Source organism: Arabidopsis lyrata (assembly GCF_000004255.2).
Source record: "Arabidopsis lyrata subsp. lyrata unplaced genomic scaffold ARALYscaffold_4, whole genome shotgun sequence".
Taxonomy (NCBI): domain Eukaryota; kingdom Viridiplantae; phylum Streptophyta; class Magnoliopsida; order Brassicales; family Brassicaceae; genus Arabidopsis; species Arabidopsis lyrata.
In genome coordinates, this window is record NW_003302552.1 from 21697372 (window position 1) to 21815467 (window position 118096).

The 118096-nt window shown below is 35.5% G+C and overlaps 31 protein-coding genes and 2 long non-coding RNA genes across 39 annotated transcripts; 14 read left to right on the forward strand and 19 right to left on the reverse strand.

The window, feature by feature from the left end:
• Window positions 1–3062: 3062 nt before the first annotated feature.
• On the forward strand, window positions 3063–6123 carry LOC9316186 (beta-glucosidase 26, peroxisomal). Its single transcript, XM_002880073.2, has 11 exons — window positions 3063–3231; window positions 3324–3414; window positions 3503–3631; window positions 3730–3805; window positions 3913–4078; window positions 4167–4422; window positions 4512–4627; window positions 4822–5039; window positions 5133–5270; window positions 5364–5478; window positions 5568–6123. Exons 1-11 carry the CDS (start codon window positions 3224–3226, stop codon window positions 5932–5934), a joined length of 1680 nt encoding a protein of 559 aa, XP_002880119.1. The 5' UTR covers window positions 3063–3223; the 3' UTR covers window positions 5935–6123.
• Window positions 6124–14431: 8308 nt separating this feature from the next.
• On the forward strand, window positions 14432–17082 carry LOC9316187 (uncharacterized protein At1g04910). Its single transcript, XM_021028295.1, has 4 exons — window positions 14432–15380; window positions 15476–15644; window positions 15736–16109; window positions 16208–17082. The coding sequence occupies exons 1-4, from the start codon at window positions 14710–14712 to the stop codon at window positions 16722–16724; spliced, it is 1731 nt and encodes a 576-aa protein (XP_020883954.1). The 5' UTR covers window positions 14432–14709; the 3' UTR covers window positions 16725–17082.
• Window positions 17083–17315: 233 nt separating this feature from the next.
• LOC9316188 (protein BCCIP homolog) lies at window positions 17316–19478 on the forward strand. Its single transcript, XM_002880075.2, has 9 exons — window positions 17316–17481; window positions 17658–17811; window positions 17892–17974; window positions 18066–18290; window positions 18423–18632; window positions 18721–18786; window positions 18870–18959; window positions 19051–19107; window positions 19195–19478. The coding sequence occupies exons 2-9, from the start codon at window positions 17658–17660 to the stop codon at window positions 19291–19293; spliced, it is 984 nt and encodes a 327-aa protein (XP_002880121.1). The 5' UTR covers window positions 17316–17481; the 3' UTR covers window positions 19294–19478.
• Window positions 19479–19638: 160 nt separating this feature from the next.
• LOC9316189 (protoheme IX farnesyltransferase, mitochondrial) lies at window positions 19639–21973 on the forward strand. Its single transcript, XM_021027832.1, has 7 exons — window positions 19639–20082; window positions 20178–20310; window positions 20406–20543; window positions 20645–20778; window positions 20901–21026; window positions 21229–21332; window positions 21419–21973. The coding sequence occupies exons 1-7, from the start codon at window positions 19766–19768 to the stop codon at window positions 21745–21747; spliced, it is 1281 nt and encodes a 426-aa protein (XP_020883491.1). The 5' UTR covers window positions 19639–19765; the 3' UTR covers window positions 21748–21973.
• Window positions 21974–22091: 118 nt separating this feature from the next.
• Window positions 22092–23646, forward strand: LOC9316190. Its single transcript, XM_021027834.1, has 5 exons — window positions 22092–22332; window positions 22466–22582; window positions 22909–22943; window positions 23156–23256; window positions 23352–23646. The coding sequence occupies exons 1-5, from the start codon at window positions 22160–22162 to the stop codon at window positions 23436–23438; spliced, it is 513 nt and encodes a 170-aa protein (XP_020883493.1). The 5' UTR covers window positions 22092–22159; the 3' UTR covers window positions 23439–23646.
• Window positions 23647–23688: 42 nt separating this feature from the next.
• On the forward strand, window positions 23689–26247 carry LOC9316191 (ribose-phosphate pyrophosphokinase 5, chloroplastic). Its single transcript, XM_002880078.2, has 9 exons — window positions 23689–23945; window positions 24073–24249; window positions 24473–24721; window positions 24989–25132; window positions 25222–25389; window positions 25454–25523; window positions 25608–25689; window positions 25780–25939; window positions 26030–26247. Exons 1-9 carry the CDS (start codon window positions 23850–23852, stop codon window positions 26066–26068), a joined length of 1185 nt encoding a protein of 394 aa, XP_002880124.1. The 5' UTR covers window positions 23689–23849; the 3' UTR covers window positions 26069–26247.
• An 82-nt stretch (window positions 26248–26329) lies between these two features.
• Window positions 26330–28249, reverse strand: LOC9316192 (endoglucanase 13). Its single transcript, XM_002881917.2, has 4 exons — window positions 28010–28249; window positions 27266–27916; window positions 26899–27180; window positions 26330–26789 (listed from the first exon to the last, which is right to left on the reverse strand). The coding sequence occupies exons 1-4, from the start codon at window positions 28229–28231 to the stop codon at window positions 26472–26474; spliced, it is 1473 nt and encodes a 490-aa protein (XP_002881963.1). The 5' UTR covers window positions 28232–28249; the 3' UTR covers window positions 26330–26471.
• A 617-nt stretch (window positions 28250–28866) lies between these two features.
• On the reverse strand, window positions 28867–30831 carry LOC9318030 (endoglucanase 14). Its single transcript, XM_002881918.2, has 4 exons — window positions 30529–30831; window positions 29786–30439; window positions 29419–29700; window positions 28867–29326 (listed from the first exon to the last, which is right to left on the reverse strand). Exons 1-4 carry the CDS (start codon window positions 30748–30750, stop codon window positions 29009–29011), a joined length of 1476 nt encoding a protein of 491 aa, XP_002881964.1. The 5' UTR covers window positions 30751–30831; the 3' UTR covers window positions 28867–29008.
• A 1774-nt stretch (window positions 30832–32605) lies between these two features.
• LOC9318031 (endoglucanase 15) lies at window positions 32606–34665 on the reverse strand. The gene is made up of 4 exons (XM_021026991.1): window positions 34438–34665; window positions 33689–34342; window positions 33327–33611; window positions 32606–33091 (listed from the first exon to the last, which is right to left on the reverse strand). The coding sequence occupies exons 1-4, from the start codon at window positions 34663–34665 to the stop codon at window positions 32774–32776; spliced, it is 1485 nt and encodes a 494-aa protein (XP_020882650.1). The 3' UTR covers window positions 32606–32773.
• Window positions 34666–36151: 1486 nt separating this feature from the next.
• On the reverse strand, window positions 36152–36952 carry LOC9318032 (RING-H2 finger protein ATL14). The gene has a single exon (XM_002881920.2). The coding sequence runs from the start codon at window positions 36739–36741 to the stop codon at window positions 36304–36306; it is 438 nt and encodes a 145-aa protein (XP_002881966.1). The 5' UTR covers window positions 36742–36952; the 3' UTR covers window positions 36152–36303.
• Window positions 36953–37282: 330 nt separating this feature from the next.
• LOC110228947 lies at window positions 37283–37817 on the reverse strand. The gene is made up of 2 exons (XR_002332452.1): window positions 37776–37817; window positions 37283–37665 (listed from the first exon to the last, which is right to left on the reverse strand). It is a non-coding gene; the product is annotated as an uncharacterized LOC110228947 (long non-coding RNA).
• A 1208-nt stretch (window positions 37818–39025) lies between these two features.
• Window positions 39026–40023, reverse strand: LOC9318033 (RING-H2 finger protein ATL5). The gene has a single exon (XM_021030147.1). It carries the CDS (start codon window positions 39733–39735, stop codon window positions 39298–39300), a length of 438 nt encoding a protein of 145 aa, XP_020885806.1. The 5' UTR covers window positions 39736–40023; the 3' UTR covers window positions 39026–39297.
• A 99-nt stretch (window positions 40024–40122) lies between these two features.
• Window positions 40123–42284, reverse strand: LOC9318034 (sister chromatid cohesion protein DCC1). Its single transcript, XM_021030146.1, has 4 exons — window positions 41813–42284; window positions 41552–41711; window positions 40563–41480; window positions 40123–40470 (listed from the first exon to the last, which is right to left on the reverse strand). The coding sequence occupies exons 2-4, from the start codon at window positions 41707–41709 to the stop codon at window positions 40368–40370; spliced, it is 1179 nt and encodes a 392-aa protein (XP_020885805.1). The 5' UTR covers window positions 41710–41711; window positions 41813–42284; the 3' UTR covers window positions 40123–40367.
• A 4322-nt stretch (window positions 42285–46606) lies between these two features.
• On the reverse strand, window positions 46607–47783 carry LOC110229356. The gene is made up of 3 exons (XR_002332751.1): window positions 47590–47783; window positions 46997–47171; window positions 46607–46882 (listed from the first exon to the last, which is right to left on the reverse strand). It is a non-coding gene; the product is annotated as an uncharacterized LOC110229356 (long non-coding RNA).
• Window positions 47784–48761: 978 nt separating this feature from the next.
• LOC9318035 (dynamin-related protein 1D) lies at window positions 48762–52142 on the reverse strand. Of its 2 annotated transcripts, none has more exons than XM_021029274.1 (15): window positions 51882–52142; window positions 51735–51798; window positions 51540–51647; window positions 51352–51453; window positions 51218–51268; window positions 51076–51137; window positions 50916–51006; window positions 50743–50807; window positions 50436–50630; window positions 50232–50351; window positions 50081–50151; window positions 49777–50002; window positions 49635–49685; window positions 49182–49559; window positions 48762–49088 (listed from the first exon to the last, which is right to left on the reverse strand). In XM_021029274.1, exons 1-15 carry the CDS (start codon window positions 52011–52013, stop codon window positions 48960–48962), a joined length of 1845 nt encoding a protein of 614 aa, XP_020884933.1. In that variant the 5' UTR covers window positions 52014–52142; the 3' UTR covers window positions 48762–48959. The 2 variants fall into 2 exon arrangements, with proteins under 2 accessions (XP_020884933.1, XP_020884934.1); XM_021029275.1 differs by having other exon boundaries at window positions 48762–49091; window positions 51882–52108.
• A 1482-nt stretch (window positions 52143–53624) lies between these two features.
• Window positions 53625–55074, forward strand: LOC9318036. The gene has a single exon (XM_021029276.1). It carries the CDS (start codon window positions 53802–53804, stop codon window positions 54753–54755), a length of 954 nt encoding a protein of 317 aa, XP_020884935.1. The 5' UTR covers window positions 53625–53801; the 3' UTR covers window positions 54756–55074.
• A 2205-nt stretch (window positions 55075–57279) lies between these two features.
• On the reverse strand, window positions 57280–59902 carry LOC9316193 (ras-related protein RABH1b). The gene is made up of 6 exons (XM_002881924.2): window positions 59542–59902; window positions 58910–58980; window positions 58724–58812; window positions 58422–58533; window positions 57979–58069; window positions 57280–57751 (listed from the first exon to the last, which is right to left on the reverse strand). Exons 1-6 carry the CDS (start codon window positions 59656–59658, stop codon window positions 57605–57607), a joined length of 627 nt encoding a protein of 208 aa, XP_002881970.1. The 5' UTR covers window positions 59659–59902; the 3' UTR covers window positions 57280–57604.
• A 103-nt stretch (window positions 59903–60005) lies between these two features.
• LOC9318037 (acyl carrier protein 1, mitochondrial) lies at window positions 60006–61064 on the forward strand. The gene is made up of 2 exons (XM_002880080.2): window positions 60006–60276; window positions 60669–61064. Exons 1-2 carry the CDS (start codon window positions 60085–60087, stop codon window positions 60843–60845), a joined length of 369 nt encoding a protein of 122 aa, XP_002880126.1. The 5' UTR covers window positions 60006–60084; the 3' UTR covers window positions 60846–61064.
• A 463-nt stretch (window positions 61065–61527) lies between these two features.
• Window positions 61528–63614, forward strand: LOC9316194 (protein TRIGALACTOSYLDIACYLGLYCEROL 4, chloroplastic). Its single transcript, XM_002880081.2, has 5 exons — window positions 61528–61859; window positions 62072–62321; window positions 62407–62788; window positions 62886–63169; window positions 63259–63614. Exons 1-5 carry the CDS (start codon window positions 61588–61590, stop codon window positions 63436–63438), a joined length of 1368 nt encoding a protein of 455 aa, XP_002880127.1. The 5' UTR covers window positions 61528–61587; the 3' UTR covers window positions 63439–63614.
• Window positions 63615–64181: 567 nt separating this feature from the next.
• On the reverse strand, window positions 64182–65875 carry LOC9316195 (glycylpeptide N-tetradecanoyltransferase 1; the record flags this gene model as incomplete). The annotated part of the gene is made up of 1 exon (XM_021029428.1): window positions 64182–65875. A coding segment is annotated over one exon (1275 nt), but the record flags the coding sequence as incomplete, so codon positions are not given.
• Window positions 65876–67285: 1410 nt separating this feature from the next.
• Window positions 67286–68526, reverse strand: LOC9316196 (10 kDa chaperonin 2, chloroplastic). 2 transcript variants are annotated; one of them, XM_021029170.1, is made up of 7 exons: window positions 68367–68526; window positions 68219–68277; window positions 68074–68124; window positions 67895–67960; window positions 67750–67806; window positions 67637–67666; window positions 67286–67539 (listed from the first exon to the last, which is right to left on the reverse strand). In XM_021029170.1, exons 1-7 carry the CDS (start codon window positions 68455–68457, stop codon window positions 67471–67473), a joined length of 423 nt encoding a protein of 140 aa, XP_020884829.1. In that variant the 5' UTR covers window positions 68458–68526; the 3' UTR covers window positions 67286–67470. The 2 variants fall into 2 exon arrangements, with proteins under 2 accessions (XP_020884829.1, XP_002881972.1); XM_002881926.2 differs by having other exon boundaries at window positions 67317–67539; window positions 67756–67806; window positions 68367–68524.
• Window positions 68527–68725: 199 nt separating this feature from the next.
• LOC9318039 (probable dolichyl pyrophosphate Glc1Man9GlcNAc2 alpha-1,3-glucosyltransferase) lies at window positions 68726–71521 on the reverse strand. The gene is made up of 4 exons (XM_002881927.2): window positions 70127–71521; window positions 69554–69760; window positions 69232–69469; window positions 68726–69152 (listed from the first exon to the last, which is right to left on the reverse strand). Exons 1-4 carry the CDS (start codon window positions 70850–70852, stop codon window positions 68803–68805), a joined length of 1521 nt encoding a protein of 506 aa, XP_002881973.1. The 5' UTR covers window positions 70853–71521; the 3' UTR covers window positions 68726–68802.
• Window positions 71522–73056: 1535 nt separating this feature from the next.
• On the forward strand, window positions 73057–74026 carry LOC9318040. Its single transcript, XM_021028274.1, has 2 exons — window positions 73057–73337; window positions 73459–74026. Exons 1-2 carry the CDS (start codon window positions 73228–73230, stop codon window positions 73628–73630), a joined length of 282 nt encoding a protein of 93 aa, XP_020883933.1. The 5' UTR covers window positions 73057–73227; the 3' UTR covers window positions 73631–74026.
• Window positions 73682–76244, reverse strand: LOC9316197 (F-box/kelch-repeat protein At2g44700). The gene is given in 5 exon segments (XM_021029115.1): window positions 73682–74375; window positions 74377–74746; window positions 74749–74997; window positions 75499–75509; window positions 75931–76244. Coding segments are annotated over 5 exon segments (948 nt in total). The 5' UTR covers window positions 76104–76244; the 3' UTR covers window positions 73682–74230.
• Window positions 76245–77543: 1299 nt separating this feature from the next.
• Window positions 77544–79452, reverse strand: LOC9318042 (putative casein kinase II subunit beta-4). 2 transcript variants are annotated; one of them, XM_021028273.1, is made up of 5 exons: window positions 79001–79452; window positions 78695–78913; window positions 78492–78601; window positions 78250–78412; window positions 77544–78077 (listed from the first exon to the last, which is right to left on the reverse strand). In XM_021028273.1, the coding sequence occupies exons 1-5, from the start codon at window positions 79221–79223 to the stop codon at window positions 77944–77946; spliced, it is 849 nt and encodes a 282-aa protein (XP_020883932.1). In that variant the 5' UTR covers window positions 79224–79452; the 3' UTR covers window positions 77544–77943. The 2 variants fall into 2 exon arrangements, with proteins under 2 accessions (XP_020883932.1, XP_002881976.1); XM_002881930.2 differs by having other exon boundaries at window positions 78247–78412.
• A 550-nt stretch (window positions 79453–80002) lies between these two features.
• LOC9318043 (rac-like GTP-binding protein ARAC9) lies at window positions 80003–81874 on the forward strand. The gene is given in 8 exon segments (XM_021030072.1): window positions 80003–80303; window positions 80376–80463; window positions 80747–80856; window position 80944; window positions 80947–81006; window positions 81115–81179; window positions 81270–81335; window positions 81415–81874. Coding segments are annotated over 8 exon segments (627 nt in total). The 5' UTR covers window positions 80003–80168; the 3' UTR covers window positions 81517–81874.
• Window positions 81875–84179: 2305 nt separating this feature from the next.
• LOC9316198 (RNA-binding motif protein, X chromosome) lies at window positions 84180–88631 on the forward strand. 4 transcript variants are annotated; one of them, XM_021027110.1, is made up of 12 exons: window positions 84180–84657; window positions 84993–85546; window positions 85630–85719; window positions 85811–86050; window positions 86368–86589; window positions 86665–87022; window positions 87119–87432; window positions 87524–87627; window positions 87720–87823; window positions 87929–87999; window positions 88075–88170; window positions 88309–88631. In XM_021027110.1, the coding sequence occupies exons 1-11, from the start codon at window positions 84387–84389 to the stop codon at window positions 88162–88164; spliced, it is 2418 nt and encodes an 805-aa protein (XP_020882769.1). In that variant the 5' UTR covers window positions 84180–84386; the 3' UTR covers window positions 88165–88170; window positions 88309–88631. The 4 variants fall into 4 exon arrangements, with proteins under 4 accessions (XP_020882769.1, XP_020882768.1, XP_020882771.1 ...); XM_021027109.1 differs by having other exon boundaries at window positions 84181–84657; window positions 88075–88166; XM_021027111.1 differs by having other exon boundaries at window positions 84566–84657; window positions 84878–85546; window positions 88075–88166.
• Window positions 88632–88766: 135 nt separating this feature from the next.
• On the reverse strand, window positions 88767–90647 carry LOC9316199 (trihelix transcription factor ASIL2). The gene has a single exon (XM_002881931.2). It carries the CDS (start codon window positions 90146–90148, stop codon window positions 88973–88975), a length of 1176 nt encoding a protein of 391 aa, XP_002881977.1. The 5' UTR covers window positions 90149–90647; the 3' UTR covers window positions 88767–88972.
• LOC9316200 lies at window positions 90201–95509 on the forward strand. The gene is made up of 6 exons (XM_021029116.1): window positions 90201–90322; window positions 90782–91043; window positions 91718–91860; window positions 91990–92971; window positions 93382–93869; window positions 93941–95509. The coding sequence occupies exons 1-6, from the start codon at window positions 90201–90203 to the stop codon at window positions 94806–94808; spliced, it is 2865 nt and encodes a 954-aa protein (XP_020884775.1). The 3' UTR covers window positions 94809–95509.
• LOC9316201 (cyclin-U4-1) lies at window positions 95361–96754 on the reverse strand. Its single transcript, XM_021027113.1, has 2 exons — window positions 96185–96754; window positions 95361–95811 (listed from the first exon to the last, which is right to left on the reverse strand). The coding sequence occupies exons 1-2, from the start codon at window positions 96523–96525 to the stop codon at window positions 95547–95549; spliced, it is 606 nt and encodes a 201-aa protein (XP_020882772.1). The 5' UTR covers window positions 96526–96754; the 3' UTR covers window positions 95361–95546.
• Window positions 96755–100743: 3989 nt separating this feature from the next.
• Window positions 100744–102538, reverse strand: LOC9318045 (probable WRKY transcription factor 12). The gene is made up of 4 exons (XM_002881933.2): window positions 102188–102538; window positions 101995–102083; window positions 101573–101743; window positions 100744–101128 (listed from the first exon to the last, which is right to left on the reverse strand). The coding sequence occupies exons 1-4, from the start codon at window positions 102419–102421 to the stop codon at window positions 100966–100968; spliced, it is 657 nt and encodes a 218-aa protein (XP_002881979.1). The 5' UTR covers window positions 102422–102538; the 3' UTR covers window positions 100744–100965.
• A 4967-nt stretch (window positions 102539–107505) lies between these two features.
• On the reverse strand, window positions 107506–109517 carry LOC9316203. The gene is made up of 5 exons (XM_002881934.2): window positions 109008–109517; window positions 108532–108939; window positions 108347–108439; window positions 108144–108283; window positions 107506–108072 (listed from the first exon to the last, which is right to left on the reverse strand). Exons 1-5 carry the CDS (start codon window positions 109458–109460, stop codon window positions 107625–107627), a joined length of 1542 nt encoding a protein of 513 aa, XP_002881980.2. The 5' UTR covers window positions 109461–109517; the 3' UTR covers window positions 107506–107624.
• Window positions 109518–112063: 2546 nt separating this feature from the next.
• Window positions 112064–115257, forward strand: LOC9318047 (ELMO domain-containing protein A). Its single transcript, XM_021028248.1, has 10 exons — window positions 112064–112293; window positions 112463–112597; window positions 112960–113069; window positions 113212–113280; window positions 113468–113583; window positions 113666–113720; window positions 113993–114113; window positions 114373–114420; window positions 114533–114627; window positions 114733–115257. Exons 2-10 carry the CDS (start codon window positions 112513–112515, stop codon window positions 114832–114834), a joined length of 801 nt encoding a protein of 266 aa, XP_020883907.1. The 5' UTR covers window positions 112064–112293; window positions 112463–112512; the 3' UTR covers window positions 114835–115257.
• Window positions 115258–118096: the final 2839 nt, after the last annotated feature.

Genomic DNA, 118096 nt, shown 5'->3' on the forward strand with positions numbered 1-118096 from the left:
TATTATGTTAAATACATTACTGTAGTTTCTAAAAAGGTACGCACTACTACATAACAGTCATACATCCGTTAATTTATATGAAACGTTAATGTAACCCCCAAAAATAGGTTGCTGTTTTTATCTTTATTTTCAGAAACTTAACGTTTTATATTTTAAATTAAAAAACCGCGAAAGAAATGCTTTGTTACAACGTATACTATACAAAAGAGAACAAGAATTAACCCATACGAGCAAGTCCAATGGTAAAGTCCTTAAAAGAACTCTTAAACATTTTTTATTATAAATTGTGATAATTTCAAAATTAAAAGTTTGTGTTGAATCCTTAAAATTTTCATTGTCCAATGGTAGAGTCCTTAAATGGGTTTTTAAAAATATATATATATATACATATATATATATTAAAATGAAAATTATAAACATTTTTATTTGATAAAACTTAATAATTATTACAATTTTCTAAAATTTTAAACATACAAAACATAAAAGTCTATAAAAAATATAAATCAAAAACCGGAATAACGATTAGTCGTTAGCTTAATTCGTGCCAAATTTATGCCATATATGAATCCAAATCTTAGTAAAACCTCATTCACAAAAACAAGACTTTAGCATTTAAACAAGAAAAATGGATAAATTTTTGCAAGATAGAAAAATAAGTGTCGCATAATAAAAAAAACAAAAGATAAATTTATTTTTGGCTTCTATATTTTTTCTTCACCCAATCACAAGGCAACACAACATGAGTCCTTAACAAATCCTAAAACTCTAAACTAAGAAACAATTCTTAAGCTAAGAAACTCTAATATCTTGTTTTCATTAGTTTTAATGATTTTTTAAGCTAAAGATTTCTTAAGAACTTCACTAAAAAACACCATTGAACTTCTCTAAGCCGGTGTTGAGATTTGTTTTCCCTATCATTTTTATGTACCGAGTCTACTCAGGAGTCATGAATCATGAACTTCATCGGAACTTTTGTATATGGCATTCAAAGTAATGAATCCACTATCCACAGATGTCAAGAAAAAATGGAAGAAATTTACTATAAATAATGACGAAAGTATTTCAGTTACAGGAGCTCTCTATTAATCACTGGAATAATGACGAAACTATTCCAGTGAATCAGTGTGTATATTTACTACAGTATAACCAAATAAAGTATTCAAGTACTGACGCTTCCTTCCTTTGTAAACCGATCCGAAGTCTGTGCTGTTATGTGATTTCAAGTCTTTTTGTTTTTAATGATTACGCTAAACGCTTTTATAAACCAGTGATAATGAAATCAGTCGACGGCAAAAAAAAAAACAAAAAATCGACGACAAAGTTGACCAATTCGACGCCACGTCATCAAGACTAATTCTAATTTGTCAAGTGGTCCCCGCCTAGTACAACCCAGGACGAATTCTTATTCACGCATTTCTAGTAAATTACCAATATGCCCTTTTTAGTTCTTATGAACGATTCAAAGTCAACGACGACCCTCTCAAGTATCCTGCCTCGATCCAAAAAGAGTTGACTGATCGGAGGATACACAAATAATAATAATACAACATTAGGTTATAAATTTGTTGAACAAAAAAAAAAGATTATAAATTTAGAACCAACACAACAGAAGGAGGACTCGAAGTCGAAGACTTCATTATTACACAAAAACTGAAATCTGTTATTCCAAATGATATCAATACCATTAGGCGCAAAGTATATAATTTGAATTGTATGGGTCTGGTCCAATGGGGTTTTCCACTTTATGAACATGACACATGAAAATCCTTTTGACAAAAAAAAAGAAGTAAAATTATGCATGGATGTTAATTTACACGGATATAAAGCATTTGCATTTTTTTTGGGGGAAAAAACCCGAAAAAACCGCCATCTATTTGAATCCAATCCATTGATTAGGTATAGTTGGATTTGGGTCCCCATGGAACTCATCTATATTATTGACCTCTAGGGTCCTTTTTTCACTTAATCTATAACTTTTTTTTTTTTTTTTTTTAAATTCAGGTGATCCTAGCCTAAACCAAACTAACCTAAACATAAATAAAGAAATTTATTGGGTTAATGGCATCTATAATAGTATCGAATAAATACTATGGAGACAGACAATATTCACGGTAAATTAAGAATAATAATTATGTATGTGTAAGGTGTAAATCGGCTAAGGGCAAATTTAATTGCCGACAAAAAAAAGGGCAAATTTAATTTAATATCAGATTAAATTATGCAAGTGTGCTGAAAAATTGAAGTTGACCGGTCTTATTGATAGTATTTTTTTTTAATCTATATATATATTTTTGGAGACATTTATGAAATAGATCATGGAGTTCCAACTTAATTACGATCAAATACTATTGATATTAATTATTTAGATTTTAAAATTAAATCAAGATATTAACATAAAAAACCATTTCCAAAAATTTTAACATAATATATTAAACATAACTAATCCTTGCCACAATTATATCCATATTCAATTCGATTTCGATTTGCGTATTCGATTTCTTTAATTTTGGCCATTCAAATCTTAATCCGGTTTTTAATCTTCAATCTTGACTGTCGGTTATACACAATTAATTCAGAAATTATTATATATAATTAATTATTATTAAATAAATTTTAAAAATCTATATATAAAATCAAAATTTTAAATTGAATCAAATTATATGTCTATTAAATAAAATATTATTAAAAATAACAAAATGATGTTTAATTTCACGGGACAGAGTTATATAGTGGACGGGTTTGGATCGATATTAATACGGGACGGTATTAATATCACGGATGAAATCTTAAAATTAACAATCAAAATATAATTATATAATCTTAAACACTTAACAAATAAACAATATGAAAAATACAATTTAAAATTGATTTTTTTAGTTAAAAATCGACCCGTGATATACCGCGGGATAAAATCTAGTAAGCAAACAAGACGGGATGCAATAGGATTCAATCAAATTCGATTTGAAAATAATAAAAAAATCCCAAAAAAAAATTGTAATCCTAGTTTGACTTCTCAATGCTCTGTATCTCTCAATCACGCATTTATATATTATATCGTTTCAAGGCTTTATCTCAGTATCTCTATAACCAGAGATTATTTCAAGATCTACTTCTCATCTTCATTCTTTTTTTATCTCTTCTTCTCCAACTTCTTCTGAATCAAAACTCTTCAGCAAAAATCAAGAAAAGCTTTTAGTTCAAGACAAGAGAAAAGCAACCAAAGATGGCACAGTGAGTGCTTTTTTCTGATGCCAACCGTTTGAAGATTCATATAGTAGAGAAATTGTGTTAACAATCTTTAATGTTTTGAAATTAATCTGCAGTCTTCAAAGAACCTTTCCTACTGAGATGTCAAAGGGTAGAGCTAGCTTTCCAAAAGGCTTTCTCTTTGGAACTGCTTCTTCTTCTTACCAGGTAAATTATTTCGAATCAAGAACTGAGAACTAAAAAAACATTACAAGATCAAATGATATTTACTTTAGTTTTGTTTTTTTGTAATTAGTATGAAGGAGCAGTGAGTGAAGGTGCGAGAGGACAAAGCATGTGGGATCATTTCTCCAACAGGTTTCCTCACAGAATCAGTGATTCTAGTGACGGAAATGTCGCCGTTGATTTCTTCCATCGTTACAAGGTACTTTTCTTCTCTTCTTGTTCTGTTTTTTTTTTTTTTCCAATTTCTTACTTGTCAAGTTACAGCAATTGAAGATCTGTGATTATTTTCTTGTACAGGAAGATATCAAGAGAATGAAGGATATAAACATGGATTCGTTTAGGCTTTCCATTGCTTGGCCACGAGTTCTACCTTGTAAGTATACCACTGGTTTCGAAACCTTATTTTATCGACATTCGGTGGCGGTTACCAAATCGATACTAATAATCCCTGGTGGTTGATTTTGCGGAAAACAAAAACAGATGGCAAAAGGGAGAGAGGAGTTAGTGAAGAAGGAATTAAGTTTTACAATGATGTTATTGATGAACTCTTAGCCAATGAAATCACTCCTCTTGTTACTATCTTTCATTGGGACATACCTCAGGATCTTGAAGATGAATACGGCGGTTTTCTAAGCGAGCAGATCATGTAAGCCAATTCATTTATTTGAACTTTAAAATACAAGTTCTGGATGTATCCATTCGAGAGATTTATGTTAGGTCATGTGTTTATGCAGAGATGACTTCAGAGACTATGCGAGTCTCTGCTTCGAGAGATTTGGGGACAGAGTGAGTCTGTGGTGCACTATGAATGAGCCGTGGGTCTACAGTGTCGCGGGATATGACACAGGGAGGAAAGCGCCAGGAAGGTGCTCGAAGTATGTTAATGGGGCTAGTATTGCTGGAATGTCCGGATACGAGGCATATATTGTGAGCCATAACATGCTTCTAGCGCACGCAGAAGCAGTGGAAGTGTTTAGAAAATGTGACCATGTAAGAAGAGAGTTTAAATATCCATTAATGGATCATATTTCACTTTCCAATATGTTTTGTTGTATTGATCTGATTTGAATACAATGCAGATTAAAAATGGAAAAATTGGGATTGCGCATAATCCACTTTGGTACGAGCCGTATGATCCGAATGATCCAGAGGATGTAGAAGGATGTAATCGAGCTATGGACTTCATGCTTGGTTGGTAAGTCATGACTAAAATTCAAGTTGATAAACTTCATTTTTCATAGTAATATCTATTGTTACGAATCGACATTTAAATAATATAGTCCAAATGAGAGATGAGTCGGTCTATTCATTGTCGATTAGTTTTGAGTCGATAGAAATTCACAAAATTTATTAGTTTTTGATTGTCTTCTTGTCGCGATATTTTGGCAGGCATCACCACCCGACTGCTTGTGGAGACTATCCAGAAACGATGAAGAAATCAATTGGAGATCGATTACCGAGTTTTACACCAGAACAATCCAAGAAACTGATAGGCTCTTGCGATTACGTTGGTATAAACTACTATAGCTCACTTTTTGTGAAGAGTATCAAAAACGTGGATCCTACGCAACCTACTTGGAGAACTGACCAAGGCGTAGATTGGATGAGTATGTCTTTTTGATGATAATGGTGATTATGAATAATGATGATGATGGAAACTTTGTGACTAACCTATGGCTCATTCTAAACACAATTCGCAGAAACCAACATAGATGGGAAACAAATAGCGAAACAAGGAGGATCAGAGTGGAGTTTCACATATCCAACAGGACTCAGAAACATTTTGAAGTATGTGAAAAACACTTATGGCAATCCTCCGATTCTGATAACCGAGAACGGTATAGTCACACTAAATTTCTTGACATGAGTAATTCGTATATATCTCTGTTTCTTGACATGTGACATTTTGACATTTTCTGTGATAATCTCAGGGTATGGTGAAGTAGCGGAACAGAGTCAGAGTCTGTATATGTATAATCCTTCAATCGACACAGAGAGATTGGAGTACATAGAAGGACATATCCATGCGATTCATCAAGCCATCCAGTAAGTTAGACACATATGACTAAGTATATCTAACTTATAAGCATATCTGAAAATCACTGAAGATATTTTCTATGCCTTGAATTTAACAGTGAAGATGGAGTAAGAGTGGAAGGTTATTACGTATGGTCATTGCTAGATAACTTCGAGTGGAACAGTGGATATGGAGTAAGATATGGTTTGTATTACATAGATTACAAAGATGGGCTTAGGCGATACCCGAAAATGTCGGCTTTATGGTTGAAAGAGTTCTTGAGGTTTGATCAAGAATCTTCTTCGACGTCTAAGGAAGAAGAAAAGAAAGAGAGCTATGGAAAACAGCTATTGCATTCTGTTCAAGACAGTCAATTTGTTCATTCCATTAAAGACAGTGGTGCGTTACCTGCGGTTTTGGGGAGCTTGTTCGTTGTGTCTGCTACTGTTGGTACTTCTCTGTTCTTCAAAGGAGCTAATAATTGAAACAGAGAAACAAAATCTAAAAAAGTGTTGGAATTTGTTGTTGTTCTTGAAAGATTGAAGAAGAACCATGTTATAAGATGAAAAAAAAAAAGAAAAAAAAGAACCATGTTATAATTTGTACTATTCTTTTCTATAATTTATTGTGTGTTTTGTTATTGGAAACTTGTTTTGATCTAAATCGTTGAGAAAGATTCAGTGTCTCTGTTTATATGGGCCTGAATGATCGGCCCGTTAAGTATTTCCTAAAAGCTAGCCATATTCAGTGATCTCATTATTCGTTATCCTTATGTAATCACAAGAAACATATTAGCAACCTTCACCAAGCCATCTAGTAAGGTGAATTATTAAATTATTTTTCTTAAAAGCCTTTTACTTGCTTCACAAAACATGTTTATTGATTTGATGATCAATATTTATAAAAAAAATTAATCGAAAAATGAAATATTTTTGAAATGAGGATGGGGTACAAGTAGATGGATATTTTGCTGGATAATTGCGAATGGAATAGCGGGTACGAAATACGGTATGGGTTGTTCTATGTAGACTATAAAAATGGGCTTAAAAGGCATCCGAAAATGTCAGCAATGTGGTTCAAGGAATTTTTGAAGAAAATAAATAAAGACATGGTGAAAAAGTCAAAAGTTAAACGACCTAAGATTTCAGAATTTTGAAGCTGATAAAATAGTATGTAATATAATAAGGCTTACTATGTTAATCTTGTTTTTTTTTCCTTATCAAGGGAGAAGAGTTTTTTTTTCTCCTGTCTACTAGTAGTCTAGTATATATTTTGAAGAATCGAATTAAATATGGTTTCCCAAAACTTGCCAGAATTGAAAAGAACCAGCTGCCTTTTTGGAAAAAAAAACATATGGGCTTCAAAACTAACTAGGGATATATTGGGCTTAAAATCTTGAAGCCCGTTATGTAGATACCCGGTCATTTGCATTACTGTTCTTTTTTTTCTTTTTTGTTCTTCCAACTTTTAGTTTATCTTTGTGAAGCAAAACATGTAAAGCGACGTCATTTTAATAACATGGATTATGTGGATTTAAAATTTCGTTGTGACACAACGATATCATTAATACAAACTATTACATTATGTGTTGTGGTCAGATAAAGATATAATTAAAGGGATCCACCATAATTACATTGATTTTTTCTTCTTTGACATCATATATGTCAGAACATTGATAAATTCGTAGATTTTGATACATGTATAATACTAAAATACAATATTTCTTATCACATACTGACATAAATTAGCTTATATGAATACATTTTTTATCTTTCACAACGGTCATCTAGCTTTAAAAGAAATGATCTAGATCAGGAATCAGGATTATAAAATTGGAATTGTTATTAACTCCGCAGCAAAATAAAAAGGGTGCTACAACTAATGCAATAAAGAAAGCCACATGGGAGTTAAAGAGAAGACAATGGTCACATGCCATAATTCTAGTGTTTGTTCCCTCTCAACTACACCTCCATTCTTCTTGTTCCCATCTTTTTTTTTTTTTGCTTACTCTTCTCTTATCTTCTTCTTCTTCTTCTTCTTTCCTTTAAAACATTTCTTATGTTTTTGAATAATGTGTCGAACGTCTATTCCATATGTTACACAAAGCGGTTTTGGTGTCTCTTAAGCTATTAACATTCACCACTATATGATATTTTTGATTACGTAATGTATCTTTTTTCTGTAAAAGTATTGTTTCATCGGGATTGATATATTCGATTCCAACTGAACTGAAACAGATCTTATTGTAATATGTTAAGATCTATGCAATAGATATACGACAAACGAAAGAAAACTAACAAAAACCTTAAGAATTAAGATAATGATAACAAAATCAATCGACAGACAGAGTCCAGGTTCCTAGTCTAGTAATAATGAAGGATAAGACATTGTCGTCGGCTTTAAATGGGCCATGAACCCATATGCGAAACTTCTTCATGTGAGCCATCAAATTTGGGGGCACCCTTTGTTTTTCTTTTTCTTTTACCCTTTTTCTCCTATTATGCTGGTTTAATGAATTCATACTTCTCTACGTTGACCTTCTTGTGTATATACAAGTCAAGGGGCTTGATCGTCTTTTCCACAACAAGATTAAAACTGGAGGAAAAATAATTTTGAAAACGATCGATGATGATGATGATGTTGGTTGGCCACTAAGTTTGGCCAATCGGCGTCTGTTAATGTCCTTGGTTCCCATATGATTGGCGTATTCTGAATGAGACCAAAAGTCCAAACCTTATATCTGTTTGGTCCATTGTATACAAAACTGGTTTATTACATTAATTATCTTTGCCTACTTAACAAGGCACCTTGTGGGGATCTTATTGACTTTCGAATTAGAATTAGATAAATTACTCAATCCCCTAGATCGATTTTTAAACAAATGTGGTTTTCATCATTTTATCCATGAATGTTTTAGTCCTATAATCATTATGGATATATATCATTTACACAATGGTGCGATCTTGTCCAAACAATCAAACATACGACTGATCAGTTAACTATTTGGATTTATTAAGACATATTTAGGTACTACTTAAGTGTTTGGCTAGTTAAATCCATCGTTTTCTCATCAATAATACAAAACATGTCTATGTCATTTATATACTATACTACAAAACATGAGAAAGTGATCGCCTTTACCTTGCGATGGGGATAAGATAAGAGAATGCTCAGTTTTTTCTCACATGAGGATGGTCCCATCATGTTTTCACATCTTTTATAAGAGTTCATTGAAACTTGGACAATATGATATCATTATTAAAAAAATTAATTATCCTTTTCTGCGATCGAATTGAAACTTTGGATCTTGGGTTTAGTGGGAGGCCTTATCACATTATTGATTTAGTTCATTACAGTAATGATTCGAAGAGTGCACAAAAAAATAGTTTTTCTTTTTCTAGTTACCTATAGATCGTGTTTACTTGATTTTCAAGTTCCGAGTACCTTTCCATTTCCACTTTTGTTTTATTTTTTATCTAATCATTTGTAGTCCTAACACGTCCAAAAAACTCAAAATTAAGCATGTGTCATCTCCAAAGTTTCTGCGAATATAAAATTGTCACGTGGCAAATTTCCATAAATCCATAGAACATACTGTAGTAAACACGCAAGTACATTAGTGTTTCATACGCAAACAAACATCTCCCATTCTCAACTATGATTGCAATATTTGAAGCAATAATGCTCTCTTGTATTGTTTACAGAATTGAAAAAATGTCCATATATAATTTCAGGTTATTATTATTGCATCATCATAGAGTTTTTTTTTTTCTTTTTTATTATGTAAGGAAAAATCATGATCATTCAAAAAATGTTGTAACAAAGGTTTTCTTGATGAATAAAATTTAACATTCATTCAAAAAAAAACAAAAAAAAAGAGGAAAAATCATGATCATTCCATGATAATATTAGGTTTTTGAATCATATATTAACACGAACAAAGTACTTCTTTCATCATAAATCTTTATTTTTACTCTTAATTATAACAACAGAAAATGTCTTTGAAGTCATTACTGATCTTCCCAGAGATTACTGCGACACTACGTGAAGACCTCTTTAGGGTTTCGACTTTCGAGATACATACTATTGATATAATAATTACACTTGTGGTCTTAAGCCATGCATCTTAATATTAAAAAGTACATATATCAAAACAACTTGTGAAAATACTCTCTTTCTTAATGATTTTATTGGCCATATAAAATTCAGGAGATGGGGTTGTTCTAATAAGAAAGTCTCAATTAGAGGTTTAACCATAAAAACAAAGTCTTAATGGTGGTTCAACTCCTTTCACAAAAAAAAAAAATTCACAAAAAAAAAAATGGTGGTTCAACTCCTAGCTGTCATCGATATGTCCCATCGTAAATGCCTCAAGGCATCAAGACAAGGGAAAATAATAATCCTAATCCTAACTGTACTTAATTAAAACTATACCAAATTAATTACTTAAGAAACTAATGATTCTTAACCAAATTGATGTACCCACCAATAGCACCATCTCTTTACATTTTTGCTAATCTTTTTTTCTTCATTTTCCCCCACTGAATAAAATTAGTCGATTATTCTGAAATTGCTGAACGGATTAGATGACTGAATCATTTATGAAATTTAAAAATTGTATGCGTAAAGTACACCTTTTCACCAAATCAAGAACACAAAGTATATTAACTATGTATGGTAGGAGTTGTTAAGCTAAGTAAGTTGTTACAGATGACGAATGCATCTAGAAGTGAAAGAATTAGATAAATGATTAAGATAGCTTCGTCCTTATTGCTGAATGATTAGGGTTTCGAGTTCTCTATTCTATATAATTAACTAATTAAAACCTCTAGAATTTCTGTAATCGGTATTCAATTATGTATTTGAGACAACGACATTGTACTAGCTCAATATATACATGATACATGATATTGAACATTAGTTTGATTATAGTTATAATTTCTATATATTAAAAAAATCTTCTAAATTCTTTGTAATTCTGTTCAGTCAATTTATGTTTTAGTTTCCAAGATAGAGGATTTAACTATTAATCTGCGCGTGTCTTAAAAAAAAACAACTTAATTACAATAATTAATTAATATAACAATCAAAATGTTTGGTACATACGTTACATATATATAAGTATGTGTACACTACACATGCATAAAATGCCCGCGCATATCTACAATTCGATAAGTATACATATGATATGTAACTAATAATGGACATTAATTATTCCATATGGTAAAATTCCAGCTAAATTTACATATAATAAATATGGCATATTAGTTTTCGTATTCACAAAAAAAAAAAAAAAAAATCGTATGTATTTTGATGCACGTAGGTCCAACTTCATTGCCGTCAAAGAGGGATGATAAAATTCTTAACATTATTGAGCAAATTCTTGATATTCTTTCTTTTTTCTTTTTGGTCCATATATATTCTTCTTCTTGTATAACGTTAACTGAGAATAATTCCATCCATTAATACTTCGAGGATGTTTTATGCTGCCCAATAACTAAATTCTATGGGACTCGGGGTTTGTTTAATCTCAGGGAAACAACAATATATGTACTATGCATTGGTTTTTAATTTACAAGAAAAACAACACTATGCACTAATAAATTTCTGTGTGTATTTATTGAGTTCGAAAACGGTACAAAGGGGGAACATGAGGACAGATCTAATAACACAGTAGCACATGAAATCGAGATTAAAGAAATAATATAACCATTGATATAATCATATAATGCTTTATAATCTTATGGTAAGATTATCATTTTGTTCTAACTCGAGGAAGTGGTGCAACGTGATGACATTCTAAAACTCCACTAATCCAACGGTTCCCTAAAATTCCGACGAATATTAAATAATCGTAATATTCTACGATTAAGTCTAATTTTATTTTTGCATCAACTTCGAATAATGTCATTTGGATAAGGACGAAGAAGCATGAACTCGTAAGTCGTAATTCGTCTGCGTTTCCCACATCACAACCTAAATTCTAAACCAAAATTATTGATCCTATTATTTGGTTGTACTTGTCCCATTTTTATTCCCTTATTTATGCTATTGTTCCTATTATTATTTACATATAATCATCATCAAAGTTTGAGCATCTGAATTTCACAATCAAACCCAAGAAACAGCTATTTATTACGTGAATCGATACAAAACCAAAACCTAAATTGTTTTGGATATATGTAAGTAGTATAGGAATTTTTAAGAGCAATAGAAAATTGTGTATGTTTGATGTCTAAAATAATTATAATCATATACAATACAGATTAAGATTGTAACTGCATCCATTTACTGTGCTCAAAAGAGAAAAAAAAACTGCATCCATTTACTTCTTATCTTTCCTGAAAATTGATGTTTTAGATTTTTTTAAAATATGTTTATTTGTAGTTAAAATAAAATTTAAATACTAAAATAGATATTTTAATAGGCACCTCACCAAAACAAAGGCTTTGGATTTATAAAAACAAAAAATATCAACTATAATTCGAGGTATTGTTTTATTTAACTTAACACCAAATATGAGATACTACTTACTTAGATAAATTATTTCTTATTCCTCCAGAACTCCATCCACAAACTTGTCTATGGGTAGGTACATGATTTTAATTACTATTCTTTCGAAACATTAATGGTCGTTATTAACTTGGTCAGCGTCTCAAAGTGTGTATGATATTATCATATTAATGTATATTCTTAAGTAATTGTTAGAAATGTATGAAACTTTGCAGTATTTTTTAGATATAATTAAATGGATAGTCAGACACTAAGGACAGACAGATCTAGCTAGGCCAAACGATAATAAACCCCATTTTATATGATCTAATTAATTAAATATCATTTTCAGTAACCAAACCAGAATATTCAAGTCCACACGAAATACATAATACTATTGTCTACTTGAACTCTTCAAACTTCTACGTCATATGATATTCACAAGTTGCTAATTTAGAATATTAAAAAAGCTTTGGACTCTTACACATTTTAAGTCTTAAGGAAGAAAAAAAAAAAAAAAAAAAGTCTCAAGGAAGAATAATTGAGGATGCCATCGGTACAAACGCAACAACCACATTTAGTCATTATTCTTTAATTATGCTATTTTTTTCAAAAGTTTAATTAATAGTCCAAAAATTTGTCGATTTTTCATAATGTAATTGAGTTATGACAGTAAATTCAGTCCCATTTTAAATATGTTTTCTTATTAAAATTTGGGATTTCTTTTTTAAAAATTACACAACAATTGGTATCAATACATTGAGATGCTGAAAAAACTAGTTGGAGTGATTCTGATACCATTTAAAATTGCCACTCAAAAACAATTGAACAATTTTTTTGTAATAGTATAATGATATAGGTTTTAAATCGAATATTATAGTTACGAATAGAAAAATAATTCGCATCAATCTCTATGTTTTGGTTAATAAGAATATTTGGACAGTGAAAAGTCATACTTTAATTTTTCTCATATTTCGACGTGAGACATGTGAGTGGCGCAGATGGACACGTGGCAGTTGATAAGACGTTTAATTTTTCTGACGTGGAGAGAATACCGATGTGTCAAGTGGATTTCCAGCTGGCATACACTCGGATAAAGAGGTTGGATATAACTTGTAAAGTAATTTAAGACAAAAGAATTTCCAAACAAAAAAAAACATATTCTAAGAAATTACCTTAATAACATGTGACTTCTTAGCTTACTTTATTTTGTAAGATGTCGTAATAATTCCTTTTTTTTGTATGTTCCGTTTTCCATTTTTCTCTATAACTCACTTGTAGAAAAAGAATTTGTTGACCAAACTTACATAATTATACTACAATATTAATAGCAATCATTTTCGTTAGGGTATATAATATTCGAGGAGCCAAAAGAAAGTTTTAATAATTAATTAATTGTTTTTAGGTATAGGGCTTATTAAAGAAAAGGTTTTCTTCCCAATTCTTCTGGCTCCACATATTTTTTTTTTGTTATCAAAGTAAAAGCAGATTTTGGGAAGAAAACGTTCTTCTGCTAAATATGAAAAGAAAACTTTTACCTTATTTTTTTTATTTTACTTTGATAACAAAAAAGAAAAAATGTGGAGCCAGAAGAATTGGGAAAAAAATTTTCTTCTGTAAAACCGCTCCAGTCAGACCCTAAGTGTATACACAGGCTGTCGTGTGAGCTTTATTTATCTTTTGTTCTTCGAATGATGCAAATAAACAGCTGGCCGTATCATAACAAGACACTGTCATCGTTGTTGTTGTACGCAAAGGATATACACATTTTTGTGTTTCTATTCGTAATTATGGTTTGTGTAATTTTTTGAACTTTGACATCAATAAATTGGTCTCTTTCGGACATACTTTTTCTATTATTTGAAATGAAAAGTGATTGGGGTTCTCCTTATTCCATATCATAACTCATTAATTTGTTGTTGTTGTGGAAAGTCATATTACAATTATGCAACAAGTAATCTAATTCAAATGAAAACTTTAACCACAAGTGTTTAATTGTATTTATATATTTATCATAAAATTTGTAAACATCTAAAAACTAAAAACACAGAACAACGACATAGCCGGTTTTGGCTATAAGCCAATAAACTCGTGTTTACGACTGTTATTTTTTTCACCGAAATTATTCAAATTTTTTCTTTGACAAAAAATGAATGTATTATCATTTCCCATTCATTATATCATAAATACTTGAAGCACAATTTTTCTACATACTATTATTTTGTTTTTACTTGAAGCATATTAATTGAGTAGACTTTGATATGTTTTTAAAATATTAATTGAATATATCAAGTATGGCTCATTATTCATATGCAGAATGAATTTAAAACTTAATGGACCTACCAAAAACTTCCAATGACTTTATCATTCATAACACACACAAAAAACGCATTTTTGTGGCATCTTCTCTTAATCACAGAATTTTTTTTTCCAATCACTTGCTAATCACTTAAGAAAAGAAACTACAAGTCAAAACAATTAAAACAATTAAATTAACAAAACAGTTAAACAAATTCAAAATAAAAACTGCCATGTGGTCTCTTCTCTGTTTCTCTCTCCCTTCCTTTAAGAACGCGTTTGCAGACTTTGATCAGACTTCGCGTTCCCGCCGCCCATCTTTCTCTCTCACACGTTTCTTTTTGTCTCTCCCTGATTCAACGCCGTAGCTGTGTGACTGAACATTGCAACGATTTCTCAAAACCCAATTCTTTCTTCTCAAAACCCAAATCCTTCTTCTTCAAAGACTCTGTTTATTCTTTCTTTCTTCAATGGCGTTATCGAAAAACAGTAACAGCAGCAGCAGCAACAAGAAGAAAGTTTCTTATATCTCAGTCCCTTCTCAGATCATAAACTCTTTATCATCTTCTTCTTTGCAATCTCTTCTTGTTTCTCCCAAGAAATCATCAAGAAGCATCAACAGATTCAGCTTCTCTTATAGAAACCCTAGAATCTGGTTCTTTACTCTCTTCCTCGTCTCACTCTTTGGAATGTTGAAACTTGGATTCAACGTTGACCCAATCTCTCTCCCTTTCTCACGTTACCCTTGTTCAACGAACCATCCATTAAGCTTCGACGGTGAACAAAACGCTGAATCCCATCTGGGTTTGGTTCAAGAATCGAATTTGGCTCCTGGGTCTTCGAATTCGAATGGGATTATTCAATTAGACGGTGGAAAAAACGAGACTTTGTTGACGGAAGGTGATTTCTGGAAACAACCTGATGGGTTAGGGTTTAAGCCCTGTTTGGGATTTACAAGTCAGTATAGAAGAGATAGCAATTCGATATTGAAGAACAGATGGAAATATTTGCTTGTTGTTGTCTCTGGTGGGATGAATCAGCAAAGGAATCAGATTGTTGATGCTGTTGTGATCGCTAGGATTCTTGGTGCTTCTTTAGTTGTTCCGGTTTTACAGGTTAATGTCATTTGGGGAGACGAAAGGTATGAAATTTAAACTCATTATAATCTTTGAAAGAAGAAGTGAGAAGATTGTGACATTGTTGATCTAATTGTTTGTTTGTTTGTTGCAATTTTAGTGAATTTGCGGATATATTCGATTTGGAGCATTTCAAGGATGTTTTAGCGGATGATGTTCATATAGTGTCTTCTCTACCTTCTACACATGTAATGACGAGACCTGTTGAAGAGAAGAGGACTCCACTTCATGCTTCTCCTCAATGGATTCGTGCTCATTATCTTAAGCGAGTAAGAACTTACCAAAACAATCTCATTTGATGTGTGTTGTTTGACTAGATTGAGCTAATTATAGTGTTTTTCTTTGCTCTGTTTTTTGCAGATTAACAGAGAAAGAGTTTTACTTCTTCGTGGCCTCGATTCAAGACTCTCCAAGGACCTTCCGTCTGATCTTCAGAAACTCCGATGCAAGGTGGCTTTCCAAGCGCTGAGATTTTCTCCGAGGATTCTTGAACTTGGTAACAAGTTAGCTTCAAGAATGCGTAACCAAGGACAGTATCTCTCACTTCATCTAAGAATGGAGAAAGATGTTTGGGTTAGAACTGGTTGTCTCCCTGGTTTAACTCCCGAGTACGATGAAATAGTCAACAGCGAAAGGGAAGCTCACCCTGAGCTTCTTACCGGTAGATCAAACATGACTTATCACGAGAGAAAACTCGCCGGTTTATGCCCTTTAACTGCTCTAGAAGTCACAAGGTATAATACCAACTATATGAACAAATCCTTTTGCTTATGGTTGGACATTTCAGTATTTCGGTTTTGTGTGATACTAATATTTTGTTGCCATTCCACAGGCTGCTTAAAGCATTAGAAGCTCCAAAGAATGCGAGAATCTATTGGGCAGGAGGAGAGCCTCTAGGAGGAAAAGAGGTTTTGGAGCCACTAACTAAAGAATTCCCTCAGTTCTACAACAAGCATGATCTTGCTTTACCAGGCGAGCTTGAACCATTTGCCAAGAAAGCTTCGGTTATGGCTGCTATCGACTACATTGTCTGCGAAAAGAGCGATGTTTTCATACCGTCTCATGGAGGAAACATGGGACATGCGTTACAAGGGCAAAGAGCTTACGCTGGTCACAAGAAATACATCACTCCTAATAAGAGACAGATGCTTCCTTATTTCATGAATTCGTCGCTTCCTGAATCGGATTTTAACAGGATTGTGAAAGATCTTCATCGAGAATCGCTAGGACAGCCGGAATTGAGAATGAGCAAAGCCGGTAAAGATGTTACAAAACATCCTGTTCCAGAGTGTATGTGCTCGGATAGACGACAACAACAACAACAACAACAACAACAATCCGATGCTTAAGCCTTGAAGGACATTTTGATCATTTCACATTATTGGTGGCGCTGAAGATGAAGAAGACGCCGATTTTTTTCCTGATCACCGGAGATTGATTGAGGAAGACGATTCGTGGTGGTTCGTGCGATATTCTTTTAGTTCGGTTTTAATCTGATCATTTTTCAAATCTTTTGGAGTAAATATATATTCGTTATCTGTTTGGGAGATTATTTTACATGTTTTTACGATATACGTGGGAAGTAGACTAGTGAGGTTATAAGATATGATTCTTTGATTCGTTTTATTTGGGCTGTAATTATATATTACAGAGTTGTATACGGTTCTAGTTGTTCTTGTGAAATAAATAAAGCAATAGTTAATCATATCCTCCAAATATTTATCTTTTTATTTTGTTTAATTCACCTAACCGTAGGTTTAAATCATGAATATTCCAGCTGCAAATCAAAACTCATATTCAATCATAGTCAAAAGATGAGATAATAATAGCAGAGCAGCATGCTGATGATGACATTAAAAACGACGTCGCTTTTGTTCTGTTTGGTTTGGTGTCTAAACGATGTCGTTTAAATTAGGGCTTCTTTTTTGTTACAATACGACGCCGTGTGCTTTCTCTTAGATTGAAGTCAAACAGTCTTGTTCGGGTTTTGGGTTTTGAGAGACGGTTTTGGCTTCTGGGTCGGTCGTGTTTGATCAATCTTCGTATCTCGAAAGGGTGAACTTTGTTGGGTTTGGCTTTTGCGCACTGTTGAATCAACTTTTCCAGGTTTGGTTTCGTTTTCTATTCGATGAACTCAAATTAAGGACCTTTATCGTTTTTTTGGTGTGCTTCCAATTTCTTTTACAGTTCCTTGAACTCAATTCATAGAGCTAATATGATTATATCATTAGGTTTTAGTGAATTCGTCTAAATATTATTTAGCTGTGAATTGAATGAAATAGATGCCTCGAAGACCATCATCAGGAAGAAGAGTGTTAAAGTATCAGCCTTTAGCATTTTCACCGTTTATGCGGTTACTTTCCTTTGCTTCAATGGCTAGGCGTAATTTGCCTCATCCTGAAGATTGTCAATGTTCTGATGAAGAGATATCTTTTGGTGAGTAAACCTTAGTGTGTTTGCGATTTTTCTATTCACAAACATTGTAATTGTAGTGATGTATCATTCTAATTTTGTAGATGAAAAGGAAAAGATCCCTAATTTATCTAAGAAAGGGAAAGAACAACAATTATCGGACTCGTCTGATGAAGAAGATTCTCAGGTAAGGGATTAATTTACTCTTCTGGTGGTTTTGTTGTAGTGAAAAAGATCCCTAATTTATCTTTTTTTCTTTCAATTCTTGATCTTTGAAGGAAGATGTGCAAGCAGACTTTGAGTTCTTTGATCCTAAACCTACAGACTTTCATGGGGTTAAGATCCTGTTACAAAACTATCTCGATGACAAGGAGTGGGATTTGAGCAGTTTTGTTGATTTCATATTGGAGCAAACAACTGTAGGAACTGTTGTGAAAGTAGCAGATGATGAGGACGAGTCAGTATTTGCTCTTGTCACTGCTCTTAACATGGCAAGATATAAGGCAAGTCACTAGAAAACTCCCTCGAATACACGCTTTGTTTGGTATAATCTTACATGAAACTTGGTGATTTGGTTTTGTGAGGCTTGTTAAAGTAATTCTAATCGTAGAATGTGTTTGTTGCCGTTTGTTCAGGACAACAAGTGCTTTAGAGACTTAAAAGAGTTTCTTCGAAAAGTTTGTTCAGAAAAGACTATAGCGAATAATCTAGAAATGCTCTTAGAGAAAAAGGCACAAGATGTTGGTTTATTGGTATCTCAAAGAGTGATGAACCTTCCTCCACAACTTCTTCCTCCACTGTACGATGGATTGTTCGATGAAGTCTCATGGGCCACTGAAGACGAGGTTTCCATCTTTTAAAATAAGCTTATAGGTAACTTCTTTTGAGCAATACAAATATAACAGTTTTCAAGTTTTTTTTTTGTTCATATAGCCTACAGAAGAGCTTCGAAGATCATTCCGCTTCAAGTCATATCTTCTAATTACCAAGATTTACAAGGTAATTTTTTTGTATTATGCTAAGATTTCATATTGTCCAGCCTTCTTGTTTTAACAATATGATAAATGTTCTTGGTTATATAGCTGAAGAATCCTAAGCAGAGAAAACCTCGACATGGTGAAGACATTGAAGAAACAATATTTCTTAAGCCTGAAGATGAACTCTTTCTTGAGGTAACTTATTCTTATATATATCTACTCGACTGCCCGTGTGCAATAGATAAACATAATCTCTGAACATATGTTGGAAAAACTGCATTTGCAGCTTAGCTCTTGGTCCTTCACATTCCCTATGCGCTCACAGCTCGTTACTTCCCAAGAAGTAAGTTTATCTCTCCGACTTATACACATTGTTTTGATTTCAATTGTTTCTGGCTTGTCATGTTTGGTTTATTGGCGATTCTCACAGATGAAGAATTATCAGTTGATGGGTTTAGTGATGGCCGTGGAAGCAAACAAGATTCCTAAATTCAGAAAGATGTTGAACTCTCTCATCGATGAACAATGATGAACATCTTCTTCTTAAAGATTCGATTAACGGTTTAGTTGTAATCGATTCCCGCCAGTTTTGTTTGATTCGGTCAACGATTATTGAGGTTTCTTTTGTCTGAAACAATGTCTTGTGAAACTCTATAAAACGCACAACATTATGAATCTTTATCAGTCAAGATTATTCATCTTTCGAATTTTCTAGTGATTGGTCTAAGGCTTTAAGCCCATAAAAGAGTAGTTTTTATTTTAAAAGAGACTTCATAGGTCAAAGAAAAAAAAAAAACACCATGGCCCAAAATGTTGATACTTTGATTTATTTATACAAGTACCCCTGAATTCTTTGACACCATATCTATATTTTAATTCTCATTTCCTGGAAAAGTGAAGGAGTCACCGTAATCTGAAACAATCTGTTCATATGATGAAGTAGTTTCTCTCGATCTCCTTCAACGCGTAGAAAATTCCAACGACAGAACGTGTTAGTTCGCATGATGTGGCGAACATCTGTTGTGTCTCGTTTCTCTTCAAGGATCTCTGCTTCTTCTTCGTTACCAAACCCTAGACTGATTCCTTGGTCCCGCGAATTATGTGCCGTTAATAGCTTCTCCCAGCCTCCGGTCTCGTCTGAATCAACTGCTAAGTTAGGGATCACTGGGGTTAGATCCGATGCCAATCGAGTTTTTGCCTCTGGTACTGTGGCAGCCACAGCTACCACCGGTGAGATTTCGTCTAGAGTTGCAGCTGTGGCTGGATTAGGGCATCACTACGCTCGTTGTTATTGGGAGCTTTCTAAAGCTCGACTTAGGTATGTGCTTACTTTTCGATTTCTCATGAAAATTTTGAAATTTGGAAATTTCCAATTGTTGGATTCAAATTCTCATTTGTTTGATGTTTGTATAGTATGCTTGTGGTTGCAACATCTGGAACTGGGTATATTCTGGGTACGGGAAATGCTGCAATTAGCTTTCCGGGGCTTTGTTATACTTGTGCCGGAACCATGATGATTGCTGCTTCTGCTAATTCCTTGAATCAGGTACGAAGTCTATGGAATATTGAAAAGTATATAAATTTCGAATCCTTGTTGTGTTTATGTAGTTGATCTTACTTGTTTGTTTTTTCATTTATTAGATTTTTGAGATAAGCAATGATGCTAAGATGAAGAGAACAATGTTAAGGCCATTGCCTTCAGGACGTATTAGTGTTCCACACGCTGTTGCATGGGCCACTATTGCTGGTGCTTCTGGTGCTTGTTTGTTGGCTAGCAAGGTGAATGTTTGTTTTTATATGTGATTTCTTTGTTTTATGGGTTGGTGATGATAGAGAGATTGTGAGTCTAAACTTTTGCTTCCACGACAAGGTTATTGCAGACTAATATGTTGGCTGCTGGACTTGCATCTGCCAATCTTGTACTTTATGCGTTTGTTTATACTCCGTTGAAGCAACTTCACCCTATCAATACATGGGTTGGTGCTGTTGTTGGTGCTATCCCTCCCTTGCTTGGGTAAATCGTTGCTCCTTTTCTTCTAGTAGATTCTGTTTTGTGAGGGTTGCATACTGCTTTTCATTCAAAATGGAATCATGGTTTGCCAAATTTATGCTCATCTGTATTTTGTGTGTTTTCAGGTGGGCTGCAGCGTCTGGTCAGATTTCATTCAATTCGATGATTCTTCCAGCTGCTCTTTACTTTTGGCAGATACCTCATTTTATGGCCCTAGCACATCTCTGCCGCAATGATTATGCAGCCGGAGGGTAATACCATATTAAGATTAGAATGTCTCCTTCCATCTTGAACTAATTCATTTCCATTGAATGATCTCAGTGTCCTAGATAGTCTCATAGCAGTCGACTTTGTGGTGGCTAGATAATGAGTTCTTTTCGCTTAGAAATGAACATTCACAAGTATTGCAAACGAGATCCAAGTTCTGATTTGTACCTTTTACCTTGTTTTCAGTTACAAGATGCTGTCGCTCTTTGATCCATCAGGGAAGAGAATAGCAGCAGTGGCTCTTAGGAACTGCTTTTACATGGTCCCTCTCGGTTTCATCGCCTACGACTGTGAGTCTTGTGGATTCATCTTTCTTTACTTAGAAGGCTGCACTACTGTTTCTGATTTTTGCTGTGTCTTTCCATTTTTGTGATAGGGGGATTAACGTCAAGTTGGTTTTGCGTCGAATCAACACTTCTTACACTAGCAATCGCTGCTACAGCTTTTTCATTCTACCGAGACCGAACCATGCAAAAAGCAAGGAAAATGTTCCATGCGAGTCTTCTTTTCCTTCCTGTTTTCATGTCTGGTCTTCTTCTACACCGTGTCTCTAATGATAATCAGCAACAACTCATAGAAGAAGCCGGTTTATCAAATGAAGTAAAACCTCTCAGGCGAAAGAAACGTGTGGCTCAACCTCCGGTGGCTTATGCTTCTGCTGCACCATTTCCTTTCCTCCCAGCTCCTTCCTTCTATTCTCCATGATAAAACATTGAGCAAGCTCTTAAATTTTTGGGGACAGAAGTGGAGAAAAATTCTGAAGTTTTAATCTTTGGTTAATAATGAAGTGGAGAACGCATAAAAGTTTATGTTTTTTAATCTCCACATAATTGTATTTTTTTTCTAAGCATGTTTCATATGATACAAAATAAAAACTGTCTGGTTTAATGAGATTCTTGTCTGTCAAATTGGTGGATTTTTGATGGGTTTATTAATTTATATGTGTTGGTTCTTAGAAACGGAGTATTAACGAATTTGGTTCGCTTTTGGTTTTGTTGGCAATGAAATACGATAACCGATGTTGGCAGAGAGGTAAATGACTAAACCGGATTGGTTAAAGGTCTCGACGGCTGTGAAAATCGGAAATCAGGATTGAGGACATTGAGCTGCGGCGAAGATGGCGATGAGGTTGAAATCAATGGCGACTTTGCCAAAATTGATTCAAAGTATGAGAAAAGAAGTTCCGAAGCATGCGAATCCTGTTTTGCCATCTCTAAGACGAGCTTTTTCTCTCTATGATCAGATCAATCTCATAGACAATGTTCCTGAAGATCAGCTTCGCTTCCAAGAGTAATCAATTCCAAGCTTTCTCTCTTGTTGTTCGTCGTTAATTTTGGATTTTCCAGACTGTTTCTGGGTTTAGGTTTTTAGAATTGGAACTGTCTAAATCCGTGGTGGTTGATTCTCTTTACCTAATTTGCAGATTTAATGATACGAGTTTCACTGTGAATGGAGTCAAATACGAAGGAAGCTTACTCTGTGTAGGGAATTTGTTAATGTCATGGAGTCCTCGTAAATTCTCCGAGATCACCACTGATAGGTATCTTCTCTCTTCTCTAATAAGGGAAGTGTTCTTGAGCAATGTAGATACTTCTTTAACTGTTATTATCAGTCAATGTTTCCAAGTCCTAGATTCTAACCAATGTTCTGTCACCAAATCATATCGATTTGAGCCGATTTTGTACGACTGTGTTTGAGTGAAAGTTGTGTGCTTTTAACAAAAGATTGGTTGAAGGTTTTCAATGTTCATTGTTATCAGAGGATTTGAAAGCTTTGTCAATTTGAAGTGTTATTTGCTTCTGTTGAATGAATTCTGTTGTTAAGCGGTGGCTAAATGTTTGTACTTTTCTATTTCCATGGATGCAGCTTGTCTATCTTCCAGACAGTTCGACCTATTCCAGGTAGGTTTTATCGTCTTTTGTGTTCCCAAGAGTAATCAGTTCAAATAGATTCACGTACTTGCAACAAGAAACTAGATGATACATTAACATGTGAAAATAAAACCGTATTATTACCTCTGGTTAATCAATGTTTGCTGCATATTAGCTTCAGTCTCAGGTCTTATTAGATATTCTAAACTAATAATTGAACTGTGTGTTAACTAACCCTCCAGAGCTCTTGATTGTTGGTTGTGGAAGAGACATTCACCCGGTAACTCCCGAGGTCCGTCAGTTTGTGAAGTCACTTGGCATGAAACTAGAAACAGTTGATTCTGTAAGTTTCTTTTAATCCATTACTACAGGCTTCTTCTCTAGTCCCAAGCTTACTTCATAATTTCTTATACGCTTATATCGATTACTTTAATTCAGAGAAATGCTGCATCAACTTACAACATTCTGAATGAAGAAGGAAGAGTCGTTGCTGCGGCATTACTTCCATATGGAGTTACATCCTAAAGAAAACTAACAACTCGAAGTTCCATCTTTCTAAGCTGTAAATGATTTTTGAGACTTTCCTCGGAATCTCTTCCGAAAATAAACCGAATTTCATCCGGAGTTTTTCTTGTGTTTGAGCTATATAACAAACGTTGTAACATCGGGCGACTGTTTCTAGCGTTTCTCATCTTTTCCAGAGACACTTGTAGCAATGAATGGGATTTCAAAATTCTGAGTGTTTGGTTATAGAGAAATCAATTACAGTTGGAAATAGTTACGGTTAGTTAAAAACTTAGAAATGACTTTTTGAGTATATAAAGAAGAAGAAGAAGAAGAGTCATTTCGCGGGCAAGAAGAAGGAAAGACTGCTTTTACTGTGTTAAGCGCTTTTCTCAAAACCCTAAAATCTCTCTCCGGATCCAGTTCTCGAACATGGCGTCTATTGTTCAACCATCGCCTACTTTTCCGGCGCTACATCTCCGGCGTTCTTCTCTGATTCGTCCTCCTTCTTCCGTTCGATTTCCTCTAGTAAGTCTCATATATTTCTCTCACTCTCCGACTCTATCTTTCTATTTGGTATCAGTTGTTTACACAGTCTTCGCTCGAATCTGATGAATCTTGTTCTCGATTGTTTCTGTTGGTTGTGGAATTGAAGAAGTGTAACGCGGCGGATCCGTACAAGTTCGACGGCGGGAACTCTGCCGGTTTCCATCTGCTTACAGGCGACACCGTTCCCGCTAGCTTTTCGAGGTCTCGTTTGGAAGATTCGATTTACCAGAACACCACACGACTTCGTATCTTTTCCGGCACTGCTAATCCTATTTTGGCTCAGGTCCGTTCTTAACTATGTTAATTGCAAGATTAGTAGCTTGGAACTGAAAATTTAGTCTAGGAAGAAACTGATATAGACTTCGGATAGGTCTTTTAAGTGCAGGAATTAGTAGCTTGAAACTGGAGATTTGTTCTATTGCTTCCTAAACGATTAGGAAGAAATTGGTTTAGAGTAAATTCTGGAATCGTCTTGTTTCTTCATTGGGTGTTTTACGCTGATACAGGAGATTTCTTGCTATTTGGGTCTGGAGCTTGGGAAAATCAAGATTAAACGTTTTGCTGATGGTGAGATCTATGTTCAGCTACAAGAGAGTGTTAGGGGATGCGATGTGTTCCTTGTACAGCCTACATGCCCACCTGCAAATGAAAACCTTATGGAATTGCTCGTTATGATTGATGCTTGTCGGAGAGCATCAGCCAAAACCATCACGGCTGTTATTCCTTACTTTGGTTATGCGCGAGCTGATAGAAAGGCAAGTCTTTTTTGAAAACTATAGAATCTGTCTTGGAATCAATCTTTCTGTCAAAGCATTACATCTTCGTGTACATGTATAATAGTTTGTTTCCAAGAGTAATTAATTCAGTTTAAGTAAGATCTATGGGTAGTTAGTATTTACAAGTAGTCAAACTGGCAACTTAGTTTTCTGTATGGATTTGATCGATTGTCTCATTCCTATGGCTTCATTTAGTTTCTAGTTGAGAGTTTTCATTTGACTCTTTCGTTCTACAAATTCTTGCAGACTCAAGGACGTGAATCGATTGCAGCCAAGCTTGTGGCCAATTTGATTACACAGTCTGGTGCAGACCGTGTCCTTGCTTGTGATCTTCACTCCGGACAGTCTATGGGCTACTTTGATATTCCAGTCGATCATGTTTATGGCCAGGTAAAAAAAGGTCTTAGAGCGTCAAGTTCCTTTTGTGAAAATCGATTTTCTTATGTCTCCTTTTCCTTGTGCTTAATATTCATGAACAGCCTGTCATACTTGATTACCTAGCAAGTAAGGCCATATCCTCTGAAGATTTGGTGGTAGTTTCACCTGATGTTGGTGGCGTTGCAAGAGCTCGTGCTTTTGCCAAGAAGTTATCTGATGCACCTTTAGCAATAGTTGATAAAAGACGACATGGGCACAATGTTGCAGAGGTAAAAACCCATTGGCAGATACATTTTAACCAAGAGTTGAAATTTAACAACCTGTTTCATGTAGGTGATGAACTTAATCGGGGATGTTAAGGGGAAAGTAGCCATAATGGTGGATGACATGATTGACACAGCGGGTGAGTAAATAAGTCACGTGCTGCATAAAATCTTTAAACACTCTCCATTATGCTTAGATACTAACGTTAGTTATATCATATCAGGAACCATAAGCAAAGGTGCGGCTCTGTTACACCAAGAAGGAGCAAGAGAAGTATACGCTTGTACCACTCATGCTGTTTTTAGGTAAGTCCATGAAATATTTTCTGTGTTGAAATCATAAACAGAGAACGAAGCTTATCAAATGCATTTGCTGTGTCTATTATTCGGAAACAGCCCTCCTGCAATCAGTAGACTATCGAGCGGACTGTTTCAAGAGGTGATCATAACCAACACGATTCCATTGTCAGAGCAAAACTATTTTCCTCAGCTTACAGTACTCTCAGTAGCAAACCTTCTTGGGGAGACCATATGGCGTGTTCATGATGATTGCTCTGTGAGTAAACATAAACACTGCTTCAAGTGCAATTTTTTTTTTAAGAGAAATTTTGGGTCTAATAAAGTTTTTTTCTATATATATTCTTAGGGAGCCATTGAGCCATTTTCGACGTTGGGGATTGATTGAGTGATGGAAAAGGGTAAAGAATGGACTTATTGCTTCTCAGTAGTCAGTAGTATGAATTTCTGATGATGTACAAATTCTTTTCTGCTGTAAAAATGTTAGACTTGAGTGTGATTGTTAAGAACGGAACACTTTTGTAGAGAAGAAGATTAATGGAACCACGTTTTCAAACTTTTTAAGAATACATTTTTCTTGGTCAATTATGATCCAATCATGTAGAAAATAGTTTCCAGTTCAAGATCAATTATTTCTGAAATATATTGGTTTTTAACTTTTAACTATCAATTATATTATATTTTCAAGCCAAATTACATTTAGACCTAGATCAATGAACAGCCTAGGACTTATATAAGAAAACAAGGTCTAAAGCAATATACTCAAATTTGCAAAACAAGGAGAGACAAAATTAAGCAACGAGGGCCAAGACACCAACAAGCGGAGCAGCAGTGACCGTCGCAGGCTCAGCTTGCTGGAAATTAGTCCTCTCATCTCCATAAACATCGTTATCGTCGGGTCCTCCGACAACTGCTCCCGCTAAAACGTTAGGGTTTGGTGCAGGATTGTTATACCATGCATTGAACCCTCCACTACAAGTCACTGGTGTTTTGTCCTTGTGTATTGATACTATGGAGGCTGCTCTATGGTGTGGTTTTTTGGGATAATTGGTCCCAACTCCAACCATGTAGCTCATGTTCTTGGGGTTCGACCCAAGTATATAGTCTACCTATATAACATGACGAAATCGCAAATTAGTAAATATTATATTGAAAAGTCTTGATATCTTTTCAAGAACATGTCTTATGGTTGATACTATATTAGGTTTTATTAACTACCTGGGAACGAGCGAGGTGGAGAAGATCAGAAGCTTGAAGAGCACCATTGGGGCAGTTGATGGAGGCTTTTGCGGCTTCAAGATATTTAGAATATGCTGAGAGGACGAAAGTAGCGGCTGTGGTGTATTGGAGGTTGTTCCACGGCAAGAAGTAGAGCAAACCGCCAGGGGTTTTCTTAACGTTGTTGTCACCTTTTTGAGCACAGTTGCAGATAAACTGCTCCGCCATACTCTTGTACTCTACGATCTCTTCACTGCTCTCTACTTTCCCTTCAAGTGCAAGCTGCATTTGCAAAATTTTGTATTATGTTTGTTTCTTGTCAAATAAGTTAGTGATATGTTTCTTTAGTGAAATAGTCATAACCTACCTTGGCGACCAAGACTTGTGCACCCACGAACTTATCATCCCAGGCAAAAACAGTCCTTGGACCTCCTGTTTCTGCTTGTGTTAGGTAATCAAGATAAATCTGGTCGTTGGTGGCACGGTGGAGCCAAGCTGCAGCCCACAGCAACTCATCTTCGTATCCACTGCTCGCGTAGAAGCCACCCGCGTTAGGAATGGAGTTTTGGTAAACGCCACGGTGAGCCTTAGCGAATGCAAATAAATCTTTTGCATGACCAATGAGTATTTGGGCATAGGCTTTATCAGATGGTGCAAAGGCGATAGACGCTGCAGCCATTGCTGCAGCTGTCTCACCTGCTAGGTCAGAACCTGGATGTTGAGCATCGATGCGAAATGAAGTACGCGGAGTGGTCATATCCTCAGGTCTCATCCAGCATTTGTGGTCCGAGTTTCCCTCACCCACTTGTCCGTACAGAACATTGGGCTCAGGATGGGCTTTAATGAGAAAATCGGTGGCCCACTTGAGAGCCCTGAGAGAGTTTCCCTTCTCGTGGTGGGCCCTAAGCTGTGATGCCATCTCTATATTGCTCCAAGCTAGCATTGTTGTCGTGAACGCCAACGGAAATCCAAACTTCATGTTGTCTCCGGCATCATAGTACCCACCGGTGAGATCGATCTATACATTTTTACAAATAGCAAATATTTTAGTTGAACTTGATAAACATACATTACAAAAAAAAAAAAAAAAAGGATTTGTGTTTTATATTACATGAGCATCAGAACCGTCTCTAAGAGCAGAATCTCCTCTCCAAGTAACTCTTTGGTTCGAAGGCAATTTTCCAGAACGTTGAGCTTCGAAATACAAAAGACTGTTTCTGAGAGCTTCTCCATAATTTGTAGAGACAGCTTCACGAGCCATCGACATTACTAGTAACACCATGCAAATACTTGTCCATAAGTATTGTGAAGATCCATTTTTCAATTGAGACATCGTTTTTTCAATTAATCTTTAGACGATCTCAAGACCAGTTGTACAATTGATTTTATTTTTTCTTGTGTTTGGCATGTCTATGTATTCAACTATTTATAATCTATATAAGATGGAGTCCATGGCTACTTAAGGACTTACTCAAAAAAAAATTAGCTAAATATGTTGTATTCAACTAAGAATTAAGAATTTTAGATGTCTTTGGTTTTTCTTTAAAATCTCATGTTATTCAACTATTAAGTTCTAAATGTCTTTCCAAATCCTAGTTTATTGAACATGAAACTTATGTAAAATCATTCAAAACATTTACAATTTCTTGTTATTCAATTAATCATTTATAAAAGTCATATGAAATCCATCGTTATTCAAAATTTCATAAATTTGTTAAGAAAGAGCTTTGGAAAGGATTTTAAGAGACTTTATTTACAATTTTAGTTGAAAATAGTGATAAGAAAAATCACACCTCTAGATAGGGATGTCAAGTGGACCTGATGACCATAGGATAGACCCGTCCAAATTATAATGGTTCGGTGTTTGTCACGCCCAAAATCAAATCGGTCAATATTGGACATCTTGGTCAATATATGATCTAATATATAGAAAATAGTTTCAGTTTCAGATTAATTATTCATGAAATATTGGTTTTAACTATCAAATATATTTTATTTTCAAGCCAAATTACATTTAGACCTTACACCTAGATTAAAGAACAGCCTAGGACTTATATAAGATAACAAGGTCTAAAGCAATATACTTAAATTTGCAAAACAAAGAGAAAGATTAAGCAACGGCCGCCAAGACACCAACAAATGGAGCAGCAGTGGCCGGCGCAGGCTCAGCATGCTGGTAATCAGTCCTCTCATCTCCATAAACATCGTTATCGTTGGGTCCTCCGACAACTGCTCCCATTAAAACGTTAGGGTTTGGTGCAGGATTGTTAAACCATGCATCGAATCCTTCACTACACGTCACTGGTGTTTTGTCCTTGGTGATCGATACTATAGAGGCTGCTCTATGGTGTGGTTTTTTGGGATAATTGGTCCCAACTCCAACCATGTAGCTCATGTTCTGGGGGTTCGACCCAAGTATATAGTCTACCTATATAACATGTTGTAGAAATCACATATTAATATTGTATGAACATCAGAACATGTCTTATGGTATGTACTATATTAGGGTTAGTTAACTACCTGGGAACGAGTGAGGTCGAGAAGATCAGAAGCTTGAAGAGCACCATTGGGACATTGGATGGAGGCTTTTGCGTCTTCAAGATATTTAGAATATGCAGAGAGGACGAAAGAAGCGGCTGCGGTGTATTGGAGGTTGTTCCACGGCAAGAAGTAGAGCAAACCGCCAGGGGTTTTCTTAACGTTGTTGGAACCTTTTTGAGCACAGTTGCAGATAAACTGCTCCGCCATACTCTTGTACTCTGCGATCTTTCCATTGCTCTCTACTTTCCCTTCAAGTGCAAGCTGCATTTGCAAAACTTTGTGTTATGTTTGTTTCTTGTCACATAAGTTAGTGATATGTTTCTGTAGTGAAATAGTCATAACCTACCTTGGCGACCAATACTTGTGCACCCACAAACTTATCATCCCAGGCAAAAACAGTCCTTGGACCTCCTGTACCAGATGCCTGTGTTAGATAATCAAGATAAATCTGGTCGTTGGTGGCACGGTGGAGCCAAGCTGCAGCCCACAACAACTCATCTTCGTATCCACTGCTCGCGTAGAAGCCACCGGCGTTAGTAATGGAGTTTTGGTAAATGCCAGGGTACGCCTTAGCGAATTCAAATAAATCTTTCGCATGACCAATAAGTATTTTGGCATAGGCTTCATCAGATGGTGCAAAGGCAATAGACGCTGCAGCCATTGCTGCAGCTGTCTCACCTGCTAGGTCTGAACCTGGATGTTGGGCATCAATGCGAAATGAAGGACGTGGAGTGGTCATATCCTCAGGTCTCATCCAGCATCCGTGGTCCGAGTTTCCGTCACCCACTTGTCCGTACAAGACATTGGGCTCAGGATGGGCTTTAATGAGAAAATCGGTGGCCCACTTGAGAGCCGCAAGGGCGTTTTCCTGCTCCTGATGGGCCTTAAGCTGTGATGCCATCTCTATATTGCTCCAAGCTAGCATTGTTGTCATGAACGCCAACGGAAATCCAAACTTCATGTTGTCTCCAGCATCATAGTACCCTCCGGTGAGATCAACCTATTCATTTTTAAAGATACGTTAGCAAATATTTTATTGGAATTTGATAAACATACATAACAAAAAAAAGGATTTGAGTTTTAAATTACATGAGCATCAGAACCATCTCTAAGAGCAGAATCTCCTCTCCAAGTAACTCTTTGGTTCGAAGGCAATTTTCCAGAACGTTGAGCTTCGAAATACAAAAGACTCTTTGTGAGAGCTTCTCCATAATTTGTAGAGACAGCTCCACGAGCCGTCGACATTACTATTAACACAATGCAAATACTTGTCCATAAGCATTGTGAAGATCCATTTTTCAATTGAGACATCGTTTTTTCAATTAATCTTTAGACGATCTCAAGAGCAATTGTACAATTGAGTTTACTTTTTCTTGTGTTTGGCATGTCTATGTATATATGTATGTAGCCAACTATTTATAGAGAATCTAAAAGATGGAATCCTTTGCCCAAAAAAAAAAAAAAAAAAGATGGAATCCATGGCTAATTAAGGATCATTAACATTCGTATTTCTTACTCAAAATTGTGTTAGCTAAAATTGTTGTAGCCTAAATCTCATCATAGTAGACACCTTCTAAATAATTCTAAAAGATATAGATAAAACCATAAGATTGCGAACTAAAATTAGTTACGCTATCTTCTTAAAATATTCTCCTTCTATTTTTCTTATGTATATACACATCTACATATATCTAAAATTAATCTTATCTTATTTTTTTTAAGTTTCTTACTATCCATAGTATTAATGTAGAATTTACAGTTTTTGGTATCTATATATACATTTTTGGATCACAATTAGCAAATAAATCCTGAAGTTGAGATGTATTTACAATGACATGCCATTAGCATTAATTATTTAGATTTGTTTTATTTAAGTAAAGATTTTTAATTGAAATTTATTTCTCATATATTTAGCAAAAGTCTCTACAAAATCTTTCCTTATCTATTTAAGTAAAGATTTTGAAATCAAATATGTTCTCAACAATTTACCAAAAATCTCTACACAATCTTTTTAAAAATCTCGACTTAGTTAACTTCTGATTTTTATCTGCAAAAAAAAAAATTAATTGTAACGAGTGGTGTAAAAATCGGGAATGTTGATACTACAATTTCTTCTACTTCTTTTTTTTTCATATAATGAAAATTATTTTTTAGGATATTTTCTTAAAACCTCTAAACAAAACAAAGGGTTTCAAAAGATAGCTTCCCTTTTGGCGGGTCGACCCGCAAATCCGCAACTCTCTACGGGCTTATCCGCATGAACCTGCGACCCGTAGTGGATAAAAATATTATTAAAAAAAAATAACAAATGATGTTTAATTTTACGGGACGGTGTTATATGGTGCAACGGGTTTAGATCAATATTAATATTAAACAATATACTATGGATGAAATCCTAGAATTAAAAATCAAAATTTAATTATAAAATCAGAAACACTAAACAAAATAAACAATATTAACAAAACAAATACAACTTAAAATTTTGCAAAATAATTTTTTAGTTATAAAAAAATCGACCCGCGGTGTACCGCGGGGTAAAATCTAGATTTGGAAATTTAAGGAAGAAAAATCTTTTTTTTAAATAATAACTCCGCGGTGTACCGCAAGAAAAATCTTTCTCCTAAACTGAGGCAAGAAGAAGAAGAAAGCCAAATGTCGTTTAAGTGTATATATAGATATACCATTTAAACCTAAAACACAATTAATATACTCAAAACTATTAATATAGATATATGGATGATACATTTATAAAATAGGTCGAAATATTATATTATACTCTCTATTAATAAACAAAACTAATTATATTTAGATTTTTAAAAAAAAAATTATAGCCCCGCGGTGTACCGCGGGTTCAAATCTAGTAAAATGTACAATATCTTTTGGATACGATGTAGAAGATGTTTATTTTATTTTTGTTTTCCATAAATTTTAGTAATCATTTATTGATTTTCTTATTGAATCATAGTATCTTTACTATACAATAAAATTTAGATTTCTTTGATTATTTTTTCTATTATTTCCTTATGGCGATCAAATTAATTGAAGACAATTTAACAACTTTCTTAAGAACACCAATGCTATAAATTTTAAACCAAACTAGACTTAACCAGACCTTAGCCGAACTGAAATCACTTAATTAATCTCAAAACAGAGAGCTTCGAAACAGAGTAAAAACCTAAGTCTTCAAAATGTCTCACTAAATCAAGTTATTTTAACAATCAAATTTTTGTTTCTCTACCCTTAGACCTAAAACGTTAGTCGCTAGAGCGTCTTAGGGAAATGTAGTCCAAAGAAAATAACATTAGCTAGAAACAAAGAGAGATAATAATTAAGGTCATGCAATGGCAGCCAGAACACCAACCAAAGGAGCAACCGTGACGGTATCGGGCTCGTCGTGCTGAAAATCAGACCGTTCATCTCCGTAAGCATCGTACTCGTCCGGTCCACCTACAATTGCTCCAACCAAAACATTAGGATTCGGTTTAGGGTTGTTGTACCAAGCTTCAAACCCTCCATTGCATGTCACCGGTTTAGGATCATTCTTGATTGACACTATAGAGGCTCCTCTATGGTGTGGTCTTTTAGGATAATTGGTCCCGTATCCAACCATGTAGCTCATGTTCTTGGGGTTTGACCCAAGTATGTAGTCTACCTGTTACATAGACCATGTAAAAGAAATCTGTTATGTTAAATCGCTTAAAGTCATAAACCATGAATCAGCACAAAAAAATCCTAATAGCTATGAAGATACTAGTTATAGGTGGTCATTACGAACACTTATAGGTGGTGTCTCCATTCTTTGTATATGTTATTGAGAATTAAGTAGAAAACGAATGCAAAACTTAATTTAATTTAAAAAGGCGAAAAAAAACAAATGCCAGCCTAACCTGGGCCCGAGCTAGTTTAAGAAGATCATAAGCTTGAAGGACACCACCATTGGGGCATTGAATCGATGTTTGTGCAGCTTCGAGGTATTTCGCATAAGTGGCTAAGGCGAAAGAAGCGGTGGCTGTGTATTGGAGGTTGTCCCAGGACAAAAACCAGAGCAAACCTCCTGGAGTCTTTTTAACGTTGTTGAAACCCTTTTGAGCACAGTTGCAGATGAATTGCTCTGCCATACTCTTGTACTCTATCATCTTCCCTTCGTTCTTCACTTTTCCTTCAAAAACAAGCTAACATTTGCAAAAGAGTGAGTGAAGTGTCGTGTAAGTAAGGGCATAGTCTATTTTAGGAAATTCACATAACCTACCTTAGCTACCAAGACTTGTGCTCCCAAGAACTTATCGTCCCACGCGAAAACGAACCTCGCACCTCCCTTATTAGAAGCTTCTGTTAGATAATCAAGATATGTCTGGTCTCCAGTGGCACGGTGAAGCCAAGCAGCGGCCCACAATAACTCATCTTCGTAACCACTACTAGGGTAAAAGCCACCCGCGTTAGGAATGGAGTAATGATAGACCCCAGGGTATTCCTTAGCGAATTCAAATAGATCTTTTGCATGACCAATAAGTGTTTTGGCGTAGGCTGCATCAGATGGCGCAAAGGCCAAAGAAGCTGCAGCCATCGCTGCTGCTGTCTCACCCGCGAGATCAGCACCAGGATGCTGAGCATCAATGCGGTATGAAGGGCGCGGAGTAGTCATATCCTCGGGTCTCATCCAGCAGGCATGATCCAAGTTGCCATCACCCACTTGTCCGTACAGGACATTGGGCTCAGGATGGGCTTTAATGAGATAATCAGTGGCCCACCTGAGAGCCGCGAGGGTGTTTTCGTGCTCATGGTGGGCCTTAAGCTGTGATTCCATCTCTACACTACTCCAAGCTAGCATTGTTGTCGTGAACGCCAAAGGAAATCCAAACTTCATATTATCTCCGGCATCGTAATACCCTCCAGTGAGATCAATCTATTTTTACAATTAGCAAACATTTTACTTCAAGTACTAAATATTCATTACAGAAGGAGAAAAATGGAATAAAAAGGATTAGATATTAAAATTACATGAGCATCAGAACCATCTCTGAGTGCAGAATCTCCTCTCCAAGTAACTCTTTGGTTCGATGGCAATTTTCCAGAGCGTTGAGCTTCAAAATACAAAAGACTTTTCGTGAGAGCTTCTCCATAATTTGAATTTGCAGAAATTGCTCCACGAGTAATCGATAATAATAATAGTAACACAATGCAAATGCTTTTGATTGTGATTAAGCATTGTGATGATACACAAGACATTGTTGTAATCTTTTGTTAGCATATATTGTATATATATAGCATATATTCGTATCTACATATATAATCGATATATATACTTCCTTATACAAACGTATCTATATGATTGATACGTGATCCCTTTTTTACTATATAGACAATGCATATAATCAATGAGCGGTATCAGAAAAAAATCGTGATCCTATTTTCACTATATAGACTATAGAGGATGTATCTATCTAATAATCAATGAGCGGCACCAGAAAATATCGTGATCCATGAGAGGAAATATATTTTTCTGATTCTAAATAATTAATAGGTTACTCTGAAGATCAATGTACTCAATCTTCATGGAATAGGCAACATATTTGAAAGAAAAATCTGATTTTTTTCCTCTTATTTTATGGCAAAGAAACTGATTAACAAGAATAGCTTAGAACTTTATCTAATTAGTTGTAACATGTAGTTTAGTGTGGTTTGTCAAACCCATGTATATCGTTGACAAAAAATAATTTTTATTTAATTTCCAATCTAACTATATTGTTGGATCTTTAATTACTTATTGCCTCAGATGAAAAAAAATTGAGTGTGGAAACGTATATTCCCTTTCAATTTCATAATGAATTAAAAAAGTAAAGATAATCCCAGTGTAAACAGATCCCAAAAATATTCATACTTTAACACGAGAAAGCTAGACTCAAAATTATGTGTTACTTAATTCACGTTCCAAGAGAAAACCTTCTCAAATGGATCGAACTCATCTTGAATGAGCCCATCATGGTTTGTCCATATATCTATATTTCGTATAATTGTAAATACCAAAACCCAATATGGAATACACCAAAAACTATTTAACAAGTATGTATCTAGCCAAAAGAAAAAAAAAAAAAAAAAAACTATGTATCTAGCAAAAAGTATCGTTTCATTCACGTAGAGTATGACTTAGATGTGGTAATCACTACTCTGCTCTATGGAGGATATTGGTGATGTTTTTTTTTTTTTTCCAGATCAAGGATATTGGTGATATCCTTTTTATGATATCAGAATTTGTTTTCCTTATTTTTCTAGTTGTTTTTTTCTTTCATCACACGTAATGCCAATATTTTGGCGGATTCTTTGGCCGTTAACTTTAGTCATAAATTATTCTGTCGATATTGCTTCTAAAGGGGTTTTGCAATTAAATTAAGTAGTTAACCAAGAAAACATATCTACTTCTTTGTTTTGTTTTATTCGTAAAACCATCATTTGATAGACCAAAACCACTTGTTGGAGACAAAGAGCAACTTTATTGGGTGGTGGATTAGATATAGTAGGTAAGACATTTTCTAAAGTTAATGAAGAATTTTTGTGGATGAGGTAATGTCGAATGTATATGATTCTCTAATTCATAACATGGTGTGTTTGTATATTTTTGGTCACCAACATATCGGACTTTAATCCGAATTTCATGTTTTCATCATTTGGCGAATTATACAGTCAATTATTTATTCTCTGAGAGTGACAAGAACAATGAAATGAATGAATACGTTGATTAGTTTGACAAAAAAAAGAATAAATACATTGATTACTGTTACAAGATTAAAAAAATGGACATAAATTCTAAGAAATTAATAAACTCGTTTCTTAGTCTTAATTAATTAGTTATAATTAAATGTGTGTGTCCTACGCGTCGGAGATAATTCCTTTAGTGAACATCTCAATCACGCCGGGAGGAACAAAAAGCGCCACCAGAGGATTTCCCGGCGGCACCGGCGGTATCTCAGCTCTACACAAAGGACACGTGGACTTCTTCTCTAGCCACGGATCGATGCAATCGGCGTGGAAACAGTGATTGCACGTCGTTATCCGCCTCATCTTCTCTCCTTCCGCCGCATCTTCGAGACATATCGTACAATACGGTGACGAATGTTTTTCCTCCGCCGTGGTTTTTCTCCATCTCCGGCGATGATGGACCGTGAATGTACGGTAACGACGCCAAGGACGGCTGGCGAGGAAACAAGCGAATCTAAAGAAGAGACGGAGAGTGAAGACGACGATGGAGGCGATAATGACAAATTCGACGATGAAATGAGAGAATCTAATCACTGATTCAACAAACATTCTCGAGACAATTAATAACTCGAGAAAATGTTTGGAGATTATGGCACAAGTAACGATGCTCTGTTCTGTGTATTGTCTATATATATAAGGTTTATCTTGATGAAATCGACTGTCTTTATTTAATCACGTGGTATTATTTGGATTAATTGAACGGTGAGGATCTTATATAGCTTGTTAGTAGAGTAGTTTCGAAGAACGTACTAATAACTATTCCAACTTCGACTTTAACCGTCAATTTTGATCATTCCCATTTCCACTATTGGTCTACATTCAAATTCTCTAGACTACTAGACTTCTAGTATTAAACAATGTTAAAATAGAGAGACAAATTGAGATTGGCTTTTATGTTTGAATTTTTGGGGTTAGTCAAAATTAAGTTAGTTTAATAATTTGTGAAGGTCGTTTGTAATTAAGAGTTGGTTCAACAATCTCTCCCTAAGAACAAAATAAAACAAATAGAGTTAACGTAGTCCATTTTTCTACGACTACATTCAAACAAAGTAACAAAACCACAAAGTCTCTCTGTCTCGATCTTGCTCTGGACAAAACAAATAACATGTTTTCCATTTATATAACGTTGTACAGTATAATTACGAGACATGACAAATACTAGGCCTAAAATGACAACCAGATACAGGGCCAAGTCTCTTCAATTTTGGCCCCAGCCAATAAATATAGGAAAGTGCCGACCAAAACAAAAACAAATAGGTAGGAAATTGGATGATCTGATCTGTGTGACATGTAATTTCATAAACTATAACATCTACAACTTCTAAAATCGATCAACTAACACAAACACAAATTTAACAAAGGTTTAGAAATAGAGAAACTATCTTATCTTGCACTAAAGAAAAGGTGGTGCATCAGCTTTAGGTTGTGCTCTGCGTGTGATCTTCCATAGAAAGTCTAGGAACATGAAGATCCCTGCAAATAATATTAAAATCCAAATCAATTCATAAATAAATATATATATTAAAAAAAAACCATCTTCTGATGAAATCTTTCAAGTTTCAACACAAGATTTGTTCAATTACCTTAGGTAAGGCTAAAGGTAAAGAGTAATGAAAACCGTTCTGCTGGAATAACCCCTTAGGTATAGGCTAAAGGTAAGTCTTTCCATTCCCATTTTGGTCTATGCATATGTTTAAAGAGTAATGAAAACCGTTCTGCTGGAATAACCCCTATAGTTATAACTCTTTTCTCACTATTATAGTTTTATCACTCTTTTCTTCCGCCACACGTAGTGGCAATACTTTTTAATACTTTTGACGGATCGGATTCTTTGGCCGTTAACTTACTTTAGTCATAAACTATTCTGTCGATCTTGTTTTTTTTTTTTTTTTCCTTCTGTTTTATTAGTTTGGTAAAACCATCCATCATTTGATAGACTAACACCACTTGTTGGAGACAAAATAGCAACTTTATTGGGTGGTGGGTTAGAGTGGGTAAGAAATTTTTTAAAGTGGTGGAAAAAACAAACCCTAGCTAGGAGTGTACTTGTACTTTAAAAAAAAAAACAAATTATATAAACACTAATTAATACTGTCATTTTCTTATGGTGAAGAAATTTTGTGGATGAGCTAGGTAATGAATGTCGAATATATATGGGTGTGACCATTGTTTGAAAAATCGCTAGGCGCTAGTCGGGCGCTCGGCATGGGCCTAGCGATTAATCGGAAAATCGGATTAAAATCGGGGATTAATCGGGAATTAGTTTTAGGGTTATTTTAATATGTTTAAAATATATTAATCCAATATTGTTTTCAAAATTACAATAAAAACAAATTTTTATGATTTTTATTAAAATTTGAACACAAGTTATGTAAAACATCACAAACTCCCAATTCAAATGATTGAATAACAAAAATAAAATGTTTTTTTTATACTTGCAATCTAAAAAATAATCGGAGTATGTAAGATTAGGCGGGAAATAATCGGATTAGGCGGGAAGTAATCGGATTAGGCGGAGAATAATCGGGTTACTGATTTTTTAGGGGATTAGTCATTAATCGAAGCGGAGAGGGTGGGCCTAGCGATTAAGAAATTTTGTGGATGAGCTAGGTAATGAATGTCGAATATATATGGGTGTGACTGGTAGGTGTTTTTAGAAGAAAAGAAAAGTGTATAAATTTTATTCTTCTGAATTCATCTGTGTTTTCACCAGTCAGGAAAAAATAAAAAGAATTACTTTTCTACTGAAAAGTGAAAAAACAGAGTAAAGTAGAAGATTTTATCCCTCTACAAAATAGCTAAAGTAACGTTTTCTTTTGTTCTCTCTTTAAAATTCTTTAAAATTCTACTCATTTCTTCTATAGTTTTCACCAATCAGACCCTATGACTCTCTAGACGACTCTCTAGACTCTAATGCATAAGATGGTGGAGGTTCTTCTTTTTCTGGTCACCAACATATATATTGGAGTTTTATCTAAATTTCATGTTGTATAAATTCTTTATCATTCGACGAATTATATAGTAAATATTATTTGATAAGAAAAATATTCAACCGACAAATATTTTGTCTTATTGTTTGTGATGACGATAGAGAAGGCTAAAGTCCTACGCGTCGGAGATGATTCCTTTGGTGAACATCTCAATCACGCAGGGTGGCACAAAAAGCGCCACCAGAGGATTTCCCGGCGGCACCGGAGGTATCTCAGCTCTACACAAAGGACACGTAGACTTCTTCTCAAACCACGGATCGATACAATCAGCGTGGAAACAGTGATTGCACGCCGATATCCTCCTCATCTTTTCTCCTTCCGTTGCATATTCGAGACAAATCGTACAGTACGGTGATGAATGTTTTTCCTCCGCCGTGGTTTTTCTCCATCTCCGGCGATGATGGACCGTGAATGTACGGTAACGACGCCAAGGTCGGCTGGCGAGGAAACAAGCGAATCTAAAGAAGAGACGGAGAGAGAAGACGACGACGGAGACGATGATGACGGATTCGGCAATGAATTCAGAGAATCTAATCACTGATTCAATAAACATTCTCGAGAAAATTTATAAGCTATTATGGGGATGGGACGAGATTATGGCACAACAGCTAACGAAGCTGTTTGTTATATAAGGTTTCTCTTGATGAAATCGACGGTCATGATTTAACCACTACTCTGGTCTAGATTCGAATTCTCGATACCACATTTGTGCTAGGATTAAAGAATACTAAAATGGAAAAATTTAAGGTTAAGCTTTGTTTGGACTTTTGGGGTTAGTAAAAAATTAAATTAGTTTATTAATTTGTAAAGCTCTTTGGTTAAGAGAACAAGAGTTGGTGCAAGGGCAACAATACCTCCCCAAGAACAGCAAAAACAAAGTTAACGTAGTCCATTTTTCAACTACTACATTCAAACAAGTAACAAAACCAAAGTCTCTTGCTATGCACAAAACAAGTAACATGTTTTATTTATTTATTTAGTTCTTTACGAGACATGACAAAGACAAGGCCTAAAAAGACAACCAGATCCAGGGCCTAATCTCTTCAATTTTGGGCCCAGCCAATAAATATAGCTTTAAACAATTAGGTAAGAAACTGGATGATCTGTGACCTGTAATTTCACTTCTAACATCAACAAATAACACAAAACAAAGAAGCCAAACGGTTTAGAAATAGAGAAGCTATCTTATCTTGCACTAAAGACAGGTGGTGCATCAGCTTTAGGTTGTGCTCTGCGTGTGTATTTCAGAAGCAAACCTTCCATGGAAAGTCTAGGAACATGAAGATCCCTGCAAATAACACCAAGAAAACCCAAATCAATTCATAACTCGAAAAACACATCTTCTGATGGAATCTTTCAACACAAGATTTGTTCACTTACCTTAGGTATGGCTCTAAGTCTTTCCATTCCCATTTTGATCTATGTTTAAAGAGTACTGAAAACCGTTCTGCTGGAGTTGAAGGCAGAGAGCGTACACTGAATGTATAAACCCGTGTTTCGATCCCGATTTTCTCTGTTAAAACCTCTCCTTCAAGCATCTCAAATCTTTCTTCCATCCCATCTGGAATCTTCTTCTTCCACTCTTCCATGAAACTCTCAAGTCTCATCTTTTCTTCTCTCAGTATCTGTCTAGCAAAATGCAAACATACAAGCCTCGGTTCCAACTTCCACTTATCAGTTTCGTTAACTTTAGAGCCAAACACGCGCAAGCAGTGACCCGCTAGTTGACTAGGAAACTCATCAGCTACTAACGCATCCACAACTTCATCTTCATCAAGATCATCAAACGACCAATCTTTCAATACACAGTTATGAAGGAGCATTCTCAGAATCACGTCTAGGTAATTCTCATCTATAACCCTCCAGTAACCATCAATCTCGATAGCAGAAAGACTCTGCAAGCCATTGCGTAACTCCTCATCACTCGCTTGTACCGTGTTAACCAAATCGGTCCATGTATACAACGCAAGATCCCTCTTCCCATTATGGTCTAAATCATCATCATCATCCATCATAGCTTCAACTTCACCAGCACCAAAAGGATTTGCCAAGAGAATCTGCTTAAGTTTATCAAGCCTAGGAGAAACCTCCACAAGTTCCATATTACCAGGAGCAAGTTTGAGAACCGATACAAGCGGGTTATCGTTGCTGTTGGTATCAGAAACTTGCGCATCTCCAGGACAAATGGAAGGAGGAATAAGGAACATGGAATTAGAATTACCAACAAATTTGATAGCATAAGTCTTAGACTTGGTGCAAAGAACAGCATCTTCATCAGGAAGTCCTCTCAATGTCACCCTAAAGCAAATGGATACTAAATTAAGTAATCCTAAACAAAAATAAAACAAACCCAAGCTTCAAAATCGTACCTTTCATGAAAGATGTCAGAGACGAGTTTGTCATCAGCTTCAAGAAGAAGTAGATCCTCATGAGGTCCAAAACATGGGTGATACGAAATTGGTACTGAAGAACCAGGTTTGAGATTTATGACTGCTTTAGCTCCTTCAATTCTCCCAATTTCTTCCATTACTAGAAACCAAATGTCGAACGTGTAAGCGACGATTAAGCAGAGAAATTAGGAAATGTTTCCGAGAATAAAAATCAAAGAGACAAAGACAAAGGAATCAAACCTGATGCGAATAACGAATCGTATAGCTAGGGTTCGGATAACGAATCGCGAGGTTGAGGATGAGAGAGATGGAATCTTCTAGCTAGGGCTCTTCAGCAGAAGAGTTTCGCGCCTTGTTTCAGCCATTTTAGGCGCGTAGGTTTTAATTCTCTTCTCAGGGCTCAAGGCCCAAGTTAATGGGTCAGAGAAAAAGCCCTGCTACGAAAGCCTGTATTGTTTGAAATGTCTTCGTGTAAACGTTTTCTGGTGTTTAGCATTCGTTTTTGCTATTTAAAAGTTCACATTTTAGCATTCGGTTTAAATCCAAGTTATTTTTTTTTTGTAAGTTTTTAGCGGCTTAAAAATTCACATTTTAATTTCAAAGTTTGGATTTCGCGTTTAAAAGTTAACATTTTTTTCTTTATATTTAAGACTTAATTTTCTTTACTACTTCGGTACTTCCTCTTTTTTATATAATGTATTTGATCCTTTCTGGCTATTATATTTTTGTAGTCTTTTTTATAATTGGTTGAAATGATAGTTTTTGAAAGAAAAAATAAAATATTTTGTTATATATAGATTAGCGTTTTTCACTTTTGACAATTCCAATTTTTTTGTTTCGAATGGTCATTGAGTAAACGTTTTGTAGTGTTTACGGTTTAAAATTGCCCTTATAAAAGTTTTTTTTGTTTTTAAGTGGTTTAAAAAGCATTTCACAAATTGGTTTCCGCGTCTTTGTCCTTTTTTTCTTTTGCATTTAAACTTTATAGATTATATTTTTATTTTTAGCTTTTGAATGTTTTCTTGTTTCGACGTTTGCTTTTTTCCATTGCTTTTGATTTTTTTCGTCCCTAATGTGTTATTTAAGTTTTTGCCAAAATGCCTTTTTTTTTTTGTTTTTTGTATTTCGTGTTTCGACTAACGTGTTTGATATTTTTCCAATGCTATTGAATTTTTAGTTTTTTCGTTCTTGATATTTTTTTTTTTGTAAGTGTTATTTGAGCTTTCGGTTAGTTCTGACATGTTTAAAATTTTAACACTAAAAAAAATTTATATTTAAATCTTACGGACCAACTAAAGACAGGATACCTAGGCGCGGTTAGTTTCGAAGTGTTTAAAATTTAACACTTAAACTAATTTTTAAAAAGATATAGTGAAATTAACATGGTTTTAGTTAAAAACATTAATTACTTTTTAAATTTTAACGTGTTAAATTTATGGGAGACTCACAAAAATGCCCCTTTTTCAATACCTCTTTTCAAAAATGCTCCATTTGGCTGTCCATTTTTAAAAATACCCTTTTTTATGTACAAAATGACTAAATTACCTTTCTTTTAATAAAAGATATCATAAATATATAAGGAAAACATGAGAATGTGCACACATCAAAATTACAAATTTGATTTTGTAAAACCTTTAAAATACCTTGTAAAATTTTTCCGTAAAGTGATTCCGCAATTTTTTTGGCGTTAAATTTTTGGCGGGAAAAATTTACAAGGTATTTTAAAGGTTTTTTATAGGGTATTTATAAGGTTTTACAATGTATTTTAAAAGGTTTTACAACATTTTTATAAGGTATTTATAAGATATTATAATATTTTACAAGCCATTTTATAAGGTTTTACAAGTTATAAGGTTTTACAAGTTTTATATAAGATTTTACAAGTTATAAATACCTTATAAAACCTTATAAGTACCTTGTAAAACCTTTTAAAATACATTGTAAAATCTTAAAAAACACTTGTAAATACTCTGTAAAACCTTTAAAATACCTTGTAAATTTTTCCCGCAAAAACAATTTCGCCAAAAGAATTGCGGAATCACTTTTCCCGAAAAAAAATTTTGGCAGGAAAATTACGGGATCACGTTTTCCGCTAAAAATTTGCGGGATCACTTTTCCCGCCAAAAAATATTTTAAATTTTGTGGACCTAATTTTGTTTCAAATAAAGGTAAAATGGTCATTAAAAATTAAAAGAGGGCAAACTTAAAAATGGACTCTCAAAGGGGGCATTTTTGAAAAGGGGTATTGAAAAAGGGGCATTTTTAACAATTTCTCTAAAATTTAACACGTAAACTAATTTTTAAAAAGTAATAGTTAAATTAACATGGTTTTATTTAAAAATATTAATTATTTTTTAAAAGTTTTTTATTTTTTGGTAAGGAATTATTTTTTAAAAGTTTAAGTGTTAAATTTGTTTTAAATTTTAATCAAAATCATTATTATTTTTAAAAAATGAGTTTAAGTGTTAAATGTATATAACGTGAAAACATGCCGAACTTCGAACACCAAAGCTTACGGACCAACTAAGGACAGGATGCCTAGGCGCGGTTAGTTTTTGACGTGTTTAAAATTTAACACTTAAACTAATTTTTAAAAAGTAATAGTTAAATTAACATGGTTTTATTTAAAAATATTAATTCTTTTTTAAAAGTTTAAGTGTTAAATTTGTTTTAAATTTTTTAAAAAATCATTATTATTTTTTAAAAATGAGTTTAAGTGTTAAATGTATATAACGTGAAAACATGCCGAACTTCGAACACCAAAGCTTACGGACCAGTTAAGGACAGGATGCCTAGGCGCGGTTATTTTCGACGTGTTTAAAAGTTAACACTTAAACTAATTTTTAAAAAATAAAAGTGAAATTAACATAGTTTTAGTTAAAAACTAATTATTATTTTTAAGTTTAAGTGTCAAATTTGTTTAAATTTTAGTAAAAATTATTATTTTTTAAAAATGAGTTTAAGTGTTAAATCTATATAACGTGAAAATATGCGGAACTTCGAACACCAAAGCTTACGGACCAATTAAGGACAGGATGCCTAGGCGCGGTTAGTTTTCGACGTTTTTAAAACTTAACACTTAAACTAATTTTTTAAAAAATCAAAAGATTTATTTATTTAAATTTATTAGTGAAAATTTTAAATTAATTAGTTTTAGTTTTACTTAAAATAATTTTTAAATATTTAAATTTTTAAAATAAAAACAAAAATAAGAATGAAGAAAATAATGTACCGTGTTGAAGTGGTAGCAAAGAAAGGGCAAAAAAAAGCCCATTCGAAGACAAGACCAGATGTGAGCCCACACTTAACCAAAATTCCCAGCACTTGCACAGCTCTCTCTAGCCCTGAATCAACTGCTTCAACCAAAATAGGCACCGTTACGAGCAAAGAGCGACAATCCGTCTTATCACTCCATCAGCAACTTTGTTATCATCTTCTAAACGAAGATTCAAAAGCAAAGACAGAGACTTTTTGTTGGTCATCGTCGTCACTCGGAATCTCAATTGGGTCAAGACTGTGGTTGATACTTGAATCACGAAACTGAGATGATGGACTCGAACTCACGGCTTACTTCAATGTCGAGTCTCGTGGATCATGATCGGTGCCGATCATGGTACTAAAAAGAAATAGATGAAAGATGGACAGATTTTGGTTTTCGTTTCTCTTGGAGAAAAAGAAATAGATGAACAGAGAATTTTGATTTCTCAATAAAGAAGAAGAGAATGCTAAAGAAGAAGAGAATGCGTGAGTGTTTATATAAGCAAAAGGTTTCTGTTTTTTCAATAGCACAAAAAAAAAATTTCCTTTTTTCTAAGTTTTAGTATCACAAAAAGGAAATTTGTGTACATATTCATAACGGTAATAAAACATTAATTGTTTCTAAACGTTCGTTTTTTTACTTTCGGCATCCAACGTTCGACTGTCTAATGTGACAGATTAATTTTTTTTTTTAAACATCTATATATATATATACATTTTTGGATGACTTTTAGCAAATAAATCCTGGAGTTAGAATGTATTTACAAAGAATGCCATTGGTTGGGTGGGTTTTTTTTTAAAAACGAGTGACCCGGTTTCAATTTCGGATAGTACAAATTTGGCCCAATAATTTGGCTCAAATCTCTGTTCAACAATATTTGTTTTTGCCACAACGACGAGGCCCAACATTTGGCCCATCACACCCACGTTTTTTCAAAAATTTATTTCGCAAAACCATATTAATTACATAATCTTATTGGTTGTAATCTTTCTAAAATATCTCAAACTTAACTACCAAAATATTCTACACCAAACTTTACTACCAAAATAATCTTCATCATAATCTTAATTATTCCTATCAAATCTAAACTTAACCCAACGAAATATTAAAATAGAAAATTAGTTACTATACATTAACGACATATTAGTTGTAATCTTCCTAAAATATCTCAAACTTAACTACCAAAATATTCTTCACCAAAATTATTTTTGTGTTTCGAAATTGCTTTCCGAGATTGCCAATATTCCCAAGATATCTCCTTCTCTTAAAACAGTCCACCTTAATCTTCAAGTAATTTTGCCCTAAAATATCTGTCAAATTAACGAAATATAAGGGGAATATTAATTACCAAATAAAAGATTGATCCTAGCATATTCCATAAACTCAATAATATCAAAGATTGTATCCCACAAATCTTGCGTGTGTTTCAAAATTTCGAGACTAGCCTAGGTACAAACTAAACCTAATTTACTTCCCTATATATACTTTACATCTAAACCTTATTCTCCATCACCAAACACAATAGCAAACAATCATTTACAAATAATTAGCATACCTTTCTTCTCTTCCAATGGCTACTACTATTGTCAGTCTTTGCTATGTATCCTCTGGTAAGGTAAATTCACTTTACCTTTATGTCTTAGTAATTTCAATATGGTTACGAATTCAAACAATCACTAACTAATATGTTTCTTTTTTTTATAACACTCATGCAGGTCACACGTTAGCAACCAATTCAATCAAAAGGAAGAGAATGACACAGCAATATCAGAGAAAGGACAATCAGAATCATATTACCTTGCTATTTTACTCAAACTGTGATCTTTATATTCAGAATTATCCTTCTCACTCACGTTTCAATTTTTATCTACAACAATCTATTACAGTTTACTGCCTATGTCACTTCATTGCTAAGTTTATTTCAAATAAAGTTTTACTGCTAGAGTAAATACGCACCAAGAACTTCTAATCCTTGCTAATTCTTAAACTGCAGTCCACATGTTGCTTCCCAGTTCTCAATGTCCAAAAGACCTCTCAATGATGCAAGGAGCCTAAATTTAATGAATTCAAACAAAAAAACCGCCAAATGAACATAATAATAAACAAGCCATTGACAATGAAACCGAACACTTCTAAGATCAGAAAATATTCTTACTGACTCTGACCTTTAACTATTCTCAAACTGCAAGCTTCCATTACCATTCCTTCACCTGAAGTTGAATCGCCTAGAAGGAACCGGAGGTTGCTGTGTCTCCTCATCTTGCTCTTCAAGCCACTATTTCTCCATAATTTTTACAGCATTCTCATAGATCTCACTGTTGTCATGGTTCTGACGAAAACCTGCAAAACATAACATATTTGATGCAAAACTTATTAGATGACACCAAATGAAATGAAAACAAATAACAACAAAAATAGAGGAGTCAAACTTTAATTATATTCGAAGACAATAGCAGCTGCAATTTCACAGAAACAATTCAAAGCCAGAAAAATCAATACAAGATAATCAATCGATTGTGTTTAAAATCTTAAGAAAGGAAACATATAGAAGTACAAATCAGAAATGAGTGAACGTAACAACATAAGAATTGTTCTTAACAAAGCATAATACTTGTGATTCTACTAAGTTAATAATATGTTCCTCAAATCTACAATCCTAAATGGCGATAATCCCAAGAATTGATCAATCAAAAATCCCATTTTTTAACGCTTGATGCTGAAAGAAAAACTTAATCCAATTGAAATCGGAGTAATTTACCAAAGGAAAGTACTGGGTAGAAACAGTGGGAGTGTGCAATCCAGAAACCGGCCCAAATTTGAAGAAGTTCCGGTGGTGGTGGTGTAGACCCGACTCTAGAAAGAACAATGGGAGGTCGAGCACTCTTCAGGTTGATTCATCTCCTTCTCCTCCGCTTTAATCTTACAATCAAGCATCATTGGTTTGAAGCACGAGAGATAACGAATTTGGGATTTCAGAGTTGTCGAAGAATGTGTTAGTGAGGACAGAAGAGGATAAGTTAGGTACCGACAACAATCCCAGGTTGTAATTAATATTACTTATTTTATTTTATTTTAGACATCATACAACTATACTCTTCCTTTTAACATAAAATTCAATTTTATAGATATGTCTTCATGTATATTTTTTAAAAACAAAGATCAACATGCTTTTCTTTTCCAATTATACATAAATAAATTAAATTGGTTCAGTTTAAAAATCAAAGTTTTTTAAAATTCGAGTTATAACTATAACTATTATGCAAATCATAATTGCCACCCCTAATATTTTCATTCTACAACAAAACTATATAAATTAAAGAGATTAATTATTTAATTTACAAACAAACAAAATGAGAAAACCAAATATTATTTAACTGTTTGTTAAATAATTTAACAATATAATTAACAAACTATTAATGCTACATTATACAAATATATATATATATATATATATATCCTATTGTTTGTGTTTAATATTCAGTTCAATGGATATATATCCAAAAACTACTATATTATATACCATTATACCTAAAACAAAATTAATATACTCAAAACTATTAATATAGATATATGGATCTTACATTTAGAAAATAGGTCGAAATATTATATTATACTCTCTATTAATAAACAAAACAAATTATATTTGAATTTTTTAAAAAAAAAGTTATAGCCCCGCGGTGTACCGCGGGTCCAAATCTAGTGTTTAGTTAAATTGAAACAAAAGCATGCATAAACAGACAAAAATATTATCTTAATTAAGAAGCCCAAACAAAAATGATTTGATTTTTGAGGCCCAAAGTCAATAAGAAGCCCAAACTTCGAAGCGACTCACACCGCAAACGGCACCCATTTTATAATCTCTTTTGCAAAACGTCACGGCCTTTAGTTTCAAATCCCCAAACTTGTCTGAAATGAATCTCAGGAATCAGATTCCGACGAAGAAAAAGATGGATTCCGATGAAGAGATTGTGCAACACCATCCACAATCCGAATTAAAAAAATAAACCGGCGATATGAAACAATGATTATACCCGAGATAACCACAAGTACTAAACAATTGTCTGTTTATCAACTTAGTTGGTTTATGTATCTTATGTCATGTAAACCAATAAAACCAAACCGGCTTCATCATCGAACCCAAACCGCTGCATCAATCTCATCTCTAGCCTTCTTGTATAGCTCGAGCCTCTTTGCACATTGCACTCTCCTTTCCATCAATGCCGGGTTCTCATCTAATAACTGTCCCAACCGTTTCCCCTGCTAAAAAAATAACCAGACTCAAATCCTCAAACCGGAGCTAAAACCAAACTTAAACCAAACTGAATTAACCGAAAGTAAGAGACAACAAACCTGACTCTGACTGATCTGTGCATAGAAGTAATTAAGCAAAGAGAGTTTCGCTTGTCTAACTTGGCAATGAACAACAGCCTTAGGAATAGTGTTAACAAGTGTCTCTGCAACCATCTTGATATAAGAAGCAACATTTGAAGCTATCTTTCTGAACTGTCCTTCACCATATTGGTCTGTTGTTGTTGTTGTTGTTGGTGAAGAAAGAGACACGTTTTGGCTTTCTACATGAAGCTTGCGAAAGAAGTCAACCGTTAGATATGATGATTCCATGTCGACTAATCTAAGAACTGACTTCATGCTTTCTTCACGAAACTTGTCTAGTGATGAGTTTGCTGCAGCAACTAACTCAATTTGTAGTGAAGGGAAACGTTTTAGCTCCTGCATTGTTTGCACAACAAGAATCAATAACCACTTTTTTTACATTTATGTATCTAAAACAACAACCAATCTTACCTCGGTTTCTGAGATTGCTTTCCTTACAAGCTCTTTTAAGATTAAATGAATCTGTTACAATCACATAGTCACATTCGTTACGATCTTATTATATAGATACCGATGAAAGAGTGAAGTGAACAAAAGGTATAAAGGAGCTTACAGCATTCACAGAAGCTTCAGCTGGACCTCTAAAATGATTTAGTGATCCTTCAATGAGACGACGATAACCCAATTCTGGTGCTATCAAGTGAGGTTGATAGCCATCAGATTCTGATACAATTCTCTTAACACTTTGCAATGAAAGATGACGATCAAATGGAAGTTTTTTAATGGCTGTTGGAAGATTGTAGTCAAAGATTCCGTAGATGCGTGCACCTCCAGGACGCCTAAGATTTTTCATCAATCACAGGTTACAAGAAAGTTGGGGAAAAATGATTCAAGAATTGTGTTTTTTTTTTTTTTACCCGCCATCCAAATGCTCTTTGAATATCTTTTCAAATGCTCGACACATTCCCAAGATAGTGTATAGTTGAGCCTGAAACCAACAAAATTTTAGCTTACCACAGAAATATATGCAATTCATAACATTTCTTTAAAGTGTATATATGTACTCACTCCAGCATCAATCGCGACAGGCCTGCCCAATTGGTCTAACTCTCTTTCGAGTTCCTCGATGTTGTTGTTGATCAAGGATAGGATACTTGGAATACGGGACCTTATAACAGATTCTAAGAGCTGGAAAATGAAAGACCACAACTTAAAAACAGAACGACCAAAATCTCATTCATGCGTATAAGTGTTTGGTTTGAATAAAAAAACCTTAGAGAGAAGCTTTGCAAGATATTCTGATCCCATTCTTGTGGCTAAGTGACCATAGTCAGGGCTGGTTTCAAAGTATTCTCGCTCTTTCCTTCTCGCAACCATCATATCAACATTCTTATTAATATCTGCTTGTGAACGGTTCACTATCCCAACCCAAGGATATTTCAGCCTGTAAGACCTTCCTTCGATAACCTTATCGAGGAAAAGATTCAATCAGAGTCGATATATAATACTCAATATCGTCATGAGGCATGTAAATTCTTAAATAACTACTTCAAACAATAGCAACAAGGAAGAAACTTACGTCCAGTGCATTAGTTCCTTTGTCCATTAAGTCTAACTTTGTCAGCACTCCAAACGTTCTATCACCTAAAACAGTGTTTAAGTCAGAAAACTGTATCATTGTTTTATAGAGAGAGAAGGATTATTTTCCCCAATCCACAGTACATTTTCTGAAACAAACAGAACAAAACAAACCTGTTGGATCCACTTCTTTTGCGAGCTTCATCGCATCCGATGTAGCTATGTCTTGATTAGCAGGAGATATTGCTAGTATAAGACAGTTAGGCTGTGAACAAAAGATTATCATCACATCATCACCAAGCCAAGAAAAGTGCAAGAAGTAGTGATTACTCACCTTTTCAACGTATGAGCGAACCATGGTTTCGATATCCTCAACTATAGTATCTGGCTGTCCTTCTGAAAACAAATTGACAATGTTAACAAGTAACTAGAAGCACCAAACAATAAACAAAAGAAGAGCCAAACCAAAAACATACCAACGGCAACTTTAGTCAAACCAGGTAAATCAATGAGAGTAAGATTCACAACTGTTTTCAATAGAAACAAAAACTAATGTTAGTTGCATCATTCATAGAAGGGAAAGCCACGGTTTTCGCGATAAATAACCGACCATTGGGAGAGAAAATGCTAAGGTGAATAGGAATTGGAGAAATCTGTTTGTTCTTCCCAGTGATTCTATCAGTCTCATCCTCAATCTCCTTTCTAACCAAAGCTGGGACACAAAATACATTTCAGTAACATAAATATGATTTGATTCATTATCGCCAAAAACACACATTCATATATAAATTTACATACAGAAATTGGTGAATTTCTTCTTGGTAAGGTGGAGAAACTCAGCGTAATCCTCTGTTCCATTTTCAGTCTTATGAAGTTGTAAAACCAAAGGCCGTCTCGTAACGATACCTACAAAAATCAAATTCTCCTTCCATTGTTCTAACGATCAATCATAGATGAGTAAAAAAAATCGAAACTTTGGTTTTGATCACAAACCGGATCCTCTGGGAAGAAAATCTCTCCCGACGATGCTCTCTAGAACCGAAGATTTACCAGAACTCTACATGAAGAAGAAGAACAAAACCCTTAAAAGACAAGCTTAAGTGGAAAAACTAAGTCAGATTTATCTGATTGAGACGAAACCTGGCCACCAACGACGGCGACGGAAGGAAGAGCTTCCCAGAGAGAAGATAGAGCGTTATTACCGCCGCCATGATCGCCGACTGTGGTGCATGCTCTCTGTATCGTATTAACCAACAAGATCAAACTCTCCATTGTCGTTAACTTCAAAAATCCAGAGACGAAGAAGAAGAATGCCAAGACGTGAGACGAACGCAGATGGACCTGAGAACGAAGGAAGAAACGAGAAAAAAGAGAGAGCGGGCGTTTTCAATATGATAAACCAAAACCAGTCCAATATTAATTTATTTATTTTTGGCATTATCCATTTATTATTATAAGTAAAATTTAAAATTTACTGAAAATCATTTAATACTTGATATTTTTACCAATTTTATGTCGTCAAGCGATTAATTATCTACTTTAAAAAAAAAACAAAACTCTCTTTACCATTGGTTATTCAAACCCAAATATAACTCAAATCTCAATATTTTGGTAAAGATTTAAAGTTTTAATTTTTTTCAGTTTCAAAGTTCAAAATTACTTTAATATTAATCATGTTATATTTATTTTTTAAAATATCCTTCCATATTTCAATATACCTTTTCAAGTATAGATTGATGTTTTTTTTTTTTTTTTTTCAAAGATTGATGTAATTTCAAAAACAAAATTAGTAAATGAAAATTAAGGCCCAATAATAAATAACTGGCCCATCATTAAAGAATTAAACAGGCTTTAAATCCAGTATATGCCTGAAGTGGAAGTGTCAAGGGCCACGTGGCTAGCCCAAGAAGAAACGGACGAACAAGCGTGTGGGATACATAAAACGACGACGTCTCGAATCACCTAACATTTGTCGGCTTCCACCATCCACGAGCTCCCATCTTTTTCTTGCGGTCACATGCTTCGTTTTCCCTTTCAAAAAAAATGTATATACACTGATCAAATTGACATTTGTTTTTCTTGTTCGTCGTCCGCAATAATCACCACTACGATTTTATTTCATGATTGTGTTTCAAATAATACAAAAGAAAGTGGATTACTTTCCATGTATATCTAGAATTGGATTCTTACCATATCTTTGAATTCTCGATCATACAATTATTATTTTGCATAATTCTATCATTAATTATTTCAAGATATCATCAAACGCATATAGACTTGAATAGTATCACAAATTAGACCAACGCTTAATAACAACCATATATGTACAAAATTTAAACGTGTTGTTATACAAAACAAAAGGAAACCACCAATAACTAATTAGGTATTTTGCCACAGAATTTCTACGAAATTGTTCATATAACGTTGACATAGAGTGTCCTAAGCAAGTACGGTTAGTCTAAAACAGTTTTAATGAGTCAAATTAAGAGGACGTTTAGTTTTACAAAAGTTTTTTAAAGTAATAAACTAATCATTACAAAACCCAATAGAGAATGAAGTAATAACTAATCATTACATAACCCATTGTGTGATGAAGTGATGTTTGTTTTGACAATGATAAAAAAAAAAAAAAAAGCAATGTCAACGACAATACGAATTATGAAAACAATGAAATGTTCATCTCCCCACTACAAGCACACCCAAAAAGAAAAAAATGAATAGTGACGTTAATTAAAAAAATGGGATCATTATCTTTAACCATAAGTATTAATCATCATCTTAATTGCAAAAACAATGTTTTATAAACCAAACAAAGGCTAACGTGTCAAGCCTTTATTACCTGAAAAAAAGTATTTCTATTTTTCTTCTTAAAGAAAAAACAAATCAGAAAATTTCCATTTACTCCGGCGATTCTCTTCTCATTAGATCCTCTCTCTCTCTCTCTCAAAAAGAGAAAATCTCAGAGCCAGAAGAAGACAAATATATCTTTTTTATTCCTCAGATCTTCTTCTTCTTCTAATTCTCTGAAATCGAAGTTTCTCAAAGTGTTTTGTTTTTCCGATGAGGTGTAAGAGACATACAGTAGATTTCAGTAGCAGTATCGGCGTTTGTGCTTCTTGTCTCCGTGAACGACTCTCTTCTCTCGCCGTTTCAACCGCCGCGTCTGAAAACGACGATAACGATCATCGTCATTCTCGGATTTCTCCACCTCCTCTGCTTTTTCCTCGTTCTGTTTCTCCTTACGTTGCTCCGAGAAAATCCGACGCCGGAACCGGAGGAGGAGGAGATTCTGTAGCTTCTTCTAATAACCGATTCTTCGCGACACCGCAAGTGGTTGATCATTCATACGGCGGAGGAGGAGGAGGAGGAAGAGGATCATCGTCATCGGAAAAAGTCTTCGAATCAGACAGATCGTTTAAGAAGAAAAAAAGCGGTTTATCTAGATTCTCAAGCTTCTTCAGAACGAGATCTGACGATTACGATTCGCGTCGCGATTCATGCGACGCGTCCACGTTTTCTCAATCGTCTTCGTCGACGACTTCACGGTCATGGTTTTCGAAAGTTCTCACAGTTCGATCGAAGAAACAATCAACCACCACTACTTGCTACATCGAGGATTTGATTGCCTCTGAATCCAATCATCATCAAAATCGACCTAGACAGAGATATTGTAGAGGAATGTCGCCGGCGGGAGATTCAGCGGCGAACGATGAATCAGTTGAGGAATCTCCAGGGAGATTGAGAAGAACGCCGGCGATAGGAACTCCGGGAAGGAAAAAGACGACGACGATTGGGATTGGTAGAAGTGTATCTGGGATGGCTTTTTGCTTAAGTCCATTAGTGAGAGCTAAACCTAACTGTTCTTCTAACTGGAAAGCGAAATTTCCGCCGGATTTTGGATATTCCGGTGAATTGAAGTCTCCGGCGAAGCCTCACCTTTCAACGGCGGCGTCTTTTTGCGGTAACCGGTCTAAGAAGCTTGTGGATTTAGGTAGAGTTGATCACCGCCGTTGATTTTTTTTGTTGGGGTCAAAATCTGACCGTTCTTTGCGAAATTACCTAAAATACCCTTCACAGGATTTGATATGGAAGTTATTATATATGGTGGTGGCTTTACTATACCAACAGATAAAGAGTGAATTTACTTCTTTTTTTAGTTATTTATATTATAATGTTTTGTGATTGTATATTAAAGGAAGAAATATTCGTTTTTATATTTAGGAGATTAGAAGAACAATGTCGTGTGTTTCTTTTTCTTTGGATAGTCTCTCTTTTTTTCTTATGAATTTTTGGGTGTACACATCAAAAATGACAGATAATAGAAGTAAACCTATGGACTAGTTCATGTCAGAATTGTAATACATTGCAATTATTTTGAAGTCTTCAAAGTTCAAATCTAAAAAAAAAAATCAATGCTTTGTTGGTGATCATAAATGTGACAAATACCCTTGTGTTTCCCTTAATTTAGAAAAACAAAATCTGACAACACTTAGTCTTTAGACATGGTAAAGTCAAAAAGAACCATTCACAAATCCAATTTACTAGTCTCACTTACTAACCAGACACATAAAACCTAAAAAGGAAAGCTAGAGAAAAAATGGGCATATACATCCAATAACATAGGTCTCAATTTCGAGACTTTTTTGAAGATCCAAGTACCGTCTAAGGCCATGTCCAATGGAACGGCAAAACGTTATTTTGGCGTAGGAGGTGTTTACTTTTTCACTCCAACAACACGTTATAATTTGCACTATAATAGTGAGATTCTTTTTTGGTATACAGTATATCACTATATTTGGTGTATGACTGTAGACACGGCAAACACTAAAATAATAATTTTTTAATTTGTTTTGGTACTATTATATATTAAAATAGTTTATTTAGTTAGTAGATAAAATATGATTTGTATTATTGTTTAATAATCTAATTAAGGTTTGTAACTAAAAAAATAATTTATCACACCTACTTTTAAATTTTTTAATTTTAATAATATTAATTAGTAGAAAATATTTAAATTAATACGGAATTTGATAGAAAATACATAATAAAATTCAACTAAACATTGATAACATAAAATTACAAATTAGTACAATGCAATTTATTTTTACTATTTTTGATTTATAGATTGTAATTTGATATTATTAATGAATTAAAACATTATTTTGTATTGTTATACTATTTTAATTTATGTAATATTTATGTGTTTATGTAATTTGATTTTCATTTTGTTACTTTGTTTGTATTTAATTTGTTTAATCTAATATTTTGGTGTATAATATTTATTTCAATACTATGTAATATTTTAATAATATTAATATATTAGTTTAATAATACAATAATATAAAATATGATTTTTAGTGTAACATTTGGTGTTGTGGTTGGAGAAAGAAAAGTTTTAGTATGAAAACTACACCAAATATAGTGTTATTTTAACACTAAAATAGTGCTATGGTTGGAGATGCCCTAAGAGAGTTTCAAAGGTTTAAAAGAGTAAAGACTAAGAGTTTAATACAAATATACGAAGTAAGACCAATTTTAAATTCCATGTGTCCATAGTCGTGAATGAGTATATAAATATAATGAAAATTACACACTATATATGATTCTAAGGGCTTATTAGTAATTTGATATTTTCGTCATCTTACAAAGAGCATTAACGGTCATAAAAGGGAAGTTGGCATTTAATGAAAGGGCTTTTGTTTGAGAGGAGAGAATTGAAATAGTGTTTCTTTCGTGGCTCTACCATCTCCTCTCACCTACATCTTCATTGATTTCAACTTACTCATTCTGTTTTTTTTTTTTTTTTTGAAGGGGTCTATCTTTAATTATTGTCATTATTGCGAATTATGTGTTTGATGAGTTAGTGGGAAAATTCAAATAAAGCACAAGTGTCATTAGAAATCATTTTTTAGTTATTAGTTGGTGCTATGTAATTTTTAGCTATTAGTTGGTAGTTTGGTACTATGTATGAGGATTTTGATTGATAATTACATAATTATGAAATATGAAGTGTCATTAAAATTTTAAAATAGCTTTGTTGGGCTATTCAAAAATATAAAAATACTTTTCAGCTGCAATGAAAGAAAAACAATCGTACAAGTTTCTGTTTTTTTTTTTTTTTTCTTTCAAAAGTATGCGTCCTAATAAGTAATGACATCAAAAAATCATTCAAATAACCTATTTTCTATAAAATTCGTTACGAATAATTAATGCTGATTAAGTGAGTATACTGTATACACATAATTTGGGAATACAGAACTGCTGAGTATACAGATCACTCCAACTGCATTAATCCACCAGAGCTTTTCACGAAGAAAATAGCTTATTTTTCGGGACGATAATGCTTATTTTCTTTCAGGAATTGGAGAAAAATACCTGGGAATAGTGTGAGATTTTGAATTTAATTAGCTCATTTAAGTGTTCTGACCTAACGACATGTGTACGAAATTAATTCTCTGCTTCTTCACGGGTCAAAGATTATAACAATTCTATGCTTCTTTCTCTATCACATGGAAAAGGAAGAAACGAGATAAGTGTGTTTATTAGCAACTCACAAGTTTTATATAATTAAATTCATAGGCTGACAAATCACAGTTTTGAGATAAAAGTAAACAAAAGTACCGAAGCAGAGAGCATTTGCAACTCGAAAGACCGCAAAAGATCAGAGTTAGGGACAAACCACAGCTAAAATAATAAGAAAAAAAAAAGTCTTTCTTAAAACAATCTGATGAAGAAAAAAAGTTGAAAAAGCAGGCAAAAATTTTACAGATGGAAGACGATAATGATCGAATCATGCAAAGGCTTGAGGACTTCGATTTTAGTAGTGTGTTTTGTTGGTCTCTATCGATTTGTTGTTGCCAAATCTAACAAGAGCATCCTCCTGATTGCTGCTGAGCGAGAGATGCATTTGCATTGGAAGACTTGAGATTGACATCAACCATATCCTCTTGCTTTGTTGAAGACAATGTCTCCATTCCCGGCAAAGCTGCTGCTATCTTGCGGAAGAGCGCCTAGCAATAGAAAAAAGCGTTATGGATTTACAGTAATTGTTTAGAGAGTATCTGTGAAAGATCCATACAAATGAGGAGGATGTAAAAATCAGCAGGTTGGATTAAAAGTCTAGGTTAACCAACTATTGATGGTACTAAACAAAGATAGGGCTTAAGTGAAACTTAGTAAAAAAAAAATCTGTTGTCCAGAAACCCTCAGAAATGTGTCAAGCCAAGATCTTTGTTACCTTAATGTTGAAACCCGCTTTGGCACTGGTTTCAATGAACATTACATTAAGTTCACGAGCCTTAGCTTCTGCTTCCTCTATTGACACTTGCCTGAGAAACCAAAAATTTATTACAGAGGCCCATTGGCAGTAACAAATAGTAGTAGGCACCATCAAGTGTCAAAGCGTGTTGACTATAAGAAACCATTTAAATATATGCAGTTGATCACCAAATGATTTCCCATTTATTATCTTGTAGGGTCGTTTTGCAACATACTCAATACCACCAGGAAAGTAAGACATGGTTTGACAACAGTTTGTACTTGAGTACAAAAAAGAGACATCAGAGCGTGTTTAAACAAGGAGGACTACCAAATTTCAGTCTTAGTTGCTATTCAACAGTAATTTGCACACCATGGTTTAACAAGAAACATGTAAAGGAAGGGATGGTAGATCATTATTACCTTTTGTCCACAAGGTCAGTTTTGTTTCCCACAAGCACAACTATGACATCACTACCACGCTCTGTCCTAACCTCATCGATCCACTTAGTAGTGTTTAGGAAGGATTGCCTGCCTATATGTCAATGGAAAACAAAATAAATCTCGAGTTTCACAACGCACAACGGATTGAGATAAAGAAGAAATCAAAACGCATGTATTCATAAGATTTACTAAAGCGGTAAAACCACAGCCACGACATCTTAGATATGGGAAAATATTCACGTGTTTGACAGAAAACAGAGAAAGAGTGAAGGTACACATACTTGCAACATCATACACAATAACAGCAACAGAGGAATCCCTGATATAGCTCGGAATTAGACTCCTGAATCGCTCTTGCCCAGCCGTATCCCTGTCATATGTTTTCGGCTCTCAATATGCATTATCAAAACATGATCTGCAATGTTATTCTTCAGTGTTCGAAAATTGAAAGAGGCTCAAGATCTTACCACAACTGAAGTCTGACCGTTCGATCTTCAAGGTACATTGTCTTCGATAGAAAATCAATACCAATTGTGGCCTATGATTATGAAACAACATAAGATAATGAGAAAAACAAGAACATTCTGTACAATGACTATAAACAAGCATGGTTCATGTACTATAAGGAGCTTAAATGCAATTCTCATATTCAAAAAAAAGACAAGATCAGATGCTTTGATTCATCAATTGAGAACAAATTCGATTAGATAAACAATGATAAGAAGATCACAGAAACATCATCATATTAGTGTAACTACGATCTTCTATGGCACTGAACTCTTTGAGTATGTACAATAAACGAAAATGAGCGATTACAAAAGCCAAAATAACAAACGATGATCTCATTCAGCTGATTATTACGTCCTATACATTGACTCAAACGCGATCTACAAATCAGATCACACATAACTACGCAAAATCGAACGCGAAATCACGAAATCGAATTAAAACCTCGAACTGAAAAACACGATTCCCGTCCATGAAAACGGATCTCAAAATCGATCAAACCCTGGGATTTTCCCGACTATAATCCCCTCGAAATAAAAGCGAACGTTGTGCATCGTCGAGATAATACCTAGATTTGAACGATGAAATCTACCTGGTAAGTATTGTCGAATTTGTCGTACATGAATCGAGTGATGATACTGGTTTTGCCGACGGATTGATCTCCCAGAAACACCAGCTTATACTTGGCGAGTGCCGAGACCGGAGCCATGATTTCTCAAGGATCTAACTCGCCGGACGGATCTGAGAAACGTCGAGATCTCGCTTTGCTGAGAAAAAAAGTTTCCGATATTTACCGGAGAGAGATCCCGTCGCTGTGGAATTGCAAATACTGTATTAGTGTGTTTGTTATTCCTCGAGTAACCAATTGGGTCATTTATGTTAAATTACAAACTATTTGAGATAGTTTACAAAATATGTAAGAACTTAGAAGCAGATTAACGAATTTACTACATTATGGCCTTATGGGCTTCATTTATTATATAAGCCCACGCAGGATATGGGCTAGGCTAATAGTAGTAGTGAGCACGTGACAAGCACGTGTCATCTCTCAGCCCCTTTTGGCTACTTTACTCCCATTTTGTTGTGTCGTCTCTCATCAAATCCCTAAATCTCGAGCTCGAAGAAGAAGACGAAAATGGCACTGAGAAATGCAATTCTTCGTCACCTGAGGGTTCCTGTGCAGAGCCTAGGACTGAATCAGTCTCAAATTGGGTTCCTTGGTTCGATCCGGTCGTTTTCTTCGCACGATGATCATCTCAGCAGAGAAGCTGTCGTCGATAGAGTTCTCGATGTTGTCAAGAGCTTCCCCAAAGTCGATCCCTCTAAGGTCAGCTCGATCTTCTTAAAATTTGGCTAAATATTAAGATTCGGTTTAGACCTGCAATGTATGGGATCAAATCGTGATTCTTATCTTTTGTTTTCCTCATTACTTGAACAAAATGGTTATTTTGCCTTAAACCTTTGTCAATGTTGTAGCTTTTTGGTTGATTTTGTATTAACAATTTGCTAAATTGTATCTGAAACGATGTTGCATTAGTGTTGTTTGTAAATTTGAGGTTATTGTTCTCAATGTGGTTGTTGTTGCTATGAATTTGATTTGATATGGTCAATCTTATGGATTTGGCATTTATGAGTCCTTCATAAAAATGTTTCGACTCTCTCTAAGAGTTGTTTGGTTAGGGTTATTTTGTTGAATGACGTTGTGGTAACTATCTACAGGTTACTCCTGAGGTTCATTTCCAAAACGATCTGGGGTTAGATAGTTTGGACACAGTGGAGATAGTGATGGCTATTGAAGAGGAATTCAAGCTGGAAATCCCAGACAAAGAAGCTGACAAGATCGATTCTTGCTCTCTCGCCATTGAATATGTTTACAATCATCCAATGTCTAGCTAAAAGCTGTGTGCTCTCTCATGGTTTCTTATTCGGTTTCTTCCCCCTTTTTTTGTATGAGGTTCTTCTCTCTTGATAATGGGATTTGCAAATAAATTCACTTCTGTTTTGAGAGCATTGTTATTGACTCTTTTAACAGTTCTAGTTTCTTAAAAGAAAACCTTTTTGCTTGAATCTTGTGAAAGTTGACACTCTTTCTTGAATTAATACGATTTGTCTTATTATTATCAAAAAGTTTCTATGGTAATCTTCAATTCTTCATCACTACTTCAATCCCCTGTTTTAGCTTTTGATAAAGCCCAATTAAGAGTATTGGTCAACTGAAAAGCCCCCAATTTAGTACTCTAAATCTGTCCAAAATCGATGATTAAGATTTGTCGTATTATAAACCCACAACACTTAGCAAAATTCGTTTCAAATTCCACAATTTAGGTCGAAAAGGTACGAGTCATCTTTGAATCACAACTTTAATCACAACTTCCAAATTGGCTATTGGGCTAATTAGGAAAGTTTATAAACCTTAATTGCTATCAGACCATCTTATAAAGGTGGGCTAATTAGGAAAGTTTATAAACCTTAATTGCTATCAGACCATCTTATAAAGGTTAAAACAAGGCCTATTAATAAGCCCATTACGTTGAAAGAAAAGGCCCATGCAAAAGCTTAAACCCCCTTTGTCTTCCAGCTTCGTACAGAGGAGAGTCTGAGATAAGGAAAGGAGAAAAGGAAGAAGAAGAAGAAGAAAATGGCGAATCTTAACTCAGCTGTTGATTCAGTGTTTTGGGACCAGAACGTTTCTTCACCCCAAACCCTTGAAGGAACGGCTCGCTCTGTTCCTGGTGAGCCATTTCCCTTAGACGGAGCACGAGCAAGCCGCTCTCACCGGATTCAACAGCTCTCTCTGCTTCGCGAAGGCTTTCCTCTCGGAATCATTCCTTCTTTTGCTCCTGCTTCTGACAAGAGACTTGGCTCTTTCTCTCTCAATTCTCTCTTGCTCAGTCCTTCCTCTAACAACTGGTAAATGATCTTAACCTCTCCAGAAATTTAGAAAATCTAGTGGATGTTTGAGTGAGTAATGCTTTAAAGCTTGAGACTTTGAAAAAAAGAATCAAACTTGTGAAATAGAAAAGCAACATCACCAATTTGGATTCTTTTGTCTTTTTGTAGGTGTTGATAATGTTGGATTTGATGAGACATTTGATTAGGTTTGTTTGCTCTTTTTCACTCAGGTGGCTAGGATTAGTTGGGCAATTTAAACCAAAGAAGCTCTTTGCTGATATCAAAGCAGATATTAGCAATGCAGAAGAGTGGGATCTTCAAGTTGTTAAGGATACAGCAAAACACATTGTTGACAAATCCCTTTACTCTATTGGTTTATGGACTCAGATTGCGTTGGGTACTTCTTCTTCTCTCTTGCTTAGCACTGAACGCCTTGGAGATAAAAACGGACTCCGAAACAAGTTGATGTTTGTTCATCCGGTATGCATCTGTACTGTAACTATGATGGATTCTTTTGTATGATTAAAGCACTTCTAATTTGTTTTGTTTTTGAGCTAATGAGCAGCTTGAGAAACATGATCTCACTGTGGAAGCAGCTTGGCCAGATCTGTTTTTGGATAATAAAGGACGTTTCTGGGATGTTCCTGAATCATTGAATGTTGACGTCTCATCCCTTGTTCCAGAATCAGGGCTTCGATACCGGTTTGGCCTACACAAAAGCAGGGGTAATCCTCAGCCTGTGAATGCTGCTGGTGCTGAGAGTGGTAGTGATGCTCCTACTTCTTTGATGCCTGGTTTATGCGCCAAGGCTGCAGTTTCGTACAAGGCTAACAGAGACTTGTGGAGGCCACAAGAGAAAGAAGACAACACAGAAGAGGGTACACCTGAGTTTCTGCCTTATGATATACGTCTAAAGGAGCCTCACGCAGCAATTTCAGGAATAGTAGGTACTCTCTTGAAAAAACCCGTTCGGCTAAAGAAGTCTCTTTCCTTTTTGTTGACCTCTAATCGAATGCTGAGTTCTCTCAATGTTTCACTTTCTAGGTAGCAGCTTGGCAGCTTGGATCACAGGCCGAGGCATGTTGGTTAATGGCAAGAAGCGGAGTCCGATAAGCGCAGACGTATTTGGTTCTGCTTGTTATACGTTCCAAAAAGGGAGGTTTAGTAAGTTGTATGGCGATCTAACCCGAGTAGATGCTCGTGTGGACCTACCCTCAGCTTCTGCCCTTGCTAAAAGAATCTTCCATGCATTTAGAAGATTGTCAGGTAGTAACAACTCAGACGACACATTGTGGTCTCCTAGACTCAACCTGATATTCCAGCAACAGGTATTAAGCTTTTGTCCAAAGATCAGAAGTCTTTGATGTTTAAGCAATTCCCATTAATAACAGTTTATTCTTCTGCAACAATTTTGCAGGTTGCAGGTCCGATTGTTTTCAAAGTAGACTCGCAGTTTCAGGTAGGTGCGGCACGCATGGAAGATCTGATATACAGTCTGAATTACTCTTTGAGGCTTCTTGAGTCTGGCAAAGTCGTGGCTTGGTATTCTCCAAAGAGAAAAGAAGGCATGATCGAGCTGCGAATTTTTGAGTTTTGATTTAGTCTCTTTTTATGTGTACCAACCAGTTAACATTTGTATCAGAAGATGCTTAAAAATCGTAACAAGTCCTGTTTTGGTCAACTCTTTGAAGATATTTTTTGTGATTTAGTCTCCTTTTTTTGTGTATCAACCAGTTAACATTTGTATCCTAGTGATCAATGTTGTCTTTCAAATTTCTCTTATCTCTCTTTAGTTTCCAAACGTTTACTGCTTTGCACATAGAACAAAGAAACCAAAACAGAGACACAAGAGGAGATGAGACACAGAGAATAACAGTGAAAGGTGCGGACCTGAGATAAAGAGGGTCCAACCTGAAACAGTGAGATGATCAAGAGGTGAAAGATAACACTTATGAGAAAGTTCAACACAAATTCCTTTACCACAAGCTTTATGATCTGGCGAATTTGGACTTGCGGTTATAAGCTGACCAGTACTAATCTTTTTGGTTAAAAGTGACAAAAAAAGTTTAATAATGATTATAACTTTTGTGAAGAGAAGGATGCTAATTTTTGTCCAAAGTACTAATAAAACATTGAACCATCACCTATATATTCGAATACAAACGAACTCATACAACTATTCTTCTTCTATGTTTCTTTTAAGACTTATAAATTTGTTAAGAGTAAAACGTACCATGTTTTTGACGGTTGATGTCGATCAGAGTGTATGATTACTTAAAAGTTGAAAATACAAAAGTACCATTTGTAATGTTACATACGTATGTGTTTATATATTCAAGTATAACATTTGATTTATATGTTCTCTGTTAATTTTTCAACGTGTATAACATTTTTCAGTATGTGATTTGTAATGTTACATACACGAGACTCTTTGATACCTCTATGATATATACCTCTATGTGAGTTTAATTATAGAATAATTACGACGGATGCACAACTATCTGGCCATCTGCATATTTTCGTTGACTTTACTTTTCAGGGTCAACTCTCTCCTTGTCTCTAGGTCAAGTGAAGAAGATGCACAAGTAACAAAATCACACTTCCAAATGATTCACAATCGCATTTCCAATAGAATTAAACTCAGTTATTGTAGCAATGCATGAGGCATGGGAGAAGTAGTTCAGATACACAATCAATTTAAAAAATCAAGTTTGTTGATACCAAACTAATAACTTCCAAGCAAATTATTGATCAATAGCTTACCAAAGAACGAGCCCAAGTTCTGATGGCTTCAATGCACTTCTCAAACGGTAATTATAGAGATAGTAGTGCATCTGTCCATCTCCTTGATCAAACTTCAACTCTTTTAAGAAACTCTCATTGTGCATAACATCCAACGCGTAGAACACATCGAAACCTTTTTGCTTAGAGATGATTAGCGCATCATTCATCAGCTGGGGAAAGGAGGTCTTAGTCGCGACATTATAGTAAGAATAAGCACATTCCACTGTTTTGTATTTCGGGTTACCGACGATAGTTAAAGGGACAGTGTAGAAGCTGCAAAAGTCAGTGATCACGTCATGAGTTTCTTCTACTAAGTAACTGTGTACGACATCTTTTCTTGGGAGAAGCCAGTGCTCGACGTCCTTTTCACCAAAGTCCGTCGCAACTCCAAACTGGCGGAGGTAGTTCCTGAGCAACTTTGTAACAGCAGGGACATCACGTCGGTCCATTTCCCTGAATCCAGGAGTGATCGGTGCATCAGGTAGCTTGTAAAGTTTGACGGTCATGCTCAGTGTCATTCTTTCACGAAGTGTTGAATATCCAACATCGATTAGCTTCTTAGGTTTCAACATTCTGACCCAGTATTGGCAGGTGGTGACTGGTGTAGGAAGTACATCAAGTGAGGTATAAGCCGCCTGCCATATATTCTGCAAGTGAACCCTTCTAGTCAGCTCCTTGATCAAGACAGGAGCAAGTCCCTTAGACCTGAGGTTCTTCTTGTGAACACACAAGAGATTGATCTTTGGCATTTTCAAAACCTCAGCACGCACCCTGATTCTTGATGGCACGCCACTGATGAAAGCAACGAGTTTCTTGGAGGTCTTGACACGGACTCCAATATGCCAGCTCTGGTGATAACCAGGTGGACACAATGCCCACCTTAGAAACTCCCTGGAGTACTCAACCATGAACTGATATCCATCATCAGGATAGTTTTCCTTGAAAAACTTGTACACCTCTGCACACGTATCATCAGATTTCATATCGCATGTGGTCCATTCGAATTGACCAGGAAGGTTATACGGCTCTGGCTTGACCTCAGATACCAAAGTTGCGGGATCAATTGGGCCTTCAGGCAAACTCGTGTCTCCGATATCCTTATACTGCACAACAGGTTGAGTCTCCCAGAACTTATGGGTCTTTGAGTAACACTGTAACCTTCCAACTGAAGTATCATCCTTGGCTAATGGATTTGCTTCAACAGTTTGTTTTGATTTCTCTTCTTTAGAGCCAGGCTGAGATTTGACATGTTTTCAGACTGGATTTGTGAGCTATTGGCATCCGCAGCTCTATCATAGGCATTGACATCAGACGGCTCCATCTCCAAGCGTCCGTTTAGGGTTTCTTGAGTTCGTGTTTTATACATCACTAAATTTTAAAGTCAAGGTGACGTGGCTTTGATCACTTTTGCTGGATACGCCGATTTGGGCCTGGAACAAAGTCCACCCAAACTCACTGTTTGAATCACTTCAAGAGCAAGTTGGATTAGTGATTTCCATTTATTTGTAAACAATTAAACATTAATTTAAATTTTGGGAAGATTTATACGGATTTAAAATTTTAAAACAAAAATTTCAGAATTACTGTTACAAATCTACTGGCTCATTAGTAGAAATTTAAGAGGATTTGAAAAGCTAAAAAATGAGATTAAAAAAAAAAAAAAAAAAAAAGACTGTTAAAATTAAAATTATGTATTTCTGAAAGATAATATGTCAACTAAATGTTTAAATCCATGACGTTTTCCGTCAGAGCTTGCAGTCAAGTTTGAGTACTCATGAGCTTTGGATACCTCTTTACAGATCATGTTTTCTCACTAGTAATGTAAGTGCTCGTGGTCTCAGATAATCGTTGTTGTTTCTGCGATTGTTTTGGTAAGATTTTCATGTTTTCCAATAAGTTAAGATTTTTAATGGATTTTTTTTTGATCCAGACTACTACACATACAGGATTCTGACCAAAGGTCTGGTCAACGCCGGGAGGGTCCATGAAGCTGTTGGTATAGTTAAGGCGGCTTTTCTGTGCGGATTCAACTGTAAACAGCTATCTGATTCGCGGCTTCTTGGATCAAGGAAACCTCGACAAGGCTGCTCAATTGTTCGATAGATTGAACGACGATACGTCTCAAGAGCTTTATGATTACGACGACATAGCCCTGGTTGATGCAACGTTTGTGGATTACTGGTTTAGACAAGGAAATGGTGAGTTAGCCATTTAGATTTACAGCTCTATCTCATCCTTTGACAATGGGAAATTCATATTTCTGAGTCGGAAGACTGAAAATACCCTTTTGTTTGCTAGACCACGGTAAGAAATCCGAAGCATGGGAATTGTTTGAGGAGATGATAAACAATGCTTGGACTTGTGATGGTTTGTTAGCACGTTTGGGAGCGTGGAATATTGTACGAGGCAGAGGGTTTGTTCGAGGAGATGTGGTCACACAAAGACTTGGTCTTCTCTTGTCCCATGAGATTCCTAGATTTAGATCAATGATCAATGGATATGTTATGGGAGAGTGGATGATGCTCAACGGATGTTGAAAAAGATGGTGGATGCAAGTCTACTCAAGGTTGCTATTCATAAGGCCGATTAGAGCTTCTTTTGATTGATGGCTAGAGGATGCTAACAAGGAGAGGCTAAGTTGGACCGGAAGAGACGTCAGCGAGAAAGAAGCTGTATGAATTACTTGAGAGAAGAGAATAAAACTATGTCGAGACTATCTGGAAGTGATCTCAACTGATATCAAATTGAAAGATTAACAGAAAACAACAATTGCTGTCTGAAAATTACAGGAAACTTCTAAAATCTTCAAATCATTAAATGTTTCCTCTTTCTCTTGGACAAGACTTCACTCAACGAGGGCCAACAAGTCACTCTCTTTGCAGAAGCAATGTCTAGCATCGGTTCCCAAATCGACCTGAGAAATAAACTCAGAGATGTTCAGTTCTATACTATTCGTAAAAACCACACAAGGACAACAACTAATCAATTCACTGCAGAGAAGCGGAATTCACCTCATAAGCGCTCACGTCAGAGAAGAGAACCTGTGAAAGGCAAAGGAGAAGGAGATAAAGAGAAGATTCACACTAGTTACAATGAATGATGATTATGTCTTGAATTAAAACACTTTTACCTTCTTTCCAGGCCCAACTTGTTGTCCAACCTCAGAACCAACAGAGATAACCTGAAATGATTCTCTAATCTTAATTAAAACCATATCCAATCAGTTATGCTCAAGCCATATATTAACATAATTAGGAACAATGACTTACCTCTCCTGTTAAGTACCTCTCAAACTTCACAGCTGCTTTAGGCAACAATACTCCACCTGAGGATTTCTGCAAAAAAAAAAAAAAAAACAATTTAATAACTCCCAAGTTTTTGGCAATTGAATTCTACAAGCGTTCATAATAATAATGTCATTTCAAGCCATAAAAGGAGCTAAACTGACCATAGGAAGATCTTCAAGACGAACAAGAACTCTGTCTCCCTGAGGAACAACCTGCAATTATTATCTCAACACTAAGATTAATCTCCAACATAAAAAAAAACAGAGAACAATACATTTTTGATGAAATTAAACGGAAAGGAAGTACCTTTGTCGGTTCCCATTTAGTGGAAATCGCTTTGATTCTAAGACAACCTCTTCGACTTCCTGCAAAAACACGAGGCAAAAAATCATCAACAAGAAAACTTTTAATCCAAAAGGGAAGAAACGTAATAAGTTTCACATATGTTCAGTACCGAGAAGCTTATGGTTAGCTGTAGAAGGAGTAGTGGTTTTGACCGGGAAGGCAAAGAAAGGTTTTGGTAGAGAGACGAAAGTGGAAGCCATAGCAGGATAAGGTTTTTTGCAGAAGCAGATCTTCTTCTTCCTCCGTCACGACCTTTTGGCTCCAGATTTCTCGTCAGTGCTTCTTAAGTTTTAAATTGGGCCAATATTACAGCCCATTTAACTACTAAGACCCAATATCTTTGTGTACATATCAGCCCAGTTATGTTCTATTAAGCCGAACCGATGTAAAATCTCTTATGTTTTGTTAAACCGAGAAATCTCAATTTTCAGTTTATGAGAGAGGCTGAGATTGAGAGCTACATGAAAGTAAAAAAATCTCATGTATATGCTTAACGTCGTATTAAAATCATATGCCTCAAGTTAACTAATACATGAATCTATATGTCATGTCAGGATCTTCCGGATCTGCCAAATCCAAGAGTACATAATACCAACGGTACAATATGTTGAGATCAACATTAACGGCAAAAATGGAAATTTATCACCTAGATAATATGGATGCAAGAACTGAGACACTATCTCTACTATAACTAAACCCATTAGATAGCTCTTCTCAAAACATCCAATCCTAAGCTTGCTCTTGCTTACTCTATTCTCCTTCTGAACCTTATTATTGTTTGTGTACTGAGCCACAAAGCCAAGCCACATTATCATGGAATGCAGTAACAGCAACAGAACCTTGATCGAGTATTCCTGCGGCTCATATAAGAGCGGAAAGAGCGAATAGCAAGAAACTGCAGGGGAATTACAGAGATTAAGTACAAGGAATGAATGGTTATGCGTAAAGTTGATTCTGGTTAAAGGATGATATACCTATAGAAACCAGAAAGTAATGTTTAGCATCTTCTAGACTCTGCACTGCAACGATTGAAAGTGGGATGGTGAAATGAAGCGATGCTTTCTCATGGACGTGCCATCCAAACAGAAAACCGCATGTATATGCATAAGCTATCCATCTAGCGACATGCCCAGGGTGCGTTTTTTTCCAGGCTTTGATGAGACATGGAGATATAGCAAGTAATACCATTGCAAATGTTGTCAATGGCGTGATCTGTCATTGCACCAGTCCAACAGAATAAGATCGAGTGGAACATCTTCAAGAGAAATGAGAGATATAGATAGTGAAGAGTAGTACCTGAGGAAGAACTGCAAAAGGCGAAGAATCTCCAACTAATCCTCCAGTGAAAGATGCGGAAGGAATCTGAATTTCAAATCCGAGCTTTCGCAGCAAAAAGGCAAGCCCTTTGTCGAGTATTATATAGAAAACCCAAAAATTAGGTGCCCAGTATGCATGGCACAATCCTCTCCCGAAAGGAAACATTCGACTGATGACTTGTTGTATCTGCAACACAGCGAGATAACACGATAACTACCACCATAAGACGTTTTCTCAGTAATCTATTTAGGATAAGGTTTGACTTGATGTACAGAGATTTACAGAGGTTTGACGACAGTAATTTCACAATGTGTACTTCGCTTTCCCAAATGAAAGTAGTGAAATAAGCTCCCTAACATCAAAATTTCCAACAAATTCTAACTCTTTACCAAATCAAACACCAAAAAATGATTCACAATCTCCTAAAGACATGAGGAACATTAGAATCTTCCACTTGATCTCTAAAGAATTTGGCTATATTCTTCAACATTTGTATAATGAAAGCAAAAAACAAAACTTTCAATCATGAAAGAAAGAAAGAACTACACTAACCTGTCCATGATAGATAAAAGGTCCATAAGCAGCAGCAAAAACCGCCACAACCACCGCACCAATAGTTACAAGCCGTCGGAAACCAGTAACTAAACCGGACCAGCAATAATGCCTAAGGAGATAAACAAAGTAAACCGGAGCAGCGACGGCGAACAAATGCTTAAAGCATAGAAGAACGGCGAATAAAAACCCACCCAGCAGATCTCTCCCTTCTTGAAGAAACGAAATCGAAAGCAATAACCAACCCAGTAGAAATCCATTGTACTGGAAATGAATGTGATCTACGATCAATAGCCCCGGAGACCAAATCACCATTGCGCAGATCAGATTTCGCTTCATCGGTTCCAATTTTCGAGTCAATCTGTAGACACCGCAGAGAAGACATAGATCCGAGACGATTACGCTGATCCGTTGGAAGTAAATTACAGATTCGGAGCTGTAGTCGAGTCCTGATTGAAGATCTACAATTCTGGGATCGATAAGACGCGCGAAAATTGAGAGGAAGCGTTCGAAGTAGGCGAAGAATGGAGGATAATCGAGTGTCCATTGGCTAGTCTCGTCGAAGTACCATTTCGTAAGAGGAAGAGAGTTTGTGATAGCGAGCCAGTTACGGTGGACCTCGAAATCGGTGCTCCTGTAGGATGGGATGAGAAGAAGTTTCACGGCGGTCGCTACGGCGAAGAACCATAGCAGAAGTCGCCGGTCAATGTTTTCCCGGTGATCCATCTCGGCACCGATAGACTGAAAACATTAGCGACCGTTGATTACAAAACCCATTATAATGGGCCTACTTTGAGCCACGAACCGGCCCATTTGGTAATGTCAATACGGGGGTTTACGTGGAGTTGTACAAATGGCATTACATAATTGGTTGAATATATGACAAGGCGTGGAGCTTTACAAAATCGATTAATATCGGTTTAACCGGTTTAACCCGGATTTCTTTCGTTGTGTGTGTAAGTCGTACTCGTCCTACCTTTTACAACCGCCCAAAAGGAAAGTAGCTATTGGCTAGAGCCTAGAGATAGACCATTCGAATTAAGCAACGGCCGAGATCATTAATCAATCCACGTGTCACACCCGACGAATCTTTAGTGATCAAATCTTAACAAACCTTAAGACCTTTACCTAACTGCCACGTAGCAGGAACTCGGATCTTAGCTGGCGCACGAGCGAAGATCACCGCACGTGTCAACTGCAGTGAGTTATTGAAAGAGAAAAAAAAGGTAGGGCAAACGGGGTACAAGGGCAGCTGTCATGGGCCCGTGAGACAAGGACGTTGATAATTGGGCCTTAAAAAGAGAGGTGATTGTGGGTCCCATTAACTCATTAATCTGAGTCAGCTCGACGCCTTGTTGTATCGACAGATGACAAGTTGTGTGGTCCTCACCAATTATGTAAAAACTTTTTTTTTTTTTTTTTTGGAACTTTATTGGAGTATAATTGATCACGAAAAGACCTTTTATTTTTGTATGTATTATTACACTTTAAATATAAACATATTTAAAGTTTTATTATTGGTTTGCCGTTCGTAATGTGAGTCATTGCTTACTCAGATTCATTGAGTTTTCTTGACGTGATCTTATTTAATTTAATAAATTATGTTAAGTGTAATTACCTTTGATTTTTAAGTCAAAAGTCTCATGTTGGAAGATTATAATATGAATCAAGAGCATAAAGATGTGTTATTGCAAGTCGGTATCTGATATTTATAATAGTATATAGACTTTCACCTATGAGACACGTATAGTTATGTAGTTTAATATTATAAAACGAGAATTGATCTCTGAATTAAAAACGTAATACGTTAATAAATGAATAAAATAGGTCGGTCATACTCTTGCTCGTTTTATTACAAATATTAGCGTATGTACACACATTTACTAATAAATGTATCCTACTAACATGTTCTAGAACTTCTTTATGACTATTTAGATCCTATTTTGTAATATTTTGTGTTTGAACAAAGATTTGGCAAAACCTATATACACATTTTCAAATTATCGAAAGAGATTTAAAATTCATGCGATAGGTTCTTTGGAATTATTTTTTACCTGGAGCAGTACACGTGTACGAAGATGTTTTTGTCTGACTGAAAACACGAATAACTTTATTCACTCTACTATAATAATAATAATATAAAAAAAACGTTACTGTCCATATGTCCATATAAGAAAATAATGAAATACAAATAAGTATCTTTGCCCAAAAAAAAAAAAAAGAAATACAAATAAGTACAAGCAAAGCATTAAACAAAAACGAGAGGCGATAAATTACACACATGTAATGAAACATTGTCCAGGTGAAATGAATCCTAAGAAAAAGCAGAGAAAGTACAAATTAGATTAATAAAATACAAATTATTTTAGTGAAATATCAGTAATATTAAAATAAAAAAATTAGAAACTTTCATTTAATGTTAATTTTGTATATTTGGGAAAGGTCCATCAATCATGCGCTATGCATGTTATTGTGGCCAACGAATCTTACAAAACGCAAGACTTGTTTGATTCTCTCGTCGAACGAGATCCACCCAAATTATTGTATTCCAAAATTAATAATAATATATGTTCTCTATTGCTCTTACAAAGGAAATAAAATTATTCTAAAATTTTACTCGAAATTCGTATGTAATTGCAAAAATATAACAAAGAAATAGTAACTGGTAACGGACAAAGAGTTTGATTCATTGTATTTTAACTTAATCGATAAAATTATAAGGGAAAATAATCATAAAAGAATTTACCCCAACACAAAAAGACAATAATATAATATAATAAAAGTAATGAACAATAATATAATATAATAAAAGTAATGAATTATTAAGCTTTAACGTATAGATCTTTCGAGATGAAGATTCGGTCACGATCAACGGTGAGGATGTACTGAAGAGTACTCTAACTAAAGTGGTCCGTGACACAGGTGATTAACTCAAGTCAAGCAGAAAGTCCTAACTCCTAAAGCAGGCTTTATATACGAACACCAAATCAACCTCCTTCTTCCTCCTCCTCCTCTTTCTTCTTCTTCCTCCTCTCGAATCTGCTCTTTGCAGTCGATTTCTTCATCGTAAATTCGAAAGTTCTCGATTAGTAAATTAGCCAATGGCTTCGTATTACTCTGGGTTTTTGAGTTGTGAAGAGCCACACTTTTTAGAATCTTGTTCTCTTTGCCGGAAACACCTTGGTCTTAACTCCGATATCTTCATGTACAGGTACTGATTCGATTCAAATTAAAGCTTTAAACTTTTCACTTACCCAATTGAGATTCTGGATCTAAGTTTTTCTATAATTCGTTTATTTCGTCTGATTGTTTCTGATTTTGTGAATTTACAGAGGAGACAAGGCTTTTTGTAGCAAAGAGTGTAGAGAAGAACAGATTGAATCTGATGAAGCTAAGGAGAGAAAGTGGAAAAATTCTTCAAGATCTCTTCGGAAAAAATCTTCTGAAACTAAAGAATCCGCCGCCGGCAACACCGTACGGACAGGAACTCTCGTCGTGGCTTAGTAGAAATTTTAATTACATAAAAATTATCAAGCAAATAGTTTTTTTTTTTTTTTTTATATAAATACCTTTTTGTCTAAAATCTATCCTTTAAAAACAAAAACCCTCCTAAAACCACTTTATATCTCCAAAGCTAAAAGATTTGCTCTGTTTCTATACATCTTTTTATGGATCGGAGATGACTAGTTTTCAAATTCCCGATTGTCGGAATCTGAGAAATTGTAGATCTGGTTTATGTAAATGAATGTGGAGTTTTGGGAGAGAGAGAGAAAGAAAGATGCCAATAATTTTTGGCTGTGTGATGTGATGTGATGGTTTTGTAATCTGGGGTTGAAATTTTGTTCGATGTTTCCACAATAAACAGAGCATAACTATGTTCTAATAAATTCAATTTCTTTATCTTCGTGTGATCGTACTGGTATCTTATAAATCGACAAAATTTATTCAATCTGAGTGAATTTACATTCACACAAACTTGCTAAGTGAACACTACAAAATCGATTAGCAAGATGCTGAAACTGCAACATTAATGACTAAATGGAGAGTTGGAGAAGTACACGCAGCAATACATACATAATCGTGTAAACAAACTGTATTGATAGACTAAAGAAAGTAGTAAACATCATCATCATCGGAAAGAGACAGACAATGATAAAATTTATAGCAGCTAGGGACAATCAATCTAAGCTGAGACGGTTCTTCAGTTCCACGAATTCCTACTTTACTCCTAAGCAAACCAATTATTCTCTTTGCTTTCACTACTTTTAAGACTTGGTTTTTCCCAAAGAAAGGCCAGTTTTCCATAATATTCAGCCATTCCAACGCATCGAGCTTCGACAAGATCCAGACCATAAACCACTCTCCATCGCAACAATTGAGAATCATACCATATCAACCCAAATTTAGACAAGTAAATGTAAAGCACATTTTCAATCACGCATTTTCCCGTATTCCACCATTGGTCATTTGGCAACTCCAATGTCTCATAAGAACCATCTCTAGAATTATAACAACTCATATAGCCGAATAAACGATTAAAGGCACAGACCTTACTGTCAATTGAAACCTTTGCCTCACTGATCCAACAGTGTTTATGTTCAATCTTAGGAATCGGCGCTATTCCCAACTTTTCGACTTTAAGTCAAAGGCTTCCGCTGAAATCTCGTCGTCACTGTAGCCTCCAATCACATAAATCTTTCCACCGACAAGTCCTACACAAATACGCCATCGGTTCACTCGCATTTGGTACAAAAATACAGAATCTTCTGTTATAGCTATTGGTACAAAAATCTTCTTCTTTCCCGGATCTATTATTCCCTCATCAAGCTTTAAGATCTTGGACACCGAATCGGGAAGAATGAGTGAAGGACCTCAAATGCGAGTGAACCGATCGCGTATTTGTGTAGGACTTGTCGGTGGAAAGATTTACCCTACGAGAGAGAGAATTGGATCGTGGGTTCTCGAGACACGAGACAGACAGTTGGAAACAACGTCGTAAGGTAAAGACAAAAACGACTTGGGGTAATTTCTCTTAAGTACACGGCAGTGGCGGATTTAGAAAATAATTTTACCGGGGGCAAAGTAATATGCCGACTTTTTAAGATAAAAAATAATTTATTATATACTTTTTTAATATTGCTAAATTATTATTATTATTTATATTTCTAAAAAAATGCTAAATGGTAAAGGATAATAATATTTGTTAACTTTATAATAGCTAACTATAATTTTATTTTCAGTTATTACATCATTAAAAATGGTATAAACAGTACTATTTCACATTTTTGAAAAATGCTTTAACTCTGGGAAAAGATATTAGTTAGAGAATGTGTATAATTTTAATAAAACAAAAACATTGTTTGGAAATAAACCAATGAAAATGCTACATTAAAAAGACATTTAAAAGAAAGCTAAATTAGAAAAGAAAAAGCAACCTAAACAAAATGAAAATGAAAATAATATTGATTTTGGTAATATTAAGTATAGTATAGGAAAGATAAACAATTAATGGTAAGATTTTTGGAAAGAAAATAAGCAAAAAAGGAAATGAAAATGAAAAGAAAAAAAGAAAGAAGGGGCATCGTGGGATCAGATCATGGGATTAAGGGATGGCAAGTTTCTTCATTCTACTATTTGACTTAAAAAATCTTTACTAAAATCAATAAAAATACAAAAATATTGATATTTTACTGGGGGCAGCTGCCCCCTCTTCCACTACGTAGATCCGCCCATGTACACGGGCTAAAAGAATTGGATCGTGGGTTCTCGAGTCGTCTGTGGATTGAGTGGATACCCTAAATTACCCTACGAGAGAGAGAATTGGATCGTGGGTTCTCAAGACACGAGACAGACAGTTGAAAACAACGTCGTAGGGTAAAGACAAAAACGACTTGGGAGACGACTCTGATGATGATTTCCTCATCATTTTTTGTTTTTTTTTCAACGATGACCTGACCATCTCTTCTTCGGTCGTCATCGTGTTCGTGCCTTGGGATGAGCGGTTTCTATGGGTGTAATATATCTAGAATTTATTTGCTTTAGAAACTTAAAAGATTTAAGTTTGACTCTATTTATTTGCTGTAGAAACTTACTCAAAACTAAAGCTCTCTCAATCTTTCTAAACTCTCAACTTATGCCACAACTTGACATCTCCTTATATAGGAAAACACTTGACCAAATCCTAAACAGCTACTTTCATATTTTAAAAAATATGTGACGATGGAGTCTCGAATTACTCTGTTTGCAGATCTCATAAACAGCTACTTTCATATTGAACATTGTTTTGAAAGATTTTTAGCAGTCTCGAGTCATAATCAAGAACAGAGAGAAACAATTGAGAACGAATATTAAATTATATATATAATATAAGACAAGAGCTATAAGCTTAACGGAATAACAAATTGGTCCAACTCACTAATTGTCACTATTCATTAACATAGTTATTATAGTGAGCTAATTATGGTGTTTGCAGTTATTTTATAAGAAAGATTTGACATGTTACTTTCAATCTCTCTGTTTGTAGTGAACTGTCTGCTCTGATACCATGATCTGCTGTTTTGTCGAAGAAACACTTCATGCAAGAACCAACTTGAACTCTTAACAGGCATACATAGTTAGCTATATATCTCTTAAGATGGGCCTATATATTGGCATAGTAATGATCTTAAGCGGAATGATCTAAAAGATGTTTTGATGAAGAACCTAGTGTTGAGGAGGGAAGAGATGGCCAACAGAGCCATAGACAGGACCACGAAGCCTTGCCATGGCCTCGTAACAGAGGGTGACGACTGCATCAAGTCGCTTGTGCAAAGGCAATCTCAGTAATATCATAGAGGCATTACTGGCTCCAAATACTTTGTGAACTGCTGCAAATCTCGCAGTTCCTTGCTCTGGATCGAAACAAGGAGCGAAAATGCACCCTTTCACACACTTTCTCCTCCAAAACTTGCACGCCCCGCAAGTAAAGAGAGATATAAGAAGAGGAAGAGATATTTAGAGAGAAGGAGGATGGGTTGTTTATTTACATCAGGCTAACTCGATGAACTAATATAAGTGTTTGGGTTTTGACTGTCAATGTAAGTTTCTGTATACTATTGAATGGCCGCTTATTTATTACAGTCGATGAGAGACAAATATTGATCTCATTTCAAAACAAGCTTTGAGTGGATCTTTCACTTTAGCCTTCTGTTGGTTACAGTCCACTGTAGAAGCTGAGATAAGTATTTAGTTGGCAATTGCTCAATGGAGTTGGTAGTAATTGATCAATCTTTATAATTTTTCAATAATTCAACAACAATTGTCAATATATTATAGATTATCCACGATTCAAGGATCAATATCTTCCTTGAATCACCATGAGGGGACTGAAACACCATGTAACAAAACTACGCATGAGGCATGACGTATCTTACTAGAATTAAAAAGTTCAAAACGATTCAACAGTGATTGAAAAATGAAGACTAGTTCCGTATAATACAAGAAACTTAAGATAAGTAGGAATACACATAAAATTCTCAGCAATTATAGACAACAGTTAAGGAAAGCAAATTCCATCCATCTGGTAAATGATTTAATTGATTACTCACAGGTAAAGAATTTCCCAAGACCCACCAAAGAACGGTTCAATATTGAAGATTCTACTTACAACTTCCGAGATTACATAGTGAAAAACTGAAGTGTTGACCCTTTTTCATTAGCTCTTCTCATCCTCCAAACGCATTTTAGTATCATCCATTTTAAACCCGTGACCATCAGAAGAATGGTGGTTGAGCCGCCGAGATTGTATTCAACCACAGGACTGTTGAGAGAAGAGAGTATCATTGCTTGTTGTGTACCTTAAAGCCAAAGATCTTAGGAACATAGTTTTGAACCGGCTTCTGTGGTTTCATGTTCCCATAGGCCATGAGAAACAAATGAGGGAAAGTAGTTCCAAAGTAAGCTCCATCAATGTCTGCAATAAGCATTAAGGAAAGAACACTAAGACAAGTGGACAACACTCTTGTCTTCCAAAAGATTTATGCAAGCAAACTAGCTATTCGCAATGTTTAACCAAACAATAGCAGATGCATCATGCTATGATAATATAAAGCTTTTTTTTTGAACAGAGGAGCAAAGGATACTGCCTTGGTATTTAGATCGCGGGTAGTAAATATCCTCGCATTTTGGGCAGTATATCTTCACAGTGCTCGACCTCGGGATATCAGATTGCCCAACCGGAAGACAAGATTGCCCGCAACAGAAAACTCTGGGACATCTCCCGAAATCGTAATTCTTATACTTCTCCATCTACAAAAGCGAACGATATCATTTAAAAGATAAATCAGAAACAAAGATATATAAGAACTAAAGAAGCCTTGTTTCATACCATAGCAGCCATTCCTTTAGTAGTGAGAATATAACGAACATGAATAAGACCATATAACATCTCAGCAGCTGATTCCACCATCTCATTCTGTTCTTCAGTAAACATATCACCTAATCCAATAAGTAAACATTCCCCCCAAATTATACAACAATTCTCAGACAAAGAAGCAAAGCCTAATTTTATCAAATGGACCCTTCACTTACCATTTGATGATTCAACATCTAAAATGAGATCAAGTGCATAATCATAGTAAGGAACTTGACCACTCAATCCACAGAGATTGAAATCATCTTGTATATAATCTTCATCTACTTCACAGAAAAACTCATTCCCTCTCAAATTACAAAACCATGAGATCCACGATGTATCATCACCTTCTGAACCACTCACATCTGATCCTTCACTATCAGTTTCAGATTCAACTGCAACCAAAAAAAAAAAATCTAATTGCTTAAATCAGAAAATCTTACTAAAACCACATGAAATTGAGTGAGATTTAAGCAATTAACCATCAGGTGAACGAGAATGAAGCTGAGATTTAGCAGTAGAAGTAGAAGGGAAAGAATCTTTGTCCTTAGAAGTGAAAACCCTAGATGTAGAAGGTGAAGATTTCTTAAGATGTTTGTCTAAAGCATCATTGATTCGTTTCCGATCAATAGCTCCACCAAGGATCTCCGATCTCGATGATCCACCACCACCCATTATTCCTCCTCCACTCCGATCCTTGTACATAACTCGATTCGATTCCCTCAAGAAGAAAAAATCAAAACTTTTCAGCTTTAGATTCTCAAAGTCTTCGACTTTCTTATCATCAGAGAAAGGAGAGAGGCGGATAAATCTAGGGTTTGTTTTGTCTGTTCGATAATTTGATCACAGAGTAGAAGAAAGAGAGAAGAAGAGGTAAAGAGTGCTCTGCTTTTCCTTGTGGTTTTCTCTCATTCTCTACTGTTTTGTTTTCTTCTCTTTGATTTTTTGTTTTTTGTTTTTTTTTTTAATTCTGGTATTTACAAATGGGCTTTTCTGATTGGGCCATATAACACTGACAATACAAAGATTCATATAGAAGGAAACTTTTTTTTGTACTAAGAATATGATTCCAAATTCTATCTTAGGAAGAAAGGAATCATAGTTTAATTTTTGGCTATTTTGTGTATCAACACGGTAGTAATAATGGACTTGCCTTTCCTTCTTGTTAATGATGATGTGTTTGGTGGTCGATCCATTGTCTAAACTTGAATCGAAAAGGTTAGTCATGTAAAAAGGTTACTAGATTCTTACAAAATTTGCTTTGATAAAAAGATGTTACCTAAAATTATAATTCATTCTAAACACCACTTATTTTCATATTGCTGGAAACATTTGGACCTTTGCTTTTTTTTTTTTTTTTTAAGTCTTAAGATTTTGGAAGAAAGATTAGATAAGGATTTTGGAAGCAAAGTCTATCTAAAATCAAAAAACGGGAAAGAAAACAAACCCACCGAATTAAAAATAGACTCTTTTTAGGCTTTTGGCTCTCTGACAGCTCAAATTAAAGTTGACTCCTTTTTTTCCACTCTTTCAAAAATCTTGCAGCTTTTCCTCTAAAGTCTCAATCTCATTCTCATTCTTCACTTAAACCAGAAAAACACAGAAAGAGAAAGAGAAAGGGTAAGTAAAATCAGAGATTTTTCTGAATCAATGTCAGCTTCAGTGGCTGCAATAGCAACACCATCAACAACAGCTACAACGTTTATAAAGTGTGTCACTGTTGGCGATGGAGCTGTGGGCAAAACTTGTCTTCTTATCTCCTACACCAGCAACACTTTTCCTACTGTATCCTTCTCTCTCTCTTTGATTACTTTTTTTTTATGGCTTTTGGTGACTGTTGAGATCTTGTTATTACAGGATTATGTTCCAACAGTGTTCGACAATTTCAGCGCAAATGTTTTAGTCGATGGCAAAACTGTCAATCTGGGACTCTGGGATACTGCTGGTAAATGTTTTTACTTAAATGTCAAAGTTGTTCTTGTCTTTAAAGATTTATATCCTCAATTTTGTTTAATCTTTTGACCCTTTAAAAGAAATGTTACTCTTATCTTTGTTTCTCTCAATCTTGAACACTGTTGAGAAAAATGAATCTCTACGCTGATCTGATGCAAAATTGTTTTGGTTCTTGAAGTCACTGTCAGAGTCTGCTCATGTTTCTTCAAAGCTAAAATCAGTTCAGTTATGAGTTTTGTTGTATATCTTTTGGGTGATTTAACATTATATTACAGGTCAAGAAGACTACAATAGGCTTAGACCATTGAGTTACAGAGGAGCAGATGTTTTCATTCTTGCTTTCTCACTTATTAGCAGGCCTAGCTTTGAGAACATTGCTAAAAAGGTTGAGACTGTCTTTCTTTTACTTTAAATTTCACTGCTAACTTTACCACACTTTCTCATGGCCATGTGGATCTGTTTTCTTTCGCAGTGGGTCCCGAGCTGAGACATTATGCCCCAACCGTGCCTATTGTTCTTGTGGGAACCAAATTAGGTTGAAGATAATGAACCACTCTGTTATGTCTTGAATGTTAGGAATCTCACATCAATAAGTGTAAGCGATGTAATGTAGTATATAAGATCAAATTTCTTGATGTTGCAGATCTAAGAGACGACAAGCTGTTCCCAATGAATTATCCAGGTGCTTGCACAATCTCCAAAGAACAAGTATGTTTAAGATTCTTCTTCAATGTATATGATCAAGAACCATGTTAAGAATCAAACTCTTTTATAACCTCAAAGATTGTTTCTTTTTAGGGTCAAGAACTAAGAAAGGAGATAGGAGCATTAGCATATATTGAGTGCAGCTCAAAAACACAACTGGTAACTAACTATAATGCTCGAGTTACATCAATCTGCTAAAGAAAGACTTATGATGATGATGATGATGATGATTTTGCAGAATGTAAAAGCCGTCTTTGATGCAGCCATAAAAGTAGTATTACAGCCTCCTTCAAAGACTAAGAAGCAAAAGAGAAAGATTGGTTTATGCCATGTTCTTTGACTGGTGTGTACTCAAATCTCTGGCTTTGGTTTCTTTTAAGCCTTTTTTAGTGTGTTTCTTCTGTGAACGACTGTTGCAGATCAAAATCTGCAGATTAGTATGATTCATTATAGGAGTTTGATCTTGTAGTAGTGAGAGTGGTAACAGAGTTTGATCTTTTAAGCTAAGTCTCATCTATGTAAAATAGTCATCTTTGAGTTTTCCTTGTTTTGGGTTTGAATTGGATCTTATCTCTAACAGTATGATTAGCTATCTTCGTTATAAAAGTTTGATCATGTAGTAGAGAGATTGTTGTAACAGAAATTACAGAATTATAAGCTAAAAGTCTCGTCTATGTAAATGAACAACGTTTGTCTTCTTTGAGTTTCTTCTTCAAGTTCAAGATACAACAATATCACCCGTTTTACCAAAAAAATAAACAACATAAACCGTTTCTAACCGATTACAACGAAATCGAATCAGAGAATATAAACCGGGTTTTGGTTTTTTGGCAATATAACCGAAACCAAAATTGAATAAAATCTCAAAATCTCTTATTCTTTAGTCTTCTCCTTCAAACTGTTCTCGATTTATAACGCCGAGAAAAAAACCAAACCTCATCATTGAGTTATGGTCAAGTTACAGGTCAAGAAGACTACAATAGGCTTAGACCATTGAGTTATAGTGGAGAGTAGATGTTTTTATTCTTGCTTAGCCGATTATATACACTAAGACAAAATATTTTGTAGACCATTGAGTTACAGAGGGAGAGTAGATGTTTCATTCTTGCTTAGTCGATTAAATACACAAAGACAAAATATTTTGGAACTGAATCTTCTAAGTCTAAAGAAAGATTTATGATGAAGTGTTTTCAAAATGTAAAAGCGGTGTCTAATGCAGCAATAAAATTATCGTTTAATTTATTTGATTTATTTATTTTTTATTTTTCTATTGAATAGTACTATAGTAGGAGGTTTTCGGCAAGAACCCATATTCTTTCCAGTCTTAGAACCACAACATGTAATATTAGTTTCGCCCCAAACGTCACTCCAATCGACGATCTTTAAGCTCCGTTTAATATCTTTACCAGTTGAGCTAATGTTACTTGGTATCTTTTTAAAAAATTAAGTAACAAAAGAAAAAGATTAGTTTCTGCCAAGTTCTTTGACTGCTTACTCCTTTAAATCTTTTAGTATGTTTCTGTGAACGATTCTTGCTGATCAAAATCTGCACATTTGTATGATTAGTTATCTTCGTTATAAAAGTTATCTTGTAGATGTATCATAGTAGAGAGAGTGTTAACAGCGTTAGTTATTTAATAATAGAATTTAGTTACAAAATATATAAACCGGTTTTAACCAGTTAAAACATAATCAGAGAATAAATAAACCGGTATTTGTTTTTTGGCTATATAACCGAAACCAAAATTGAATAAAATCTCAATTCCTGTGATAGATTCTCTTTGTCTCTAGTCTTCTCCTTTAAACTAAAACACGATGTCTAACTCTGACGAACCACCGCAACAAAACAACCACACGCTGTCTTCATCTCTGACGAACCACCGCAACAAAACAACCACACGCTGTCTTCATCGCCGTCATTGTTTTTATGATTGTCAGTGGATATCATTTTGATTATCTTAGCCTGCGTACCAAAATGGTATTACCCAATCGTCTGTTGCGTCTCCAAGAACTTGAGGAGTTTTGTTCGCTCGCCGGCAGCCCCGACTCATATAGGTAGGGCGACGGTCCGAAGCTTTTTTTTTGTTTTGAAAAATTTACATATAAAAGCCCAAATATTTTAAAAAATTATTATTAATATAAAAATTATACTTCAAAAGATCCACTTTTTTATAAAAATAAATATAAAAGGCTCCAAATTTTTAAAATAACAATTTTTCTAATAAAAAAACCTAAATTTTTGAAAAAAGTAGTAAAAAAATATTCTTTTAATAATAATAGACCAAAAAAGCTCCTAAATATATTGGGCGGAGCTGCTCGCCGGAGATATACATGACTCGATCTTTACTCGAAAAGATTCTCTTTAAGTCAATTTTTAAAAGTCCGCGGGTTACCTGCGGTTCCCGCGAAATTAAGCTGGGTGGATGCAAGTCTAGTATTTTCTCCCGCGAGTTTTGCGGGGCGGGTTTGACCCGCTTGATAGCTCTATATAGGGAGCAGCGTTGTCGGTCTCGTTCGGGTTAAACAAAGAAGAGATTTATTGTTGACTGAAGATGATGATGTTTAGTATTTTCTTTAGTGTATATCAATACATTGTTTTACAAGATTATGAATGTGTTTGCTGCGTTTACTTCAACTCTTGATTTATTCATTAGTGTTGCAGTTTCAGCATCTTCTTCCTTAGTTAAGTGTATTTAACATAAGATTTGTTGTTCTTCTCTTGCCCATTAAACCGATTCAATCGAAAACTGTATCTCTTAAACCGAATAATGCAATTACAAAATTATAAACCAAGGAATTTCTGAAAACAAAAAAAAAAAAGATACCGAAACTGAATGAAAACCGGATTGGACATCGGTAATAAAATTACGAGTAAAGGCCCATTAGGGATGGGGATATTATTTGGGCCTAAAGCCCATCTTGCTTACCGTTTTTTTTTTTTAAAACACCGCAATAAAAGCTTGATCGCCACGTCTTTATTTTTCTAAACCAATATATTTATTTTATTTCTCTTATTTTTATTTTTAGTCCAACAAGCTCAGGCTATTATCTCTCCGTTAATTAGGGTTTTCTTCTCTATCTCGATTTCAATACCATTGTTGATCCGCTGAGCTAGGGTTGTTCGATCCCGATAATTCTGTGGCTTAGCTCTGATCTCTGTTCATCGAATTTGGTTAATTCGTTCTGATTGGTTAAGAACATTGGATAGCGATGCCACCGAAGGTTGTCAAGAGGGGAGGCGCCGCGAGAAGAGGCGGGAGGCTTACGAGATCGGCGCTCAAGGCGCAGAGTCCTCTGGTCAATGAAGAATCTGTTGATATCGGTGAGATATCTGGCTCCGATGCACTGGAAGCGAAGGAGGTGACGCCGGAGGTTGATGAAACTGTGGAGGAAGAGAATCCATTAGATGGGCCCAAGCCATTGGATTCAATTGATGATTCTGAAGCTGCAGCGAATCCGGTTGATATTGTTCTGTCGAAAAGTAAGATTCTTTGAACCTGGTTATTAATTTTGTTTCGTTTTTTGGGATTATCTAGTTAACTTTAGTATCGTTTTCATTGTTTTGACGGATCTGAGTTTCACTTTGACGAAAGTTTGTGACTTAGAGTTCCAAATATATCTGACCATAGAGATTTAACAATTTACGAAAAAAAAATATCTGACCATTGAATGTTTGAATCTAATTTGGATGATGGATTTAGGTTTAGCTGTTCTTAATTCTGTGGAAGATAGACGTATCTTCTGAGATTGTTATCTCTGAACAAACTTTAGGCTACCTGGAAATAGTGTAGATGTTTTACCCGCTTTTACTCGCAGAGGAGACTGAGGTAAAGGATTCTGTGGATGATTTCGGAAAAGATGAAAGATTGGATTTAGATGACAATGAACCTGAGTTTGAGGCTGAAGAATATGGCGGGGAGGAGTTTGAAGAGAGGGAATTGGGACAGGAGGATAATGAGTTGGTAAATGAGGAGGGCGAGGAACTGGAGGAAGAGATTGAGGTGGAGGAAGAAGCTGGTGAGTTTGCAGACGAGATTGGAGATGATCCGGAGGAGCTTGAGAGTGAGGATGATGATGAGCATGCTAATGAAGATGTCAAGCATGGAGAAACTGTTGATGTGGAAGAAGAAGAGCATCATGATGTTCTCCATGAGAGACGTAAGCGTAAGGAGTTCGAAATATTTGTTGGAAGTTTGGACAAAGGTGCGACGGAGGAGGACTTAAAGAAAGTGTTTGGTCACGTGGGCGAGGTGACTGAAATTAGGATTTTGAAGAATCCTCAGACAAAGAAGAGCAAGGGTTCTGCTTTCTTGCGTTTTGCAACAATGGAACAGGCAAAACGAGCTGTTAAAGAGCTTAAAAGCCCAATGGTAATTGTCTACACTTTAGTATTTGATGGAGAGTTTGTGTAGCTTTACATTGTATATCATGCTCTTGGTCATTGGGACTGCAGATAAATGGTAAAAAGTGTGGTGTAACTGCAAGCCAAGATAATGATACCCTCTTCATTGGTAACATTTGCAAGACATGGACCCCAGAAGCTGTAAGTATTTGGGTGTCCGTAGATATGTCAATTAAACCCAACTCCACAGTTCGTGGTGATCCTGACCATCAGGTATTTGTTGTTCTTCCAGTTGAGGGAGAAGCTGAAACACTATGGAGTTGAGAATATGGATGATATAACGTTGGTAGAGGACAGCAACAATGTCAACATGAATCGAGGGTATGCCTTTTTGGAATTCTCATCTCGCTCAGATGCCATGGATGCCCACAAGCGTCTCGTCAAGAAAGATGTGATGTTTGGAGTTGAGAAGCCTGCAAAGGTCTCTTTTACTGATTCTTTCTTAGACCCGGAAGATGAGATAATGGCGCAGGTACTCACATTGCAGGATCATTTATTTCATGCAACTTTCATCCTACCATGTCTTCTTTAGAGCGTTGGAGGAGTTTATAGGGGCATGTGTGGTTGCCACCTAATCACTTGATAGTTTTTTTTTACCGTTTCTGGATGGTGACTTAGTATACTTGCTATACTTGCTAAACCCATAATGAAAACAGAGTCGGAATACATTTTCCTTCTAGCCCTCTAACAACATGCTAGATACTGAATTATTGATTGTTGGTGAATCTATTATATCTAATTATCTATCTTTCTCACATAGTTAGTTTTATAATATTTCTGGTGTTACAGGTTAAGACTATCTTCATTGATGGTCTGTTACCTTCATGGAATGAAGAACGTGTCAGAGACCTTCTGAAAAGATATGGTAAACTTGAAAAAGTTGAGCTTGCTCGCAATATGCCATCAGCAAGGAGGAAAGATTTTGGCTTTGTAACTTTTGATACTCATGAAGCTGCTGTGACTTGTGCCAAATTCATCAACAACTCAGAGCTAGGCGAAGGGGAGGACAAGGTGTGCATATTTTAAATGCATTATCCATATCCACGCAAGTATTTTCTTGCTTTCTAATTCTTTTTTTTCTTCCAGGCAAAAGTGAGAGCACGCTTGTCTAGACCACTTCAGAAAGCAGGTAAAGGCAGACAATCCAGTCGCTCAGACCAGCGGTCTAGGCATGGGACTGGACGGTCTGGAAGGATTTCATTTGCTCGTCTTCCACCTCGTAGTCTTGCTTCCTCTCGGAGTGCTAGAGGCGCTGGATCTCGGGCCCCATCTTCTAGTGCAAAGAGAGTCTCTGGATCAAGAGGAAGACGTCCACGCCCACCTCTACCTCCGCCTGCAAGAGCCAGGCCCTTGCCTCCGCCTGCAAGAGCCAGGCCCTTGCCTCCACCTGCAAGAGCCAGGCCCTTGCCACCACCTGCTAGGTCATATGATAGAAGACCTCCAGGTACCACTTGAATTGTTGCATGTTTAGTTATCTTTTTTACTTGAATCTCTTTTGTGTTGATTATTCTGATCATACCCTCCATTTTGTGTTTTGCAGTTCCTCTGTATCCAAAGGCTAGTTTGAAGAGAGACTATGATCGGCGTGATGATCTTCCTCCTCCAAGAAGCAGACCAGCTGTAAGCTATAGTTCCAGGCTTTCTCCTGAGAGGCATCTGTCTTATAGAGATGATTATCCACCTCGTGGTTCTGGTTATTCAGATCTTCCTAGAAGTTCTTCTCGCTCTGAAATGAGGAGGCCATTCGTAGATGACCCTTACAGTCCAAGATTTGAAAGACCTCCAAGTTACAGTGAAGGAAGACCTCGTGCTTATGAACCTCTTCCTGGATCAAAGCGCCCATATGCTGCATTGGTCTGACTTATTGTTTTCTCCGACCATTTTGTTTTCTAATTTTTTTTCTTTAGACTATGATTGTTTACTCTAACGAGTGTTCATTATTCAGGATGACATTCCTCCCCGTTATGCTGATGTTGATGTTCGTCATTCAAGACCCCGTCTGGACTATGATGTTGGCCCATCTCAATATGGGGAATCCTATGGGGACCGGTATGTTCTCTTTTTATGGATAACTTCAGTTATTTCTGGTTGCAATTTTCTGTGCCAAGTGTATCATTTTCTTACTTCCATGTTTGGTGTAGGATTCCTAGGTCTAGTCTAGGATATGGAAGCAGCCGAAATTCTATGTCAAGTCATGACTCGCGTGGCCCATACAGCAGTCGTCAGGGAATGGATTATGGAGGAGGTTTGATTCAGAACTTTGTGTTGTTGCTTAACAGAGAGCAATACTTCATCGAGATACACTTACTGCCTTACATGGCTATAATTCCATAATGTTACTTTTCTTCAGGTTCTTATAGTGGCAGCGATGTAGGAGGAATGTACTCGTCAAGCTATGGTGGCGACCTACCCAGAAGAGATGTAAGTGGCTTCACAATTTTCCCTTGTTTTATTTGAAAAGTTAAGTTGTGTAACATTTTATCATTGGATTTGCAGGGAGGAGGTAGCTCGTATTCTTCAATTTACTCAAGCCGTGGCTTGGGTGGTAGTAGTTACTCTAGTGGTGGTCCAGGATCATACTACTGAATGTGAGTGAGTAATATAATCTTGGTTCCTTTGATTTTTAGTTGTTTGTTTTGGTTTTATTTGTGGGATATATGGTTGGTTGGAAGGCAATGCCTCTTGAAAGGCCTGAGCAAATGTGTGCTTAAGTTTGTTAATGGAACACAGATTTTACATGATCGAGGCTGCAAGAAAAGGTGGTTTGGCCATGCAAAAGTTGTGCAGAAAAGAAGCTACTGGCTGCAAGAAAAGGATTAAAGCCAGCTTCGGTGAGACTGTTGGAATATTAATGGGCTTGCATCTTCAACTGCACTTGTAACTTTTTTTCGGATGGGATGATAAGCTCGAGTTTTATAGAGATGGTTCATAGTTGTGGGACTCGTTATGTATCTTATCTATCTTGAATAATGGACGGATTTGTTGGAACAGAGATTTAGCTGTGTTTGTATTATTGATCCATCAGTTTAATTAAGGTTTCTTCAAGAAAGCAATAATGTTTTCAGCCAATTGCATCGTCTTCTCACCTTAAGATTTGCATTACTTTTGTTTAGATCTGATGCTTGCTCTGTTTTACTCTCACTATGGTAAAAACAGAGACATAAACCTTGATACTTGTTGAAGAGACATTAACAAGACAAACCTCTCACTGTCGGAAACAGACAATAAGAGACTGGGGAACTCCCAATTTTTATACACTTTATAACAACATAATTAAGCAGAGGATACATTACTGGTGTTAGACAGATGCATGAGCTAATAAAAGCTCTTTCGATTTCTACAATCTAGAATTTTGAAAATCACACATAATTTAATTTATGGCGCCTTTTGATCATCAAGAGTCAGCAGCTAAAGACGACATTCTTCTTGCTTTCTTCTTCTTGTCCTCCTCTGTATTATCCGATAAGCTTTTAGCAAATGCTTCCACAATTCGTTGTTGCGATTCCAAAATCATCTTGGTCCTCTTCATCTCTGTATCCATCCTCATCGCTTCTATCTCTCTCGTCATCTCCATTCTCGTCTGCTCTGTTCTCACCAACGTATCTCCAAGTTGCTTTATCGCACTTGCTATCTCCACCATTGGATCATTATCATCCTCCTCCTCCGTCTTCATCATCATCTCTCTCCCTCGTTTCCCTCCTCCTCTCTCTTCCCCTTCCGGAATTCTCACAACTTTAGCACCGTAGTTAGGTCCTCCTGCTCCGATACCACGACCAGGTCTCGGATTTGAACTCAAACCAGAACTTGGACTCGCCGTGTATTTCTGATCAATCTTACCGGGAAATCTCGCACCAGGCTGTGCTATACTCACTCCAGTCGGTATCCGAATTCGAATTCCGCCGCTACTACTACTCCCTCCACCACCACCAGATCCAGCCGTACCATTCCTATTAAAGAACCTCGGCGTCGTCCTTGCCACTAAGCCTCCTCCTCCTCCTCCGCCGTTTTTGATTTGATACCTAGCTGTGTAATTGGCATCATCGTGATCCTCATCTCCACTTTCGTTACCTTGTTTGATCTCTGGCCTATTCTCCATAGCTTCCATTCGCTTAAAATGAACCCAAGACGATATAAACCTCGCCACCGGCACAGATCTAGCTCTCTGGATCTCGGTCCGGTACCTTTTCCGGAGCTTCTCCATCTTGTGACGGCACTGAACCGCGGTTTTCTTCAACGTCACGTCGGGGCAATTAACACCAACCGCTTCTGCAACTTCTTCCCAGTGATTCGCCTTGAGATTTCCACGGTTTAGAGCGTACCATTTGTCTCTGTACGCGTCAATTAAGGCGATCGCCTCTTCCAGAGACCAGCACGGCGGAGGTAACCGCCTAGAGTTCTTGGACGCGGCGGGGATAGAGGCGCTCTTCAGATCTGTGACGGAAGCTGGTTCGGTTGACGCATCGTCTTGAGCGGAGGAAGATAATGGTGGCGGGAGTGGAGAAGATTGGATCCGAACCGGTGATGGATCCGGAATCGGATCGTGGTTCATCGGAGAATCCGGATCGGACATGGATCAAAAATCTTGAAGGAAAAAAAAAGACAGATCTCGTGAAGGAAGAGAAATGGCTGTAATGCGATGGCTTTTCGCGGCGGCGATTTCACGTAATATCGAGAAGATAAGGGAGAGAGGAGAGAGAGAGAGTGGAGGAGAGGCGTATGATAATGGTTCGTGGCGGAGGATAAGGTTAGATAGAAGCGTAGATTAGCAGAGTTGGTAATAAAGCCTGAAGCGGTGGTGGCGGAGGGTGGTGGGGGCAGACCGTCATGGACGACACGTGGAATAATAATGATATTTGGATCGGTGTGAAAATAAAAAGAGAAAAAGCGGCTGATGAAGCCACCAAGCCACCGTAGTCATCATGGTTGGAGGCTAACGTGAGCCGTGTTTCACGGGACCGGTAGGTGGCGTTACTTAGCGAACCGCTCTTGCCGTTTTTGGGGCTGATTAATTATGTTTTTGGCGTCTTTCATTTTTTGACTTCTCTCTTGCATTCTTTTCTTTTTAGGAAAGTCATTTATTAATATCTATCATGAGATTATTGATTCGTTGATTTAAGGCTTCAAACCCCATTAACACAATTTGTTGGATGGGCTTAAACTTGAATGGGCTGTTGTTAATGGGCTACTTTTTAAGCATATGTAGCACACTTGAACAGCGGGAAACTCTATTGGTTGTTGCAACACTCATTGCAACCTTTACATTCACCGGAGTCCTTCAGCCTCCAGGAGCTTTCAGAAGTGAAGACTCTAATGGTGGTTCTGGCTCACAGAACAACAACAACAACCGACTTATAAACACCATTTTCGGTTCTAGGAACAGCACTGAAGGACAAGCAATCATGGCAAACATTCCTGTTAACTTCACTCTCTACGCTGCCTTCAACGCGGTTGGCTTCTTGGTTTCGGTTACAATGATCTCGCTGCTAACTAAAGGGTTCCCTATGAGAAACTGGATAAGGCTTTGCATGCATTATCTCAATTGTTGCTACTTATCTGATTGCAATCGTCTATATATCATCAAATGAGAAGATATTTACGCTGGTGGTTCTAGGTGTATCGTCGCTCTTGGTTCTTCGTGAGATTTATCTCTTCATCTACTCATTGCTTAAAGCTTTTCGGATTGCAAGGCGTCTCTAACTTTCTTTTTAATCAACTCATCGTCTTAGAATCTCTTTGTTGTTTCTTTATCATATTTGCTTATTTTTGAGTGTTTTTGGTTATATACCTATCATTATATTGTAAAATGTAATCTTTTAATGGGTTTTCTCTCGTCTTTCTCGTATGAATTGAGATTTATAAATTAAAGATTTTATTGCTAAAGATTAAGGGAGAAAAAAAACAGGGGGAAGAATTAATTTCATTATATTTTTAGCCTTAAATCATTTTTAGTAGAGCGGAAAAGTTTATTTTGTTTTCCTCTCGATTGGCTAAAAATCCCTCCTTGGGTCGATTTGGTTTGGTGTGTTTCCTGTAGTTGTATAAATCTGATTGGAGATAAGGCAGATGTGAAAGGAGCAGAGCCAGATCGGAATCGTATGCCGCAAGCCAAGGACACGAAGGAGGGCATTTTTGACCTAAGTTCCAAAAAATGAGGACGCGCCGTCGAACATACACGTCAGCAACTCCGCCAAAAAATGAGGACGCGCCGTCAGCAACTCCGCCGTCCATAGTTCAAGCACTTGCAGCAATGTCCTGTACAAAAAGAGGAAGAAAGCTCCAATCGTGAGTGTTTTCTTCTCCTTTTAATCCACCCTTTAATTAGGGCTTATGTTCGTATTCATAAACCTAGAGAGTTGGTAGCTTTCACTATACCAACACTCAGTTACCCTAAATTCTTCTTCTAATCCTCAGATGCACTGCAAAAGCAGCTAAAGGAAATCGTGGTGGATCGAAAAAGAAGAACAAGTGTAATAATATCGGAGGATTGTGGGCTCTTCTTCCCTTAGATCTCCTGCGGGAGATACTGTCCGGGCTTGGATTAAAAGCCAACATACAAGCTTCCGCCGTCTGCAAGGCATGGTGCGAAGCAGCTGTCTCTGTTCGCAAGTTACAGCCTCCTCCTTTGCTTTTTCTTTATTCACATCACGCAGTGCCTCCTCGTAATTACGTTATTCCTCACCCATTACGGTTTCGACCATGTAAGCTCGAATTACCAGGGTTGCATTTTCCCCCTAAACCCACTTTTTCAAAGGATGGTTGGGTGCTTGCGAGAAAAAGCGGGCCCTTTTATGCTAGTACACTTCTTCTTAACCCGTTTACCCGTGAGAGCTTCTACTTACCCCCAAGGAGACACGAACACAGATCCCGTTTTTTAGCTTTCTCAGCCGCTCCTACATCACCTAGCTGTATGGTCATCTCCTACATCCAACTACGATCCTGCGGATCTGTTGTCATCGATACTTGGCGGCCTGGTGAAACCGAGTGGACTACACACTGCTTTGAGAACCAGTTACCCTTTCGCTATTGGCCCAAATGTGTCTTCTCCAATGGCATGTTCTACTGTCTCAGTGAATGCGGCTATCTTGGGGTTTTCGACCCCTCTTCTAAAGCAGCAACATGGAATATTCTTCCAGTGAAACCATGTCCGGCCTTTGATCAGTATGATTACTCTCATAGCCCAGTGTTTATGACGGAGCATGAAGGAGACATCTTTGTTATTTATACACACTGCTACAACAACATCCCAACCGTGTTTAAACTGAATTCTAAACACAAGGAATGGCAAGAGAAGACAGATCTTGGTGGCTTGACAATATATACAAGTTGGCCTGCCTCTTTTGTAAGAGCTGGTCTCTCCACTGAGCACATGCAGGAACAAAATATATTCATCTCGTCTTGATTTATTTGGGCGGTATGGCTTGTACTACTCCCTCGGTGATGCTAAAGGCTCCGATCCCCCTCAAGATCACCTAGCGACTCACGACATCCTTTGGGTGGAGCCACCTCACAACAACTTTCATTTGTGACTTCATTTATCTTTTGTATCATGATCACCAACTTTATTTATGCAAGGTTTTATTTGAGCTATTAAAAAGACTCGGCAGTTGCGGATTCTTGTCGTATCGTTGGTTTATGAGAGTGTTCATGTGTGTGAAAATGTCCTTGTCTTATAAATTTGACTTTTAGACGAATAAAATCAATTAAGATTTTGGAGACGTGTGAGAGTTTGAAAAGTTCTGTTTCTTTCTGACTAAACTTAGTTGAAAATCAAATCCTGAATATCTGTTTTTAATTCTTTCTAAGAGGGTTTTTGACTTAGCAGAAAGAGAGAGACACATGAAGAAGAGTCCGATAATGGAGGCTGCTCGAAAAGGAGATGTCGATTTTTTACTCGGATCAACGGAATCTGATCCGACTCTTCTTGAAGTTATTGAAATAGACGGCGAAGAAACTCCGTTACACGTTGCCTCTATGTACGGACACTTGAGTTTCGTCAGAGAAATTCTCAAACTAAGAGAGAGTCTCGGAAGAGAATTGAACAAAGACGGATTTACTCCTCTGCATATAGCAGCATCCATGGGCCACGTTGAAGTCGTGAGAGAGCTTTTGGAGAAGCTAAGTAGTGAGATATGTTTGATCAAAGGTAAAGAGAGAAAGATTCCTCTTCATTACGCTGCTATGAGAGGAAGAGTTTGTGTTCCTGATGAGTTAGTGTCTGCAAATCCGGAATCTCTTGAAGAAATCACCGCTCGTGGAGAGACAGTGCTTCATCTTGCGGTTAGATTCTGTCAGTTTGATGGATTCGTTGTTTTGTTGGAACGTCTTAAGGAGTTTGATAAGCTTTTTGTGTTGAATAAGAAAGACAATGGAGGCAACACGGTTTTGCACTTAGCGGTTCAGAAACGACAGTACGAGGTATCTTATCGAATTCGATTTTTCGCTTTTTGTGGTTTAGTTTAGTTTATCTGGATTATACATCCATTGAAGTGAACTCTTTAAACTCTAATGGCTTCACACCTCTTGATATGTTATTTCACTTTGGAGGTGAACCAGAAGACCCAGAGATTTATCAGATCCTCCGTGAAGCAGGAGCTGTAAGATCAAGAGAACTTGACACAAGACAAGAAACAACAACAGAGAATGAAACAACACAATCAGAAGAATCTCTGATGACTCACAAGCAATGGCTAGATTGCTTCAAGTACAAGAAAGACAGAGTCTCACCTAACGAAGTTCGTAATGTGTTACTAGTTATCGCGATTCTGATAGCTACAGCAACTTATCAAGCCGTGCTAAGTCCACCTGGAGGTGTTTGGCAAGAAGATTACTGTATCAATGGATACTGTCAAGTAACTAACTTAAAAGGAAACAAAACTAAACCGGTTTACTACGCAGGAACAACGATAATGGGATCAAAGAGTTGGATTTCTTACGGCATTTTCATCTTCTTAAACTCGATCGGGTTTTTCACTTCTATTGAACTAATCTCTTTACTCACAAAAGGTCTCCCATTCTACCTTGAGCTACAAGTTTCATTGACTGCTGTTGCCTTGACCTATGGATTTGCAATGGCTGCACTTTCTCCTAATTTCGGATTAGGCTTGTTCTTTTTGGTGATTTCCGTGGTATTACCCATCGCAGTAGCGAAAATCCCGAGTCTAATTCGAAAACATGCCAAGAAAATCAGAATCTATTCTCTAAGAAGCACTACAACGACAACCACCTCCTAAAATCCCAAGTTTCAATCTCAACTTGCAATTCCTCTGTTTTCTTCTACATACTTTCTTGATTGTTTTGTGTTCTTGAATCTTGAGTTGTATATTTCAAGAGACTTGAGTCGAATAGTACTTTTGTTTTGTTCTGTCAATAACCATTATTTGTATAAGCTCTCTCACAAGTCACAGTCTCTTAGCTTCTTTCAAATTGGCTATTTTGAATGTGATTTCTTTATCGTTACACTCTGTCTCTCTGCTCTGCACATGTTCTTTTGTTCCCTTTATAGAAGAACCAGAAACAACAAATCTTATTCACCAATCCCAATTATTGTACCTTCTCTACTTATTACTAAAGTAATAACCCATGTTTCTGATCTGACATGGGTAACGTTTGAATATCAGACAAAACAAAACATAAACAATCATAACAATTTTTGGTTATTCAACAAAAACCAAAAAAAATATGTTTGGTTATTTAACTAATGACATTTAAATTCTTTAGCCAGCCAGCCTGTAAAAGATAAATTTCTCATCGGTCCACATCTAGAGATAGAGATAGACAAGAACTTACTGGTTGATTTTGAAATTTCTTATTTATTCTTAATCAAGATTTGATTAAGACAAGATCAGAGTCCCTGCCGACTAATCTCTACATCATCTACAACTACACAATTCATATTTTTTAAAGGAGAAATTGATAAAGAGACAAAAAAAAAGATTTAGTTGTTTTTTTTTTTGGATTTTTGTTGTGATTTAAACAGCGAGTTGTTGTTGTTGTTTCTGATGAGAAGCTTCATCGTCGTTGAAGGTAACGACAGATCTTGATGATGGGACAACAACGAGAGAGAGAGGTTGAAGAAGAGTCATTTCCTTTTGAAGATAAGAGAAGTAGGCGTTGAATGTGTTTGGCGTCACGTTTAATTCAAATCCTAACCCGAATAAGAAATCCAGCTCCAGAAAATTCATCTCTTTCGTGCTTATTCCTCCCACTTTCGCGTAATACGCATTGTTGTAGTACCTGTGTTAATAATTACCAAATTTTTAAGGTTTAGTTAATCAGTGTCAAATCATAAACTTTATCAAACTTGAATCTTTATTTCAAAGGAAAAAACAGAGCAGCCGTAAAACAGGGGAATGATTGATTGATTGATCATTATGATGTCTAAACCAAACAATTAATGATTCAGTTCAAACTGTTAAAATTCAATCTATAGTTTAGAAAAAAAACAGACTTAAATCAAATTTAAAACTCCTGAGATTCAGACAAAACATACGAAACAGAACATTCATGAAACAGGGGATTGATTGGTGATCATCTTTTAGTATGTCTGCAAATTTTAACTGTGATAGTGAATTCTGATGTTTAAAACGAAGAGAATGTGAAAACTTACAGATCATCGAGGAATTTAGCAGCGACCATGACACTGGTGATGAGAAGACGATGGACATTAAAGGAATTGATGGGAAGTGAAGGTTGTCTGTGAGTGAAACGGTCGAGATAAACGTAAGCCACGACGAAGCAAGAAGGACTACAATTTGCGTATTTGAAGATCCTCTGTAGATAGCTCTGAATCGTTATGGTTGGTCGACTCAATCCATGGAACACCGAAACTCTCTGTGACTGAGTCGTGACTCGCCTGGTCAGATCGTTTGACTCAGCAACTCGCTCTAGCAATGAAGATAAGAATGCTATTAGCTTCGACATTACACTTGGGTTCTCAAGCTCCGCCATTTTTGTGTGTATGAGAGAGAGGGAGAGGAAAAATAAGTTACTTTTTGTGTGTGTGTGATGAATGATGATGAAGAAGAGTCTTCTCTTTGCTCTGCTCTGTTGTTAATGGCGTGTGTTAAGCTGGTCGTTATATTGGGTCTTATGTTTTTTTTTTTTTTTTTAATCCAATTTCAATTTTAGGAATGTGTCTATTTTGGATTTTCATTTGTGTTATTCATGAGTCATTAACTCTTCTATCACCGTCGGCGGTGGAACCGAAAAGACCAAACTATAGTAGTATTTTCAAAATGAAAAAAAAAAAATTTAATAAATCATTAGTATACGCGAAATGTGGGGTTTATATTTCACAAGTTGGTTAATGATTATTGAATTTGAAAGCTTAAGTTCTAACAAGAGGGAAACACAACTAATGCATTAAACACAACATATCAAATCGACGCAGAAAAACGTAAAATCGTATCCTAATCAATATTTATGAAATTATGTAATCTGATTTGAGATCATTGTAATCATAATCCTTATACTGTAGAGTTTTACCTGCGTCATAAACTATACACTTATGTGAATTGCAAGAAAAATGTATAACTATTATGTGTCTTAACCTTTGGTTTCTAATGTATGGTGTATGGAGATGGGATCCCATACTCATCATGTTACATAACATGTGGGGAAAATTTATTTAAATTAGAAAGTCACGATAGTGATCTAACGAAATATTTATTTAAATTAGAAAGTCACGATAGTGATCTAACGAAATGCATGTGTTTCTAATAATGTGAATCAATTCCCATCTGGTAACATCAAAATTTAATCCTTTCTTTATAACACCAAAAAAAATTGATTGTTAGCAAAAAAAAAATATCGATATGAATAAATAATAGATCGATCTAAATCTAAGATGCCAAGAGGGACAGCTAATTTGAACGCATTTAGCAAAATTCTAAGAACAGCAAACCCAAAAGTTAAAAGAGCAACCAAAGAAAGAAAAAAAGTGAAAAAAGAAGAGATTTCACGTTTTAAAAAAAAAAAATTAACTTTACAGGATATGTCACTTTGGAACGTTTCAAATTTATTTAATCGAGTTTATTTGCTTCATTTAATAATATATTAAAATTATAAAAGATTTATGAAACTGTATAAAACATAATAACTGAATTTTAAATGGAAGCACGTGGACTGAAAATTGTAAGAAGTATATAAATTTAGTCCTTGTACTATATCGTGTTATATGTTAGAAAATCTATTTTCTATTGTTAATAACCGAAATTCAAATTATCGACGTTGAGATCTATTGCATGCAAATGAACACAAAGTCTTGAACTGGATTATCATACTTTCAAATACTGATTCTCTACTATTTGTGTATAGATTTACATTTTTCATGTTTTATAACGCATTTTCACCGTGCTCTCTATACGTAATTTGCAATCCAATAACAGATGCATTTTTGTTATTTCGTCGGTAATTTATCTTCCGAATAACATTACAAATACCGTAGTTCCACTCATGAACTACAAACGTAAGTAGACAAAATTTTATTACAACATTTATAGTGTATTATGTACCATTATTTTATTTAATTTGGGTTTTGTATGATGCGAGTACTGATCGTATACTTGATTACTGATTAGTACTACCTGAAGTTACAAGAAAAAACATTTAGATTGGGATTGGTGTGATGAAAGAGTAAAGCATGTCTCGTGAGAGAACTAAGAATAAAGAGTAAGAATAAAGAGTCTTTTATACATACGATATGATTTTCAAGTGTAGAGATATAATTTTACACCCAGTTTTTTTTGGAGCATTTGGGGATCATCAATAACTGCGTAACGTGTCTCTCGCTTATCGTATCTTTTTCATACCCAATTTCCATGTGCTACTCCATGTGACCCTCCCCCATCCTTCAAATACGCCTTTTTTCCTTTAGTTTAATTCATATAATAGTTATAAAAAGATTAAAATAATTCTATAATTCACAATATTCATGTTTTAGAATACATTTAATATTGATATATAGTATACGCCTAGTCTAGTCGATAATTTGTCTTGAAGTTATATAAAGATGGAGGACCACATTTCTTGGTTGCATGTACAGTTTTTTTAAAATTCCGAATTCGTTTGTGAATTTTCTTTTTTTCTTTCTATATAAGCCAATTCTCTTTTCAAGATATTTATTCAATCAGACCATATCAAATATTTTTGTTGTTGAAGATTTTATCAGACCAATCCATCTCTATTTGGTGGGCCTAGCTATATTATCCGTTTCATCTTAAGTTGCATACGCCATTTTTGTTACAAATATCTTCTAAGAAGATCGAAATGATACATACAATACAAGTTACAACAATCGTTCGTGAAAATTTAAATAAAACAATAGCGGTTGTTGTTAGTTTACACAAAAGGGCCCAAGAACCAATTATTTGCTGTCACGTCACGATCAAAGAAAGAACATCAATTAGAGCATCTCCAATGGTGAGAGCTCTCCATTGGCTCTCACTATTATTTTAAGAATAAAATTTTCAAATTTATGAGATGAGAGGTTTTGTTAGGGTATACAAATACAATGTTTATCATTATAAGTCTCTCATCTCTTCTACCAATCGCTTCACAATCATCTTTTGAGCCGATTATGGGCCTAACATGGGCCGTTTATTGAGTATTTCTCTACTTTCGGAAAACCCCCAATGGTAAAAAAAAGTATTGAAATGTTGTTGCATTGATCCAAAGAGAAAACAAATTTTTACCATAAAAATGTCGAAATGAAAGATAAACCCAAACAAATCTAGAACATATCTCTTATAGAGAAAACTATTGTAATGTTGATCCAAGAAAAAAACAAATAATGATCATAATAATGTTGAAGTGAACATAAACCCAAACAAATCTAGACATCAGATCATAAATCTTTCTTTTTGTCCCTCAAGGTTCCATGCAATGCATGATGCCATGATGTTGCTCTTGGTTGAGGGAATCAATACCCTATCATATATTTCATACTAAAATCCAAAAGAAAAAACAAACTTTATGTTTCTTCCTCTTCACTTGAATAAAGTTTATTATTCCATTAAGAAAAATTTAAGTCATATAATCTAATGAGAAATGTTAACAAATCTTGTAATAAGAGGTGGACCAATATATGTACACAAAGTGAAGGGTGTGTCAGGGCACAAAATAGGTGGCTTACTCAGTTTACTCACACTCCACTTGTGTCTGGCACACACTGATAAGCAGCGAGTCACATGCCCTGACTCGGTTTCAGCGAGTTTGCCACTCGCAATTTTAATTGCCTTTTACCATCAATAAACATATACGAGAGGTGCACAAAAAAAAAAAAAAAAAAAAACACATACGAGTAACCATCTCAATATTTAATCAAATCATGTTGTATTTCTTTAGGCTTCTTTACAATTTTTTTGCACGTAAGTAGAGTGAAGAAAGAAGATGTCGTCAAAAAAAAAAAAAAAAAAAAAAGAAGATGTCGTCAATCGTATTTGACTTGATTCTCTATCCCAATGGTGAGTTGGTGACAATGCATTTGCATCTTTCTAAAACGAAGGTGATGATGACGACGATGTAGTCTATGATTACGCTCCGGCTGCATGATTCAATCATCTGTAGTTATAACATCTTCATCATTAGGGGAGAGAGAGAAGCTTCTCTAGCTAGCTAGATAACCCTAATTAGTATAATTAATTATAAAGACCATGTGCTAGTTTAATTTGTAGCTAAGCTACCTTGAGTGTTGTTACTACCTTAATAAACTAGTTACTTTTTGGTTTCTTCCTTTTATGGCTTTTAAAGTAAACTAGTTATACTGGATCTACAATGTTGAGTTGTGCCTAATATCTTATTTTCGTTGTGATAATCTTACGTTAATCGACCATTTGAAACATGTATTTGTTTGTCTTTTGTTTATTTTTGAACATTGAACTGATCATTTGTTGTAGAATGAAATTAAGAGTAAAATTGTTAACTCGAAAATTCAATTATAATAAAATTTGTAACGATCGACTAGAAGTAGACTTAACTTCATAGTAAATTAATCACTTTAAATCGTGTGTTATCTTTTTTTTTTTTTATCAGATTTTGGGAATAATATATAATGTATTTATTTTTCCTGTTCAAGAAATAGATCATGCACCAATAAAATGTATTCTTCATCTGATAATTGCTTCAGAATCACTTAAACAAGATTATCTCTTTCCACCGTGTCAAAACTGAAAAACTAACGCATTGAAAATTTTATCCAAAATGAACAACCAATGTCAATATATATTATTACATATGTATACTATATATATGTAAGCAAACAAGTCAAGAAGATATGCATAACATCTGATGACTTATGACATACTCTAGAAAAACACATGCATGCAATATATCACACATCTATATATGCACAGATATATCTGTATATATATAGATATACAGAAAGAGAGGTTAAAAGGAAGAGAGACAATCATGGTCAGGAGAAGTGGAGTCATCAGAGGGAATGTGGTTGTGACGACCTTCGTAAGTAGTAATCACCATTCTACAATCTTCCGATAGTCGCTCCACTCTCTTCTTCACCCTACAGTTGTTGTGTGTGCATCTGTAATAACTCCTGTATATATATTTCATTCATTCATTCATCATTAGACATAATAATTAGATTTAGTTAACCATTAAAAATTGTGTGAATATTCGCAAAAATAGTTGGAAATATGTGTAGACATGGCACAATAAAAAGATAAAAATAGAAAGGGATTGTTTTCATTCTTAATGATGACAGCCCCCGAGGGACGTACTCACGTACAGACGATACATATTGTAATTATACATATAGGTATAAACAGTCATGTCTAGTACTTGAGCTAATTAAGGCTCCACAAGAGTCTAAAGAGAGAATATTATGATGCACCTAAATTAAGTTTTTCACCTCAGCTTTTACGAAACTATCAATCATCAAACAATGTGATTAAACGAGGTAAATGTTATATTAGGAAACTATTGGTAAAGTTAATGAAGACTAATCAGTCACATATATGTGGTGGTGATAATTAAGTACCTGGGGTGAAGGCTGTTCTTGACGACTTTCTGACCATATTTACGCCATTTGTAGCCATCGTCAAGAACATCGACATCGCTTTTTGTTTGGAAACAGAATCTTGGCTCTCTTAATTTCCTCCTTATCTTCACTTTGTTCTTCATATCTCCACTCCCACTATTTGATCTCCACCTGAGAATGCAATCACTCTAACGTCTTAGAGACATTGTTATACCTTAGGTTTAATTCTTTCTCATAAGTATATATATTTAGTCTATAGTTCTATTGGATCACAAAAAAATTGCAAGGGAGATATATATAAGTTTAATTAATAATTAACTTTCTTAGTCGTTATTGATGAAAAAAGAAGAGAATAAATTAACATGAACAAGAAGAAGAAAAAAAAAAGATTCATCTTTGAATCGAACGATGTAAATAATTACCAAGAATTAGAATGAGCATCAGTGTTAGTTCCACCTCTAAAATTCTCCTGATCATCATTAACCACCTTTGATCCCAAGGGTCCTCCACCCTACAAAATATCATATTGAAACCTTCCAAATTAAGATCAATACATACTTAAAATACAATTAAACAAGATCTTCACATATATGTATAGAAAGAGAGATCAAAGACCTGAAGATTGTTAGAAAACCCTAGAGGTGCATGAGTAGTAGTAGTGGATGAAGAGTTGTGAATGGGGAAAGAAGGAGAAGAGAGAGAAGAGGAAGAAGAAGAAGAGAAAAAGGTTAAGACATTGGTTTCTTCAAAAGGAACGAGGAAGTTCATATTCTCTTGAACCGTCGTCGACGACGATGTCACTTGTTGTAGATCGTAATTATTGAATACTCTTCTTCCTCCTCCTTCCATTGTTTTTAATCCCAATCTCTCCTTGTTCTTTTTTGTTGACTATTATGTACCAATTTAAAATAGTGTATGACACTAATTTATTTATATCTATAAATTAATAAAGTAATAAATGTTACTTTGACGGTTTATCTTCTCTTGCTTTCATATAGAAAGGGTAGGGTTTCGTGTGTATGTCCCTACACGTGTCAAAGACCCTCCAAACATATCATTTGTACCATTCGTGTCTTTGGCAGTCAACTCCATGTGAAGTGTTTTAATGTTTATAAATCATATCGCTAACAAAACAAAATTCGATTTCAATATATACTATATATATATATATAATTCTTCGCATAATTCAAAACATCGTAAATCCTTGATATTTCTGCGTGTTATGGTCGACCAAAGACGGCGATTTTAAATTCCGTTGGAAAAAAAAAAAAAAAAAATTCCGTTTCAACAATTTTTTGCATTTTATGAATATATATAGGTTACTCCACAACATTCTTCTATCGTATAAATAAATAAATATATATATATATATGTAATTCAATGTACGAATAAATGTTATATACAATACAAGTAACAATAAGACTTTTCTGACGTACTAATTAATGAACAACAACAAAATCATTATATATTAGTGGAATAATTATGAAGTATTAATGTAAGAGTTTTTAAATCATCTTTTACCAATAACTTTGTTTGCAACGTTTACAATACATCGTCCATCGATAACGATGTTTGGAAATTGGAATGTTATCTACATATCACCGTTTATTGTCAACTTACTTAGACAATTAACGACTTTTACTTTCAATTGTTTAAGCAAGTAACCTGCATCATTAGTTAAACCTAACCATTCCATAATGAGGCCAAAAGAAGGTTTGGAGTTTGGACTGATTATTATGATCAGCTTTCTGAAGCAACCTAAGAAATTAAATGAAGTAAAGATAATTATCTTAATTAATTAAGAAATTTGGGACATTTTTCATTTCACATGACAATTTTGATAGAGAGAGGAAAAGATGGGAGAGAAAGAAGTTGTCAAGGAGGTAATCGAGTGTGGTGGAGGTACATCAAAGCTTCCATCCATCTCAAGATGTGTCCTAAAGCTGATGATGGATACGACACCCACAAAAGTTACCTCTTCTCAAATCATGTCGAATCCACCTTCATAATTTTTGTTTTGTAAATGAAATCCCAATAATTATATTTGAAATTTTTTCATTAGACTACATGTTTACATCGTTTATTGAGAATCACAATTAAAAAAAAAAAAACATTATGCATATAAAATGTTTTAAAAGTCATTAGACATCAATTAGAATATCAATCAAAATTCATCCATGTTTTAATTTGGTTTTTAACATTCATCGGTGTTACAGTAGTGGCTGGTTTGAAAAAAATATTTCTACAGTATTGAGAATTTGATAATTACACACAACAACACATAAACACCCCAGGAAAAGAGCCCGCCAACTTCCTCCACAATAGCAACACAAAGCAACAATGACTAATAAAAAGCCATATAATATATAACATTTTTAATCTTCTTTTTGACAAAACCATAAAACGTGATTGAGGTAGATTAACATTTTTTAATTTTATTTAATTTACCGGTCCAATCTATTCCGTAATTAACTATCATCATAAGGAGGGACACTTGCTCAAATAGCCATTAAAGGAATTATAATACCATTAGTTTATTGATCTTATTCTTACCGAGTTACCGACACCAAGAGTATTTTTGGTTTTCAGGTAGAAACATGGCTATATAAGTTTCAAAAGCGAAGACCTTCTAGTTTGTTTATACTATATCACGCTTTAGTTTTCTTTTCCAAACATATTTTTCTAAGTTGTAAATACAAACACAAGATATAATCGAAACGTTTACATATGGAAAAAGGAGTTGATCAAATAAAACTTTATATTATGTAAGATGTAAACATAATCAAAAGATGCAAATGAAAAGAGAACAATAATTAATCAATTAGAAGATCATAGGTTGAGAAAAGAGACAAAGAGACAAAGAGAGGCATATTAAAGGTTTATATAATAGGGGATGAATTCCATGCAACAATGATTACACGTTTCAATCAAATCCGTAAGGAATTTTCCAAGTTTAATGATGGTGAGATTTCTAAGGCATCTTTTTCTCTTGTAGTAGCCCACTTTGTCTCCTCCTCTATTCTCCTTTCGTTTTCTTTTCTTATTTGTTTCATATTTTTACGTCGTTGAAATCCAAGTGTAGATGCAAACACGACCCTTGGGTATATAACCTAAAACTACCTAAATACTTGTATATATTCAACTCTTTTCATAGAAGTTCGATATCAATTTCATTGGACATTCAAAAGTAAGTTTGGGGTTAAATTTCATCAAAACATGCGAGTTATTACGGATTCTGATATCAAATTTTCTAAAACTCTAAAATCAAAATTTGTTTATCCAGCTAAGTGAACAAAGGATAAGATCCAGTGGGTGATTTTGAATTGGTTCCGAAATAAGATCCAATGGATGATAAACTTTAGCCCATTTGTAAATCAGGCCCAACTGGCCTACCAAGCAAAATTGCAAGTTAGGGCAGGAGTTCGATAAACTTTCTCCAGCGGAAGGGAACTTACGCCGCCGGCTAAGTACGGTGGTTAAGATATAGCTTAAAATATATTGCCTTACCAAAGAGTAAATATCAAATCTAAAACAGAGGAGGGTTCTTGTGTCCATCGTCTCTTTGCATGAGATTTGGATCTAACTTGTTGAAGACCAAGTATTTGGAATCTCTAACGACTAATGCGGGATCTAAAATTCGTTTAAATTTCATATCATATTGTAATTATCTAAGTTTTTTTTAATAAAGAAGGTTAAAATCCATTATAAAAAAAACCCCCCAAAAATTCAAAACCTTTTTCAACGATAAGTATAAATATTTTAAATCTATGAATTTTTAATTAAAAATCACAATTTTAAAAAGTATTTTAAAAATTCGAATTAAAAACTTGAATGCTAAATCTACATAATGATAAGAAAAACAAGTTGAATATTTGAAATCTCTAACGACTAATGCGGGATCCAAAATCCGGTTAGTTTTCATATATCATTATGTAAATTTAGTATCCAAGTTCTTGAAATCCGTAAAAATAAAAATAAAAATCTTTTAAAAATCCGAATAGAAAAAATAACAATTTTAAAAATTCGAATTTAAAAACTTGTATGCTAAATCTACATAATGATACGAAAAACAAGTTGAATATTTGGAATCTCTAACGACAAATGCGGGATCCAAAATCCAGTTAGTTTTCATGTATTATGTAAATTTAGTATCCAAGTTCTTAAAATCCGTAAAAACAAAAATAAAAATCTTTGAAAAATCCGAATAAAAAAAATAACAATTTTAAAAACTGTTTTAAAAATTTGAATTTAAAAACTTGAATGCTAAATCTACATAATGATACGAAAAACAAGTTGGATATTTGGAATCTCTAACGACAAATGCGGGATCCAAAATCCGGTTAGTTTTTAATATCATTATCTAAATTTAGTATCCAAGTTCTTAAAATCCGTAAAAGTAAAAATAAAAAAATCTTTTATAAATACGAATAGAAAAAATAACAATTTTAAAAATTCAAATTTAAAAACTTGAATGCTAAATCTACATAATGATTCGAAAAACAAGTTGAATATTTGGAATCTCTAACGACAAATGCGGGATCCAAAATCCGGTTAGTTTTCATGTATCATTATGTAAATTTAGTCTCCAAGTTCTTAAAATCCGTAAAAAATAAAAATAAAAATCTTTTATAAAACCGAATATAAAAAATAACTATTTTAAAATTCTGAATTTAAAAACTTGAATGCTAAATCTACATAATGATATGAAAAACAAGTTGAATATTTGGAATCTCTAACGACTAATGCGGGATCCAAAATCCGGTTAGTTTTTATATTTTATTATGTAAATTTAGTATCCAAGTTCTTAAAATCCGTAAAAAAAACAAAAATGAAAATGTTTTCAAAATCATTTTTGACTTAATAGTATAAATATTTGAAAATCTGCTAATTTTTGGAATTAAAAAAAAAAAGATGGGATAGAAATTGACCTTTCTTTATGGGCTGAAAATTATTTTCCTTTTGTTAGGCTTTTTCGTGCAAAAGGGCTTTGATGACTCCATCATCATTACTCCGAAGCCTGAAATTCCGTCGACATGTAGTCAGTCTCTAAACTAATTGATTTTTTTTTATTATTCGTCTTTGTGTGATATCATCACTCACCCATAGGCCATAGCTTTAATATCTGTAATGATTCTCGAGGAAGGGATCATCTTGGTCGAAGAAGAGTCAACATCATCTTCCATCGCTCGTCTCTTGTTTTGGTTTGGTTGGTGAAGATTTGTCCAAGAACAACGACAAAGCAACATATCAAACGCAGATTTGTCCAAGAACAACGACAAAGCAACATATCAAACGCCGAACAATTTGGAGCCAAAGATGGATCAACAACGAAGTAGAAACTGAAGAAAAGAATCGTAAAATCAGAGAATGAAATTGCATCTTTCTCATTCTCTCTCTCTCTCTCTCTCTCTGTGTTTCTCTGGGTTTGTGATGATACTAGTAGACAGAGAGAAGAGAGGATGCGCGACATGTATATATAGACTTTGTTGTTTCTCTGTGTTTCCTTTTTTTTTTGGGGATTCAAAATTTCCTTTTTTTTTTTTACTCTTTTCAAAGTTTCCTTTTTTTTAATAGATTCAAACGGTCTTTTGTGTTTGTATCCTTTTTTCTAAATATCGTAAGATTCTTTCTGCGAGAAAACAAAGCTTATGTATCTGTCTTTTTATAATCGTCTTGAAGGCAGCACTGAGATGAGATTTGGTGGGTTGATAAGTACATCGAACTTGGTAAAAGAAGAGAAAATCATAGTCGAATCGGATTCGGATCTTCTCTGGACTATATCCATCAAGAAAACAGGAATTTCCGTACAAGACCATACACCTTAGGGGCGACACTTTAGTTTTATACGTTACTATGATATTCATGATGCATCGAATTACTTCCAACATTATTGTGTTGATTTTTTTTCACTATACCAGCAAATAATACTTGTATGTACTAAAGCGTTCAGCCATATAGCTGAGAAAAACAATTTATTGCCTTACCAAACATCAGCTAGTGTGTTACTACATTTGTACCAAAGAGTAATTATCAAATCTAAAACAAACAAGTTTTACTTGGGTTCTTCTGTCCATCGTCTCTTCATTTCGGATTTTGATCTAACTTCTTTAAGATTCCCATCCAAACCATAATCCCTCTCCATCACAAGATTGATTCCTTCATCTGAATACCATCCAACTCCAATGCACAAGACTCCATCTTTCTTCACATCCACGTATGCAGTCACACCACCTGGTAGCCACATCACAGACACATCTTGCATATCTATCACCTCTTCTTCTCCAAACGAAACCAAAGTTTCTGGTAAGTTCCTTCTCTTTAGAGCTTCTGTGCACAGGTACACAACTGGAGTGCTTTCACCTGGCTGCTCGAATTCGGCTTCTTCTCCATAGATTGGAGTTGCACTTACTTCAAATACTTTCCATGATCCTGTTAGTTCTGATGGTTGCGTGCGTTTCCTCTGCGAGAATGGTTTTAACTCCAATGGTGCGTCGTTGTCACTGAGACATAAACCGTTAGGGTCAGAGACATACCGAAGAAGAGAATGATATAAATCAGAGGTTGGAGTTACCTTTGCTCTTCATAATTTGAAGGACTAACCCACTGTTCTTCATAGACACCAACTCTCATTATCTGTATATCTGCACCACCATTGGCGAATTCTATAGTGTGGACTACTCTCAGTCTCTTATGGCAACCCTTCACCAGACACTGGACAAGAAGGAGCAATGAGCCATTTCTTCTCTCTTAAAAAGCAAAAAAACACAGACATACCTGTTCAAACTTGAAAGTCGGTGTGAGGTAATAGTTCGATTCACTCATTTCCCCAACAGGGATTGTAACTGGACCTCTGGAATACGATCCATCCTGCATATCAACCAAATGGAAACATTACATGATGAAACCTAGCCAAAGGGAGAATCAGAGCTAATCTAGTAGCTTCCATGAAATGTACATACCTCGAAGTAAACGAGGCCGGGTTGATCTACCATGGAATCCTCTTCCATGACATCACTTGCTTTCAAGTTAAAAGACTCGAACTTAGGCAAACGAGTATCTACACCAGTCTGGTCAACCAAAATCTCATCTTTACTCTCAGAAATTTGGAAAAACTCTCCATGAGGATTCAAAGTAACCCAATTGATCTTCCTCTGTATCTCAGACTCTGTATTAGCTCCACCAGAAGGAGGAGATGGTAAAGCTTCGATCCTAGAAAGAGTATAACAATCATAAAGACTCTCATTCTTCTTCCCAATTTCAATAGGTTCCATCTCTGCAGTTATCGGCGAGAACACAGCTCCTACACCTTTCCAAATCCCACTTACACTACTCGCAAATGTTCTCCAAACTGGTTTAATCACAGGTTCCTAACAAACCAATTTCAATCAGAAAATAGCTAATTTTCGTCTTAGAGATTGAAATCTGAAATCGAAACCTGAGTTTGAAGAACAGTCTCGGATTCGATCAACATCGTCCCTGAAACCAAAACTCTGCCGATTTTACCCTTTCTTCCTCCACCTAATCTCTTCCCGCTTCTTCTTCCTCCCTTTGGCTTCACCTTACGCTTCTCCTTCTCCGCCATTTCGTTGTCAACGCTCCATATATTCTCTTTGTTACCTTTCAGAGTCACTTTCCCTTTGTTTCCCGCCGGACGGCTATTTCCGTCGTTTGGTCTTGATCCCTGCGCCACGATTTTCCTCCTGTTGACATTGTTTCGTCGCCGGAAATTGCAGATTGAAGGAGATAACAGAGCATTATGAAATCCAAAGCAAAGACTGTGGTTGTTACATGAAAGTGGAGAAGAAGAAGTGAAGCTTTTACAGAGATGAAGAAATGGCGTTTGCATCGTAGAAGATGATGAGAACGAAAGCAAAGTGACTTGAAACATATCGATAGCGTTGAAACAAAGATGAGTATTAAATGGGCCGTTAATACAGTATTAGGCCCATACTAGACCGTTAATACAGGCCTAGGCCCAAAATATTCAATATCGGCCTAAATTGTCTAAAAGTATGATCCTAGATGGATGGAAATAGGGATCAATATAGCATCTTTTTTTTTTTTTTGTAATATTTTGGGGAAGTGAACTTGTGATTGGCTAGGAAGGTTACTGGTGATCGACGTTTCCTTTAAGGCCGACAAAGTTAATGGACCACGAGGAGTTTTATAAAGTAGTTTTTCTTTCTTTCTTTCTTTTTATAGCTTTAAAAGGTGTAATGATGACTTTTTCAATCTCAATTTTAAAAACAATCTTGATAACTTTTTTGATTCATATACGTGCATTCTGGAGATCAAGACATTGAAATACGAACACACTAGAACGAATATTTCGGAATAAGTATGTTGGAATATTGATGCATTGGCTAATGAAGCATGACCAGACAAAGGTCATTGGAAAGTAGGTTTCTTTTTTTTTTTTTTTGCGTAAAGCTAAAGGAAAGTAATAAAAATACATTAAAAACGAAATATATAGTGATATTAAATACTTTAGTTGACAAAATTGACAGCAGGAAAAACATTACATGAAGGCCATAAACTAAGAGGTTTGACCAAATCTGAAGGTAAATCAGGTTTAAGAATCAGAAGAAGATATCTATTCCAACTGGTGCAACGGTTGTTGTACCCGTTGTATCGCCCATAGCTACAAGTCTATTTATTTTAGTGTTTATGTATGATGATATATATAATATTTGATATAGATATGAAACTTTGTCGAACCCCCATAAAAAAGAAAAGATATGACACAAATAATATTTCTTTGTGTTTGCAAATTGGTTTTGTAGTCAGTCAACAACCAAAGGTTTACTTGTTAATTATTCAGCGGAAGTCATCTTTGATGTTATTCATGCAAGAAATACCAAAGATTTTGTTTATTCGCAAATTGTCTGTCAAATATTTTATTACGAAATTAAAGAAAAAACAGTTAGGAAGTTTCGGTTTGAAATTAGGTTTGATAATATAGATGGTGAATCCATAATTTTTTTTCTGTTCAAGTGAAAATCAACTCATATCCGATACAGCAGTTGGATAACCAATATTTGATTTTTTTTTTTTTAATAAGATTGCGATGACATTATATATATGTATATAGTAATATAAATGGCAAAACAATATGTTTCTTACCCAACTCATCACGATGTTGCACTGGTTTAATAAGTTATTTAAAATTGAGGAACTAGAATTCAAAGTTTTTAACTAAGATCTCAATTTTCTTCAAAAAAAAAACTAAGATATCAATAATGGTTGACAATTGTGAATGTTTGAAGTAGCTAGCCTAGAATAGTCTGCTCTAGCCTCAACCCTCAAGTATTAGTTTAGGTATGGAATATGGATTCTCCAATTATAAAAACAAATAGAGAACAATATATATGTTATATATAAATTTATATTTATGTATGTATGTGTATGTAATTCTTGATAATACAAATAGAGAAAGCTTGCAGCTAATACTTTGAGTTCAAGTAAAGGGTGGCAATTATCTATGTTTTCTTGCTCCTTTCCTAGCATGAAAGGATGATCGCTTTTTGTAGGTAAACAAATTATTTATATTCAATGTTTGGGATCGATCTAGGAAAAACAGATGTAGAAATCAAATTACAAAATTTATTTAGTTGGACAGAGAAAAGAATGTTCTGAGAAGGAGTCAATGATGTGGTCGCCTAAAGTTTGTATAGTCTTAAGCTATGAATAGTTGTGTACCATAAGCTCAAGAAATATAGAGATTGCAACATTTCTTTTGAATGAATGATAGAGACTTGTTTCTGAATTCTCTTGCTGTAAATGTAACATTTTCAAAAATTTCATATAAAAGCTTAAAAGATCTCCTTGTAGACATGTCACATGTGTTGGATGATTGATTTACAATCTCGTGGACCAAAAAAACAAAGAGTGTAATTATACGGAGGCCGGCTTTAGTTAAACTTCACCCATCATAACAACATATGGCCCATCCCATGTCATAACAACATATGGCCCATCCCATGCCTATTGCAAATGTCGCAGACCGGCGCGTGATGATTTACATAATTTTGATTTAAAACTCAGAAAAATACATGATACAATACGTCAAATTGCATGTACATATATTAATGGTAGTTGAAAGGAAAAAAACAGAGGTATACAAATAAATCGAGCGTCCTCCAAGCATGTAAAATATAATTAAAATAACACCTATAATTTGTTGCAAAAAAAATAAAGAATGCCCAAAAACAATTTCCATTTATTTTGTTCTACCATATTACGACAAAAAAAAAAAAAAAAGAATAAAAGTGTTTGACTTAAGGAGCCAAATTAATTAACCAATGCTTAATGACCTAACGAACCAGTCACTTTTCTTAATTTTCCGGTACGACTTGTGACGGCGACGCTGAAAACGATTGAAGTACACGCGCGGGGTCCTCCAGCCTAATTGCCACCTGTACACCAGCCCTGCCCGTCGTTACAATTGACGTAACTATAAAAATCTCATTTTCCTTTTTTATTTTATTTCTAATCAAAAAAAAATAAAAGAAACGGCAAAAATTTATACTGAAATCTTTTTTCTTCCTTATTCTCTCATTCCGCTTGATTTCGCCGTCCGATTATCTCAAGCGCCGATAAAATCCGGCGGCACTCACTAGATCTTGAAACCATAGTTTGTTTCTTGCTCAAGATTCTTGAGGATTCTCTATAACTAGTTTCGAAGTTGATCGCTCTTTGGTTTGAGTCCTCGATTCTCGACGGTGATTGAATTCTTCTCTTACTTTCTTTTTTTTGGTTGTTTAAGTTCGCTGTATCAATCGCGACGTTTTTGTGATTCGCATTGCGTCTGGAGTTGATCATGTACCGATTGGTTTCTTATTGATTCGATTGCTGATGAAGTTATCTGGTTTTGCATTTGATTGTTCGCAGGATGGCGATTCTGAGGTGAATCTGAGGAGCGAGAAAAGAGAAATCGAGAGATGGATGATAGAGAAGGCTCGTTCGTAGCTGTCAGGCGGATTTCTCAGGGTCTCGAACGAGGGAGCGTTTACAATTCATCATCTGGTAATTTCCATCCTCTCTACAATGGTGGTTGCATTTTTTCTGTCTTTTGGGTGAAATTTGTACTAATGCGTTTTCTGTGAGCATTGCTTGGTTTCTGGATTCTCTGCTATTGTTTTTTTTTTTTTTCAGATTGTCTCTAGAATTAGAGTACTAATGCACTCATTAGTACTTAACTTGGATTCCAGTTTTTTGTCAAGGAGAATGATGTTAAACCCTTAGTATTTGGTAGATTTCGTAGTATACTTGTCTATAAGCTTTGTTTCTGTGTGCTTTTATAGAATTGTGATGCTTATAGGGAGTTTTATGGATTGGAAATTTAGATTAGTTAATGAAACCATTGAAGTTTATTTGTTTTGTTATAGCTGAGGCTGTGCCTGGATCAGCAGCTTGGTTAGGCCGGGGTCTTTCTTGTGTTTGTGCTCAGAGAAGAGATAGTGACGCAAATTCTACGTTTGATCTAACACCTGCTCAGGTATTCAGTTTTTCACTGTTCGAGTTGGAAGTTTATATTTTATTATTTCCTACATTAAGATAACGTTTCTGTCCTCGCTATATTAGCTGGCTACTTCTAAGCGTATCCAGGTATACTTATACCCTATTGTTGGGACATGCAGGAGGAATCCTTGCAGAACTTGCAGAACCGCATTGACGTAGCTTATGATAGCACAATACCCTTGCATCAGGTACAACTTCCTTGCGGGTTTATAAGCCTTTAGAATTTCTCATTAAAACAGTTGACTTAAACCATCATTTGGACATGGTAGAATACTGCATCTTTTCATCCCTTGGCTTTTTTACTATTAGCTAGCATCATAAATTCAAATGTACCAGCTTTGATGATTACTTTGTTGCTTCGTCATACGCTCTTAGGAAGCGCTGAGGGATCTGTGGAAACTTGCCTTTCCTGAAGAAGAGCTTCATGGATTAATATCTGAGCAGTGGAAAGAGATGGGTTGGCAGGGCAAAGATCCGTCAACAGATTTTAGGTATAACACTGACTTTCCTCTTCATTTGTGTTATAGTTATTTCTTGTATCTATTTTCTCTTTGACAATGCATCATCTGGCAGGGGTGGTGGTCTCATATCTCTTGAAAACTTGCTGTACTTTGCTAGGAACTTTCAGGTATACCTATATACTACATATACAAATGTTTTATGAAAAGAATGAGCTGCCTTTCCTTTATAACTTTTACTTTCCATGCACCATATATTATCGATTACTCATTGGCACTGCTTCACTTGTATATATATATATATATGTATTCATGCGTAAAGTCACGTATGATATTTATACCCGATAACTCATTTGTTACAGTTGTTCATGACTTTACATCTTAGTTCTTGCTGATCTACTTTTGTCACTTAGTTCAAACGCCACGTGTCTTTATGCTGCAGAAATCCTTCCAGGACCTTCTGAGGAAACAGGTTGGGGATCGGTCTGTGTGGGAATACCCCTTTGCTGTTGCTGGTATCAACTTAACATTCATGCTCATCCAAATGCTTGACCTTGAAGCAGGTATACATCCACATGAATTTACTTACCTACCATGATTCATGATTGTGATAGTTGCTATTTACCTACCATGATTCATGATTGTGATAGTTGCTATTTACATCTGAAGCCATAGGATTGGGAAGCCCATAACTACTATAGAATCTTCTTGCATGCATTAGGCAGCTGTCTCGTATTGTTCATAGTCTGTCATTCTGATAATGAGTAATGTATTGAGGTAATCAATGGGTTCTCTGACAACTTATCCTTTTAAAATTTACAGTGAAACCACGAACAATTGTTGGGGCAACTTTTCTGAAGTTTCTTTCTGGTAATCTCTCACTTATGCTGTTTTGTTTTCATCAAATTGAAAAGCCTTTTTATTACACATGGTCCTTTAATCTGATTTTGACACTGAATGTGTTGGGTGTTTGTGTAAGCAGAGAACGAATCTGCATTTGACCTTCTTTATTGCATTGCATTCAAGCTAATGGATCAGCAATGGCTTTCAATGCGCGCCTCATACATGGAGTTTAACGTAAGTAGTAGTGGTTACAAAACAGAGACATTAGTTTGGTCATATATACAATACATACCAAGATGCCATGTTGATGCTTTGTCTTGGAATATTTGGATGACACAGACGGTGATGAAATCAACAAGGAGACAGTTGGAGAGAGAGCTGATGCTGGAAGACATAATGCATCTTGAGGACTTACCCTCCTACGCTCTTCTCAATCAATAGCCTTTACGATAATAATAAATAGCAAGAAGAGTTTCTAACCTCAGAATAACACAAGGCTGCGCTGCTTCTGCCTCTTTCTTTGACCTTTTCTTGTGTTTGGTGGTTCTACTTCTAAGTAACAACTCCAAAACCGAGTTGTTACTTGTTATATTAAAACAAGAAATAGAGTGTGAAAGAGAGAGAGGTTGGGATAAATCTCAATTTGGTTTGGTTGCAAATGAGTGTGTAGCTGAAATGGGTTTGTTTTCTAACAACGTTGAGGTTTTTTAGTTACTGTGTGAGTGATTGATGTTAGTGTGTGGGGGATAATAATGATTTGGTGATGTCCACAAATTCAAAAGCAGTCACTGTTAAAGGACTCTTAACAGGGGTTAAAACTTCATTTGTTTGTGTATTAAAAGTTGTTTTGATTGTTTATTGCTGTGAATATTTGTGCGTGGATAACAGCAGAGATGGCCTTTACAAGCAGTCAACAGAATTATTCGATAGCAACAAAATTATTAGATCTACAAGCCTACTACAATCAACTCGCTTATAGTCTAGATTCTTCTTACACTCGTGACTAACTGATAGATAATTTGATATTATCAGAAAACTGATTAGCTGTCACTAATCTGTTAAATTCACTTAATTTACACAATAATCATGTCGAATACGAATGGCTGACTGGCTCACACAAAAGCAAAAACTGGCTCCAACCCTTAATTCATTATCCATACATTGCAAGCCAACACCAACGACTTCCCGACCACCACGTAGCTTATTAGTCCGCTTGATGCATCATTTGTGTGGAGGTGGTGGGGGTGGCGTGGTTGACCCTGAATCGGCTTCGTGTGTTCCATCAGCCGGCGGCGATTCTGGGGTGGGAGGAGAGGAAGGGGAGGCTACGACCGTAATGGCTAGCTTCATGCCACCTAGACAGTTACCAGGTGTAGAACAGATGAAATACTTTGGTTCTACTGTCTTCAGATCGATTTTGGTGTCTCCTTCGGAGTGGTTCTCAGTCGCAGCCATCATATCCGGCTTTGTTAACCACGTCCACCGAATATGTACAGGCCCGTACTTGAACTCTGTTTCAAACCGTTATTAAAGATTATCATTAGCAACTTCGTTAAAACGAAACAGAGTTTTCTTGTGCAATAAGTTATAATATATACTAGTTAAAAAGAAACAGAGTTTTCTTGTGCAATAAGTTATAATATATACTAGAGTATCACCAATCCTGAAAGTCTTTCCCGCAGCCCGATCTGTATAGTCCACGCCACTGGCCCATTGACCAACGTCTCCTACCTTGTAAGTCACAGCGACTACAGCTGCTGTTAAATTTGGGCTAATTCTGGGCTTCCAACTAAAAACCAATTGGCAATTAGTGGATTGGCCCTAACCCTTTATATATTATTGATTGTCCCATCAAACTTCCGATGTGGGACTTGGATTGTATCTCCAACAGCTGCAACCATCTTGGGCAAAACAATTCATTGCCATGTTTTGGTTTGAATGTGGAGAGATATCTTAATTGAAGATGGTTAATAAGAGGTGGAAAGATGGTGATGGTTTATATACCAAATGTAGGCGTGAGAATCGACTAATGAGAAATTAAGCTTAATTAAGGGAATGTGTGAAAAGTCGCGTAGTTTGAGTGATGTCCTAAAGGTCACTCTTGATTAGGGGTCAAATTCCATTGGCATTGCCTTGTGGTTTGTGTTCTACACATCTTTTCTCATGTGTTTAAAATTTGGATACGGATTAAAGTTGTGATTGACCAAGTACATGAATTTGGTCATGCAAAGTTCTAATTTCTTTTTGCTAATCATATTTATTGACATGAAAACTCCACATAAACAAGAGATCACTTGTTCTTAGAATGCTCTTTCACTCGGGTAATCTGCGACAAGATTCTGTCCAGGCTTGGTTTGCCACTGGTTTTGTTCGCAACCTGGGATTCTCTGCTTCAATGGACAAAGGCTCAGACCAGTTCCTCTCCTCCTACGCTTCGTCTTATAATTCTCCATGCCTTGGTCTACTCGGTTTGGAGGCAGAGGAACAATCTAATCCATAATCAGATTTTGATCCCTCCGCTTAACATCTTCAGAGATATTGACCGGCAGATTATCAATAACATCACAGCCAGAAAGCATATGAAGAAGTTTCGTAATCTTATAGGGCTCTGGTTGTACTAAGGGTCTCTTGTTTGTCTTCTAAATCGTTACTGCTAGAATTTGTGGTTTGTGTTTTGTTTTTTACTCCTTTTTTGCCAAAGCCCAAAGTATATAGGCCTTGTTTGTAATGCCTACATTTCATTTTAATGATATTTACTCATTTTGTAAAAAATCCAATGCTACCGTGTCTCTCTTTTTGAGCTTCTCATGTCTTTTTTTATTTTATTTTTATTTTACATAATATAAAGTCTTTAACAATATTTTTGTTAGAAGAAAAAAACGAACACCTAATTTTGCCATCAATATGAGGTTTCGACTTTTATGAGTTCGGCCCAAAATTGTTCAAATAACCATTAAAAATAATAATTGCAATATACACATATCTAGAGTTTTAAAGTTAAAAGCTACAGATTGACAAAAAAAAAAAAGTTAAAAGCTACAGCTAATCGAATACTACCTATCCCTTTTTTTTTTGTCATCTGTTAGTATATTTATATTGAAGATGTAACCAACGAATTACAAACTCAAAAGCTGCAACTTGAGACAAACCAAAGAACCAAAAAATACTAAGCAGGCCTTTATAGAAACAGGCCTTTACAAAAAACCTTCCAATACTAGGAACCCGACTGCTGCACAAAAAGCCCAAAACAGAGGACTAGACTCTCTCATCAAAAAACACAGAAAATAACCAAATCGGATGACTAACTGCAACATACGACTGTAACCGGCAATCTCTAGTGACACTTTTAGCAATGAGAGAGGCTCCTCTATTGGCTAAATTTTCTTCTAACACAAATCTCCAATCTTGAATCACCCTAAGCAAAGAAAGCAGTTCAAAGGATTGATACCTGAAGGAAGGCCACGCATTTGGCCTAAGAACCGCTCCTATTAATTCCTCATTTTCCAGAGCAAAGAACACTTTGTTAACTCTATGGCTTATCATACATTCCAAAGCCCAAACAACACTTAACCATTTTGCTTCATCCCTAGATCTGATGTTTGTAAAAGCTCTCCTGCTATGAAGCAAAACCTCACCCTTGTCATCTCTAAGCACCCAAGCACAACCAACCAGAAAATTCCTTTTAGACCATGCCATACCCACA

Coding starts and splice junctions, on each gene's coding strand:
- LOC9318032 (XM_002881920.2), bottom strand. CDS start 36,741: ATGTTTGTTGAATCAGTGATTAGATTCTCTCATTTCATCGTCGAATTT.
- LOC9316189 (XM_021027832.1), top strand. CDS start 19,766: ATGATGTGGCGAACATCTGTTGTGTCTCGTTTCTCTTCAAGGATCTCT. Junction 20,083..20,177: donor CTTTCTAAAGCTCGACTTAG/GTATGTGCTTAC, acceptor ATGTTTGTATAG/TATGCTTGTGGTTGCAACAT. Junction 20,311..20,405: donor CTGCTAATTCCTTGAATCAG/GTACGAAGTCTA, acceptor TTCATTTATTAG/ATTTTTGAGATAAGCAATGA.
- LOC9316192 (XM_002881917.2), bottom strand. CDS start 28,231: ATGTCTCAATTGAAAAATGGATCTTCACAATACTTATGGACAAGTATT. Junction 27,917..28,009: donor GAGACGGTTCTGATGCTCAT/GTAATATAAAAC, acceptor AAAAATGTATAG/ATCGATCTCACCGGTGGGTA. Junction 26,790..26,898: donor TCCACCTCGCTCGTTCCCAG/GTAGTTAATAAA, acceptor CATGTTATATAG/GTAGACTATATACTTGGGTC.
- LOC9318040 (XM_021028274.1), top strand. CDS start 73,228: ATGGCTTCGTATTACTCTGGGTTTTTGAGTTGTGAAGAGCCACACTTT. Junction 73,338..73,458: donor TCCGATATCTTCATGTACAG/GTACTGATTCGA, acceptor GTGAATTTACAG/AGGAGACAAGGCTTTTTGTA.
- LOC9316193 (XM_002881924.2), bottom strand. CDS start 59,658: ATGGCTCCGGTCTCGGCACTCGCCAAGTATAAGCTGGTGTTTCTGGGA. Junction 58,813..58,909: donor ACGGTCAGACTTCAGTTGTG/GTAAGATCTTGA, acceptor AACATATGACAG/GGATACGGCTGGGCAAGAGC. Junction 58,534..58,723: donor TATTGTGTATGATGTTGCAA/GTATGTGTACCT, acceptor ATTGACATATAG/GCAGGCAATCCTTCCTAAAC.
- LOC9316203 (XM_002881934.2), bottom strand. CDS start 109,460: ATGTTTCAAGTCACTTTGCTTTCGTTCTCATCATCTTCTACGATGCAA. Junction 108,440..108,531: donor CCGGCCTCGTTTACTTCGAG/GTATGTACATTT, acceptor GTTGATATGCAG/GATGGATCGTATTCCAGAGG. Junction 108,284..108,346: donor CGACTTTCAAGTTTGAACAG/GTATGTCTGTGT, acceptor CTTCTTGTCCAG/TGTCTGGTGAAGGGTTGCCA.
- LOC9316188 (XM_002880075.2), top strand. CDS start 17,658: ATGCCTCGAAGACCATCATCAGGAAGAAGAGTGTTAAAGTATCAGCCT. Junction 17,812..17,891: donor TGATGAAGAGATATCTTTTG/GTGAGTAAACCT, acceptor CTAATTTTGTAG/ATGAAAAGGAAAAGATCCCT. Junction 18,960..19,050: donor AAGATGAACTCTTTCTTGAG/GTAACTTATTCT, acceptor CTGCATTTGCAG/CTTAGCTCTTGGTCCTTCAC.
- LOC9316191 (XM_002880078.2), top strand. CDS start 23,850: ATGGCGTCTATTGTTCAACCATCGCCTACTTTTCCGGCGCTACATCTC. Junction 24,250..24,472: donor CTAATCCTATTTTGGCTCAG/GTCCGTTCTTAA, acceptor ACGCTGATACAG/GAGATTTCTTGCTATTTGGG. Junction 25,940..26,029: donor GTGTTCATGATGATTGCTCT/GTGAGTAAACAT, acceptor ATATATTCTTAG/GGAGCCATTGAGCCATTTTC.
- LOC9318035 (XM_021029275.1), bottom strand. CDS start 52,013: ATGGAGAGTTTGATCTTGTTGGTTAATACGATACAGAGAGCATGCACC. Junction 51,648..51,734: donor TTTTCTTCCCAGAGGATCCG/GTTTGTGATCAA, acceptor TGATTTTTGTAG/GTATCGTTACGAGACGGCCT. Junction 51,138..51,217: donor TTTGACTAAAGTTGCCGTTG/GTATGTTTTTGG, acceptor ATTTGTTTTCAG/AAGGACAGCCAGATACTATA.
- LOC9316201 (XM_021027113.1), bottom strand. CDS start 96,525: ATGGCGGAGCTTGAGAACCCAAGTGTAATGTCGAAGCTAATAGCATTC. Junction 95,812..96,184: donor GCTAAATTCCTCGATGATCT/GTAAGTTTTCAC, acceptor TTATTAACACAG/GTACTACAACAATGCGTATT.
- LOC9316186 (XM_002880073.2), top strand. Junction 4,628..4,821: donor ATGGACTTCATGCTTGGTTG/GTAAGTCATGAC, acceptor ATATTTTGGCAG/GCATCACCACCCGACTGCTT. Junction 5,271..5,363: donor GATTCTGATAACCGAGAACG/GTATAGTCACAC, acceptor TGATAATCTCAG/GGTATGGTGAAGTAGCGGAA.
- LOC9316190 (XM_021027834.1), top strand. CDS start 22,160: ATGGCGATGAGGTTGAAATCAATGGCGACTTTGCCAAAATTGATTCAA. Junction 22,583..22,908: donor TCCGAGATCACCACTGATAG/GTATCTTCTCTC, acceptor CCATGGATGCAG/CTTGTCTATCTTCCAGACAG. Junction 23,257..23,351: donor AACTAGAAACAGTTGATTCT/GTAAGTTTCTTT, acceptor ACTTTAATTCAG/AGAAATGCTGCATCAACTTA.
- LOC9318034 (XM_021030146.1), bottom strand. CDS start 41,709: ATGGAAGAAATTGGGAGAATTGAAGGAGCTAAAGCAGTCATAAATCTC. Junction 41,481..41,551: donor TCTGACATCTTTCATGAAAG/GTACGATTTTGA, acceptor CATTTGCTTTAG/GGTGACATTGAGAGGACTTC. Junction 40,471..40,562: donor GACTTAGAGCCATACCTAAG/GTAAGTGAACAA, acceptor TGTTATTTGCAG/GGATCTTCATGTTCCTAGAC.
- LOC9316198 (XM_021027110.1), top strand. CDS start 84,387: ATGCCACCGAAGGTTGTCAAGAGGGGAGGCGCCGCGAGAAGAGGCGGG. Junction 86,051..86,367: donor AAGATGAGATAATGGCGCAG/GTACTCACATTG, acceptor CTGGTGTTACAG/GTTAAGACTATCTTCATTGA. Junction 86,590..86,664: donor TAGGCGAAGGGGAGGACAAG/GTGTGCATATTT, acceptor TTTTTCTTCCAG/GCAAAAGTGAGAGCACGCTT.
- LOC9316199 (XM_002881931.2), bottom strand. CDS start 90,148: ATGTCCGATCCGGATTCTCCGATGAACCACGATCCGATTCCGGATCCA.
- LOC9318037 (XM_002880080.2), top strand. CDS start 60,085: ATGGCACTGAGAAATGCAATTCTTCGTCACCTGAGGGTTCCTGTGCAG. Junction 60,277..60,668: donor CCAAAGTCGATCCCTCTAAG/GTCAGCTCGATC, acceptor AACTATCTACAG/GTTACTCCTGAGGTTCATTT.
- LOC9318033 (XM_021030147.1), bottom strand. CDS start 39,735: ATGTTTATTGAATCAGTGATTAGATTCTCTGAATTCATTGCCGAATCC.
- LOC9316194 (XM_002880081.2), top strand. CDS start 61,588: ATGGCGAATCTTAACTCAGCTGTTGATTCAGTGTTTTGGGACCAGAAC. Junction 61,860..62,071: donor AGTCCTTCCTCTAACAACTG/GTAAATGATCTT, acceptor TTTTTCACTCAG/GTGGCTAGGATTAGTTGGGC. Junction 63,170..63,258: donor ACCTGATATTCCAGCAACAG/GTATTAAGCTTT, acceptor ACAATTTTGCAG/GTTGCAGGTCCGATTGTTTT.
- LOC9318047 (XM_021028248.1), top strand. CDS start 112,513: ATGGATGATAGAGAAGGCTCGTTCGTAGCTGTCAGGCGGATTTCTCAG. Junction 113,281..113,467: donor GCACAATACCCTTGCATCAG/GTACAACTTCCT, acceptor ATACGCTCTTAG/GAAGCGCTGAGGGATCTGTG. Junction 114,628..114,732: donor CCTCATACATGGAGTTTAAC/GTAAGTAGTAGT, acceptor TGGATGACACAG/ACGGTGATGAAATCAACAAG.
- LOC9318030 (XM_002881918.2), bottom strand. CDS start 30,750: ATGTCTCAATTGAAAAATGGATCTTCACAATGCTTATGGACAAGTATT. Junction 29,701..29,785: donor CACAAGTATTGGTCGCCAAG/GTAGGTTATGAC, acceptor TTGCAAATGCAG/CTTGCACTTGAAGGGAAAGT. Junction 29,327..29,418: donor TCGACCTCACTCGTTCCCAG/GTAGTTAACTAA, acceptor CATGTTATATAG/GTAGACTATATACTTGGGTC.
- LOC9318042 (XM_002881930.2), bottom strand. CDS start 79,223: ATGTACAAGGATCGGAGTGGAGGAGGAATAATGGGTGGTGGTGGATCA. Junction 78,602..78,694: donor AGATGTTGAATCATCAAATG/GTAAGTGAAGGG, acceptor TTATTGGATTAG/GTGATATGTTTACTGAAGAA. Junction 78,078..78,246: donor GCGATCTAAATACCAAGGCA/GTATCCTTTGCT, acceptor TGCTTATTGCAG/ACATTGATGGAGCTTACTTT.
- LOC9318039 (XM_002881927.2), bottom strand. CDS start 70,852: ATGGATCACCGGGAAAACATTGACCGGCGACTTCTGCTATGGTTCTTC. Junction 69,761..70,126: donor CTTTTATCTATCATGGACAG/GTTAGTGTAGTT, acceptor GCTGTGTTGCAG/ATACAACAAGTCATCAGTCG. Junction 69,153..69,231: donor TTACTTTCTGGTTTCTATAG/GTATATCATCCT, acceptor ATTCCCCTGCAG/TTTCTTGCTATTCGCTCTTT.
- LOC9316196 (XM_021029170.1), bottom strand. CDS start 68,457: ATGGCTTCCACTTTCGTCTCTCTACCAAAACCTTTCTTTGCCTTCCCG. Junction 68,125..68,218: donor CTAAATGGGAACCGACAAAG/GTACTTCCTTTC, acceptor TAATAATTGCAG/GTTGTTCCTCAGGGAGACAG. Junction 67,667..67,749: donor GGCCTGGAAAGAAGGTAAAA/GTGTTTTAATTC, acceptor TGCCTTTCACAG/GTTCTCTTCTCTGACGTGAG.
- LOC9318031 (XM_021026991.1), bottom strand. CDS start 34,665: ATGTCTTGTGTATCATCACAATGCTTAATCACAATCAAAAGCATTTGC. Junction 34,343..34,437: donor GAGATGGTTCTGATGCTCAT/GTAATTTTAATA, acceptor TTGTAAAAATAG/ATTGATCTCACTGGAGGGTA. Junction 33,612..33,688: donor CACAAGTCTTGGTAGCTAAG/GTAGGTTATGTG, acceptor TGCAAATGTTAG/CTTGTTTTTGAAGGAAAAGT.
- LOC9318036 (XM_021029276.1), top strand. CDS start 53,802: ATGAGGTGTAAGAGACATACAGTAGATTTCAGTAGCAGTATCGGCGTT.
- LOC9316187 (XM_021028295.1), top strand. CDS start 14,710: ATGGCGTTATCGAAAAACAGTAACAGCAGCAGCAGCAACAAGAAGAAA. Junction 15,645..15,735: donor GTGCTCATTATCTTAAGCGA/GTAAGAACTTAC, acceptor TGTTTTTTGCAG/ATTAACAGAGAAAGAGTTTT. Junction 16,110..16,207: donor ACTGCTCTAGAAGTCACAAG/GTATAATACCAA, acceptor GCCATTCCACAG/GCTGCTTAAAGCATTAGAAG.
- LOC9316200 (XM_021029116.1), top strand. CDS start 90,201: ATGGCTGTAATGCGATGGCTTTTCGCGGCGGCGATTTCACGTAATATC. Junction 91,044..91,717: donor CGGTTGGCTTCTTGGTTTCG/GTTACAATGATC, acceptor TTTTGACCTAAG/TTCCAAAAAATGAGGACGCG. Junction 91,861..91,989: donor AGAGGAAGAAAGCTCCAATC/GTGAGTGTTTTC, acceptor TCTAATCCTCAG/ATGCACTGCAAAAGCAGCTA.
- LOC9318045 (XM_002881933.2), bottom strand. CDS start 102,421: ATGGAAGGAGGAGGAAGAAGAGTATTCAATAATTACGATCTACAACAA. Junction 101,744..101,994: donor GATGCTCATTCTAATTCTTG/GTAATTATTTAC, acceptor TTGCATTCTCAG/GTGGAGATCAAATAGTGGGA. Junction 101,129..101,572: donor AAGAACAGCCTTCACCCCAG/GTACTTAATTAT, acceptor ATATATATACAG/GAGTTATTACAGATGCACAC.